We start from the raw sequence: 144,179 nt of genomic DNA, 5'->3' as shown, positions 1-144,179 counted from the left end.
CCACGAGGTTGCAGAAAATCGGGTGTGAAAATAACATCTCTCTTCCCTGGCACTGGCTTCTCAGTTCTGCCAATCACCTCTGGCTTCAAAGCAGTTAGACCCATCACATCTCCCATTCTCTCTGCGTTAACAAAACTCTTCCCAGTGATAATAAGGAGGACAGAACCTCAGCTCTGGCCACTGGAGCAATAGGACCTGAATCAAATGGATGCAAGGCCTCATGGAATTGGGTGTGTGGCTCACTGTAAGATCAGAAAGGAGGTGAGATGAAGGCTGAGGAGAGGAAAGAAGACTGTGGAACCAAGAATCAGCAGGGCACCAGGCACCCCTTAATCTGGCCCCCAGTGATGAGCAGAGCACGCCTTTGATCAGTGAGAGCCAATAAGCCCAAAGCAGCCAGATTGCCTTCTGCAAGATAGATCTGAAAGCCTTGTTGAATGCGATTACCTAAAAAACACTCTGTGATGAAGATCTAAGAAACAAAGAGCAGAAAATCAAATCAAAGCAATGTGAAACCATCCTCTGGGAAGCTGTCTGACAGTGGAGCAGCTGGCCATGGGAGCAATCCCAAGATGAAACTTAAGGCTTTGCATTTGATGGGAGTGTTAACCCTCTTCATGACGTGCAGGCCTAGACCCAGGCCATTGCATGGTGTTCCACGAACATCACTGATTAACGCCAAATGGCAAGACAAAATTATTAACAGCAGTCTTGGAATGCAGTCAGCCTCCAAGAACAGCAGCAATGTTCACCTGCATATGATTCTCCTGGACAAGACAGGTGGAAGCTGGCCGACAAACGGGATAGCCAGACAGATGTTCGAAAGTCAAAGGAAGTTGACGTTCAACAAAATAAATGTTCTGAAGGTGTAATGGAACATAAATCAAATGAGAAAATGTATCTGTACAGCAACTTGGGAAATCAAGAGGTAAGCCAAGCTTTTGCATGGCTTATAGAGACAGATGCTTTTTCATTAATCTATAAGTATTAATGATTTTTTTAAAAAACTTCAAATTGATATTGAATGTAGCCAGAGGGAAAAAGTTTAATAAAAAAGCCCAGACACTGAAGCTACATTAATTATGCTAAAAATTAAAATAATCATTGCTTACTCGGAGCCAGAAACATTACCTGCAAAAACACAGTGTGAAAAAAACTATCAGCTAAAATTTGATATTCTCAGTCATTTGAGAACCATGAAAATGACCTTGACCCTGCTCTGTGTTCCTATCAAATCAGTCCTAGGGTAGAAAAATCGTTACGCTTATCCACACATCAAAGTCGCTGCTCAGCTTAGATATCTTTTGAAGCACTTTTTGTCATATCTTGACCACAGGATGGAATAATAAAACTACTTCATTAGGATGGAGAGAAGAGATATTTGTCTTCACATTTTCCATTGATAAATGAGCAATCTCTATAGAAGAGCAATGGAGATCCAAAAAAGGAAAAAAAGGGGGGGGTGGCTACCTCCTCTCCAAACAGAAAAAGCATATAGACCTCCTCCTGTTGCATGCGGGCAAGCTCTGGGATTGTGCAGACCGATAGGTTATGAAAGCAGTAGACTTCATGTGTGAAAAACATGGTAACCTCTAAATTCTTACAAAAGAAGTCAAGCTATCATTAAGAAATCTTAGCTTCCTCGCAGTCATCCCACTCCTGGACATTTACCCAAAGCAAACGAAATCAACATACAAAACAGTTAGTTGTATCCCCACATTTATATAAGCTCAACTCACAATAGCTAAGACATGAAATCAACTGAGAATTGGATACAGATAATGTGGCTTATACGTATTCCATGATGGAATACTGCTCAGCCTTGAAAAGAAATTAAATCTGGTCTTTCTGCAATGAAATGGATATACCTGGACACCATTATGTTTAGTAATAAGCATAAAAAAGAAATAAGCCAGTTCCAAAAAGACACATATCATACAGAATACAAAAAACTATGACATATATGAGAGAAACTGACATTTTGAAATTTTATTATCGTTTATGGTCCTTGTCTACACTCTTAAGAAACAATAGTTTAAGCCCAGCACAGTGGCCTAGAAGTTAAAGTCCTTACCTTCAACTCACTGGGATCCCACATTGGCACGGGTTCTAATCCTGGCAGCCCTGCCTCCCATTCAGCTCCCTGCTTGTGGCTTGGGAAAGTAGTCCAGGATGCACAAACCTTTGGCACCCTGCACCCGTGTGAGAGACCTGGAAGAAGTTCCTGGCTCCTGGTTTCAGACTGGCACAGCACCGGCCGTTGCAGTCACTTGGGGAGTGAAACAGTAGACAGAAGATCTCCATCTCTGTCTTTCCTGCTCTCTGTATATCTGACTTTGCAATAAAAATAAATAAATCTTAAAAAAAAAGAAACAATAATTTTTCTGCTTACCACTTGTTGAATTCGTTTTTTTTAGTGGACAATTAAGCTTTTGATTGTAAAGTAAATTGAAAGTATGTCATTGTAAAAAGAAAAGCACAAAAACAAAAAGAAGAAAGAGGAGGGTGGGAATGAAGGAGGAAGGGTAGTGTAAAAATTACCATGATGCCCTGAAAACTGTTTTATGAAATATATGAAATTTGTTCCACTTATATAAACTAAAAATATTTTCAGAATTCTCAGATTGCAGTGCTGTAAGAAAACCCAACAATTGGGGCCCAACGGCGTGGTCTAGTGGCTAAAGTCCTCGCCTTGAACGCCCTGGGATCCCATATGGGCGCCGGTTCTAATCCCGGCAGCTCCACTTCCCATCCAGCTCCCTGCTTGTGGCCTGGGAAAGCAGTCGAGGACGGCCCAATGCATTGGGTCCCTGCATCCATGTGGGAGACCTGGAAGAGGTTCCAGGTTCCCGGCTTCGGACTGGCACGCACTGGCCCGTTAGGGCTTACTTGGGGAGTGAATCATCGGACGGAAGATCTTCCTCTCTGTCTCTCCTCCTCTCTGTATATCTGACTTTGTAATAAAAATAATAAATAAATCTTAAAAAAAAACAACAACAACAACAATTGGAGAGACGCCATGGAGAAAAGAGATGCCTGGCAACCCACGACTCTCCCAGCTGATTCAGCCCAAGCACTTGACATGGCATAAAGAAGTTGCCATGGACATTAGCTCAGCAGAGTCATCCGCCACATTAGCCACATGTGACATGTGACTGCAGCCACACAAGGGACCCAGGTAAAGAGCCCCCTTGTACAGGCAACCCACAGAAACATGAGAACGAGAAAGTCACTGTTTTGAGTTACTAAGTATGTGGTGGTTGGTTATGGTCTAGACAGCAGGAATAGATGCATTTTCCCAACATCTCTTCATTTTTCAAAGATCAAATTCTACAAACCTGAGCTGTGAAATGCCCCTAATTGTGTATAACTATCTAGATTTGAATTCATCAAATTTAAACAGCTTTTGAAATTCAGCTTTTGGTCACATTAACCACATTCCCTAGGCTCAACAGCCTTAGGTGACCCCTGTAGTGGGCAGAGCAGACTGTGGAGCATTTTTGTTATCATAGAAAGTTCCAACAGGTGCCATAATTGTAAACAGCCCAGACCTCAGTCTGAGATTGTCTGTAGGAGGATGTGGCTGAGAGACAAAGTTTGGATAATGCTTCAGGATAAAATGAATTGTAGATCTCTATGTGACTAAACTGAGAAAATATGTGAAAAGCACAGTTCAGACTTTTAAGAGAGCTCAGGCAGAATTTCTAGTTCAGGAAAAATTTGTCAAAGCATGCATCCTAAAGAGAAAGTCATTGCTATCTGTTGTGTTCCTCTGGCAGGCACTGATGTCATTTTCTCACAGAACAGGAGATTCAGAGAAGCACAAACCACGTCCATCACAGCCTTGCAAAGCCGAGGCAAGCTCACAGTTGAAATGAACTAGGACCCGACAGAGCATCGTCAGGATAAATCAATTGGAAAACAAAAGGATTCAGTACCTTGGCCTGGATCCATACAAACTATTGCTTTTCATGATGAGATTCCTGTTGTTCCTTGTGGAAAGTTCTGTACATGGATGTATGTGTTAGTTTCTACATGGGAAAGCCAGATGAAGAAAAGTCAGCTGTGTGAACCAATCACACACATGTACATACATGGTCTGCCTTTCAAAATGCAAGGTACTGAAGATGCCATCTTTACAAATGCCTTTGGGACAATGTGAGGGTTTTTTAAGGTAAAGATCAAGCTATGTCATTTCCACAGTGATGAATTTCTAATGATGATAAAGTATCAACCTCCTTTGAGGTGAGGTTTCCTGATACACCAGAATGTGAGGTTTTGGGTACATGTGAGCCCAGAAAAAAACCCACTGGTCCCCTGCCCCTTATTCTTTGTATCCTCCCCCTCACGTGCCCCTTAGACCACATGCTTTCGCTCTATTTTCAAATAAGTTTCAGTTCAATATTCAAGGGCAGCAATAATACCTTCAGGGCACTTCTGGAATGGGTTTGGAAAAAAGTCAAAGCCAGGGTTATGGAGGAAAGTCACAAGCCACAGGAACTGAACAGCTTCAGTGCCCAGCACCATGGCTCGGTAGCTAAATCCTTGCCTTGGGCGCGGCAGGATCCCATATGGGTGCCAATTCTTGTCCTGGCTGTCCCGCTTCCCATCCAGCTCCCTACTTGTATCCTAAGAAAGCAGTGGAAGATGACCCAAAGCCTTTGGACCGTGCAGTCACATGGGAGGCCTTGAAGAATCTCCTGGCTCCTGGCCTCAGGTTAGAGCAGCTCCAGCCATTGTGGCCAATCGGAGAGTGAACCAACAGACAGAAGATCTTTCTCTCTGTCTCTACTTATCTCTGCTCTTCCAATAAAAATAAATAAATCTTAAAAAGGAAAAACTTCACAGGGAGACGCAGAAGTATCAGAAAAACTTCCCAAACAGGGCCTGGGTTTCTGTAGTGGGACCCAGCAGAAGCACTGAATCTTGAAGCAAGGCTTGTACTAAGCAGAAAAGGACCCGTTGAATAAAGGAAAATGCCTTCATTTGGGTGGTGATAGGAACTGAGTCTCCCTCAGTCCGATATTTCCTGTACATCCGGTGACAAAATAAAGAGCATTTTAACATATGTAGTGGAGGAAAGTAAATGTCTCGGGCAAGGAAAGAAGGAAAACCTGGAGAAACAGCATAAAATGTCATCATTTTCTTTTCAGTTAATCAGGGGGCTCTTTTAGGTAATGTGGCTGCAAGTACTAAAATCAAACAGGCAAACTTTTCAGTAAAGACACCTCAAAAGTCAATCAGAAACTACTTTTTCATATAAGCTACATTTATTTTTCTAAAGTAATCATGTATTTGTTCCTTAGGCTGTGGGTTGGTAGGAAGGCATGTGATGGGAGCCTAACGTTCTATCCCGAGAGCATCAGGATCCCGGTGTGTGTGCCCCGTGTCACCATATTGAGCTAAGCAAGCGTATATCCAGGTCTTGTGAACATGATCTCTGAGAAACTCTGCATTCTGTGTCTGCGGTTCCTGCAATGACTAAGACACGCCGGACAGCAGTGCACTCAGGCTCCAGATACCATAAATGATTAGTTGAATGAAATGCTATTTTTTTTTGTTCTTTTTCTGGAGGAAAGATTTTATTTTTAAATAACGAATGGGTTTTTCAACCCTCAATTATGTCTGTAAGTATTGTATCTTTATTAAAAACTAAACTTAACAATATAATAACAGGGTCTTAAGTGTAGGTTGTAAAGGCCTTTTCATGGTTCTAGTTGAACATCTAAAGGCCACACCATACTCTCAAATCCTCTTGTTTTGCTTCTCTTGCCTACATTGCAATTAAAGGAGGTACTTATGGCAGGCAAAAATAGTGCCCTGTAACTTTAAAAACTAATTTTTAAATACCTTTGAGCTTGAAATGGGCATGGAAAATTTCAACCTAAAGATTGAATTTGGAGAAAGTTACTAACAGATGAGGACTAGAGCTATAATGGAAAGCACATTGCAGACTCTATTATATGAGTCATTACTACAAATGTTACTTTATATTCATAATAATCTATATTTACTATATGCCACAAATGTATTAAGATCAGCTCTAAGCATTCTCTTGAAAATGTCCAGTAACATTTCCAAAGCAAATTACCCGTCGTCAAAGAAATTATCTTTTCTCATAAAAAATACTCAACACAAATCTGTTGCATTGAATTGACTGGACCTTATTGTTGTAGGTCTTAGTATAAACATACTGGAGCCATAATTACAATTATCTTCTCTGGAGCCAGCATTGTAGTACAGTGGTTCGAGCCACTACCAGTGAAGCCTGTCTTCTAGCCACCTGACAGTTTGATCTCTGCCCACTCCACTTCTGACACTGCTCCCTGCTGCATGTGGAAAGCAGTTCAAGATGGCGCAAATACTTGGGTTCCTGCATCCAAGTGGGAGCCCCAAATGGAACTCGAGACTTCTGGCTTCAGCTTTGCTCAGCCTAGGGGGTTATGACCATTTGAGGAATGGGTGAACAATGTAAGATCTCTCTCCTTCCCTTTAACTCTTTTCCTCTCTCTCTCTCTCTCCCTACCCCTCTCTCCTTATTTCTTTCTTTTCCTGTAATTGCCTTTCACGTGAAAAAATAAATCTTTTTTTAAAAAATTTATTTATTTTTATTGCAAAGTCAGATATACTGAGAGGAGGAGAGACAGAGAGGAAGATCTTCCATCTGCTGTTTCACTCCCCAAGTGACTGCAATGGCTGGCACTGCACCAGTCTGAAGCCAGGAGCCAGGAACTTCTTCCAGGTCTCCCACACGGGTACAGGGTGCTGAGGCTTTGTGTTGCCTTGGACTGCTTTCCCAAGCCACTCACAGAGAGCTGGATGGAAAGTAGAGCTGCCGGGATTAGAACCTGTGCCCATGTAAGATCCCGGCAAGTTCAAGGTGAGAAGTTTAGCTGCTAAGCCATCACGCTGAGCACACCCCCCCCCCCCCCGCCCCGCTTAAAATCTTTAAGAAGCAAAATTATTGGGGAATTGTAGCATAACAGATAGAGCCATTGCCTACAATGCCAGCCCCATGGAAGCAACGTTTTATAGCCTAGCTACTACACTTCTGATCCAGCTCCCTGTAGGGAAAAGTTGCAGAGGATGATTCAGGCATTTGGGTCCCTGCCACCAATGTGGATGACCTGAACAAAGCTCCTGACTCCTAGCTTTGGCCTGGCTCAGTTCTGGCCATCTGGGTAGTAAACCAAGAGGTGGAATCTCTCTCTCTCTCTCAAATAAATATTTTCAAATAAATATTTTCAAAGATTTACATTTTTTGTTGGAAAGGCAGTTCTATGGAAAGAAGAAAAGACCGAGAGAAAGCTCTTCCATCCACAGGTTCTTCTTGGTCTCCCATGTGGGTGCAGGGTCCCAATGCTTTCGGCCATTTTCCTCTGCTTTCTTAGGTCACAAGAAGGGAAGCAGCTGGGATGTGAACCGGGATCCATATGGGATCCTGGCTCTTGAGGGGGAAGATTAGCCAACCAAGTCAATGCACCAGGCTCTTAAATACATTTTTTTCTTGGCAAAAGGCTAGCTTTTCTAGATGCAAAGAAAAGCTTTGATTTCCTTAAATAGCACCAATAAGGTATGAGAGGTGAACATGGGCATATTTAATTTGAAACTACTTCTAATTTAATAAATTGTGTACATGTATGTGATTCTGCAGCTTTGCAATATCAAAACAAATTATCCACCCACGTTCAAGGATCATAGCCCTCCACTTGGTGTGTTTTAAGACTTAAACTCCCTTTTCCCATCTTCAACAAAGCCCAGGGCAGAGCTGGGCACACAGCAAAGAATGTGGTTGTAGAAATTGGACACCAGTCCGCATGCATAGCAGGGGCCTAAGTACTTGGACCATCCCCCACTGCTTTCTTAGGCACATTAAGTGGGAGCTAGACAGGAAGTGGAGCAGGTAGGACATGAATCAGTGCCTATAACGGATACCAGATGCACAGGTGGTGACCTTACCCGCTACACCACAGCATCAGTCACCTTAAAGGTTCTTAGATTCCCAAGTGGTTCCATTTTTCTACTGCTCCATCACAATCACAGAAAGGTCTTGTCTGGTGCTTTTCCACAGAAAGCACCTGTTAGACATCAGGACCAGGCCAGTTCCTTTTCACCTCAGGACCAAGCCCAGAGGAAACCAGCTTCCAGGATCTAGGTTGTTTATCAGGACACATGACTTATGTGAATATTTGAAAGTTAGATATAGGCCTATTGTTTAACAAGATGTGTTTTGACCTCTTCCCTTACAAGTGCATTCATAGCAGCAAGCCTTAAAAGGGTAGGTAAAGCTTTTATACGACTGAAAGTTAGCAAACTATTTTAAAAGATTGAATTTAATTACTATTCTGCAAGTTTCAATGCTCTATGTTCAATTGAAACTTAAATATTTTCCAAAATAATGTTTTTCGAATATATTTGAAAAGCTTAGAGAAATTAAGAGCTGAAATAAAATTATTACTTAATACCCAAATATCAGAAAAAAAAATAAAAACTATGCTAAGAAAGCTTATCTCTAATTTGGTCTCAATGAATATATTTATTTTAAAATGTTTATTTTTTAATTTAGTTTTTAAAAACAGAGTTACAATGAGGGAACTACAAATAAAGAATCTTTCATCCAGTAATTCATTCCTCAAATGGCCACAATGGCCAGAGCTGGGCCAGTCCAAAGTCAGGAACCTGGCACTCCATCTAGGTCGCCCACATGGGTGGCAGGTGTCCAAGCAATTGTGTCATCTTCTCTGCTTTCTCAGGCTCATTAGCAGGGAGCTGGTTTGGAAATAGAACAGCCAGGACTTGAGCTGATACCCATATGGAAGGCCAACACACCTGCCCACCCCGCTGTGCCAAATGCCAGCCCCTGCATACAATTATAAAACTCAAGGTATCTGTGATTCTGCCATTCAGTGTTCCTCTGGTTGCCAGTATGAAGAATCACAACAGGGCAGGTAGTTGACTTAGTGGTTAAGATGGCCTCTTGGCACACCTGTGTTACTGGAAACAGCTGAATCAGAGCTTCTTGTATTCATACAAGAATGAATTTGAGACATTGGAGAGTAGCAGTAAGCAAGGTAGCAAAGTTTAATAAAGAGAACGTAAGTGACATACTGAGAGGGCATCTCAGTAAAGAACAGAGAGCATGGTCTGCTTTGGACTAGAGTATTCATGGATGTAAGCATTTCTCCTCCCCCTCTCTCTTCTGAGATGCACTGAGTAAAGGGAATCTCATCCCTGAATTTTCACCAAAAACCTAACAGCCCAGTGCTACTGGACCTAATAGGCCCCTTGTGGCAGTTCAGGAAGGTGCCTTTAAGTTGCCTCTGAGAGAACACTGGGGCCTACCTGACAAGTTTAGACCGGTTGGCTTCCAATGTTCGCCCCTACATTTTCCCCATAGTAACACACAAGAATTTCCATTTTCTTTGGCCCATCTCACACCCAGAGGCCAATATCTCTTGCTACCTGGCACCTGCATCCCAGAGTACCCCCAAATGCAGTGTCCTGCTATTCTTCACCATGGAGGCATCAACTGCTACAAGTTTCCACCCACATGGGAGACCCAGACTGAGTTCTCAGCTCCCAATTTCAACTTAACTCAGCCCTGTCTGCTAAGGAATAAACCAGAAGAGAGATCTCTCTGTGTCTCGCTTTCACTTACCCTCTTTAGCTGAAAATAAGGTAAATCTTTTTTTAAGAAAAGGAATTACTGTCCTCTTTGGTTAACAGTACATCTAGACTGACATTTACAACATAAAATGAAATAAAAAATAAAAAGACTTACATATACAAAATACAATAGGAAATATAATATTGGAAAATGCCTCAGTGACCATGCACAAACAATTGGGAATGCCCTGTTATTTTCATGAGTATCTCTGGATCCAGAAACTGAAACAGGAAGAAAAAAAAAAAGGACTTTCAGCACTACTTGGAAAGGATATTCTGTTATGCAAGAAGCCAGTGCTTTTAATGCTCTCTGAGAGGAAGGGTTGGATGAGTTAATTAGCTTGTTTTTTCTCATACCTAAGTGCTTTTGACATTCAAATCCTTTCTGCATGCTGACACAGTATTCATCTCCAATACTGGCAGGGGTACAATGCACATGGCATGCCGACACAGTCACCTTTTGCTGGAGGATATGAGACTCATGTAAGAAGCATTTCTCTGGGCCTGAATGGTGGCTAGTCCTGAGAACAGACGCTTATGACCATGACTGATGCTGTCACTTGCACTGAGTTCCAGAACTCAAGGGCCATTGGTGCCTAGGCACTCCTCAATAAATTTTCGTTGTGTATGTATATTGGTGATACACAAGGTCCTCCAAAGCATACATCTTCATGCAGGATCACTCCAGCTCACACTTCTGGGAGCTTCTCTTTTAAATCAAGCAACTTTTGTAACAGTAGCTGAAATGAGTCAGCTTTGCTTAACAAAATCTTTGTGACTAATCAGATTTATGTGTAACTTAACAGATAAAAATTGCTTGCGTGAGATTTCCAAGATACTGGCCTTGAGAAAACTAGTTGGGGTTGTAAATTATCTGCCCTGCCCTAATGAACAGACCAAAGGATTGGATTTTTCACTGCAAGCTGAGAATAATCACTCTGATGTAATCACTTAGGATCTGGTCAGACCCCAACACCCAGTTGGCCCTAGGTTTGGTGCCCATGGTTCTTGACTGCCACCTCACCTTCCCTTTCTGCTCCCTGCCGAAGCTTTTCCGTTGACCTGAGAATCCAAGATGGTATTGGTGTCAATGTCCTGCATGTCCAAAACTTGCTGGCATCTTGAATAGATCTGATTTCCTGCCATCAACTCTTGTCGATCTTGGGTATTGTGTTTTGAGGGGCAAGCACCCAACCTTGTCTGCAGTACGTTTGACCGGGGCATGGTATCCATGAGTGCACAGCAAGGCTGAATTCACCGGGGTTTGTGTGAAGTCCTTTAAGAATGGGTACAATTACTTGGGGGGAAAAACAAATATGGATTTGGGAGGCTGCAGAAGAAAGAGGGCAAGGAAGAGAAAGAGAGAGGTTAAACTGTCCCTTCAAAGGCCTACACTTCAACAAGTTACAAGATTTTTTTTCTTCTCTAAACTGACTTCTCTGAGATACACGTGAGTTTTCAGTAAAATATTTTTTTTTTATCTTCCTTACAGATGATGACGTTTTTGGTTTGGGAAGGTCACTCTGGGAAAGCTCTGATGAAGAGCAAGGAAGGGGCAGTTCTCGACACTACAGAAGTTTCCCAGGTGATCAATAGCAAAAAGACTGCTGTACCATGGCCCATTGGCTAAATTCTTGCCTTGCATGCACCAAGACCCCATATGAGAGCCAGTTTGTGTCCCTGCTGCAGCACTTCCCACCCTGCTCCCTGCTTGTGGCCTGGGAAAGCAGTAGAAGGTGGCCCAAACCTTGGTACCATGCACCTGCAGAAGAGACCCGGCAGAAGCTCCTGGCTCCTGGCTTTGGATCTGCTCAGCTCTAGCCATTACGGCCACTTGGGGAGTGAAAAAGTGGGTGGAAGATCTTTCTCTTTGTCTCTCACTCTCTCTGTACATCTGCCTTTCCAATACAAATAAATAAAGTGTAACAAAAACAGACTGAATCCCCTGAGTGCCACCATGACCCTGTTATACCCAGCCCCACCACCTGGTAACAGGGAACTCCATAGGAGATAGAAGCAAAGCATGAGATGATTCATAACCCATGCAACTCTTAAAAGTGCCTTGAAAATGCCATAGTATCGACGACTTGTCACAATTCAGAACCTTACTTGCACCCCATTTGGGACTGTGTATCTCTGAAATTTTGAGGAGGCATCTTTGCATGGACAAATATATTCATTTATTGTGGATAAATTGATGTTTGAGGCTCATCAAACACCACTGGACTGGAGATGATCATGCCCCTTTAGCTCCACAATCTTTTCTTATTAACTTTTAAAGTTTTATTTTTATGTATCTAAAAGCTAAGGTGATACAGAGGGCGAACAGACACAGAAAGGGCGCATTCCCATTTGCTGGTTCATTCCTCAAGAGGCTGTAGTGATCAGCACTGGGCCAGGTCAAATCCAGGAACCTGAAACTCTGGGTCTCCCTCGTAGGTGGCATGGGTCTAAATACACGGGCCAATTAGGAAAAAAAAACATAAATACATGGGCCATTTTCCACTATATTTCCAGGCACATTAATAGGGAGTTGGATGAGAAATGAAGTAGCCAGCCCTCAAACCAGCAATAATATGGGATGCTGGCATTGCAATTGGCAGCTTGACCTGCTATAGCACAATGCTGGCTACTTCTTTTATTAATTTCTTAAAAGATGCCAGGTACTATGGTCAGTTGCTGAGGTCACAAATATGATGTGGTCTTCAGCCACGAGGATATCAACAGAGTCCTTCAAAATGCTCCCCTACATCACTCAGTCTTAAAAATAAGACTTGCAGGCCTGGCGGCATGGCCTAGCAGCTAAAGTCCTCGCCTTGAACGCCCTGGGATCCCATATGGGCGCCGGTTCTAATCCCGGCAGCTCCACTTCCCATCCAGCGTCTGCTTGTGACCTGGGAAAGCAGTCGAGGATGGCCCAAAGCTTTGGGACCCTGCACCCGCGTGGGAGACCCAGAAGAGGTTCCTGATCCCTGGCATCGGATTGGCGCACACCAGCCCATTGCAGCTCACTTGGGGAGTGAAATATCAGATGGAAGATCTTCCTCTCTGTCTCTCCTCCTCTCTGTATATCCGGCTTTCCAATAATAATAAATCTTTTAAAAAAATAATAAGACTTGCTGAGATCTCTAACCTTGTAGAATACATTACTCTCTATTGTAATCCGCAGGGAAAAAAATCCATATGGAAAAGAAAACTGTTTTAATCATCTTGGCATTAATTTCATGGTTATTAATTTAGGGAATGAATCAGAATCCTGGGGAGTTGTTGGTATTGGCTGGAGGTTGTATGCTCTGAACATGCAGATGCTAACCTCAGGGAACATCCATGTTGGAGCTCTTAGTTTATCCTAAGTCCATGTATATGAATCAGAGTTCTCCATAAAAATAGAACTAATAGGGTATGTATATAGACAGATCTGTGATATGGAATTGGCTCACATTATTATGGAGGCTAGCAAGTCCAAATCTGTGGTTGGGCTGGCAGCCTGGAAACCCAGAAGGGCTGATGGTATAGATCAAACCCAGAAGGAGCCTGCTAAAAAGTTCCAAGTTTCTTGCTTGGAAAGGCCGACCTTTTGTTCTATTCAAACAGCAGTTTGAATAAGGCCCACTCTGTGATAGAAAGCAATTTGCTTACTCAAAGTTCGTTGATTCAAATACTAAACTCACCCAAAAGCATTTTCACAATCAGTGGATATCCTTGATTTAAAGATTTTTGAAACTTAATTGTGTTATGCAGTTCTCACTAAACCCTCCAGAGTAGGCATACAAGCTGTTTTCTCTAACATATGAAGAAAATGAGTCTTTAAGGAGAAAGTGACTTGCTAATAACTGTGCAGCTCACTAGTGAGAGACCTAAGATTTGAAACCAGATCTGTAAAGAGTAGGCTTTCTACAGCCCACCATTGTCACTGTTGGTATATGCTAGGCTGACATCAGTCAAAGAGAGGTTTGCTTGTGAAAATTAGTGAGAAATGCTGGACCACAACACTCCTGTTTCTGTCCTTTCTCTTGTGGTCAGGAGTCTAATTCTCCCCCAGATACTCAAAGGTGGGTTGGAGCTAAAGCATCTCCAGATGCCCTGGCATCTTGCGTGAATGAGATACAGGATTCAAGATGGAGAACAGAGATAAACCTAGAGCTGTCTGTTGTGCAAAGGCTCCTGCCTATCTGCAAGTTTGCAGTGAGTGCAGACTCCCAGTGATGAGGAATGCTCTCACACCAGCACTGTATGAAGGACCACACAGTCATGTCTGGCACAGTCATGCTCCTCAGAACATCCCCTATCTAATGTCTTACAGTGCAACATCTTGTGTTTCTAACACGCCATGTTCATGAAACATACGTATCCTTCAACACCATTTATTTGGTCTAATATTTACATAGGAAGCATTTCTACGCAGGTCCCTAAATTCCACTGCAAAACATTAAACAAAATAATGTGTAGGCAAATTCAACAATTCCAAATACTATTGTTAAAATGTATACCTCAAGGCCAGCATTGTGGCATAGCAGATAAAGCTATTGCTTGCATGTTATATGAGAATCAGTCTGTATCCCTGCTGCTTCACTTCCAATCTCCGGGCTAATGGCCTTAGAAAAGCAGTGGAAATGACCCAAGTGTCTGGGCACCTGCCACCCACACAGAAGATCCAGATGAGGCACTTGGCTTTGGTGTTCCCAACCCTAGCTGTTGAAATCATTTGCAAAATGAATCAGCAGATGGAAGATCTCTCTCTCTCTCTCTCTCTCTCTCTCTCTCTCTCTCTCTCTTTCAAAGAAATAAATAAATGTTTTTTAAAATATCTTTAATTGAAAAATGTCAGACTTTGAACTGTCTTCTCTTCAAGAACTAGAGAGATCTAACAGATAGGAAGTATGACCTGCTACTGTAGAGAAAACAGCTTTATTAATTATTATTCTTATTGTTTGGTGATAGAAAGCAGTATTGTAAGCATTTTGCAGGTCATTTTTTAAGATTTAGTTAGTTAGTTAGTTAGTTAGTTAGTTAGTTAGTTAAAAGGCAAAGTAACAGGAAGAGAGGGAAAGGCAGAGAGAAAAAAAAGTTTCCTCCAGCTGCTTCATTCCCTGAAAGGTCACAGCAGCTGGGAGTAGGCCAGTCTGAAGCCAGGAGCCTGGAACCCACTTTGGGTCTTCCACATGATGGCAGAGACCCATGATCCACTGCCTCTCAATGTGTGCATTAGCAGGAACTGGATCAGAAGCAGAAGCAGAAGCAGAAGCCAGGACTCAAACTGGCACTCCAATAACATGACCACTGCACCAAACTCCTGCCTCATCAGAAGACATTTTGATGTCAAGAAGACTTGTGTAACATTGTTAAAACTCCAAGGCAATGTATTGCATGGAGTGACAAATGTGTTTGCACAGTCAGTGGTCACCAAGACTCAGGAGCCTAGAATAACAGCTTTTATAGATTCATTTTATTTATCATGCTCAGAGATCCTATTGTTTAAATACAGGCAATAAAGTCCTGCTTCTTTTTCCCTAGAGTCAAAAATGGATGCACAATCATGAATATAAGCAAGGACAACGTTTCAGAACAGGAGCCATGCCTGATGTGAACCAGCCAAGACTTGTGTTTCAAGGCAGTCATATGAACCAAGTCACCACTAAAATGTCTCAAAACTCTTGTGACTTTGATTGATTTGATGTTGTCAAAGATACAAGCAGTCATCCTCAGCTAGAGAATGATGTCAGAGGGGCTACTGTTTGTTAAGGGCCATTGTGTCTCCATTTGCTGTGGGTGAGCTAAAGAAGACAGGTCTTTTTGAATGACTCAGTACATGAAGATAGACAGATGAGAGACATCTGTCTCAAACTCTGTCCTTCATGCTTACAAAAGGTTTCTTGTTGCTCGGGTTTTTAGAAATATGTAAGTTTAGATGGACTGTATCAGTAACATTGCCTTCCATCATCTGTGTTCATGGTGAGCAAGCATTGTATCTGATGGTACACATTTGTATTCCTTGTCCTTTCAACAGATTAAAGTATGAAAATATAAAAACATGTGTCACATTGCACTTGGAAAAGGACTGACACTCAACTCTAGAGACCATTTCTGAAGTATTTTTCTCCATGGGGCAAAAATGTATACATAATTATGCAAGAACATACACACACACCCCCAGAGATATCTGTGTAACCTCTTACATTGAAAAATAAGGAGCAGGTTAAAGTACAGGTTAACTTCTATATTTTACACACCGTTATATCCCTTATCAAACACTCTGCATATAAAAACTAAAGTACACACACAAAACACATTAGTTTTTTTCTTATACATTCAGATTACTGATGTCTGCAGTCAAGCAGATACTCATATAAACTTTTATTTCCTTCCTTTATAAAGTCCCAAATAGCAAAATCGCTTCAAGTGTTGTAATGTAATGGGAGTGGACCACAGCCAGACTTAGATATATCATTGCAATACAAAATGAGCTGCATGCTCTAATCTGAATGAATCCCCCACAAACAGAAACCAAAACATTAGAACCCAGGCAAAAGATCACATAACGTATGAATGAACTTAGATTTTGTAAAGCAGGCAAAACTAAACTCTGGGACTTAAGGATCTATGCTTCAACGACCAAACTGTAAACAAAAGCAAGATTGTGGTTTCCTTTTCAGGGAAAAGAGGAAACAATGCCAGTGACAGGAAGCTGATGTTTATAATCAATAAATGAGAAATGAACTGTGCCTGGAGTGTGATTTTTCTGTTTCTGTGCCTCACTGCATGATTTAAAAGTGTGGAAAAAATATTTTGTTTATCCAACTGTGTGAGGATCCGCACATAACTTTTTCATAACACATGCTTTCCATGAACTCTGAAGACACTCATTTGCATAGATCATCATTTTTGACCAAAATATTTCTTTCAAGTCGACTTCTCCTTAAGTATCTGAAATGTCCTTGTATAACAAAAGCCTTAAAAAGTTATGTATATTCTAGTAATTTCACCTTTAGAGATCTACCTCTTTTAATTCTTATCTTGAACGATTTTTGTTGAAATTACTAATATTTTATAAATGCGTTAACCTAAGACCCAAAAATAAGCAAACGAGTTAAATAGACTACAGATATCTTGGTCTAATTAAAAATAGACTGCATTTTAAAAATGTCTATCCATGTAAACAAGATGTATAATAAGATAATAATGTGCAATGGGGTAGTGAGATTATCACTGGCCTCCTGATTTGCCTGAGAAGTTTTCTTTAATTAACATGATTAAAATTATTGTTTAAAATAGACTGCTGCCTAGTTTAGATAGACATTTTGTACAATTGGGATTTACCTACACAAATTTTTATCTGTACATTTTGCTGGTGTTTCAAAAACCTTATGAACTATAAAAAAGGGGCATCTTTCTTTGGACAACTGTCAAAATAGAGGCACAAGTAACCTGGATCAAATCACATGATCAGGAAGTAGAAGAGCTGCAATGTAAAATCCATCCTTGCTTATTCTAAATTTTGAAATTCAGAGCGGGTATTTGACTCAGCAGCTGAGATCCCTGTGTTCCACGTTGAAATATTTGGGTTCAGCTCCCAGCTCCAGGTCCTGTCCACCTCTCTGCCAATGCAAACCCTGGCAGGCAGAGGTGATGGCTCAAGCAATGGGATTTCTGCCACCCGTATGGGAGACTTACATTGCATTTCTGGCTCCAGCTTTGATCCTGGCACAGCTCCAGCATCCGTAGAATAAACCAGTAGATGGGAGTTCTCTTTCTCTCTTTTATTCTCTTTCTCAACTAAACTTAAATGAACAAATCAATTGTGGCGTTTACTAAATGATGCCCTACATACATATAGGGCTTCATAAACAAGAAGAGCTACAAATATGAACAGCAGCAACCGACCCTCTTGTAAGCCATGTAGAAGCATTACCAGGTCGATGTTGTGCTAACTATTAATTCTCAACATTCTGAGGGACAATACAGATACCTCTAAGAATCTGCTCAAAGTAAAACAGCAAAACAAACAAACAAAAAAAAACCTTCATACATACACTGGGTGTTTTCCTGCAAAATTTCAAGAGATTCCTGAACTCTGTGTAATTTATCTATGCACCCCAGAATTTACATCCTTGCCTAAATAAACATAAATCTCAGGGAGCAGTACTTCAGTACTGATTCTCCAAATGGCTGTAAAACACATGACTCAGTCATTTACAGAGCAGCTAGAACAAAGATTATTTCTTCCTTCAACATGAATAAACCTCCAAGAAGAAGAAAATAGAAATGTCCCAACAGGTGATCATTACGCACTTGTCAAGGACAATATATCTTGCCTTTCCATAATCATGAAAGCAGAAGTGTTACAAAGAATGCTTCAAGATCTATGAGTAGGTCCCTATTGTCTTTTTTTATATTAGAAGGGGGAAACTGAAGACTTTCTTTGCCATTTCTTTCTTCCCTGTATATTGTCCTAACCCAGATGGATAAAAACAGAAATTTAGTAATAAAAAATCTGCTGGACAAGCTCTAGGCATAAGACCAACCTCTCTTTCTCAGATCTTCCCTGGAAATTGACTCTGAGATGCTTGATGGGGAGAACAAAGCCAGCCCACAAGGCCCAGACATGCTCAGTGCTGTGCTTGCCAGGGAGCCTGCCCTGGGCCAGATAATCACTCATCCTTCTTTGCCCATATCCTCCCAACCCTCCCCCAGCTCCATCTCCCACAACACATTCATTAGACTGTAATTCCAAGGCTCTTCAATGCCTTTCTGTCTTCCCCACCCAGACTGGTTTAAACTGGATGATGTTTATAAATATAAATACCTGGCACCCCATGTACAGCAGAGCAGGTTGACTTCGTGAGGCTGAAGTAGAGTCAGAGGTTATGGTCCTTTATCTGGTATTTGTTCCAGCAGCAACCATGACCTAACCCCCATCACACACCCAATGCCATGTCCGAGTGGGACAGGACTTCTGGCTGGGGAACATAAAAACCCAGAATGAGCATTTGTGATCCTCTTACTTTATGTCAGATGCCACAAGTTAGCTTCTCTCAAGTATTTTTTCGTACCAACCCTAAAATCTCTCTGAGATCCCCATGTTACAGATGAGAAGACTGGGAAAGGAAGAGGCTTTCCCAAATGCACATTTGGCTTTGACTTTTGCTGGGGAAAAGAGCACCTTCAACCACAACCAATCATATTACAGCAACCAAGGACATATTGGTATCTGTGCTAAAATTCAGGGTCATTTTCAGACTCACCCTCCAACTATCCAGGAACTTTTTAGACATTGTCAGAATCGCTCATATGGTAACTATGCTTCAGTTTGGTTACTTAATATATATAATGGGACATCCCTATGACACTACTCCTGGGCTTACATGAACAACAAAGTCCTGTGGCTGAAGTTCATTAAATGATTTCTGTTTTGATGCCTTTTTGTTTGGCTAAAGCATGGGGAAATTAATCTGGGGTATGAATTCTGAGCTGGCACATGAGGGGAAAAACAACAATTTAGGATGTATGAAAAATAACAAAAGAATTTTAAGCTTCTAAGTATGTCAATGGTTAGTAGAATATATCTCTCTGATTTTCATTCTCTCAACTTCTCTAACTTACTATTTCATCATTTCTTGTGTGAATCTTCATACCCTAGATATTTTTGAAAAACAGCAAAAGAGGTATTTGTTTTTCAGGGTTTTGTTTGTTTTTGTCAAACCTGTGACAGCGGTTGCCTAAATACTCATTTATCCCTTCAACATGGCCTGAGAATTCAGGGAGACTGCATTATTTCCCACTCTTCCTCGCAGTTACATTGGAGTCACATGACTGTTATAGACCAATAAAACACCAATAAAATACAGAGAGGAAGTAGAATCTGACTCTTGCAAGCCTGGCACAAACCCTTGCATGAACATCCCTGCTCACTTCTCTTCCCTAGTCGCAACATCACAAAATGAACAATATCTACCCACAGGCTGTAACAAGTGTTACAAATATACTTTTATAAGCCAATGAGACATCAAAATCACTTAATAAGACAGCTAATGTTAATTATTCCAATTATGTGGGAAGAAAATACATTATTATTCTAACTTTTAAGGCAAGCAAGAAGTAGAGAGAAACAAGTAGAGGAACTCCAGCTGAGAGGTCTCGAGCCCAGGGGTGCTTAAAACTCAAGGTTTGTTTCAGATTCAGGCAGACAGTCCAATATGACCCCTGCCACTCATTACAGTTCCAAACATTGAGTTTTTCTTTTGGAAAAGAAATACCCTAAGAGAGAGGGGAGACAGGGGAAGAGAAATGTTACATTCATGATCAGATCCCCAGAATCTGTGAATGTGATCATTTGGGAAAAGAGTAAAACCTCTGCAGATGCAATTGCTTAAAGAAGCTGAGACGAGATCTTGGATAACACAAGTGGCCCCTTACCTCCAGTTATGGGTATCCTTATAAGGGACAGAATGGAGAAGGTACAGCACAGAGGACAAGGGTACATAAAAGGGAAGCAGAGAGGCTGGCATTCTGGCCTAACCAGTAAGCCACTGTCTGCAGCACCAGCATCCATGTGTGTACCAGTTCATACTTTGCGCGCTTCTTTCTGATCCACTCCCGTTAAGGACTAAGGAAAAGCAATGGAAGATGACCCAAGTGCTTGTGTCCCTAAATCCACATAGAAAACTCAGAGAAAGCTCCTGGTGCCTGACTTTGACCTGATCTAGCCCCTGTTGCTGCATGGAAGATCAATTTCTCCCTTCTCTCTCTCTCATTAATTCTGCCTTTCAAATAAATAAATAGATCTCTAAACAATGACAACAAAAGCACGGAGTCACATGGTCAGAAGCCAAGAAGCACGTGAAGCTGCCGGAAGCTAGAATGGCGAGGAAGGATGCCCTTCCAGGACCTGGAGAGGGAGGGCAGCTCTGTCCGCACTTTGTTTCAAACTCAAGGACTCCAGAACTGCCAGACAACACGCATCTGCTCTTCGAAGTAACTGAGCTTGTGGTAACTTGTGGCGATAGCTCCAGAAAGCAAACACAGGATCTGCCTTCGCTAGAGACAGACCAGCAAGCACAAAACATCGTCCCCAGTGTCTGAGGACCTTCTTCTAAAGACAGTCTCTGGGTCTTTCAGTCATCAGGGTTTATGCTTGTAAGAAGCATTAGAAGTGAGTCTGAATTAACAGCTGACACCTCAGAAATTACTGTGGGCTTGGGTAATGGAGTGGCTTCAAACCCCAGTATACTGAAAGCAACAGGAAATTCATCTGAGCAACCTAATAAGCAGAGCCTAAAATCGATAGAAATGACTGTCACGTGTGCCTTGCTTGATTCCTGGTTTAGAACTTTTCTATTTATTCTCTTTGTGAACTTTCATATTTTAATAGTTTTAAAATATTTTTATGTACTTACATGGAAGACAATGACCATGTTTGTCACTTGGTTTACTCCCTAAATGCCCACAATAACACAATAACTTAGGCTGGGCCACACCTGCTGCTGGGAGCTGGCACTCCAAGCCTACGTGTGTGGCAGGGACCCAACTACTTGTGTCGCTGCCTGCCATCTCCCTGCAGGAGGCTGCAATCAAGCCTGGAGCTGGGCTTCAGTCCCAGGTAGGCATTCCAACATGGGGTGTGGGGCTCATCAGTGGCATCTTAATCTGCAGATCAAGTGCCCAGCTATAACTCTGTGACCTTGGGTGCTTCCTATAACATGGTGTTCTGTTTTTCTATCTACAAATAGGAATCGTATCCATCCCCTAAAGCTATCACAGAAGGAAATCACATAAGTTAAGGCACTTAGTACAGGACACGGTATACAGTAGAAACTCAGTAATTTATTATTCTTGTTGCATTATGACATTGTTATATTAATTTCTGTTAACTCCCAAGGAACTAATTGCGCTTTTGATTCCCTCCACTTCCCACACACAGTCACACTCGGAAATTCACCCCGTGTGAATCCCATCCCTGATTCTAACACCTACACGCACCCAACCAGGAGCAACTCACTTAACTCAAAACAGATTTTTGAGAAAATTAATCGAGTCATTTAGTGCAAAGTATGTTGCCCCTAATAGTAACTAGAAGACTTTCTTCTAAGTCCTGAAATCCAAATCAAGAAAACACACTGACAATTTTATGAGGAAAAATATAGAAACTCAATGGTAAGGTTATATCATTACTTTCCAGTGTGTGGAGGACATACCCCACAGCATGAGAACATGGGTGGGATAATTAGGGAAAGGGCCTTCAGAAAGAAGATAGAGGCTGCCCCTGCAGGTTTTCTACAAGTAGACACACTCTGTGTTTGGAGCTGCAGGAAAAGGAATACATTTGGTTATGCTGGGTTCACATTGTCAAATGCTCACCAGTGAAGAAACAGTAAAGTGAAAATAAACATGGTCTCACACAGACACACACACACACACACACACACACACACACCAGATCAAGGGCAAGCACTGTGGCATTCCCACATCCCATAGGGATCAACTCCTGCTTCCAGTTCTGTTCATGCTTCCTGCTAATGCACTTGTGAGGCAGCAGATGATGGCCCAAGTCCTTGAGTTCCTGCTTGCTACATGGAGAACCTGGAAGGGGTTCCAGGCTCTTGCTTTTGCCTAGCTCAGCCCCAGCTATTTTTGGCAACTGCCAGAGTGGAGGAGTAAACCAGAAGATAGGATCCCTCATTTTCTTGTCTTTTTCTCTCTGTGTCATGCTGCCTTTCAAACAGACCCTCCAGATCACCTGCCAGAGATACAGATGTTTCTTCTCATGCTTTGCAGTCTTGTCATGGTAGCAGGAGAGAATTGCAGATAGACGATGAGAATGTAGAGACATGGGAGCATGGGAGCATAGCTTAGCTTCAAGCTGAAAAAATGCCTACTTTCGGAACCATTGCCTCAGTGGAGAAGGCGACAGGAAGCCTCACTACTAGGGAGTGCATAGGCTAGAGTTAAAGAGAGGTGGATCTTCCATTCTGAGATGAGCCAAGCTGAAGCCAGGAGCCTGCAACTCCCTCCAGGCTCCCATGTGGATGGCAGCAGCCCAAACACTTGGGCCACTATTGGATCTTCTGAGGTTCTTTCAACATTTGGGGTGATCTGAAGATGTCTACAGCTACCTATAATGTCTGTCAACGTTTCTGTAGAAAAGCTGCAGTCCTGTGTACATAAATAATTACAAGGCTTTCAACAAAGGAGCCTGATCCTTCAGAGAGTATTTTATCAATTTGTGAAAGGAGTCTTGAGCCAAGCAAACTACTAAAGTGGTACCACTACTAAACCACTACTAAAGTGGTAACCTAGGATCTGAAACAAACACAGTTCCTATTGCTATGGTTAGTGATGGTCTTATTCTGTTCTTTTAAGAAATATGTGTGCCCTCAGGACTTGTGGAATCCCTAAGAATTGCTGGCAAAAGAGAAACAATTCAGCAAAGCCTTAGTTCAGGAGAGGACTCTTGGATCCACCCATGGCTTTAGCTGAAAATACAGTGCTTAGTCTCAAAATTTTCTCCAAATGCCCATGGGAGCTAGGATTTACCCTGTAATTCTACATAATTACTTGGAATCCATATCCAAGTCAAAATATATAACTTTTTATTACATTTTAGTTTTTATGTCATTATATCAAATTTAAAGTGCATAAGAATGACACAAAGCAGGCCTGGCATGATGACTCAGTGGCTAAATCCTCACTTTGCACACCCAGGATCCCATACGGGCACCAATTCATGCCCTGACTGCTCTACTTCCAAGCCAGCTCCCTGCTTGCAGCCTGGGAAAGCAGTCAAGGATGGCCTAAGTCCTTGGAACCCTGTATCCACGTGGGAGATCCAGAAGAAACTACTGGCTCCTGCCTTCAGATTGGCTCAGCAACAGCCATTTTGGCCACTTGGTGGGTGAGCCAAGAGATGAAAGATCTTTCTCTCTGTATCTGCCTTTCGCATAAAATAAATATTTTTATTTTATATATACATATTTATATTAATGTATAAATATATATTGTATATATGTATCTTTTTTTAAAAAAGAATGACACAAAGGACACCAACTACATATCTCAGACTTCAATCTCTCTGTTTCTCTCAGTCTCTCTCTCTCTCTCCCTTTCTCTCTCTCTCTCTCTCAGTCTCTTTTTCTTACTCTCTTTCTCTGTCACTCTTCCTTTCAACTAAATCAAATAAATCTTTTTTAAAAGACAGAGAGAGGTGGGGAAATACACAGAGAGAAACAGACCCACCAGCTTCAGATTCATCCCCCAGATGCTTGTAGGGAGTGCTGGGCCAGACCTAAAGGAAGAGCGAAGAACTGCATCTAGATCTCCGACAGGGGTGCAGCAGCCCATCATCTTCCACTGCTCTCCCAAGAGTATTAGCCAACAGCTGGATTCAAAGTGGAGAGCAGCTGTGCCTGAAATCAACATCATGTAGGATACCAGCATACCACCACTAACAGGCAGTGGTTTAACGCACTTTGCCGAGCACCAACTCCAATAAAATAAATCTTTGTAAAAATTGTGAAATAACATCTATCCTGTCCTGGTACAGAGTTTGATGACAAATCATTTGGAAGTCTATCTACAAGAAAGAAAGAAAAAGAGAGAGAGAAGGAATGAGGATGGAAAGAAAGGCAAGAGGGAGGGAGGGAAGAGGGAGGAAGGTTGTATGGTAGGTTCCCCCCCCCCTTTTTTTTTTTACAAGGAAATCAATATTCCAAAACAAGAAAAATTTCCTTAGGTTTCCTTGGCCCAAATTGGTCCCATGACCTCAAATAGCTGGAAGAGAGACTGGACAAGTTGGGAACAAGGCTGTCCCGATCAGCCTTGGCATATTGCTAACAGGATAAACAGTATCCCCTGTATAAAGAATGTGAAATGAAGGCTGACAACACACAGCATCTGCCTCAAAAGTGAAAGAAATAGACATGTGTTGAATACCTACTATGTGGAAAATTTTGAAACAAGTTTTTCTCATTGAAAAAAAAAACCTCACTAATGTAATACCTCAGGTTCACCTGTAAACAAAACTCGCTCTTTGATCACACCATCTCCACTCTATCAGATTTGTCATGCTCCAAGTCATCACTCCAGGCCATTTTCTACAGCATTCCATTCAAAGTCATTTTAATCACTAAAAATCAAGTTCTCGAGTTTGTCTCTAAGCTATCTCACACATCAATTTTCTTTATTGAAGTTTTTTATCTCCTTTGATTATTTCTGGCCATAACAGAAAATGTTTATGCCAACTCTGGCATAATATTGTAAATGCATAGAGATACAAATTTTAAATAACCAAATTCCTTCTCTATTGTGCCAAAGACCATATATATATATATATATATATATATATATATATATATATATATATATGAAGCTTAAGACCCTCAGTATAGCCATTATGGGATACATAGCAATGTGCCTGAGAGATTGCAATGTTAAAATGTTTCTTTTGTTCCCCTTTTAGAAAGGAAATTCAATGCAAGGAAAGACCTTGGTCTATTTAGTGAACAGAGGAACCAGGCTGGAAGTCAGACAGTAATAAATGGGCTGGGAGATCGTCCCACCTGAGCTATCCTGAACCCAACATTGTAACCCCACCCCCTGCAAGTCGATCCACTATGCCCATTTTCCCATGATGGGCCTGTGTCTCAGCTGGGACTGAGAGGTAGGAGATGCCACAAGGACATGTAAGCTAAGCTTCATGTGGGGGCAGCAGGATATGCCCAGGAATTCTCACACAATCTAAACCCAACCCAAACTCCACCCCGTTTCTATATTCCATAACTGCTGCACATGGAAGCCCCGTTTTGGCTTTTACTTTTTCAGCCTTCTTTTTTTGCCTTCTTCCTTGTTTTCTCCTCTTGCTTCTGTGTGAATGCGTGCTCATTCTCCCTCTTTAATTAGATCCTGCTCTCATTTTTGCACTGCATAAGCCCCTATTTTGAATTCTTATCTCATACTGGGGCACAAATTTGGAATAATCACCAAGAGACATATCCCTCAGAACAGTTCAATCTACAAAGTCCCAAAATGAGTCAGACACTTGATTGCACTGGTTGGACCTTTTACTCTCACGAACTCCCAAGCTCATTCCTGGAATAGGATATGCTGGGACATGTGCCACACTGATTCCTTTTATTTTGGAGGCTTAAATCTGCTGAAAGGTCATGGTCTCTTGCCCTTGGCCATTTACCCTACATGTCCCCTTGGAATCAGAAAAATGACTAGAATGGCTGGAGTGCAGCCTCAACAGACACAGTGTTCCAGTTCCCAAGTCTATCCTCTTCCTCTGGATGCAAAACCCAGCCTACAGAAGTCATTGCCAGCCTAGAACAGTGGCTAGCAAACTTGTCCTGTAAAGGGCTGCACAGGAAATATCTTCAGCTTTTTGACCCCGAGAGTGTCCACATCCATTTCTCAGCCACAGATGGAACACAAAGAAGACAAGCTGGCGAGGCAGCAACAAACCTTTGAGTACAGAACAAGGCGGCAGGCCAGCTTGTTGTTAACAAGATGGGTCCACAGTCAAATACAAAAATGTTGTCCCACTCAAGGACAACATGGTATTTGGAGAAGGGATAGCCTTTATTTTCCAACCAGCAAGGATGGGATTCAAACCTGCTTCCCTGCTCCAAAACCTAGGAAGCATTTTATGGTGACAGATAGATGCAGCGAGGCATGGACAGGCAAAATCTGTCCCTGGGCAGTAAAGCTATCAAACTTTTCTGTTTTTCCCACCTCACTTATTTTCCAAATGCAGCCCCTTGAGATTAGCAAGGTGCAGCCCAGCATCTTTGGTCTTGGGTGTCTTCTGTAGGCCACAACTCTGCTTTTTACAAATGTGAGGATAGTTTCAACTAACGCTCCTGGGAGAACAGGAACTTTAAAACATGTGATCAGACTTTACAGGAAACTTCTAGAAACATAGCCTACGGCTTCAGGGTTCCAAGTGGAGAATGGACCCAGAGAGTAATGCAGGTTTTTTTAAGATTTTTTTTTTTTATTACAAAGTCAGATATACAGAGAGGAGGAGAGACAGAGAGGAAGATCTTACGTCCTATGATTCACTCCCCAAGTGACCACAACAGCCGGTGCTATGCCAATCCGAAGCCGGGAATCAGGAACCTCTTCCAGGTCTCCCACGCGGGTGCAGTGTCCCAGTGCATTGGGCCGTCCTCAACTGCTTTCCCAGGCCACAAGCAGACGCTGGATGGGAAGTGGAGCTGCCGGGATGAGAACCGGCACCCATATGGGATCCCGGGCCATGCAAGACAAGGACTTTAACCACTACACTATCCCGCTGGTCCCAATCTCATGGATTTTTAAGATAGATATTAAATTTTAAAAATTATTTGAGAGGCAGAGAGACAGGGAGGTACCATCTTCTGGTTTACTCCCTAGAATACCCACCTTGACCCTTAGTAGAGAGCTGAAGCTGGGAGCCAGGAGCGGGGAACTCAATCCAGGATTCTCATGTGGCTGGCAAGAAGCCAATTTCTTGACCCATCACCAGCAGCTCCCCCAGTCTGCACTGACAGGAAGCTGGAGCCAGGAAGCAAACCCAGCTCTTCCAATATGGGAAGCAGGCATGTTGACCACGCATCTAAACCCCTACTCCAAGCCCGTATTTTTAAATATGCCCTATTGTGCCATTATAGTTTATGTGTTACCATTCCTAAGTGATTCTATCATCTGTTTTTCTAATTGTAAACTGCTGGCTCTTATTTTTCTTTATTTTTCTTTTCCTTTATCACAGCCCATATTTTTACCCGCCCTCATCATCTGCTGCATCCAATTGAGTCAGTGCAGATCAACTCTAAAATCTCTGCTAATTCACGTAGCAGACAAACACATGTCACCCAACATGCCACATTAGCATAAGGGATTATTTGAAGTTGGAGACAAATGGGAATCAAGAGATGGAAGAAAAAAAAGTTTTTCTTGAGCTTCTCTTGGCTGATCCAGGCAATCCCTTCCAAGAAATGAAACCAAGTTGGATGTTGGTACAAATAAACCTCACTCCATCAGCTTCTCCCATGCGCTCAGTCTTTTGCCACCCTTAGTCGTTCCTGAAAGCCTAAAACCTTTTCTTTGTCTTGTTCCATCTCTACTCATGCACTGTTCTTCTGTAAAAATGCTATTGAGCCTCAAGATCTAATGTCCTTTTCAACAAATCATCATGGGGCTTCTCCTTCCATATGGATGATAGGTTCAGTAGCAAAAAGGTTCTCCAGTTTATCTTTTGTTGCTGTAACTTACAAAAACCTCACAAGGAACCTGGAATGAATGAGCAGACACAAAGGATTTCATCTTCCTCTACTTTAGCTAATGTTGTTAACCAAGTGCTTCAAAACTCTAAGAGAGCAAGTAATCATTATTTTTTCATGAGTATTTGTTGGTTGGCAAGCTACATCTCCCCTAAGGTCTCCCTCATAATTCTCTTGCCTATTCTTGGGATTTGTGAGGGGTCTTCAAAAGTTCATGGGAATGTGTATTAGGGGAAAACTGCATGGATTTAAAAGCTTTTTGCACAAAATCTTATTTTTAATTTTACATTCAGCGAATTTTAGTTCTCTGATAAAATTCCAAATGAACAAATAAAACTGTTTTTATCTAATTGCAAAAGAAAAAAATCACTAAGGTTTTCATTGTGATCGCCTAAGGCATTTCAGAATAAATCCTTCCATCTCTTCAAACATTGATTCACATCTTTTCTTAACATTTTAAAGCTTTATTCAAGCATGTCCTTTTTTCTCTCTCTTCTTAATTTTGTTCATAATTGTTTTTACAGATTGTAATGGCTATTAGATAGGGACATTTTAATTTATTGTCAGTTATTTATATTTTTATTCTTGCACATTTAACATATGGATCTGTTGTTAATTATGCCTGGCCACTTTGCCAATGCCATCTTTTAGTTTTTACTCTATCCTCTTTTTTCCATTTTTTAAAATTATTTTTCAAATAATTTTTACTTTTATTGTTCATAATGCAGTTTCATAGGCTCAGGGATTTCCTCTTCCATCCTCCTCAATTACCCTCTTATGAAAATTCTATTATTCCCTTCATTCTTATTTCAATTGTCCATTTGAAGTTTGTTTCAGCCATTCTTCCTTAATAATATTTTCCTTTAAAAAAAAAAAATTTATGGGCCCGGCGGCGTGGCCTAGCAGCTTAAGTCTTTGCCTTGAACGCCCCAGGATCCCATATGGGCGCCGGTTCTAATCCCAGCAGCTCCACTTCCCATTCAGCTCCCTGCTTGTGGCCTGGGAAAGCAGTTGAGGACGGCCCAATGCTTTGGGACCCTGCACCCGTGTGGGAAACCCGGAAGAGGTTCCTGGTTCCCGGCTTCGGATCGGCGCCCACTGGCCCGTTGCAGCTCACTTGGGGAGTGAATCATCGGACAGAAGATCTTCCTCTCTGTCTCTCCTCTCTGTATATCTGACTGTAATAAAATGAATAAATTAAAAAAAAAAGATTAATGCATTTGAAAGAGAATTATGGGGAGAGAGAATGAGAGAACACTAGAGGTCTTCTGTCCACTGATTGACTTGCCAAATGGCTACAACAGCCAGGGCTTGGGCCAGGCCAAAGCCAGCAGCTTCATCCTAGTCTGTCACACATGTGCAACGACCGAAGCACCAGGGACATCTACTGCTCTCAAGGAGATGGACTAGAAGTGGAGCAGCTGGGACTCAAACCAGCACCCAAATGGGATGCTGGCATTCCAAGTGGCAGCTTAACCTGCCACATCACAAGGAATATTCTTACCTGTACTCAATGTCCTCATACATTAAATTAACACACATAAAGTAAGTAGCACACTGAGTGACGAATAGTAAACAGTAACAGCTAGCTATTATTAAGAAAGCCTTATTTGTCTTCAACATGAATTTAAACGTTCTGCCATTCTTTCATAGCTACGAAGTCTTTTGACTACACAAAGTAGGAAAAATTATTTGAAAAACTTTTACAGATGCACTTTTGTATTTCATATCTTCATATTCCCAATATCTTAAACCTGTTAAATCCACAAATGAAACAAAGTACTAGCTAATACAAGAAATACCACCTGGACTTCAATTCTAAAAGCTACAAACATTTAAAATTGTATGTTTTAATCTATATCTCAATAATTTAAATCAATTGAAGTGCAATGTTCATAAAAGGCGGTCTTCCTCTAACAACCACATTAAAGCAAAAACTTTTTGGTTAGTATGCAAGAGCCAGAACGATGTTTGCTGGCATCCCATACGGGTGTCAGTTTGAGTCCTGGCTGCTTCACCTCTGACCCAGCTCCCTGCTTATAACCTGGGAAAACAATGGAGCCTGGCTTAGACTTCAACCTGGCCCAGCCCCAGACACTGACGTCCTCTAGGGAGCAAGCCAGTGGATGGAAGGTCTTTTTCTCTCTGACTCTCCCTCTTTCTGTCAGTCTGTCAAATAAGTAAGTCTTTGAAAAAAAAGCTTTAAATAATGAATAATATGGAGCAGAAGCCACTTCTCATTGTAACCCCAATCTACTACTCATAATGTAGGACACATCTTCAATTGATTCCACTCTCCCAAAGCGCTATAATTTTAAAAAGTTGTTTATTTTATTTATTTGAATGTTAAAAGGTACACTATAAGAGAGATCTTCCATCTGCCAGTTCACAGACCAAGTGGTCACAACAGTCACGGCTGAGAGCAACTCCAGTCCAAAAACAAAACCAGCCCAGGAATTGCACCTACAAGCTAATTGTGGCGATGACCAGCTGGACTCAGAGCCCTGGCCAGGAGAGGACGGACAGAGCGGGTCAATCAACCATCTCAGATATATGTTGGCAGCAAAAACTGGGCGAATGAAGACTCTGTGATGGACAGTGTCAACCAGTGAACTCTGCAACGACCTCATCGAGCTGGGATTGGCGAGACTGGCAGTGATTCATGGCTGGAGAAATATTAAAACCACTAGGGGTTGATCGCAGCTAAATAGTCTCCCCAAGAAGCTGTTCAATCCATCTGGACAATAGCTGGACTATGTGCTTGGCATCTGTTTGCAAGGGAAGAATCTTGATTGAATTTGAACTGTAATGCTGCAATGGGGTGGGGGGGTCCACCGTGGGGGAGGGGCATGGGGAGGGGTGGGGGGAACCCCAGAGCCTATGAAACTGTCACATAATGCAAATAATTAATAATAAAAAAAAAAACAGTCAGGGCTGGGTCAGGCCAAAGCCAGGAGCCTAGATTTTCTTCCGGGTCTCCCATGTGGGCACAGAGACCCAAACACTTGGGACATCTTCCCCCTGCTTTTCTCAAGCCTATACTGGAGAGGTGGATCAGAAGTGGAGTAGCCAGGACTCAAAATAGCACCTATATGGGATGCAGGCAGAAACATTTCCCATTATGCCACAATGTTAGTCCTTTGCTATCATTTTTTAATGATGCTAAAAAATAGATTTGATATACTTGCTTTTTGTGAATATGTGTACTTTTCTATTGGCAAAAAAAATTATTTTCTTAATCTGGAAAATACAGAAGTGAAACAGAATTTTAAAACGAGGGATAGGCACAGTGGTTGAAGTGGGGGTCCTGTGTTTTGTCTGCCTTTAGATTTCTAAAAAAGTTCTGCCTTCAGTCTGTTCAGTGGCTTAGAGAAAGGTTTTATGAAGCAAAGTCAATTAGGCTTGGTCTCATAAATATTGATACCACTGCATTTCTTGATCAAGACTATGTCTAAATAAGCACAAATTGGTAGAGGCGCTCTCCATGCGACTGCCCTTAACAATGCCCAACTACAGTGATCACCTCACAGACAAGGCAATTGAGGTGAAACCCAAGGCCACACAACCAAGCAGGAACTTGACCCCACAGCCTGCATTTTTAACCCTGAAACTACCATCTCCTCTTTGCATGTGCCTTCTGCTTAAGCCAAAGCATCTTCCAGTTTACTCAACTTTTTTTCTGCATATTTGAGGGTGGGGTTTTTTTTGCATATTTGAAGGTGTTTTTGCATATTTGAGGCTTTTCACTTATTTGTGGTTAATCAACTTTTAACTTAGGTATTTATTACTCAAAATTCTCTTCTGCTACAACTGAGTATTGCTCTGAAACTCACCCACAGTAAGCTGAAAACCCAGTGCCTCTATCCGTCCCTAGAGAGGACACAGACATGTGGTCCTGAAACACACCAAGCAGCCTTAGCCACATGGCAAGTTCAAAACCATTCCAGGCAAGCCTCAGAGCAGCCAGGGGAGCAATCCAGAAACGTGCCAGCTCTCAGTCTTGCCCTCACTGATGCTCAAAGAGCTGCTCTTTTTTCATTGGCCATCTGAAGGTGCAGCCAGACCCCAGGATATTTCATTTTGTCCTCTTTCTGCCCGAGCAACAGGAGGGCTACATGCTGGTAGCAGACATACTTCTCTAATAGCAAAAGCCCAGGCTGCTGGAAGCAAGGTAAACAGGGAGTTCCGTGCTGTAGTTCACCTCAGTGGGAATGTTTTTCCTCTCTTAAGAAAGCCAGATGGTGGGGGACTGGCACGGTGGCTCAATAGATTAACACTCCACCTGCAAACACCAGCATCCCATAAGGGCACCAGTTCACGTCCTGTCTACTCCACTTCCAATCCAGTTCCGCATTTGTGGTCTGGGAAAGCAGTGGAGGATGCCCCAAGTCCTTGGGCCCTTGGACCCACATGGGAAAAGCCAAAAGAGACTGACTCCTGGCTCCTGACTTGGGATCAGCTCAGCTCTGGCTATCGAGACTGTTTGGGTAGTGAACTAATGGATGAAAGATCTTTCTGTGTCTCTCCATCACACTGTATATCTACCTTTTAAGTTTCAAGTAAAACTAAATAAAATTGTCAAAAAAAAAAAAAAGCAGATGCCATTACAGATGCTCAGTACTGGCACAGGTCTGAGAAATAGAAGTCCAGGTGATAATCTATTTGTCAATTCAGTTCGTCAATTCTAAGCCCCAAATTCTGGTGCCATTTTCCTTGGGAACTTCAGGAAGCAGAAAGTGAGGATAATGATGCTTCTACGCTTAACACGCTGCTGGCCAGTATCCACCCTCAGGGAAGGCAGTTTCATATTAGACTGGAGTTAGATGGGCAAGATGTCTTTTGCACAACCTATGTATACATGTGATTATATCCAGGGCCAAACTGTGGGAAAGGAATGGAATGCAGTATAAATGCAACCTAGCAGCCTCTCTCAGAAACATCCTATATGCGAACAGAAGCCCAGTGGGCAAATACCTCCTTCCTGTGAGAGCCAGCCACTCCTGAATACATATGTGCTATTACAGACATACCATATGTGGCAAGCAGGACTTGTGAATTTTCCTTATAAAATCTATGAATTCTGACCTGTAAGAGGTACAACCAGCCCCCTCTTGGAAGGAAGTGAAACTCAAATATGTGGTATCGATGGCCACAGTGAAAGAGTGCACAGCTTTAGGACAGCATGTTTCTGCCAAGCTGAACTGTACTTCCTTTCCCTTTTCCGTTCATCTCTCCAGGTGATGGAGAGATAAAAATGGCACTGAGACTTCCAAGACCACTTGGCAGGAAAGGTTTGGTTGAATGCTTTAATGATTAGCTTGGGCTCATTTTTATGAACTAGCGAATAAAATTTCCACGTCGATCAGATTGGAAGATTACAGATACACATACCAACCTGTGGGTTGCAGAAATCAGCCGTTATTTTTGCCTTCTTCACTGGAACACACAGTGAGTGGCTAACCGCAAGGACACAGGGGTCTGGTCTAAGATCAGAGTCAGAAGACGGTCACCTGATACAACACAAGGTTACTTTCTAGACCACACTTCACCCCAGTGTGTTAATCCTGATGTCTCTTCCTCACATTGTCATTCTAATTTTCTAAGTGCAGTTTTGCATTGTACACTGTACACTGACTATTGGACTGCACGCTATAGTGGCCACATAAGACAATAACGGAAATGGAAATTCCCCATCATTCAGTGAGACCATAGCATCCTAGCATTGTAGTGCAATACATCCCTGAGATGTTGGTTGTGGTGCTGGTGTAAACAAACCTACAAGGTTTGTTGAAAAGAGAGTACATGCAATTATGTGCAGTACATAAGATTGGATCATGAAAAATGAAGCTTCGGATTCTGTTCTTGCTAAACTATATTTTCATTATTGTTTTGGGGGTACACCTACTAAAAACAAACAAAAACAAACTTATTGTGGGACCAACACTCTAACCCTCTGTCTGTGGTGCCAATCACACATGGGGGCCTGGTGCATGTCCCTACTGCTCCACTACCCAACCAGCTCCCTAATGATCTAGCAAAGCAGTGGAGAGTGGTCCACCACCTTGAATCCCTGAATCCACATGGGAAACCCAGAAGCAGGTCCTGGCACCAAGCTTTGGACTGACCTAGCCCTGGATATAGCAGCCAAGCAGCCATCTGGCAAGTGAACCAGTGGATGGAAGATCTTTCTGTTTCTTCCCCTTTCTCTGTAACTTTGAAGGGAAGTAATTGAATTTTTTTTGGGGGGGGGGTGCTTATTGTAAAACAGTCTGCCGTGTTATAATTGCAGTGACCTCATACACTTCTTCATCGCATCAAGACGCTTGTCAAGAGGTCAGTGCTATGGCTTAGTGGATAAAGCCACTGCCCATGATACTGGCATACAATATGGGGGCAAGTTTGTGTCTTGTGTGTTCCACTTCCAATCCAGCTCCCTGCTAATGGCCTGCCCAGGAAAAACAGCAGAATATGGTCCACGTACTTGGGCATCTGCTACCCATGTGGGAGACCTGAAAGAGGCTCCTGGCCCCTGGCTTTGGCCTGGCCCACTGCTGGTCATTCTAACAATTTAGACAGTGAACTAGTGAGTAGAAATTCTTCTCTATCCTCACCTCATCTCTCTCTGTTACTCTTTCAAATAAATATAAAACTTACAAAAAGAGCTCACTGAGTGACTGATCTATATCATCTGGTTTTGCATACATCACTATATGTCATCACACAATACCATCTGACAAGGTATCGGTTGTATTAGTACACTTTTGAAAGGATGCTGTGAAATCTGTCAAAATCACGATGGGGTCACTTGCACTAAACTCTATCAAAATGGAGTGCAGGACCAAGAAGGAAGTATCCCTAGGCCCATCTGCCTGTTATAAGAACTGCTTATCACGGAACACTCTGTCAGAATCACCTGCACCAACATCATCACAATCTTGCAAAGGAATACCATCTACGTGGGGATCCCCACTCAGTAATGGACCATTCAACCTAGGATTGACACCATCCTTTTTACAGATGCCTGCTGCCTAGGATGATGGTTTCAAAACAGCTTCTGTAACTCTCCTAATTTTGCCTTGAAAATTCCTTCTCTTCTTTCACCTCTCTAGATGTTCCCACAGTCCCCCAGGACATGCATATCTTGGACTGTAATCTCCAATCATTCTCAAATAAAAGCTTTCATTTTGGAGTGCCACTGGAGTTTTCACCAATTATTTTAGTCACAGTGCTATATTTTCTGAGTGCCAAGCATTTTAAAAATTTCTTCCTTTTAAAATACACTGTCAACAAAAGATCATCTTAAAATTAAGCAGCATTAAGATATCCAAAATACTTTATTTTGCACATGCTGTCTCATACAGTCACAGTTTTTACTTGCAAATGATATTCACAGGGATTTACTCCAGATAATTCAAGTTCTAAGTTTGGAGGAAGCCTACTGTTTTTATAAAATTGATAGAAAATGTGAACAACTGAAGCTTAGAGAAAGGATAGAAGCAAAGGGAACCAGGCAGTAGAGGACTCAGCAAAGGGCAATGCACTTGAGAATTTGAGAGAGTACATCCTGGGGGGTCACGGCCACAGGACACTCACTGTCCCCATAAGCGTGATTCTGTCCGCGCCACCATGAAACCAAGATTCATTTTCTCTATGTCCTACAAATGCAACACCTCAGGTTACGGGATTCTGAATTACTTGGGCTGACGTGTGACATCACACACCAGCTGTGTAGTGTCCTTTGACCTTTATATGCTTACAAAAAGGAGTTGTCTCTAAATAAGTGTGTTTTGAGTAACACGAAGCCAAAAACATACTACCTTTAAGTTTCCCCATATCCATGTTCTTTTCTGGATGAGTTTTCTGTGTCTTTAAAACACATTTTCAAAATACAACAGAACTAAAGATTCAGTGCAGCTGGGAAACGTTTCTGACCTCCCACCTGTACTGCTGTCCCCGGCACCCAGTCTGTTCCTTCTGCTGCTCACACGTATTCATCTCTATAGTATTTCAAATGTCTATGATCGTCCTTTATAGTGTAACGCTGTGAATCATAAACTGGTATACATTTCCACAAGCATCTTGAGAAACATTCCTTCTTGAAAACGGAATAAAACAGCAAGCGTGGCATTCATTACTCAAGGTCACCAATAGGCCCAATCTTCCTGTACTAGCATAGTCTACATTTCCTAACACCCCTTACAAGTGCGTGGGTCTGTGTGACATGTCCACCCAGTGAACTAACAGCTGATGTGTTTGTCAGCTCTAACCCAAAACACTGAGGCGTGGCCGGCATGATTTTTTATATTATTTTCCTCTGCAATCTCTTGTTGACACAGTAGATAGTGACAAGCTCGTCCCCTGAATGAGTAAGGTGAGCAGGTGAAACCACCTTTATTTCATGGCACTATGACATAGACATTGTTTCTACAACACAGCCTAGTTTTTCTGATTGAAGCAGTCAACACCCAAATCCTCTGTCAGCTGCTGCACAAAAATTTGCTAGAGACTGGCCGAGTTTTTAAATGGACTAAGGTGGCTCTATAGTTCTCCACTTAAAACACTACAGGCTTCTGCTACTTAAACCTTCACTATGTAACACAGTGTCAGGAACTAGGTCTTAAATCCCAGCAATAAAAGTTGTCTGTCTGCTCCCTGTCCACTGGAAACTTTTCCCCCAAAGAAGAAAGGCTTTATGTAAAATAGAACAATATAGAAAGTGTCATGTAAATAAGAAGTCAAAAAATTAATTTTATTGAATACACAAGTTCATACAGAGCTTACACAGATCATACGAATATTTTAGATTATAACGGCTGGAAGATCAATAGCTGATTGGAAGAAAGGAAGCAATTTATATTCTCAATGTAGAAAAAAAAATCTAATTGTTATAGATGTAAAATTTCCAAAACAAGGTCTAGCCAAGTTTAGTGATTTATTTTTTCCTTTTTTGAAGGATGAAAAGTGAGGTACAATATGTGTATTACTGGTTACAGCTAATACTTTGAAAAAATCATGAGACAGAAGCAAAAATACAATATAAAAAGACAAGATATTAAAACTGTACTGCAGAAGTACTAACTGTAAGTCAAAAAGATACATTAAAGCCAACAGAGCATCACACTAGTTCAAAACAGAACTCCTAAGGCAGACCAAAACTGACACAGGTTAAGGAAAATGGTGTTTGTTAGGAAGCATGGCCAGATAGACAACCGCAAGGAAATGCCGACAGCGACTCTGTGGTCCCCTCCTGTCACTCAGCGGAGTGTCACAGGTGGCTGACTGGGCTGCCAGCTTAAGCTTTCTCCAGGGCCTTGTAGTACTCCGTTAGCACAGTCCATGCCTTGGGAGCCATGAAGCCTTCAGGAGGTTTCTGGCCTTCTCGGGCAAGCTTGCGCATTCGTGTTCCTGAAATGAATTCAAAGTCTTCGTGGCTGGAAAAGAAAAACAGAAATTATTTCACTGTTGTAGAACTGTGGAGGAAAATTATTAGAAAGCATTTATTCCTTCTCATTGTATCAGACTCATTTAATGGTGGCGGGGAGGAAGATTCAGTGTTTGTGGACAGCAATTTGATTTCAAATTCAAATTTCAATTTGATTTCAAACACAACAAATTCAAATTTCAATTTGATTTCAAACAACAGCCATGCCACTGAATGCTATCCACTTTCAGAGTTAAGCTAAAAGTTTCCAACTTAAATTTTAATTGGGGCCACTGCAGACTCTTACAAAATGGTAAGAAATAATACAGTCAGATTCCCAGCCCCCATCCCTATTTTTGCCATCAGCACCATTTTATGAACTACAGCACAGTATTACAGCCAGGACATCAGTCCAGAAACAGCCTGACGCTGCAGCGTAGATCCCCCGGCTTTCCTTCTCCTCGTCTCCCCGCATGGTTCCAGCTCTGCCCAGCTTCAGGTGCCTCTGTCCATGGCAGTAGAGTGAGAGAACAGTTCCCAGAGCGGAGGGAGCCCTAGGTCCCTCGGCTTGCCCTTTGGCATCATCCCCTAGGCCCCCTTCCTAATTGCTGGTATCTACTCATTTAGAACTAGAAAATGTGCCTAGCAGCTAAGATTCCAGTTGGGATGCCTGCATCCCACACTGGACTTGAAGGCTTGGACATGCCTGATTCCAGGTTCCCGCTCATTCACACACCCTTGGAGAAGTGGCAGGTGATGTGTCGCCTAGCTGGGTCCTTGCCATGGAAATGGGAGACCTGGACTGAGTTTCAGCCTCCTAGCTTCAGCCCCAGCCAGCCCTAGCTGTTGTGGGTGTCTGGGACATAGGTCAGAGGATGCAAGCTCTGGCAGTCTCGCCCTATCTTTGTTTGCCTCTATGTCACTTCAAAAAAGAAAAAAGAAACAAATACAAAATCTACTTTAGCTAATAAACACAGATAGAATGAAAATATTTTAGGAAGCGTTCTTTTGAGAGACTAACTATATTTTCAGATTTTTTTTTAAGTCATAACAAACAGGGAGCAGTAGTCAACATTACTCCAGTGATAAGATGCTACAGAAGTAGCAGTAATAGCTTTTCTCATTTTCACATATACAGAAACACACAGAAATCCTTAGACTACCAGCAAAGAGCACTGGTGGCTGTGACAGGCATTGTGCACCTGTAATTGCCCTCAACAGATATCATCTACCTGTAACTTCCCACAAATACAGACCGGGCCAAAGTGGCACATCAAAACCCACTTAAGAGTTCTAGGTCGCACAAGCCACCATGGCCTCACAGTAGGCCGCCACACACTCCTTCTCTGCACTGTTTGTGGAGTTAACCTAAGGATCTAGAAAAATCACCAAGCGCTAGCAGGTCCTTTGCTTCTAGAGCAAAGCCAACTGTGCTTTACTTTTCAAAGTTGTACAAGATTCCTTATCAAAGGCTTTTATTCATCTAAGTTCTACAAAGTTCTACAAGAACTAATAAGAGAAGCAAATACTGCACATATAAGAGCTATCTGAAAGTTGTCTGATGACAGCAAACTACCATAATTAACCTAAAACTTCAAAGATCCTAAGCAAATTAACGTATAACCCTGCACAGAATATTTTAGTCATAAACTGATAAAATATTCATGATCTAATTACTGGCAAGTGAAATAATTAAGACATGGAGCTTTACATACATTGTTATGGACTGCATGGCATTTCTCAGAGATTGACGCCCTAACCTCCAACGTGACAGTATGTGGAGGCAGGCCTTTGCGAGGTGGCCAAGTTTCAAAAAAAAATCATGAGTGTAGGGCACTATGGTGGGATTAATTCCCTTGACAGAGAAAAGGGAGAGAAGGGATTCTGGCTCTTTTGGACACCAGCTTTCTCTCCTAAGAGAAGAGAAAATGAGAAGGTGACTGCTAAGATGCTAAAATCCCTCCTCAGATGCCAAAATCTCCAGGCACCTGGACCCTGGACTTCCCAGCCTGCAGAAAGGTGAGGGGAAAAAAACAAAACAAAACAAAACAAAAAAACAAACATTTAAGCTGTCCAGCTTGGGGCACTATTTTAGAGCAACCCAACTTAAGATGCATACTGCACCTCTGCTAAAATATACAGAGGATGAATGAAGAAAGGCACCCAAACGTTGTAGTGGTTAGTTCTAGGAAACAGTACTAAATACCAGCAGCTATTAGATAGTAATACTAAGAAGCAGGTGCTCTTTATGTTGTTCATCGAGTTTTCTACAATGATCAGTTTTTATCAGCAATCAACCTTATGAAAATATACAACTATAAATTACCAATATTTAGTTTCAAAATATTTATTTACTTAAAAGGCAGAGTTACAAGGAAAGGGTGGGTAATACACAGTGAGAGAGAGAAAGATCTGCCATCTTCTAGGTTCACTCTCTAAATTGCTGCAACTACAAGAACTGAGCCAGTTCAAAACCAGCATCCAGGAACTTCTTCCAGGTCTTGTACATGGGCAAAGGTACCCAGGCCATTGGACCATCTTTTTTTAGTGGGAAGCTAGTCAGAAGCAGAGCCCAAAACTTGTACTGGCACCCATATGAAATGCTGGAGCCACAGGCACTGGTTTTACTTGCTATGACACACTGTTCCAACCAATATACTGATTTACTTGAAAGGCAAAACAAACAAATCAAGGTTCTACCTACTTGGTTCACTCCACAAATGGCTACAATAACTAAGTCAGGGTCAGGCCAAAGGAACCAGAAACACCTTCCAGGCCTCCCATGTGCTCCACAGTGATTCATGGCCTTCCCAGGTGCATCAGCAGGAAGCTGAGACTTGAGCCAGAACTCCAATATGGGATCTTGGTGTCACAGTGGTGGCTTAGGCTGTGGTACCACAATGCCTGCCCCAAAATCCAATTTAAGAAACCTCTATCCAAAAAGTGATTTTATGTAATTTCAAACAACATCAACCTGAAATCCATCAGTTACTTTAACAAACACACTGAAAAGAGCAGATAGGATGTTGCAATAGCATGGCACTTGCCATTTTGGCACCTGAGCAACAACAGTGGCTATTAACTCACACTCAAAGAGGCATTATTAGCAGGCAAATGTATGGCTGAGCAGTGCTAGGGACACCGAGTATATACTTAATCAATATTTACAGATCGGTGATCAGACACTAATTAGGAACTCAGTAAATATTGGGAAGAATATTTGGAAATGCAGGAAAGACTGAAAAGGTATTGATAGAGGAAAATTTGTACTAGTTCGCTATGGAATCATTTGTCATCCTAAATGAGCCGCTATTCTTCCTACTTGGTCAAACAAGAGGATACACGGTTTCTGAAGACTTTGGTTATCTGACCTACTTCTGTGTTCCCTTTTATCCAAGTCTGGATTGTTGACCTGAATGGTTGACACATGAAGTAGGCCATCACCTTTCTGTTACATAATGACTGCAATTTAATGGAAGAAAAAGAAACTGGCTACATTTGGGATGTGCCTAGTAGCTGCTACAAGACAATGAGAGATTTCAAACCAATGTGTCTGCAGGTGGGGATACTGCCCTTAATATCAGAATTTTTTAAAAGACTTATTTATTTTTATTGCAAAGTCAGAAATACAGAGAGGAGGAGAGACAGAAACAAAGATCTTCCATCTGATGATCCACTCCCCAAGCAGCTGCAATGGCTGCTGAGCCGAAGCCGAGCGCCAGAAGCCTCTTCCAGGTCTCTAACACATGGGTGCAGGGTCCCAAGGCTTTGGGCCGTCCTGATTGCTTTCCCAGGTCACAAGCAGGGAGCTGGATGGGAAATGCAGCCGCCGGGATTAGAACCAGCACTCATAATGGATCCTGGCATGTTCAAACTGAGGACTTTAGCCACTAGCCTACTGCACGGGGTCCTAACATTAGAATTTAAGTTGTCTTTACTTTAAGAGAAGATTAAAAAGGCAATGATGAAGGAACGAGAGGAAAAGAGAAAATGACAGACACACAGTGTACAAGTAAGCTGTGACTTTTTTAAAAAAGCAAAGGGAGAGATGTTGTTAGCAGGACAAAGAATGAAAGGAGAGAAGATGAAAACCAAGAAGGGAAACCAGAGAGGTGAAGATGGAGAACAAAAGCTTCGAAGAACAACATGGGGGCAGGGGCTTTGACAGGGAACCAGTGAGGAGGGAATGGAAGGTGAACAGTAACTGACAATAACTGGAGTCAGGGTCAGTGCAGGCCGGTCTCAGTTCCTCAGTAACCAGTGGGGCTAATGGGAAGCCCTGAGGAAATGTCAACATCCTGCATTTTACCTCCAGGCCACATGGGGCGCTCTTGGCAAGCATAGGCTAGATAGGGAGTCAGGGTGTTGAAATGGAACTCTGGAGTGTTTACAAGTGCCTTTTCCATTGCATCAAAATGTCCACTCTCACCTGATGTGAAACTGGTCAGGTTAGCCAAGAACCACTAGACAAAACATTGACTGAAATGTTTCAGTTCCTTAGAAAGTCTACCGAGCAATTTCCCAAATAGCACTGAGCTTCAATGAGAAAAATGATGACAGTGGAGCCTTCTGACCATGTAAATTAAAGCTTGGTTTGAAATAAAAGCCTACTGTCACATGTGAAAAGTACTTGTTTTTGAGAAATAAGGAAGAGAGCAGTCTGTGGACAACTCTGCCTTCACTTTTTTGATTAGGGGAAAAACGCCAGACCAATTAAAGTCCGTTCTTTCCTCAGAATGCCAAACTGTCTGAAATCCACAAGTTTGCTTGCATTCTTTCAAAAATTGCATTTTAAAACCAAGGTCCCTGGGTACCTCTTTTCCTGAAGCTATTTCACACTCCATCTGCCCTGCATGCCACAAACATTTCTTCATCATATGAAATGGGAGTTCCTGCTTGCACATGGCGGTGGCTCCATTCCACCCTCGCTACGAAAAACACATTTTCCTTGGCCTCACACTTGTGTTTCTAGCTCTGTCACATAAGGATTTTACTTTTTGTAAGAAGCAAGGTTCCAAGACTTGACATGAGAGTTCCTGTCTAAAAGTAAATCATATTGTCACACACACACACGTCTTTAAATGGACATCCTTTTAGAGCAATGACTCAATCAAATCAGCTGAAGAATTTCTAAAATGATCTAAAATTAAGTCAAATATTACCTATGAGTTTATCAACAACCTGCCTCAAGTAAACAAAGGATACTAGACTTTAAGCTTTTGCTATACAGCAATTCTAATTAGGGCCACTTCGTTATACCCACTACCCACTCTTCCACGGCACCTGGAAAAGGAATCACAAGAATGCTCTTTTTCTTCCTTCTCAAAATCACTTGGTTACAGATTCTTCTAATCTACAACAGACAAAATGCTTGCTCTTAAAAAATAAGAAAAGCAAAGAGAAGAGGTGGTACAGTCAGGCAGGCGGGTGGGGGCAAGAAAAAACAAGCCAGCTAGCAAACTACATGGGCAACTTAATAACACACTGACCGCATGTGGCCAGCATCTTGACTAAGTCCAAAGTACGATGACTCCTGGCCACTTGTGGATCATTTTAAATCTTGACAGCCATCTGCTGTCCCTTAGTCCACATATGTGGCCATTAGAGTCACCAGTACATATTGTCCACATGGACAAGAGCTGGGTCAGCAGAGACCCTTCAAGTCCATCTTAGGAAGCTAATAATGAGACCAGCTTTTTAAAGTTAGCTTTTCTTGCTAACTAGATGATAAGCAATGCAGGAAATCAAAGGGTAGTTTCTTCTTTGATCAAACTAAAAACAATGGTGGCAATTTGTAAGTGAATCTAACTGGTTAAGCTCTAATTAACTTTTCATCTATTTGAAAGATTGTGTGCAACACAGCATATATCAAAACAAAATACTAACTTTTTGTTTTGTTTTCTTTTGAGAGGCAAAAACAGAATGCAAGAGTTAAGTCTGTGAACTGCTCATTCATTCCCCAAATGTCTATCACAGCCAGAGTGGGCTATGCTGAAGCCAGAGCTGGAAATGGAAGCCAGGTCTCCCACAGGCAGGAACCCAATCACTTGAGCCATCACTGCTAATTCCCAGAGTCTGCATTAGCAAGAAACTGGAAAGAGGAGCTGCAGTCAGCTGTTGGGACTACACACTCTAATATGAGATGTGGGTGTCGGAGCCAGTTACCTACTAAGCTAAACCTCTGCCCTCAAACACTGGAAGTGCTTAAAAATAAGGCTAAACTCATATCTCTTTAAAACTAGATAAACTGTTACCTACGGCTTTCATTCCAGAGACCAAAATTTCACTGATCAGTAGCAGACATGATGTTTTTGATATTCTCAAATCAAAGATGAGCCAAAGTACCAACTGACAATTACATTAAGAGAATTGATTATGTAGAATCTCTTTAACCGAAGTCCTTAATTCAGTGTGTTTTTCAGCCACATTCAGTCTAGTGGACAAATCTCACCAAATAGTCAAACAAGAAATTTCCAGTGTTATCCTAGTGTGTTGCAGAATCAGCTAGATTTCCTTACCATAAAGGACAGTGTAAACTCTTCCCTATTACAGTGTAGAACAGGGATTTCCAGCTGAGCATCACTGGACAGCTGCAATACCAACCATTAACACTCCAATGTGCATTATTTGGAGCTTCTATGCTAGAATTTCTGATTGCACAAAGTGGACTTTTCAAAAAGCTAGGAGCTCTCAGATATCTGATTATTATCTAACATAAGACATATGGCTGAACTCGGTTATATTAAGACTCTCACAATGTTATCATCGCATGCTGCTTCCTGTTCAATATCTCTAACTCAAGATATGAGGCTATGTAGACAGAAATAACGTATTTTCAAAGAGTTTTTAAAAATAGCAGCCCAACAAGCTATATAACAAGGACACTGGTCCAATTACATCAAACACTTGCCTTTGTATTTGTCCTCATGGTCTTTGTTGTTTGCTTTCCCCTACTCAGACACATGTGACTATCCACACTGACTTAAAACCAGCACTTCTTGTACTTACTTCTGATTTATCAATAATGATGAAACAATCAAGAAACACATAAGATCTTCTAGTATACGAGTGCTGCCATAAATCAATGCTTGTCAACTGACATCAGATATTGCACACATGGGAGACCCAAACAGAGTCATAGGTTTCTGGCTTCAGCCTGGCCTAGTCCTGGATATTGAGGTTTCTGGGCAATGAACCAGCAGATGGCACATCTTGCTCTTCGTCTTTCATATAAAATAAGTAAATATAAATTAATGTATATTTTTAAAAAGTATATATGAGTATTACTGGGTTTTACAGTGAAAATACCATAAAACATCTACCTAACAGTGCTATCATTCTTAACATTAACCATGAAAATCACTCCCATTTTGTTTCTATCTAGCATTAAGTTTCTTGCCTGCTTAGAATATTTCCCAACCAAAAGTATATGTAAGGATGAAGAGAAATAATATATATGTCCAAATTTTTATCAATCAAACATGAATCAAAGTATCTGTTCTGCTACAGCAAACTGAATATTTGCCTTGCAGGTATCAGCAAATGAGGTATGGCATACAAAACTGCCATCTATGATATCAGCACCCCAAATGGGCACTGGTTCAAGTTCTGGTTGCTCTATTTTTGTTGAGTGCCCTAATGGCGTGGGGAAAACAGAGGAATATGGCCCAAGTATTGGACCTCTGGCCCCCATGTGGCAGAGCAATACGAAGCTCCTGGCTCTGGCCTGGCCCAGTGCTGGCCATGTGCAACCATCCAGGGAGGGAATCAGCAGGTGGAAAATTCTCTCTCTCTATCTCCCCGTCCCTGCCTTCTTCCTTCACTCTTTTCCTTCCTCCTTCTTTCCCTCAGTAATTTTGACTTTCAAATACTTTCTTTAAAAAAAAAAAGTTTACCGGCCCCGCGGCATGGCCTAGCAGCTAAAGTCCTCGCCTTGAAAGCCCCGGGATCCCATATGGGCGCCGGTTCTAATCCCGGCAGCTCCACTTCCCATCCAGCTCCCTGCTTGTGGCCTGGGAAAGCAGTCGAGGACGGCCCAATGCATTGGGACCCTGCACCCGCGTGGGAGACCTGGAAGAGCTTCCTAGTCCCTGGCATCGGATTGGCGCGCACCGGCCCGTTGCAGCTCACTTGGGGAGTGAATCATCGGACGGAAGATCTTCCTCTCTCTCTCTCCTCCTCTGTGTATATCTGGCTGTAATAAAATGAATAAGTCTTTAAAAAAAAAAGTTTACCTTGCATAGAATTATGACAATGTGAGAAAACACAAATCCTACACTAATTCCATTGCACTTTTACACCCACAATTCTTTTCATTAAAAACCTTTGCCAGCCCACCTACTATGGGATTCTAGAGCAGAATACTGAAGTAAACTGGATTTCAGTGTTGCCTTTTGTTTTTAAATAGGGTGGAGGGAACAGATTCACATACTTCAAACACACACAGCATTCATTCAACACAGCAATTACACCACAAGCCCCAACGACTGTTTTTCCCAAGATGCTCTGAGCCAGTCCATTTCCTCCAATCCCTGTCATTAACAGAAATCCAAGCTACCGTTAACTCTTGCATATACCTATACACACCTTCACACAGCTCTCTTCCCTTACCTTTTTCTTTTCTAAACTGCTATGTTATTTTTACACTTTCCTGACCCATGCTGATAATTTTACATTTTCCTTTAACCTTATAAACACTGCAAGTACAATAGTTATTTTGAAACATATGTCTGGTAATTCCAAGCCTTTCCTTTCCTAAATTTTTATTTTATTACTTGTTTGTTTCTTTATTTGCAGGTAGCGTTTACTTTCCTAGAACACACTGCCATTTTTGACTCTAAATTTACAGCAAGTTCGTGTGATTACTTAGAGGGATAAGTCAAGGCCTAAGATGAAGGTGTGAGGTCCCACAGACAGCCTTTACATGAGCTTCACTGATGCCTTCTCTCAGCAGTCCTCAGCAAGAACCACCAAAAACTAATTCATGGCTGGATGGATTTCCCTTATTTATCTGTTCTGTCAGCTAAGTAATATGAGCTTGGTCCATTCGAGCAGAGCCTTGAGCTTCTGAGCCTAAAGCAATAGACCTTGTTCACAGTCTTACAGGGTAGGAGAATGGATCAATTCACACTAGCTTCTCCTTTTCAGTAAGAGAGAGTCCCAACCTCATGGGAGAGTCTCCTGTTGAACACTCCACCCTTAATGAGACCAAGGTTGTGTTTTCTGCTCCCTCTCTCCCACCCATGAGGGCCTGACAATACTCCCACTGGCTAGGTCCACTGGGCGAAAGCAGCTTACTGAGGTTCCAGCATTCACCTGACCCTTATCAGCATCACAATACTGTCATGAAAATGTTTTATCTCACCCACTATTTTTAGTTGATTTCTTTGGGGAATACATCTGTAAACCCAACTCTGCCACAATTCCAGAAACAAGAACTTCCTTCTATGAATCCACATTGTAACACCACCTCTTTTTGGAGTGGAAATCTAGTTCCTAACTAGTATTATCACATCTGGCTGATCTCACCATCTTCCTTGACTCTCTACTACGCTCTATGATGTTTCTCACACCACGATTTGTACAGTGCAGTCTCCTTAATCTAAACACCATCATTCCCTTGCTCACCAACGGAAGGAATGCTTACTCATCTCTGGAAGCACAGTCAAAACATCATTTGCCCCAAGAATCTCCATGCCTCCTTCCAAACTGCATCTAACAAGGCTGGCAGAGCTTCCCAAAGAGTTCCATAAAGCACTTGGCACCCACAATTATGGTGTGAGTGGTTTACTATCCATCTTCTTTCCTAGAATTTAAGTCCCAAAATGACCATGAAAATATTTGACTCGTTTGAATGACTGTCCCCACACCTAACACTGGCATGTACTTATAAATATTCAATTAAGAATTTATAAATGGAAAAACTATATAACAAGGGCAGATTTGTACTAACGTCAATGTACAATCACACACATGTAATGATGTTTCAATCAGCAGCAGCAACATGAGTCACCCCATAAGATTATAATGCAACTGAAAACTTCCTATCACCTAGCAACATTTGAGCTATCAATTTTATCATTTTATCATTTTATAGTACAAGCTATACTCACATGTTTGTGATTATACTGGTGTTAACAAACCTACTGCACTGCCAGTCATCAAAAAGTACAACACATACAATTAGGTACAGTACATAATACCTATTAAAAAATTATGTTCTGGGTTTGTATATTTACTATACTGTGCTTTTAATTGTCATTTTAGAGTATATTTATGCACTTACTAAAAAAGATTTTACTGTTACACAGTATGCTGTGTTAGGCGAGCAACAGCCTCAAACACCTTGAAATCACAAATTTCTTCATTATATCATTTTCTCTCAGACTTCATCTCATGCTCTGTTCATTACGGCCCCAGAAGCGAAAGACTATGCATTCTGTGTGATTCTCTCTCTCCCTGACACACACACACAAATGTGTTTATGTATATATTTAGTATGTAGGTATATCACACGGGGCAGGTGTGCAGAAGGCTCTACTACATAGATTTATGTAACTATGCTTTATGCAGTTCACACAAGCGAGTCACCTAAACATACAGTTTTCAAAATGTATCTTGTTAAAAGACCCATGACTGTCACAACATCTTGACTCCAATACACAAAATATAATTTGGTTATCAAAAATATTCTCTATACATTCACTATCCCTAATTATGTCTCAAAAGCGTAATGAAACAAAAATGACAATAGAGTTTAAACTAGGTAGTATTTATTAATAGTTGTAAAGTCCCTGAAATACATTAGAATTTTACAAATATAATGTGAGATCCATTAATAAACTCCATGCAGTTATAATCAGGCTAATACTACATTTCAGGGCAAAAAAAAAAAATCACATTCAACAAAAACAAAGCCTTTAATAAATTAATAGGTCTCCCCAAAATTGTTGTTTGCTGTGAAGGTCACGGCAAGAAAGGAAGAGTAAAGAATTCACATAAGAAATAGCTGAATGATCAACATGACAAGACTTTGCTAAAAAGAGGTAGAAGAATAAAGAACGTCGTGGTTCTACATAATGGGATAAAGACAAAACTGAAAAAAAATAGGATTTGGAGATATTATGAAGACAAAGGCAAAGCTGCTTATGGGCATTTTACACAGTATCAAGAAATGTGAGTCACCATGTCTACTAGTACAGTTGAGTGAATGTTAAGATGGCCCAAAGACCTTGACCATCCCATTCCTATCATCATGACTTGCTGTTGCATGGTAATAAGGATACTGTAGATGAACTAAAGGTAAAAATCAGTTGGCCTTAAAATAGCAAGTGTTCAGATGGACCTAACCTAATCACAGACTCCTCTACAAGCAGAAAGTTTCCTCTCTGGCAGCAGCAGGAGGTCCTGACCTCAGGGAGCTCTGGGTGCTCGGATGGATCAGCTCTGCAGGAGCAGAGAGCACTCTTCAGTCAACAGCCAGGAAGAAGACAGGATCACCCCTGCAACTGCAAGCAATGGAATTCTGCCAAGGATCAACTCCTCTCAAGTGGACTCTATGCAGAACATTCACACAAGAGCTCAGCCTGGAAACAGAACCCAGTGAAGCCCACTCCACCTTTTGACTGCAGAAATAGTGATGGAATACAATAGGATTTTAAGCCATTAAATCTGAGGTTATCTGCTCCTTCAGCTATAGGAAACTGATGCAACTGCCACCAGGGCAACAAGGACATGTCAGTTTAAGACTCACTGCACTGACAGGACAAGAAAGAACTCTCCTGTGGAAAGTATACAATAAAAGAAAGAAAAACATCTGAAAGGGCCTGAAGTGCTCTTTAAACTGTCCCTGTCATACATGCATACTCATAGACAGCACATACTCCACCATTAGAAACATAAAACACCCTAACTGAATATAACCGGATGAATACTTACATCCACTCACAATTCATTTACTCATTTCCATAGGGCATTCTCACTCATGTCTGTCGTCTTTGGAGATTTGCTATTTCAATTATCTGAATAATTTATGTTTACCTGCCCAAATAAAAAGATTTGCTTCACAAAAGACAAAAAAAAATTACAAGTAATTAAATTACCTCAAAAAGTTTGTGGTAAGCAGCTGAAAAAACGGGCTTTAATTTTTATCTTAAAACCAAGTTTCTTGGGCCTGGTGACGTGGCCTAGCAGCTAAAGTCCTCGCCTTGAACGTGCCAGGATCCCATACGGGCACCGGTTCTAATCCCGGCAGCTCCACTTCCCATCCAGCTCCCTGCTTGTGGCCTGGGAAAGCAGTCGAGGACGGCCTAATGCGTTGGGACACTGCACCTGTGTGGGAGACCTGGAAGAGCTTCCTGGTCCCTGGCATCGGATTGGCGCGCACCGGCCGTTGTGGCTCACTTAGGGAGTGAATCATTGGATGGAAGATCTTCCTCTCTGTCTCTCCTCCTCTCTGTATATCTGGTTTTCCAATAATAATAAATCTTAAAAAAAAAATTCCTACATGCTAGCAAATGACTTTTTATCATAATTCTTATCAAAAACATTTCCCCTGAAATCTTTATGAAATTTTTCCCCCTAAGCACTGTCTTACACTAGTATTTAGTCAAATCAAAAGCTTCATAATCATTAATTACTCAAAAGTTGGCATTGAGTAACACCCATTAATCAAACAAAAGACAACCTCATATGTGCATAATTAATAACTGTTTTCTCACTACATCAAAGACTGTTGCCTTTCTACAAAATTTTAATCACTTTCCAACATATTCCCATCAACATAATTATATTTGAACACAAAAACAAAAATTTAGAAAACTAAGGCAGTTTTAAGGCTTCCCAAGTTACAACTTATTAGGATTTGATAATTCAAAAAAATTCCAAGGAAATGAGCCACTCATGCAACTAACACAGAATTCATTTTTGGAAAATCTTATGAGAACTGATGTAATTATTTAGCTTTTGAATGATTAAAAAAGAGACTTACAGCAAAACTACACAACTTTAACCAAACATCAAAGTTATCAAGCACCAGCACACCATCAACCACATACAGATGGGTTCTAGGGCCCCGCCTGAGATTAGCTGGCCTATCTCACAGAGACCACAGTAATGAAACATGTCACACCAAAAGAAGCACGTAAGAAAAGCCAAAGGCCTTTTCAAGTGTGGTTTTGTTTTCTTAACAAAACAGAAATGCACCTAACTTTAAAATCTTTAGTCACAGTAGAACAATTCTATTTCTCTTTCCCCATTGTCCCTTGCTACTACTATGTAAGCGCCTTGGTATAATTAATCATACTTCCCAGTACAAGACTCTGTTCACAACTTCTTACACACAAAACAACACACCACTAAGTTGCAGACTGGGTGACAACTAAAAGTTGATGAGCCTTCTGTCTCTGACACCGCCTACTTTACAGACATGTAAGGAAGCGCTTGCCACTCCCTAAGGCATAGTGAGTGGGGAGCTTCCTGTTAAACAAACAAACAAACAAACAAACAAACAAACAAACAAAAGGCATATTTATATGAAAGCCAGTTATGGGAGTGAGGGGAATCTTTCATTTGGTGATTCACTCCCCAGATGGCTGCAACAGCTAGGGCTAGGCCAGGCTGCAGCCAGGAGACAGCTGCTTCATCCTCATCTCTCACATGGGTGTCAGTGGGCCAAACCCTTGGGGCATTTTTACTGCTTTCTCTAGCTCATCAGCTGGGAGCCGGATCAGAAGTGGAGCAGAGGAAACGACCAGCACCAATATAAGACGTCAGCATGGCAGGCGCTACCTTTACTTGCCATGCCACATCAGTCCTGGTGAGTAGCTTTTACAAGAATTACCAACCTGTAGCTGTTTTCCAAGTTAAATAATTTTGAATGGTGACCTACACAATTTTTATCAGAAGAGGGCAAATCAGACTCAAAATACTTTTTTACCTTTTTTACTTTCCTTAATATTATAAGTTTTCAATAATTTTCAGTGGTAGTATTATTCAAAATTTACTTTTATTTTTCTTAAAATCCTCTGAAGTTCCTAAGATATCTCTTAGGTAGGAAAAAAATTTACATTTACAACTCTCAGCATTTAACTTTTGTAGCTACATTTTTTTTTCCCAGACAAAATCAGAACATGACCATGTATACATATAAGGAAACACACACACACACACACACACACACACACACACACACACTTTGTAAATGTAAAAAATGAAGTCTATATGACTTAGAATTATTTCCTATAGAAGTTGGCAAACCTGATTTTCTACAGGGATACAAATGTCCTGGTGTGGTTTAGATGTATCCTGGACAGATCCCATTTCAGGTCTTTGAAAAACAGAGACAAGAACAGTTCCTGTCTTGAATTCCACATCTAGGCCAGTGGGAACAGTTAGGAGTCCTTCTGCACTTGCCCATCCCTGCAATAGAAGCCCTTTCTATTCATCCCCTCTAAGACACTCCTGTATTTTAGCTGTGGTTCATCACTCAGAAAAGTTGGCCACCATCTAAAACTGCCGTGGGTCAAGATTACTTATGTTGTTGCACAAGAAGCCAACAAATTCCCCAGTCTTCACTGGTAATAACAATATTTTTTCTTATCCAGATAACATCATTTTATCACAAAAAAAACCACTTGATAACAATATTCTTCGTGTCACGTTTAGAAACATGAGAATGTTGTTTTAATCTTTTAAAGGCTCCCTTTTCTTTCCTGCTCTCATCAGTATAAAACAAGCCACACCAAATGAGAACTGAGTCACAAGTCAGTATTGCCCTAAGCATGGCACCACAGAAAGGATGAGGGTTTTCAGACTAAAGGTTACTAGACTATAGTCAAAGTCAGTATCTGTCGGTATTGCTGACACTGGCAAAATAAAAATCAAAACATTAAATTACGTTTTACTGGCTAAATTATATTTTTTAAACAGCAAGTGTACCAAAAAACGATCTATCTGCAAAACAGCTCATGAGAACAAGCGCTTACCAGGGTGTAACAATAACCAGATACTACAGGTTCTGATAAGAACTACATATTCTGAGCTGGTCCACTGCCATCATTGAAGAAACCAAGGCAGAAAAAACTCAGTGCTTCTAAATAACACTGCAAGCATGAGTCTAGAGCCCACACTTGAGAATTTACTCCAAGTGCCACTGTAAGCTTACAGAGTGCTCTGCCTACAGACACGCAGAGAGAAGTTAATATGACATAGTTAGAGTTAGACACAAGACCAAACTCATCAGTAAGCTAGTGGTTTGAGGGGCTGGTCTAAGATCTTTGGAAGAATGAACCTGTGTTGGTAGTGACGAGGAGCACAGCCTCCAGACCCACACGGCCTCGGTTCCACTGCTACGCTGCTGCTCACCAGCTCTGTGGCCCCAGACAAGTGATCTGAGGTTTGGATGCATTCGGTTACTCACGTACACAATGAAGACAGTGGCTGTGCCTTTGGACTTAACCTTTGCTAACTTCTTGGACTGCACCTACACCTCAGTAAGCTCAGAACTGTCAACACGGCCTGGAAAGATCTCAATAAAATATTCCAGAAACCATGAAATGAGATTCCATTTTATTTCTGTTCTAACTTTTAGAATACTGAGAGATTTCATTTCCCAGGCTTGCCCTTCCCTGAAATGGGTACAATAAAGCCCGTCTGTGGAAGGGGTATACAGTTGAAACAACCTGCCAAAGTCCTGGGAGCAGCCTTAGTTCACAAAATGTTTCACAGATTTGCACCAGAGACTGTCAGACTTACTGTTCGGAGTCATAGTAGTCCATACGCTTCTTTTTCTTATTATAAGCTGCAACTCGGAAGGGAACTATTTCCAAGGTGATGAGGCCCGGGGCCATTGTCAGCACTTTGGCGCCGTGAGTTGGCTCATAAAGATCCTTCCCTGTTTCTGGATGAGGCATGCCAGCAGGGTCTCGTCCAACAATATAGAAATTCGCTCCTGCAACCATCCGTGCTCTGCAGTGCCACTGGACCTAGAGCAAAAGTTTTCTCATTTAGGTAACCATGCTTTTGTGACACTAACTACTTACAAGTAGTAAACAGAAAACAAATACAGATTTTTTTTTTAATATAATCACTACTCTCCAGTAGGAAACCTCTCCAAATTGCTCCATTTCAGAAAGCCAGAAATAAAATTAGCAAAGTCAAAAAAACCCACAAAATTCTGGATATACAAATGTAAATGGATGAAATGAACTGATACATGGTTAACATACTAAAGGTAAGTAAATGTACATTTGTGTATATGACTTCACACAACAACCACAAGATTAGATCAAGTTGCAGTTGGCCCACAAAGAAAAGACCCATCGGGGTTCCCAGACAAAGGTACTGCTACGTCCTCAATGCCGAATCTGGGTGCTGGTTAACCAATGCAGAAGTTCATTGAACTGAATGAAGCACACTAACAGTTTATGAACTTTACCAGGTGAAATAAAAACCGAATGAAAATTACTTAAATTATGTGAAAAGTTCACACGAGCAGTTATGGAGAAAAATCATGTCAGTGACTACTACTCAAGGATACCAGGTAAGAACAAAGCAAGAAGCTAGTTATAGACAGACACGCCATGTCCATGCCTGGCCTTGACATGTCTGGCCTTGACAGCTATACTCTCATATTAAGACCTTTTTCTAAAAAAAAAAAAAAAAGAAAGAAAGAAAGAAAGAAAAAGAAAGAAAAATCAAGCCAGGCTAACATCCAGAAGAGTGCAACTTCAGCACTTAAAGGGACGCAAAGAGATCATTTCCGGCTCAACATTCCCATTAAAATTTCATTTCAAGTCCACATAAGTGAAGTGATTTGGCCACAAAGTTTAGGACAAACACTGGCATAGTTTCCCCTTCAGCATGAGGCTCCACTACTGAATGATTTATAGAAGTGTCATGGCTCTACGAAAACAAATGGTATAAATGATGATCACTACATATAAACAATCAAAACATGTTTTTTCATTTTCTTTTTGGTAACATACACATAAATTTTTAAAATCAAGATAAAATTTGGGAAACACAAATTGCCTGAGCTTAAATGGGTCACCCTGAGGGTTTTAACTTTTTTGAGTTGTTCCTATCGGCATTCAGTATCATGTTTCTGAGCAGTCCACATGGACTGCTTTGTCTGGCCTCTTTAATTTTAGACAGCATGTAATGTTGCCATTATTTCCAGGTCATTTAGATTTCTGATGACAGATGACAATGGTTGGCTCTTACTACACTAGCCTGGTCCCCATTGTATTTACTCAGTCAACATTTTTAGTGGAATCAGTTTTCATAATCTTATCTCACAAGAGTTGTACGAAAAATCAATAGATGGAATGTGTAAGGACTTATATGTACCTAATCCCAGTAAATACACAGCAAATGTTAGCCATCACTATCTTCATTATGTCATTCCCCTTTCTATCACTATTTATTTTTCCCACAGTTAATCATTTACCTTGATTTTTTTTCCCATGTGCTTAGTTTTCTAGAAACCTGGGCTTTGTATGTACCTTGTTGTATCCTCCTTCACCTGCAATGTGTTGAATATCATTCCTATCCTCCCTTGCAGTATGGCAACAGGTGCCTGAGCTGTGGCCAAAGACATGCAGTGCCACCCCATTAAAACACCTCCCTGGCCCTGTGCTAGTTCTCTTTCCCAAAGTGTTAACAACCACACCTTTTACTGGCAGCTCTGCTGCTGCTTGCACTGAGCTCCCATCCTCCTGAATGAACAGAATGGCAAAGCATGTGTTCCCTCTGTAGCCACTGCCTGTTCCACCACTCACTCTCACATTCAGCTCTCATGATGAAAATACGGGCACTCCCTGTGCCCTACGAGGCATACACACACTTACAAGCTCTGCTAGTTCGGCCTCAGAATTTTCATCAGCAGGTCATTCGGAATTATATCACAAGCTAATCACTTGGCAACTTTATTTGAATGGAAAATCATTTCTGCCTCAGGCAAACTGGAAGCTGACCACATGGAGTTAAATCAAAAAAGCAGTCTAGGTTTCCTGAAGGTAATTGAACTTCATCTGCTCCTTAAGTGTTTATGTCTATCATTCAAGAAACAAAAAGGAAGTGAGCAAGGAACGGATGGCTTAATTTCAATGCAGAAGGGAGTTCAGATCATTTTCTCCAACCCCCTTTACCCTTTTAAAATGACAGGAAACCGAATCCCAGCAGAGGGAAGCACCTCGCTGGGTCCCAGAGCATGTGGCGGCGGTGACCAGCTCTCATTTTGAGTCTTGCTGGCATTCTCCTGCAGATGACTTGAATTATTCCATTTCATACTTTGGTAACAGGCTCTCCGTTGAGCATATTTTTACAATTTTAACAGACATAAACAAAACATGTAACTCTTCCAAGAACGCATGTTTTGAGTCAACGCATAACCTACTGAAAAGTTAATATGCTCTGGTCTAGAGAATGCAAGCCAGCCTACAAAGAGGTGGAGTGGGTAAGTTAGCCTGTCCTAAAGCTGAATCCTGGCTTTGTCCCTTGTGGATGGAATATTCATTCTACTAACATAATCTAACTCAGAAGGTTCAGAATCATAATACTTAACATATAAGGTGTTACCATCGTTTTGTGAGATAGCTCCTGAACTGAGCTAACTGCTTCCAAGCTAGAATTTCTAAAGAAAATTCATTCTTTCTCTGGAAAAGGCTGGCATGCTACCTAGTCATAGTTCCTTTGTCAATCTCCCCAGCAAACTAAAGATGTATGATTTACCTTTCAAAGACCAGTGGCCAGCGTGGCATCTGGAACACTGAATGCATCCTCAAGGAGGAGCACAAGATGACTTCCCAAAGCTTATTAGAAAAGCTTCAAAGAGTCTTTAAATGGCCAACCTAACGAGACATGACTGATTTTCTACTTTTACTTGTATCTATAACCAAATAGCAAATAACATTGTCGTTTTCTGATTATAAAAGTAATTTAATTCATATGTGCAAGCACTGTGGGTTGCCTGTACAACAAATGACTTCTCTTGGCCCAGATCCCTCTATTCTTTGATGACAGAAATCTCCTCACTCTGTAAAGAATGAAAATGCCAGGTTTTTGCTTTCTCAGCCTTCCTTGCCACACAGCAATTAATGGAAACCCTACTGAAAGACTCGCCTCCCTAATGAAACTCTCTCAACTTTCACTTCTCAGACAATGCCTCTATTTCACCTTTTTTTTTGTTTATAATCTACCAAATACTGTATTTTAGATTATCTTTTTTTTCTTTTCTTTTTGTTTAATTCAATAATTACATTGTATTATGTGACACAGTTACATAGGTACTGGGATTCTCCCCACCCCTCCCCACACCCTCCCCCCATGGTGGATTACTCCACCTTGCTGCATAACCATAGTTCAAGTTCAGTTGAGATTCCCTCTTTGCAAGCATATACTACACATAGAGTCCAGCATCTTATAGGCCAGTCAAGTTCCTCAGCTTCTTAGGGACACCCTGTCTGTTCACCTTTATTTTTAAAAGATATTTTGCTTCAGTACTGAATTCTAGACTACCAGGTTGGTTTTTTCTTTTCTTTTAATTTCCTCTTAAAGATGTCACTCCATAGCTTCTGCCCCCTACTGCTGGGGAAGCCAGCCCTTGTGCCCACTGCTGCCCTGCAGGAGCACTTCACTCTGGCTCTCCCCCTCTGCCCCTCAGCAGCCTGCAGCAGGTTGGCCACAGCACGTCTGCCTGTGACTTTTCTTCAGATCTGTCCTTCCTGAGATTGCCTACACTTCTTCAATGCAGGGGGTGATGCCTTTCCCCAGTTTCAGCCATTACTTTCTTCCAAGACATTTTCTCTCCATTTGCGCCCTCCCCCTTTTCCTTTGTCCTGTCAGAAATCTTAGAATACATATGAGAGCAGTTCAAAAAGTCTGTGGCAAAATGGAATTACAAGTTTATGTTGGTTTTTTTTTTTTAATCTGAAATCCGTGCAGTTTTTTCATGATACACATTCCTAGGAACTCTGAGGAATCCTGGCCCCTTGTCACTAAGACTCTGCTTCTTTTTTCCCTATTTTCTTGCCTTTTCCTTCTAGATAATCTTTTTAAACCTAACTTCCAGAATTATCTACCTTTTTTCCTCTTGGTCTTCTAAATCTTATCTGCTTATTATTTTACACAGGACCCTTTTTTAGTCCTCCAACTTCCTTTCAATTGTTTTGATTTTTTTTCTATTACTGTGGATTTTCTATCCACAGGTACCTTCATTTAAGATGCTTTAAAGCTCTTATTGGCTAACTCCAACATCAGCATCATCTCAAAACATGTTTGTTAGCAGCAGATAATTTACTTCACATGATAAAACATACTCTCCTGCTCCTTCACATTTCTAACCACTTGTAATTATATACTGAGCCTGTGGATATTTTAAGGAGCCTGCAGTTTTCCTGTAGAATGAGAAGACTTTATCCTAGCTGCAGCTACTCCCTGGCACCTCTCTGTCTTTCTAAGGCTTGATCATGGGCCTTGCTGGGAGGGTCCAGTCTAGCTCTCTGCGCCAATCCTCAAATCTATTGCCCATCACTCAAAAGTCATCCTTCAATACTGCTCAAACATACTGAACTCTCAGTACACCCCCTTTTTGGAGAACACAATGCTAATTTGCTCAACAAAGAGTATTTGAGAGACACCATATAAAGAAGACAGCTTGGCTTTTTGGTGTCAGTAGCAGCTGCGTGGGGCTATCCGGGAGCACTCTGCTCCGACAGCAAGCATCATGAGCTCAGGCCGAGCCCAGGGACCACCTAGAAGCAGCACCCCCCAACCCCTGCAGGGTGCACAACAGGCCCTGCAACTGCAGCGTCTGCCTTGCTCACCTATCCATCAGGATGTATCACCTATGCTCTGAAGGGCTGTCTCCTCTACTCAACCTGGCAGATGCCATACCGAACACACCACCATCCAGCAACAAGCACACACCCAACACCAACACCCATCCTAAGCCCCAGATCATGAAGTTCCGTGCTGTTACCTGTGAACCAGTTTTGCTCCAGGCAACCCAGAACTTCACCATCATCTCTTGAGAACTGTATCCCCACCTTTTTCAGGGCCATCAGATATCAGGAGAAGGAGGAGGGTCATTGTTGAAGTCTGTGCTTCCTCTGGCAATGCCCTCATCCCTAGGATACCCTTCTAAGTTCACTTGAACTCCTGTAAGTCTGCCCCACTAGAGTTGAATAATTTTTAAAATTTTCCTTTCTCAAATTTTGTGTAGTCTCTACCTATAAATTTCTCTGGAGTATGGCCTTTAACCCTAAGGCATGTTTCTCTGGCATCTTTGCTAAATGCCTAGGGTTTAACGAAATGTCTACTCTGGCTTGATGGGAATGCCATCCTCCAACTTTTTGAGCGAGACTCAATCCATTCTCATCCAACGTATTATAACCACTCTCAAGCAGGTCTCACAGTCTCGCCCTGGACAAATGCAGTCCAAGGCATGCTGGGAAACACCCTCAAAGTCCTGCAACACAACTGTGCAGTGCTGCCCCTCCTCTTGGGGGAAGTACTCAACAAGTCTCAGCAGCGGTGACCTCTCCAAATCTAATCTCGCCTTCCAGAACCCTTCAGGACCACAGTATTCTGTTTGGGTTCCTATAGCCTGTGCTATGGTCAGGAAATTGTGCCCTGGAAGAGACCCAGGATAGAGACAGAGGTCACTGTGTTTTCCACTTCTGAGAGATGATATTCTGGCACCACCCATCTGCCAATGCTTTTAAACAGGTGATTCATGTTCTTAATTCCACAGTTTTCAGCAAGATGGCAAGCCCAGTGAAAGAAGGCAAGTGATAGCATTTTTTGTAGATAGACCAGGCAAAAGGAACAAGAGAAAAAGACATTGACAGGAAACTGGATCAGAAATGAAGCAGTCAACACTCAAAACTAGTGCTCATATGGGATACTGGCACCACAGGTAGCAGCTTAACCTACAGTGCCAGAGCAACAGCTCTCAATTTTTCCTTCTGAACATACAGTGAAATAGGCCAGTAAAGGGTTTTTTAGGGGGATGAAATGATAATGGAAAATGGGAGTTTAAGATGAGGACCACCATAGAGAAGCTCCCAGTTAGGACTTGAGAATAAGGTCTGGATGGTGCTGAGATGGAGTCAGTAGGGAGCCGGGAGGAGGAGGGACTGGAAGAGTTCTGAATGAACTACAATCAGGAGACAACAAGGTATGGCATACGCCGACCTGGAGGGAGTAAAGTGAAGTAGCTAAATGTGAGCCACTTGGTTGCCCCTTAAAGTGGCTGGATAGGATTCTGGAGTTCATAAAGAGATGTGAATTAGAGATTGATCTTTGAGCATCATTAGATAAACAGATTTTTTTTTTTAAGATTTATTCATTTTATTACAGCCAGATATATACAGAGGAGAGACAGAGAGGAAGATCTTCTGTCCGATGATTCACTCCCCAAGTGAGCCGCAACGGGCCGGTGCGCGCCGATCCGAAGCCGGGAACCTGGAACCTCTTCCGGGTCTCCCACGCGGGTGCAGTGTCCCAATGCATTGGGCCGTCCTCAACTGCTTTCCCAGGCCACAAGCAGGGAGCTGGATGGGAAGTGGAGCTGCCGGGATTAGAACCGGCGCCCATATGGGATCCCGGGGCTTTCAAGGCGAGGACTTTAGCCGCTAGGCCACGCCGCCGGGCCCAGATAAACAGATTTAAAGCCAGAACATTAAATAGGACCACTACAAGGGTGGTATGGATACCAAGGCACAAGGCAAGGAGAAACATTCCGCTGAAACGTAGGGAAGTTATAAAGAGCTCTGATTATTTCTTTAAGAATAGGAAAGGATATGCCCCAAAAGACCGCATTTTGAAGAATTCAGCTGCCTGTGATAAGACCACTTCCCCAAGGATACCAGCGGAGAAAGCTGCACATCATTAGGCTCCCTTGCCCATCACCGTCAGCATGAAAGTAAATGCCCAGAATCATTTCGGAAGGGAGTGTGCATGATTGGTTGGGCATCTGCCCTTTCACAGGACCCAAAAATTCTACTTCTAGCAGAAACTTTCACTCATGAATAAGTCAGGAACCAAACAACTATAGTAGCAATGTTAACATTAAGCAAAAAGACTATCAAATCAAAACAACAAAAGCAGGAAACAAAATAAAAACTGCAGTGAGGAAATCTCAAGCAAACTGCAGAAAAGAGTTCTAACACTATGTCATATGTGTGAAAATAATACACAGCTCCAAAGACAAAAAGAATGTGGAGGTAACATAAGTACATTGCAAATGCCACAATGTAAGCATGAAATAGTCTAGAAAAGACAATATAAATTGTATCTGCTCAAGAAAACTGAAAAAGCATGCATATGTGTGATAAAACCATGTGTGTGTGTGTAAAAGAAAGGAAAAAAGATTCAAATTTTAGGACAGAGAATCAAGACCGCGGAATAGGGTAAGGACACATTTAAACGAAGGGAAAAACATTTTATCAGGATGAAGCACAGAGGACATATTTCAGGAAATAGGAAAGGACAGAATAACAGCCGAGGGGTACCTGGAGACTGACAGACACAGGAAAGCAGCAGACACAACGATGTGGTGTTGCACTGACTGATACTCCAGTGGCATTCAGCTAATGGTGATCTGAGCTCCACCAGCAACCAGGTGGGAACTCCGCCAGCAACCAGGTGGGAAGGGACTTTAGCTGGGAGCTCCAGAAGTGAACCCAGACAAAGAATTGTCCATCCTGCTGGTCCGTTTGATTTGACCAGGAGCACAGACAGAGCAGCAGAACCCAGAAGGGCAGTGTCAGAACAGCGTGGATTTCATAGCCCAGTCAGACCCCTAGAGCTGAATTGGGCGCCATTTTGTTTAAAAAGGCAAAGGCAAGGCAAAGGACTGAGCGTACACAGGGCTGGGAGTGAACTCATTTCTGACTCAGTGAACTGCAGCAACGTGGCAGGTTCCACCCAAGACAGGTCTGCGTAGCCCTCAGAACTAACGGCCAGCAGATCAAGAACTCTAGTAGTTGTACACTATGGCAATAGCTTTAAGACTGCAGGGGAAAACAGTGAACTGCACCTGTGCTGTGCTCACAAGAACTCACTGAGCTCCATGGGTTGCACTGGTCCCACAGGAAAATAATACCAAATAAAGCATCGTATGGGTCAAAATAGGTCCATGTGGCACCCAGACCTAACGTCCAACAGGTTCCAACAAGATCAGTCCCACCAACAACCTAATTATATAGGATACCTGGTATCTCTCTAATCCTGGGACCTGCTCCAACCGAAAGTGGGAGAAAGGTTGCAGAGACAACAGTGCAGCCTCAGCATGGCATCACAGGACGTGGAGCCTGATGAGCCAGGAGCTGGGGCTGTAAAGACCACAGTGGAAATCTGACATAAGAACCCAGACCTGGAACTCGTTGGAGGTTGTGGCACAAGTGGCTGCAAACAAAGAGTTGTATACCAACGGCAATAAGTAAAATCACATTGTAGACCTGTGGGTGACACAGCTTAGAAACCTGCCCCAAGGAGAAGACTCTGCTAACCAGAAGTACAATGACCAAGAGCAAAAGAAGAGACAAAAGCACAATGAATATTACTAAAAGCTCCCCTGCAAAGGAGCAAAATCCTATGCCAATCTCAGAGTTAACCGAGGAAGACATCGAGAAAATGGGGGACACAGAATCCATACAACTCATTTTAAAGATTCTGATCAACAATGAGAAGCTAATGCAAGAGCTCAAAGAATTTAAGGAAGCAATAAAGCAAATCAAGGCTGATACATCAGAAATTAAGAACACAGTAGAGCAAATTAAAAGTACAATGGAGAGTCTCCAAAATACAATGAAGCAAGCAGAAGAAAGAACCTCAGAATTGGAAAATATTTCCTGTCATCGGGGGAAACAAACAAAAAGCTGGAATCAGAGCTAAATCAGGCCAAAAAAAGTATTCAAGAAGTGAAAGACACTATTAAGAGCACAAATATAAGAGTTATGGGGGGCCCGGCGGTGTGGCCTAGCGGCTAAAGTCCTCACCTTGAACGCCCCGGGATCCCATATGGGCGCCGGTTCTCATCCCGGCAGCTCCACTTCCCATCCAGCTCCCTGCTTGTGACCTGGGAAAGCAGTTGAGGACGGCCCAATGCATTGGGACACTGCACCCGCATGAGAGACCTGGAAGAGGTTCCAGGTCCCCGGCATCGGATTGGCGCGCACCGGCCCGTTGCGGCTCACTTGGGGAGTGAATCATTGGATGGAAGATCTTCCTCTCTGTCTCTCCTCTCTGTATATCTGAATTTGTAATGAAATAAATAAATCTTTTATAAAAAAAAGAGTTATGGGAATCCCAGAAGGTGCAGAAAGAGAAGCTAAGTTTGCAAATGTATTTAATGAAATAATAAAGGAAAATTTCCCTAATCTAGAGAAAGAATTGGGAAACAACATCCAGGAGAGGCACAGAACTCCCAACAGGCTTGACCAAAAGAGATCTTCACCAAGACACATGATCATCAAGCTCTCTTCAACTGAACATTAGGAAAAGATCCTTAAATGTGCATGTGAAAAAAAAAATCAACTGACATATAAAGGGATGCCAATTAAACTCACAAGAGATCTCTCACAGGAAACTCTACAGGCCAGAAGAGAATGGAACGACATATTCCAGATTCTATAAGCAAAAAATTGTCAGCCCAGTATAATGTACCCAGTAAAATTCTGCTTTGTCTTTGAAAATGAAATGAAATTCTTCCACAGTAAAGTTAAAAGAACATGCTTCATTCAAGCCAGCCCTGAAAATATTTAAAGATGTTCTCTTGACAGAGAAGAGGAATAGCACCTACCAAAACCAAAGGCAAATGGGAAGAACATCCCAGTAAAATGACAACAGAAGACTAAACCAATGAACAACCCATTCCTAAAATGAGAGGACCAAAGTACCACCCATACATATTAAACTCTGAATGGAAATGGCTTAAGCTCAAACCTCATAGATTAGTAGACTGGATTAAAAAACAAAACCCATCTATTTATTGTCTGGAGGAGACACACTTCAACTAAGATCAGCGGGTTTTGTTGTTTTCTGTTGGTTTCATCTCTTCAAAACACTTTTTTCTGATTAAATCATTCAATGACACCTAGATCATGCAGTGGCATCATTTTCTTCAAGAAGGTTCTTGATTTTCATCTCTTCAGCTACATATTAGTCATTTAATAGCATGTTATTTAACTTCTTGGTGTTGTTGATTTCTTTTTTCTCCCTGATCTTGATTTTGTTTTGTGGCTCTTCATCTTAGGGGATGTATAGTAGCTGTGTAATGGAAACTGTCATATCTACTAACATGTCATTTAACTTCATGGCATTGTAAATTTCTATTTTCCTTTCTATTGTTGATTTTGTATTATGACTTTTCATTTAAGGGGAGGTACAGTAGCTGTGAAATGGAAACTAACATCCAGATGTGAGGATGCAGTGTAGTATGCATTTCTGCTTCCAGACAAAGATGGATTTACAATGAAACTGTTTACTATATCTTGACAATAGGTTCTGGACTCTCTGCCATTGTCCATGGCTGCATTGATGGACATATGAGTGTGTATGAAGAACTATATTTTAGTAATGATATAGAGGAACTAGGTGGGGGGAGGGAATTGGGGAGGGGATAAGGGAATATGGAACTGTATCATAAAATGAATAATAATAATAAAATGTAAAAAAGAAAAAAGAAAACAGGGAAAAAAATTTAGGATAATAGTTACCTGGTGGAGGTGAGGGTAGAATAGTAGCAGGTTGGGTCTGACAGGATTATACTACATGGAAGTTGCATTTTTCATTCAGTGATAATGCATGCCTTTTCATTTAATAACTTTTTCCAGTTCACATTCTTTTATTTTTCTTTTCTTTTTTTTTTATTAATTACATTGCGTTATGTGACACAGTTACATAGCTACTGGGAGTCCCCCCACCCTCCCCCCATGGTGGATTCCTCCACCTTGCTGCATTGCCACAGTTCAAGTTCAGTTGAGATTCAATGCAAGCACATACCAAGCTCAGAGTCCAGTATCTTATTGTCCATATAAGCTCAACGGCTTCTTGGGGAGACCATCTCTGGTCTGAAGGCAGAGCTGACAAAGTATCATCCCGATCAATTAAAAGCCCCAACATTTTTTTCTTTATTTTTGACAATCTTTATATAGTTAATAAAGGAACAAAGTTTCAAGGGCTACAGGAAAATGGATAAGACTATTAGTTCCACATTCCACATTTTTTTTTCCTGTATCTGGGGTAAAGAGGGAGATAAGGAGAGAAGCCCCACCTAGTCTCCCACCCATCTGAGGTGCCCGATGTGAGGCATGCTCTGAGGGTCTTGCTCAAGTGGTTTTGATAGTTCAACAGTTCTGAATTGCTGCCAGTCTCGCTATCCCAAGCATGATGAGGTCACTGCAGAATCCACTGATTGACATAGTCCACCTTAGAGTCTCCGTTTGCCCAGTTTTTCACTGCCAACATAAGGCTGGGGGGTAGTTGATTGATTTGTTCTGTCCCCTGTTGTGGTGCAGGTATCCTTTGCAGGTTCCGACAGACTGCCATATCCTCCGTGTGCACCTGGATATGCTGTCCACTGCTCTGTCTGAACCTCTGAGGAGGCTTAGCTTTCACAGTTGCGCTCCATGGTCAGACCATGGAAACTGCACTTCTCTTCCTGGTTAGGGTTCTGAGTCTGGTAGTTCAATTGGGGAGATCCCAAAAAAAGTTTTGTGTGAGGTGATCCCAGACCAGATTCTTGCATGTACTAGCAAGCACAGGGCCCAGAACAGTCCATCACCCCAATCAGCTGGTGGTTGCAACTGCTGGATTGGTTCTGTTTCCAGCCCTGTCTCCCACTGGAACAAATGGGTCTTGTAGTTCATCCTGATTCAGCCCAGCACACACTCAACTCAGCCCTCACATAAAGCAGTGGGAACTGCAGCCTAGTTGGAGCAACCCACAATAATCCCCATCAGGCCCGCCACCTGCTCTGGTTCCCGGGCGTGTCAGTATTTACCACAGACTTGTTCAGTTTGTCCCACATCCCATTTAGCTCATACATGTCAATGGGCATTGAAGCCTAGTTCAACAGAACCAACCCTATTTTCCAGCCCACACAGATACTGGTGGGTGCCTTTTTGTCTAGCCACCCCTGCCCCAGTCCTGGTTTTCATGCTCTCCAGTGGGAGTAGTAATTCTAAAAAATAACAAATAGATATGCAATAAAATCTGCAAAGAACAATTCCCAGACTAATCATACAGAGCACCATGGAAACATATTATGTATGGTTAATCTGAATTTCTACACCTGAGGTGCTTTCAAGACTTTAGCTTTAAAGATTTATTTTTTTAATTGGAAAGACAAATTTACAGAGAAAAAGAAAGAGGAAAATCTTTGGTCTGCTGGTTCATTCCCTGAGTGGCAGCAATAGCCAGAGTTCTCCTCCCAGCCTTTCTCTCCTTTTCTCAGTTTTTAAAAATTCATAAATGATGAAAAGCTTTTATGGCTCACATTTTTCAACAAAGACTTTGGGAAAGAGACTGTAAACCCATGGTGCATTAGTCAAGAAATATGAATAGGAACCAGAATGTGTCACAGCACATTAAGCGCCACCTGTGACATTAGCACCCCATTTGGGCAGCTAGTTCAAATCCCCACCACTCCACATCCCATCCCACTTGCAGATGGGAAAGCAGCAGAAGACTGTCCAAGTACTTGAGTCCCTGCCAAATATGAGGCAAACTGAGATGAAGTTCCTAGCTCCCGGCTTTAGTCTGACCCAACCCTAGAGTGGGCCAACTGATGGAAGACCTCTTTGCCTCTCCCTCTCTCTATAACTCTTTCAAGTAAATAAATAAATCTTTTTTTTTAAATAAAACTTAATAAAATCAATGTGATTAAAACTATTAAAGACCTCAAAAGGGTTCAAAGTACCATTAAAACTTGGGATCCTGTGACTTGTATAATTAGGTTCAGATCTCAAGAATTAATGTTGCCTTTGGGTTTTCAGAGATCTTACAAATAAATAATTAAATAAATATTTAAAGCTTATTTATTTTTACTGGGAAGTCAGATTTACAGAGAGAAGGAGGAAGAAGAGACAGAGAAAGATCTTCCATCTGCTGGCTCACTCCCCAAGTGGCAGGCAACAGCCAGAACTGAGCTGATCCAAAGCCAGGAGCCAGGAGCTTCTTCCAGGTCTCCCACATAGGTGCAGAGTCCAAAGGCTTTGGGCCATCCTCAAATGCTTTCCCAGGCCACAAGCAGGGAGCTGGATGGGAAACAGAACAGCAAGGATATGAACTGACATCCATATGAGATCCCATACATGCAAGGCAAGAATTTCAGCCACCAGGCTACTGCGCCAGGCCTCTTTATAAATGTTTTTAAGGAAGAAGAGGTTGATGATCTTAACAGACATGCTATGTACTGCCCCAGATTTTTACAGGCACAAAACATGAACTGGCCCAATAGATAATCTTGATTTCGAGGTAACCAGTATGTTCCTATTGTCCCTATCAAAGACATCTATCTGCTCACATTCACAAAATCAGTTTCCACCAAGGCTAACTTCTGGCAGAAGGAACTCTCTATCTCCAGCCATACATTTTCTCCAATATTTCATCATAATCCTTATTAGAATTCCATAACCCCAAGGTATAGCTGTCAGTTGTATATACCTGAATCCCATCTTCCAAAATGCATCCTATTTTCAATACTCTGATAGAATACCTTTTAAAAGGCATTTTTGTTCAATCCTTTTCAGAAACAGATTTGGCATCTAGACAGACGAGACAAATACAATTTCCTACAGTCAAATAGTATGTCACAAAGATGAAAATGTACATACACAATTTTGGTATAAGCTAAATCTTCCTCCACATTTGAGGCCTACACTCTATTCCTAAGATGAAATTTAGTAACCATGCCATTAAATCTTTACAGACTTGGAAATCAAGAACACCCTGTTGATAACCAAATAGGCTTAACAGCTGCTCATCTGTTCTGAAAAGCATTTGTGCTAAGGAAACAAATCTGGTACCAATGCTTTCTAAATGACCTACAGAAAACGATTAAAGGAAATCTCATTGTTTTTACTTTATTATTATCAGTTGGCAAATGAGCATTACTGGCAGATTTTTTCCTGATGTCATTGGAAAAACTACAAAAAAAAAAAAGAAGGTTGTTTTTATTTAATTACAAGAAAAAATTCTTCACTGAATACTGCAAATAAGCCTAACGAGTCAAACACACCCCAGTGAGGCACTAGAGAAAAAGAAGGGAATAACCTCGTAAACCACTCAGTCTAACAGTTAGAGCCTGCCTTTAAAATATTCACTGGTTGAAAATGGTGTCTGCTAGAAATTCAAAACATTATTCTTTAAAAACTGCTTTCTGCTAGGGTCCCAAATGTGGGACAAGAAGCGGTCCTGTAAGAGGCATTTCAGTCGGAGATGCTCCAGAGATGTCTGTAGCCCCAGCCAGAGTGAGCCTTTCTCTTCTTCTCGGGGATACAGGAGCTCTGGGCAGGTACCCAGACCACCTGGCCCCTCTGCCCTCCTGAGATGCCAGGACACAAAGCCACTTGGATCCACAGTGAAAAGAACCTGCAGGCCAGATTTCAGCCCCAGCTTCACAGCCTGCTGACTTCAGACTTGGCAGACTCCTAGGAGCCTCAGAGCTCACCCTTGTTGGGCCGGCATTGCCCACTCATAGCAAAGGTCTTCCGAGAGAGAGTCCACACCCTCGAAATCGGATCAAGGCACCCTGGCCTGCCTTTGGCAAGATTCCCACCGGGTCCCTTCAGCCAGATTCCCCCACATCTGAGGCTTCTTCCCAGGAATTCCCATCCTCTGACCTTTCTGTCCTGCTCCTTCCTATGAATCCCTACTTGCCCAAGCTTTCCTTAGAGTTGAGCCCAGTTCTGTACTGAGGTCCTCCCTCTCCCAGTTCTGTAGAAAACCTGCTATGACTCCTCCAGCTACTGGCCAGCTCCCGTTTGCTCAGTCACCTGACCTCAGCTGCAGCAACCCCTGTGGTTCAATGATGATAAACTCCCCATGTCACTGAGTTGTGGGCCTAGGAAAGACATGTGCAAAGTGCAGAACACCAGTGCAGGCACTTGAGAAATGGTTATTCTCATCTTTTTCATCCAAAAAAAAAAAAAAATCCTTCAAATCAGGCCTGAGAAGCACACCCTGACATGAAGCCTGCTGGGAGTCCTCACTGTAATAAAACTCTGGGATTTTACAAAAAGAGTTATGGGCCAGCCTTGAGACACAATCCCTTTGAGGTGGGAACAGAATCGTGAATCTGAAGCAATGCTTTTTCATAGTTTTTTACAGCAGCCAATAATGCCATTATCACAGACTGTCATGAGTCATACAATGTGTTAAGTGATTTACATTAACCCTATTTACTCTGCATAGCAACAACATCAAAGGCAGAAATGACTAATGCAAATGAGGCAGGTGTCATAAGAATACAAAGTGTAAGAATCACAAATCAAGACTGTGATAAACAAAAAACAAGATGAAAGGCACTCTAAAGGAGACTCCATCTCGAGGGAATGTCAGCTAAGGCCATGCTAACTCAATTTTTATTTGTTTATTTCAAAGGCAGGGAGAGTGGCCATCAGGCTGGCTTACTCCCCAAGTGCCCATCAACAGCTTGGCCTGGGCCAGGCTGAGGCTAGCAGCTGGGAATTCAAACCAAGTTTCTGATGTGAGTGGTGGGGACCCAATAAGATGAGCCTTGCCCTGCTCTCCTCCAGGATCTGTACTGGCAGAAGGCTAGAGTCAGGAGCTGGGGCAAGGATGCAAATGGAGACCCCCTGAGCCTGGATGTGGCTATCCCAAGAAGACTCTATGCACCCCCAACCATCCTAACCTACTGTTTCGGAATTCATATAGGAATTTACTTCCAGCTTATTTAAAAAAATATATAGCTACCTATTTTTAAAATATTTTCATGCTGAGCTCAGCACAATGGCTTCACAGATAAATCCTCACTTTCCATATACCAGGGATACCATATTAGCACCAGTTCTTGTCCTGGCTGCTCCACTCCCGATCCAGCTCCCTGCTTGTGGCCTGGGAAAGAGTAAAGGATGGCCCAAACCCTTGGGACCCTGCATCCGTGTGGGAGACCCAGAATAAGCTCCTGGCTCTTACCTTCAGATCAGCTCAGTTCTGACCATCGCGGCCACTTGGGGAATGTACGGATCGTTTTCTCTATCCCTACTTCCTCCAGTAAATCTAATCTGTCTTTCTATTTAAAATAAGTAAATCTCTTAAATTTTTTTCATGCTATAAAACAGTAATTAAAATTTTGTGAAATTACAGTGCATGACTCTGGTTTGCACTAATTCAAATTCCATCCCTATTATTTTCGACAATGAAATTGCATTAAGTTATTTAACATTACTATTTCAGTTTCTTCATCTGAAAATTGCAAATAATAATGGCACCTACACTTCAAATGTTGTCATGAAGATTACGCTACTTAATACATAAAGAACCCAGAATACTGCCTGGCAAATGTAGCAAGAGTTCAACAAAAATTACATGTATAACATTTTACTGCATTATTATAACTAAAACTCATTTATTTATCTACATCTCTGTTTCCTCATCAGGGAAACTGATCCAATGAGATTTCTGAGGTTGATCAAGAAACAGTAAATGTATTTCAGAGTATTTGGCTCGTGAGGACTAAAAGAGCGAAACAGTGAAAATCAAAGAGACAACCAAGTACTAGTTAGGAAATAGCTAGCTGCTCGGGGTGCGGAGTGTGGGACAATGGTACAACCACACTGGAAATGAAACAGGAGCAGGATCTACTCAGGTTGAACAAATGCATATGCACGTCCCAAGACTCAGTGAAAGTACTGCTAGGAATAACCGACAGGCACATTCACACAGAGGCAGGTACTCATCTCTCCGCGCCAGTCCTATTCTTCACAGCAAAACCCTGTAAAGTTTCGCAATGCCCCTCCAGGATCCAGTGTACAATTCCACAATAGATGCTTTGCAGAAGTGGGAACAATCTGTCACCAACTAGACACAACAAAAGGGTGGCTCCCATTAGCATGATGTCATGTCAAGGAAACCAGACACCAGAAGGCCTGTGCAGTATGATCTGTTACAAGCAGCATGAAGTCAGGCTGGCCTGAATGCTGTGAGGCGACGCCCAAGTCGCCTCAGGACGACAATTCCCCAGCATACCCTTGCTTGGTCAGCCAGCGCCTGCTCAACTCAGTCGGACTGCCTACTTCCCAGGCCGCCTAGGACAGCCCCGAAGGGCCTTGCCTGACCTCCCGGTACAGTGAACCGAAGCCTCTACTAGCACTAACAGCAGCTCAACCTTTCGCTTTATCCCTCTGTCCAACCTTGCCTCTTCCCTTTCTCTTCCCTTCCTTGAGCGTTGATCCCAACAGCTCTCCAGAATGAATTACTGGCACTCTCATCTCACTCTCAGGGTCTGCGTCCAAGAAGTCACGCTTCAACACCTGCAAACGGAGTCTCTGGCGTTAGCTGGAAGGACAGTGATGATGGCTGCAGCAGGAACTGGCAGCAATAGGCAGGAAGAGCAGGGAGGGCTTCTGCGTGCTGACACACCTCTAAGACAGGCTGGACACTGGCTACATGCCTACGTTCACATGGGCAAAACACATCTAATTGGACACTTAGAAAAGGGACACTTTTCCCTATGTATAATTAAAATTCAATATGATGCTAAAAAGTAAGTCAAATTTTAAAATGATCACAACAAGACTGAACTTTAAAGAACATTAACTCCCAGGCCTGGCTCAATAGCTCAGTGGCTAAATCCTTGCCTTGAATGCCTGGGTTACCATATGGGCACCGTTTGTGTTCCAGCTACCCCACTTCCCATCTAGCTCTCTGCTTGTGGCCTGGTAAGGCATTAGAAAATGGCCCAAAGCCTTGGGACCCTGAACCCATGTGGGAGACCCAGAAGAAGCTCCTGGCTCCTGGCTTCGGATTGGCTCAGCCCTGGCTGTTGTGGCTACTTCAGGACAGAACCAGTGGATGGAAGATCTTTCTCTCTGTAAATTTACCTTTCCAATAAAAACAAATCTTAAAAAAAAAAGATTATTTACTCCCACGTACTGTGCACTCTAAATCACTCATCACTAAATACTGAATGTCCCAGGAAAATTTCAAGATGACAAACCAGAGATCCCAAACTAGCTGATGACAAATCAGCCCTGGAACCACATCTGGATTCCCTGACTACAGTCTTTTCACTATTTGTGCTAAACCATGTTCTGGTTGGGTAGTGAAGAAAAGGTCCTGTCCGAATTAGGAAATTGATGAGTTTCAGGACATGCTAGCCCCAGAATATGACCCCTTGGCATTTCAGCAAACAGAAGCAGGAAGTCCAGTCTCACTAACTAACTTAACAGTTCTCCCTGGAGTTATACCACAAAACCCAGTTGTTCCCCCACTGAAATCTTAGACCCTTATTCCAGGGGCTGGCCCTCCCCAAACCCAGGGGAAAGGAACGCTGAAGACACAGGGACACACACACACACACAAAATCTGAACAGTCAGGTCTTGTTAAGTCTCTTGTCTCTGCTTACTACCATTCGATTATTCCCCTCGGTCCAATCACACCAGTAATCAAGCAGCCACTATTCATCAAGTCTAAGCATCAAAATAAACGCACAGCCTTCCTTATTTCTTTGGGTCTTCATTTCTGAAGGTGCCTGTCCCATGTTAGACTGGTATTAAATAATTGCTATGCTTTTCTCTCATTAGTCCGTCTTTTGCATTTCAACCAAGAATTGAGAGGGAGGTGAGGAAAGTAATCTCCTCTTTCCAACAACACAACTCAGGCACTGCCTTGCAGTGGGGACGCCTCTAAGGAAAGCCAGCCTGTACCTGCAGGTGCCTTTGGACACCTTTCTTCATGGATCTCCCCTTAGAAATATAGCTTGTGCTAATGCTAGAAGACATACAAATCTAATTTATAAAAACAGCCTGCCTGATCCTTTTTGGTATTCCCTTGAGGAAAGATACAGTTTGTACTATAGACAGCTACTTTTATTATTTCATCTACCCTCCTCATTCTCCCCACTTTAATTGCAGTTTTTAATTTGTTTAGTTGATAACATTTCTTATCTCTCCCACTTGCAGATAAGCTATGAAAAGCAGAAAGTAGACAAAATAGATCCTAAATAGGGAAGGTAAATTACTTCACTTTGCTGATTGGCATTAATGAGGTGACTGACCATTTCTGTCCTAACCTCATCTGGGTTACTTTTACATTTAAAAAAAGTTCATCCTAATATTCAACAGAATTTCAGATGAAATAATTTCTTAGATAATGATATTGCCAACATCAAAAACAGAGGTTGGGGAAACGACCATAAAAAAAACTCTCTCTGGTGGCCAACATTGTGGAATAGTAAGTTAAGCCGCTGCCTGTGATGATCCTACCTCATATGGACAATTCAAGTCCTGGCCACACCACCTCCAATCCAGCCCCCTGGTAACGTGACTGGGAAAGTAGAGGAGGATGGCTCAAGCATTTAGATCCCTGAACAAATGTGGGAGACCCAGAGAAGTTTCTGGCTCCTAGATTCAGCCTGGACCTGCTCTAGCCACTGTAGCCGTTTGGGGAGTAAACCAGCAGATGGAAGGGCTCTCATGCTCAGCACAGCCTTTCAAATAAATAAAGACAAGCCTTTTAAAAAAAATTCTAACTTTATTTCCAAAACAACACTGGTTGCTATTCTTTGCGATACAAGAACTAAGGTCACAGGGGTCTAGTGGGCCATCCAAGGGCCAATCCTAACAAACAAGCATTAAACCAGCAAAGGGAGAACATAAGTTAACATTATTTAGGCTGGATCTAAAAGAGTCAAATACAGTTTAAACTTTTACTTTATTGTTTCTGCCGGGTTTTGTCTGTTTTTCTTGGATAAAGAGGTAACAGAGCATATAACCTGACAACGAAACTCCAATAAAAATTTTTAGGCCTGAACCCAAACAGGCAAACGCACTTGGACTCCCTTCTTCAGTTCCCCCCTGACCTTCCCACTAAGATATCACAGAGTTTATGCAGCTCAATTATTAAAAATCCTTTTTAAAAGACTTTGTCTCCCAGACTAACCTAAATGAACTCACCTCCCTCTAAGGCAAGAATAAAAATGTGATAGGATACATTCCATTCCTTTATCTATAAAACTCAAATCAGAAGCTGGCTGGGAATTTCCCACCCACTGTTTCTGAGGTCATTTGTTGATTTATTTATTCATTCAACAAATACTTTTTGAGAATCCACTCCAGAAGACAAAATCGAATTAAGAATTGTTCTTTGTGGATAGATAAAAAAAGATCTCAAACATCCTTTCTGTCCACCACAAATTCCAGAATCCTCCCTAAGTATCAAGAAGCAGGTTCATAACCTGACTCCATTATGTTTTAGTCCTTCACAAAGAGCTGAAGAATGTCTCTTGAATGATTTCTTTTTAAAGATACCAAACTTTTCTTCTCATTGAAATCCCTTGAGCTCTTACAAAATATAGAAGAAGCAAAAAGCAGCCCTGGGGTCTTTGTAAACGAAATGTGATCTGTGTGGCTGAGCTCTGCCTATGCTGCTGAGCCAGCACTCACAAGACGAACCCATCTCCCAACCTCGCAGCTGTCCTACTCCTGTCTCTGCAGGGGAAATCACATTAACAATATCAGGAATCTCTCCCTTCCTTCCCTTTCCCAAGAAGCGATCTCCTGGGAGTCAACCTCCAGGTATGCCAAGTGTTTGGAACACATCTACACATTAGAGAAAAATCAGTGTCATCTGTCAGTGACACAAGCTGTGTTGATGGGAGTGGCTGTTGTCACTGCATGAAAACCTGAAGAGCAGCCTACCTCAGTTGGCCCCGCATACATCATAGGAGATGGGAAGATGGCCACCACGGTGGTTTCAGGATTCAGGATGCCTTCCTCGAGCACGGCAGCATGCTGCTTCATGCGCCACATCAAAGGAACATCATCATCCTTTGTCCAGCCTCCAAGAGGATGGAGGAGGAGGACTGGTCGCCGGTACCCTCTCTCGAGCAGCTGCTTGTGAGTGTCCTGCATTAACAGAGCATGTCCATTGTGCACTGGGTTGCGTAACTGGAAAGCAAAGACAGCATCTGAAAAGAGAATGTTAAGAGTTAAGCAGAGTACATTTCTCAAAGGTGAGCACTCTTCCTTGAAGCTTGATACCAAGATGGAGCGAATATATGCATACTCTAAATTCAAGCTGGTCCTGCCAACGTAACTTAGAAAGCAGGAAAAAATGGCCCAAGTTCTTGGTCCCCTGCACACATAGGAGCCCAGATGAAGCTCTAGCTTGGACTGCTCTGAATGGGAGGAGAGACACAGACCTGGATATTTTTCTGTCCTTTGGAATTTACTTCAAATTTTGCCCTACATATGGACATCCAAGATCAAAAAATTCTGGGGCCCAGCGGCGTGGCCTAGCGGCTAAAGTCCTCGCCTTGAAAGCCCCAGGATCCCATATGGGCGTCAGTTCTAATCCCAACAGCTCCACTTCCCATCCAGTTCCCTGCTTGTGGCCTGGGAAAGCAGTCGAGGACAGTCCAAGGCTTTGGGACCCTGCATCCGCATGGGAGACCCAGAAGAGGTTCCTGGTCCCGGCTTCGGATCGGCGCTGTAATGGCCCGTTGCGGCTCACTTGGCTCACGTGGCTCACTTGGGGAGTGAATCATCAGACGGAAGATCTCCCTCTCTGTCTCTCCTCCTCTCTGTATATCCGGCTTTCCAATAACAATAAAATCTTAAAAAAAAAAAAAAAAAAAAAAAAAAAAAAACTCTTCTGACCATTTCCTAGGAGTCCCAAACTCCCCTGCCCCAGATCAAAAAGCAAGTTCACTTCCGACCCTGCCTTTCAACAGAACAGATGAAAAGTGTCTCCTGGGTAGCAGAACTAATATTCTTCAATTTAGGCAATTATTTCTCCTGGCTTAATCTGTCATTCTGATTCTTGCGTAACTTTTATTGCCACATTGTATCTCTTGCCTCTCTACCCTCCCTTTATGCTGCCTCATCCTTATAAACTGCCCTGAAACACTGCTTCTATTATTAAGCATCAATGAATGCTTCTGCTGTGCTTAGAGAAGGCCAAAGGTTAATTTTAATATTCATAATTTTTATTTCTATCTAGCTTTCTGTCTCTGGGCCTGGCCTCAGTGCAGTACATAATAAAGCTGTCAAGACCACGCATAAGGCAAACTCCTTTTGTAAAGGTGCCACAATGTATATTTTAATCCCTGTAGGCTACAAGGTCCCTATTCCAGCCGTGAAATGCAGTTTTTACCACGACGATCATGGTACAAAAACAGCCATACATAATGCACCAATCAGCAAGCGTGGCTGTTTTCCAATAAAGCTTCATTTACAAAAACTGGCCACAGGCCAGATCTAACCTTCAGGCTCCAGGGTACTGACCTCAGGAAGATAGAACATGCTGAGGTGAAGTAAAGACTGGTGTGAGGGAGGTGTGGAAGCGTGCATCCTATCTATGCTGGCCCAGATGGTGATGCCAAATTCCGCATGCCTCCTAAAAAGGGACACTGAGCACCAAAACTAGGCTCATGAGTGAAAAGTGAAGCCAGCGGTAACATTCTACAAACAAGCAGTGTAAGGTACTGTGCAAGGCTGACAGGCAGCAGCGTGGCAGGCAGAGAGGAGGGACAACACTTCAGGGCACCTGGCCAGGGGCATGTTCCCTCAGCTCCCATCCAAGATGGCTGTCACCACCTCAGCCAACACCACTTCCATTGCTTCCATTCGTCCCACCCAAGAATCCATCTGTCCCTCTGGATACCGGACAGGCTCACACAACCTGCACACTGGTAAGTCAGGTCACACTGTGTGACAACAGCAGACAGATGTTGTCCTTCCCTGAAACCTTTCCCCATCCTGCAGCCTCGTGCCTGGGGCTACTGAGCAGGGCTCCCCATGGGAGTGACTTGCACATCTGCATTTCTCCCCACAGCTCAGACCATCTCTCTACCTGCCTTCAAAAGTCCCTGTTCACCTCAAATGCAGCTCTTGCCGGCCAGGCACTATTGCACCCTTGGTCCTGCTCCATACCCAGAGTACAACAGCAGCATCACCTACCTCCGATCTTCTACTGCTTGCCTGCTCCACCCTCCCCAAGCAATGAAGTACAACTCTATTTTCTGTTGCTGACATGCACAGCCATACCCTGTCTCCTCACAGGACTTAGCCCTTTAGCTGGACTCCCTCCCCAATCCTGCCTCTACACAGCTCCCAGAGTGGGCAAGGGCAGGGGAGGAACTAGTTGGGGACAAGATGACAGTCCAGACCCAGCCAAGCTGTTCCCAGGAGCTTGCAATACAGCCAGAAAAGAAATTAAGCACTCACTAACGGGAGACTAAAAAGTGCAAGTTAAAAGGGAACGTCATTCCCTCCAAGTCCGGCAGACATGAATTCACTTGGTAAATCAGTTCCTCATTGCCAAACAGGTGCATTCCTGTTCACATGGTCTTGAACTTCCCATTGCCTCCGCCATGAAATTCTGTCTTCAGAGCCTTAAGGCCTATGAGCCATGACACTGATCTTTTTGTTTCATCTGTCACCTTTAGTTGTTTGAAATAAAAATCATGAAGAAAATGTGAGAGGAGGGGCCTGGAATACCAACATCCCATATGGGTACTGGTTTGAGAACCAGCTGCTTCACTTCCAATCCAGCTCCCTAATATGCATGGGAAAGCAGCAGTGGATGTTCCAAGTCCCTGAACCCCTGTACCCACATGAGATCCAGAAGAAGCTCCTGGCTCTTGATTTTGACCACGCACAGCCCCAGCTATTATGGTCATTTAGGGTATGAGCCAGCAGACAGCAAATCTCTTTCACTGTAACTCTGCCTTCACAAGAAAAGTGTATCTTTAGAACAAGAAAATCTAAGGGGAAAGTCATTCACAAATATATTGTCTTACTATTACTCTCTTTTGCTGTTCTTTGGTTATTCGCATTCTCTTACTTCTTTTGGCGTACAATTAGCATCTAATATACATGATGTTTCACACTCTGCTTGGCCACTTCAGTCTAACTACCTGTTTCTGACATCCCAGGGTCCTCTTGGAGCAACAGGGTGCATTGCTGGGCCTGTGAAATTCTTCCTCTACATCCTCATTCAGGAAACTTGCCCCTTCACCTGGATGCAATTATTGCTCACACACAGATGGCTTCCCTTAGCCATATCTCTAAGCCCTTATCCTCTAATTCATCAATAACAGAGACTGATTATGAAAAACATGTTGATACACATTGCTCATTCCCTTCCTCCATTCATTCAGTTCTTCCACCTTCACTGTCATTGTCACATTAGAAGTCAAACTCAGGTCAAGCCTCCAAACCTTTTTCTTTCTCCTGCAATTGAAGGATTTCCAGCATGAGGGGTTCTTGCCCTCTCCTCTGGATCCTGCCCTACCTAGCACAGGAACCACACACTTCAGAAACAAAGTTAAGTCTAAGTTCTTTCCTTACAGCAGCTAAGTGGGAAGAATGTGGGGAGATCCTTCTGAGCATCTCCTTTTGGTGGGAGAAGCAGAAATGCTGACTCCCCTGGGTTACTGCAGGATGCTCCACAATTATGCTGTCCAGTAGTGAGGCTGGCAGGGGCAGTGGTGGCTCTGTAACTGTCAGGTATATGCCAGGACACTGCAGTTCAAGGACTGAATCAATGGGGTGATGTCCAGGAAACTCTCCCAAATCCTGATCCCCTTTCCCCAGATAATTTGAGAATTGAGCTTCAACACAGTCTCGGAGTCCCAGCACGCATCCCAATCACAGAACCCAGAGTGATCACTGCTGTCTGCCCCCTTCTCCTCACTTCTCTGTCCTACATACATCAGTGAGTGGTTTGGCCTCCTCTTTCAGTGGCCTCCAAGACCCATCTGCTATTTTATCCACCCCTAAGCTCCAAGACCAGGTATCTCAGATTTCCCGCAACCAATATGGCAGCTGATCAAGATGGTTCTGGTGTAGTTCCACAGTTGTCAGGGAGAGAGAGGGGGAGAGAGAATGGGTGTGTGTGTGCACGTGCACATGCCCATCTGTGTTTGGGGGAATTTTTTTAAAAAGAAGTTGGGAATACAGAAGATTCTGCTCCATAACTCTCATGAGTTATCAGTCATTTGTTTTGTTTTTTAAGACTTATTTATTTACTTGAAAGTAAGAATTACAGAGAAGGACAAAGGAAGAGTGGGAGAGGGAGCAAAAAGAGAGAGAAATCTTCTATTTACTGGTTCATTCCGCATACATTCACCATGGCCAAAGCTGGACTGGTTGGAAACGGAGCCAGGAGCTTCCTCGAGATCTCCAACATGGGTGCAGGGGCCCAAGGAATTGGGCCATCCTGATGCCCATATGGGATGCTGGTACTGCAGGCAAGAGATTACCCTGATAAGCCACTGTGCCAGCCCAGAATTATCAATCTTTTAAGTAAGCTATGACAGGGGAGGAAACGCTAAGAGGCCACTGAGGAAGGCATTCACTAGAATTTCTCATAGCCTGGGATTCTCGGCATCACCCCAAAGAATGGTGGAAATGGACAGTTTCCTACCGTCACACTACAAATGCTTTCAAATGAAGTGAACCACGCACCACATAAGACTTTTGGCCAACCCAGCTCTATGTTTATTCTCTACTCCCCCTGAGTTTGTTTTATGCTGCCCTAGACTAGAGAGGGTGGAGGTCCCCTTGGGGTATCCTCCCATTTCCAGGACAGGAAACAGGAGCAGTGAGCAGAGGGAGAAAGGCTACTGGCAGAGCTCAAGCCCCATGGCACACAACTCATTCAGCCTGTGCCAACTTCCCCAACAGCTCACTCTGGCCCAGCACCCCTCACGGCTGCAGCTCCCACCTCACCGGGCAGAGTTTCCTCTTGTCCCATTATGCTGCAGGTTCCTGGGGGCCTTAACAGTCCCACCTGTGGGCTTCCCTAACCCTGTCTTTTCTACACATTCCCTCTGCTAAAGTATGTCCACAGCATCACCTGAGGGAGGGCCCCCATCTCCTGCTGGGACCTTGACTGAGAGAGGCTCCCCTCATCCAATCTCAGACCACAACATCTCCAGCTTGCTGCGGGTCAGTCAGGAAAGCACACAGACTTCACAGACAGGCTTCTGCTCCTGCCAGCCTTGCCTACACTATCCTTCTAACATCTCCACTCATTCAGTTAAAATACAGTGTATAATTCAAAGGCCTCACAAAGTGTTCTCCATTTACTACACAACATACTGCTAGGCACTAATTTAAAGAAACTGTGTTGACTTTTCCCCCTGTAATCAGCAAGACATCGACACTCCATGTGTGATAAATGTTAACAGGCTCTTTACTTGGCTTAAGTGAAGCTCATTCTTTCCCGCCAGGATATGGGTCAATTCTCAGCAACGCAGTGAACCTGCCATCTGGAAAAGTCTCACCTTGCAGTCGCTGAAGCCTCTCAAGCCTTCCAGCCACAGAACTGTCTAGAACAGGCCAGCTGACTGCACTAACACACAAAGGACAATGGCCCACCTGGGCTAATCACAATTACTTCTAAGATGAAAGGAGTAGGAGAAAAGAGAGAAGAAATCGCAGGCTTTCTCACCCTAAAACTCAAATAGTTGGCTTGCCATGGGCTTCCTGAAAGACTGAGCAGGAACTACAAAGCAAACGCCTTGGTCTGTTGCTTATTTGCCCTTGCCTGAAGTGGAAAAGTAAACAAAGCAACACCAGAAATCGTTGTTGTTTGATGTAAGGCTAATAACTGGCTCTCAGCTACTTTAAACAAACTTGCAATCGCTTATTATGCAAGAAATTCTCTAAATGACTTAAAATGTTTGGCTCACCAGAAGAGTGCAGAACAGATGTAATACAAAAGCTCGTAATTAGGAACCAAAAAGTTCCTTGATACGATCCCTCAACAGTGCCAAAAAATAATTTACCAACATATTCCAGATATGATTTCAAATTTTGGCAACAAGTTAAATAAGGTGGTCTCAGCAAGTTCTCAATTAAACATGTCTCTGTTTGCCAAGGGGAAAAAAAAAAGAAATATACATGTAATAAACCATCACATGCTTCTGGATGCAAGTCACAAAAGGCTCAAAGAGAAGTGTCTTACATAATTTAAAAATACATCCCTTCTTCGAATAATAAATCTGGAGATAGAGGACTTCAAAATCATATCAGTAATTGTTTTAGAACATGTGCTAGCATCTGTGGAACTGTCATGGATAAAAAACGGCTGCAGGAGCTCCAAATGCACAATACCAAAAGCAGGAAGAAAAAGAATGGTAGGAAGGCAGGTAAAGGAACTGGTTTTTATTCAGGGACAGGGGAAGGTGAGATTGGGATACCATGACATGTGTCTTGTCATGAAGGGAAATCTTTCCCAGAAGTCCCTCTATATATCTCACCAGCCAGAATGGACATGACACTGATCTTAAATCACATACTGACAACAGAGAATGGGGTGCTGTAATTGGGTTATATCAGTCATTACTCATTCCCCTGTTCAGCTTTAACACACATCTTATAATAAACACACAAAGGTCAATTTGTTACCGGCATCCACCTTCAATTCCATATGCAATGCAGTATTAGATCAAATTATACTAATATAATGAAACTGCACAGTTAGGTTTTAACTGCCTTTCCTTATAGAGTACACTGCTAAGTTTACACTCACTAGCAATCGTTATGCTGTTTTACATTTTGGAAGCGCTAGAAAATACCTGCTAGAACTCTCTCCAAGTTGCCTCATATTACATATTTAGGCACACATCTTACCCGCATTCATATCTTTGAACTTCTGCTTTAGCTCAGTAGGAGTAAGACGATACTGATCCAGACCATCATTCCAATAAATTCGGTCTAGGACTTGAAGATCTCCTCCAATCAGCCAATCTCCTTGTTCCATAACCATCTGTTAGAAACAAAAAGAAAACATTTTTAAATACATAGCAAGACTACAATAAGAACATTGCTTTCAACATGCTAAATACATTGGTAAACTCTCACAGTTAATGGTAAATCTGAAACGGCTTATCTGAATGGAGATTAACAAGTGATGGAGAATCAGAATCTATTTTGTAATCTCTCACAGAGCTTGTGAAACAATTTTCAGTATTTACACATGCAAAGTAAACAAAGCTAATGTGAATGGTTACCCCAGTAACACAAGCACTCTGCATGACTGCCTTGTGCTGATTAGTGGGGTGATTGGTGATCCTGGCTCAACCAGCCCTGTGTTCTCTGATCATGATTTCCGAGTACTGATTGCTGTATTAGCCACAAGTTCAGCCTAGTACTCCCCATGCTACCTGAAACTCCTTCCATCATTCATCTTCCTCCTGCATATGAAAGTAGATGGTGCCCCCCAGGACCTGTCCACCACGCACCACTAGCCTACCCTGTTCCGCACGCTGCTTTGCCTTCTGTATCAACAACCTACCTACCTTCTAAATCTCAGTGTACCTTGTAATACCTAACAAAAATGGAGAAATGTGACACATCAGCAACAACACTCCACACTCGATACACAATGTAAATGAGCCACTTTGGGGAAGACGAACCATGTTCAGCTTTCATACCAGAAATGCAACATATAAAGCTAAGAAAGAACCAACTGCTTTGGCCTGGGCTCCCAGAGTACCCCTTCTCACTGGGGGTACATGATTCACAAGGGCTCCCACTGCTGAACTGGGAATGCCAACAATATAAACCCTGTGCCTGTCATGTTCTCAGTCCTACCTTCCCAGATCCAGCACCCAGCCCAGCATCTGGCAAATCATAGTAGATATGTTTCAAATAACTATCAAGTAAATATTTAGCTGGGCCAAAATGACAGAACCAACCATACGCTCAACACACAATCTGAGATCAGGTCTCATGTCTGCAAAATATCATCAATCTCCTTGAAAGTGTCCACAAACAGGCAACCTGTAGATCCCCACACAAACCGCGGCTAGATTTACTCCGGACCTTGATGTAGGGGTGGTTCTTGCAGGTTGTCCCCCACTGTCTGGCACAGCGCTCCTCTTTCCTGTGCTCATAAAACTCCGGATTGCGAAGAATAGCCACCCGGCGGCCTTCGTACACCAGAGAAAATGCCGTACAGCCATCCAGCCTCTCTTTATCTTCATGAGTGGCTGTCAGAACTATAGGCACCGATAGGTTAATGACACCCCCTGCAGGGCACAAAAGAACAGAAGGCACACAGCTCTGATTACTATACAGGTCTTTCCGACAGCCACATTTCCATTCCTGCAATAATAAAAGGATCTGTGTTAGATGGTACCTGGCAAAGAAAACTGGCAGAGGAAAAAAACTCCAAGGTCGGAAGAAACAAGAAACCACCCCAGGAATTATACTTAAGAAAGTAACAAGAGAATCAACCCTGCATACAGTAATACTCTTATCTCAATTCATCAAACTGTCTTTGCCAGGGAGGAAATCTTCAGTAAACCATTTCATTAAAAAAAATTGCTTAACAAAGAATGACCAGTTGGTTAAGCCCAATGTCCCTGAAAACATCATATGAATCCATAATACATGGAAAAGACAAATAACTATATTGCCAGATCTTTCCAAGAAAATTTAATTCCTTGTTGGTTAACAAGATGACATAAGTACCACAACTGAAAAGTAAAGTATATACTTGAATATATTGAGTATACTTAGGTATTCTTGAGACAGGAAGACAAAAACATCTACAGAAATGTATTATTGTTGTTGTTATTGTCATTATTATTATTATAGTTGAATGGAAGTGATGCCAGCTATTATTGGCCAAAGGCAAAACCAGTGGTTGTTCCATGCAACCAAAATGTGTTGTCAGATCAAAGGCAAAGGCTCAATTCCTGACATTTCAAGCTATAATAGCTTCTCATTCTATCCATCATACACAGTTTAGAAAGATAAAATGTACTTTCATTCATATTTCATTTATTTATATACTAAAGATATCACACTTTATGGAGAATCATGACATGTCTTCCATGGACAAAATATATCAACAAGATCAATGGCAATTTAGGCAAAACTTACTTTAAAACTTGGCTACTTTTGAAATTACCCCAATTAGGTAGTTTAAATGAAAAAGTAATAGGTAGATTTGTACCAGGCCCAACGGAAAAAAAAATTCACTGCTAGGCAAGCAGACTTTACCACTATCTCAAAGGAAGAAAGTCAAAATGCAGTATTTAATCCTCATGCTCACACAGGACTAAAAATGAAGTTTTATCTTGCAAAAATATTTTAAATCTGCGCAATTTTTTAAAAAATTAAACAGTTCATGGGGGACTGTTCTTGCTGTACTGCAAGTTAAGCCACACTTGCAACACTGGCACCCCACACCAGAGGGTTAATTCTAGCAGAGACTGCTCTGCTTTCAATCCACCTCCTGCAAATGAGCCAAGGAAAGCAGCAAATAATAGTCCAAGTACTCGAATCCCTGCCACCCACATACAGGAGATCCAGATGGAGTCCCAGGCTCCTGGCTTTGGCCTGGCCCAGCCCTGGTCACTGTAACCACTTGGAAAGTGAACCAGCAGATGGAAGATCTCTTTCTGTATCTCTCCTTCTGTCTCTCCCCCTTTCTCTCTGCCTTTCACATAAATAAATGCATAAGTCTCTACTTCAACAAACAACAATGAAAGCTAATCAGCATTTCAAACAAGAAATGAAGTGCAAGGATAATGCCTATTATTTTAAAAAATGCATGAATTTCAAAAATATTTTTCATCAAATGAAATTTATCCTTCCATTCTGCTTTTCATGAGTTTTCTGAAGTCACTGCATATGTCTTTTAATGTTTCACCCTCCTCCTGAAAGAAATTCTAATACAGAAGAACTTGGTAACAATTTAGTTGGATTATGTAAAATTGAAAATATTTTCTTTAATGCAGTAAATTAATTTCACAACCAGTATACAACAACATCAAGTTAAAGGTAGCTGGAATGTAGTAACAGCATGCTAGACATTGACTTCTATGGCAATGCTTTGTGATGTTCTAAAAGAATAGGAAGAACCATGCTCTTAGTCACCTATTCAATGACTCATTCACCTGAAATTCTGAGGCACTGATCATAACATGGACCTGGCTGAGTACGTGTGAGGGTTGCTGGATTTCAAAGTCCTGGGATAGCACCCACATGATGAACAGGGACGAAACCGGGTCATTTCCACATACAATAGAATTGAGAATAGCAAGTCTTACCATCCAGAAGACAATCAAAATGAAGGCACTGCAAGTATTCTCTCTCTCTCATAAAGCCATTCAGTGGGGTTGCCCAGCCTTCTGCCAACACCTGCACCCACTGCATATCCACCTACAACATCAGAAATTCAAGCAAAAATTCCATTTCCTATGTTAAGCGAACAAAAGGCCTTTAGTTTTTGAAATCTGAAAACAGTGAAAACAAGCAGAGAGAACACAGGTACCAGGAAAATAAGCCTTTTCCTCAGAAATTTATGTAACATTGGGTCTCCAAGAGGATCTAATAAGGAAAACATCTTCTAAATCAGTAGTTATTAATTTGTATTGCTATCCATGGAAAGGCTGTTAAAAGGCAGACCATTGTACAGGTAGGGGAAGGTGACAGCAGTACATCACAGTAGGTTATGCTGTTGCTTGCAATGCTGGCATCCTATAGAGAGTGCCAGTTCAAGTCCTGGCTATTCAGCTTCTGTTTCAACCTCCTGTTAATGCACCTGAAAGGGAAGCTGAAGAAGTCAAAGTACTTGATACCCATGTGAGAAATCAGGGTGGAGTTCCTGGTTTCAGTGTGGCCCAACCCGTCACTGCAGCCATGTGAGGACTGAATCAGCAGATGGAAGATCTCTGAGCTGATTTCCTCTCTCTCCCTCTCCCAAACACACACATCAATAAATAAATCTTATAAAAAATATATGAAGATCACTTCAACCCCAGGATTTCTGATTTCATTTACCTGCTTTGAGGCCAAGATGTGGTCTCCCTAACGTGTTCCCAGATGATCTGAACAGTGACAGACTAGAAACTGCTGTGACAGCCACTGCCTTAAGCCAATTTTAAAGAAACAGGTACACTCACCAAAAAACCCAAAGTCCCCATCTTATGACAAAAGTACTCTTCACTGAACAAACTGCTCTTTTTTAAGCCAGCAGATTCTAGCATACTCCAGAAGAATGCTGAACAATTGAAGAGTTCTATATGAAGTATTAATGGAAGCTGGCTAGGTTTATGCTTCACCTAGGTGATTCAGCAAAAGTCCCCAAATATAATAACCATACATAGAGTCGTATGATTTGTTCTAAAAGCAGCAGAGAACTTACTTTATTAATTTTCAGTGCTGGTAATGTTTCTGCATCTGTTTTTGCCAAATGAAGCTTATTTTCTGGCACATACAGTTCTTTTACTTCATAAGAAGCATCCACAGGTACAATATCCTATGACACAGAGAGAGTAGAATTAAAAAATTGAACAACTTAGGAGTTCTTCAAAGGTAAAAATCAACAGTTCAAATTGAGATTCGACAAAAGCAGAAAAGATTTTTTTTTATAGTAACAAATTTCACACAGCTTTTCTGAAGCTTCCTTGTGTATGACAAAAGCACACAACTGCAAACAAAAGGCAATGTCAGCAGGGAAGCAATGCTAAAAAGAATTCAGAACCCAAAAAATAATTTCAAACATAATCATCACTTTCTTGAAGATATCATGAAGCCACTTTATTCCAGCTTCCTCTTCGTGCCCTGAAGTCACCCCTTACTCCTGTAAGGTGGCACTCAGACATGTCGGGACAATGCCAGCCTGAGCCCTGAAATGGGCTCTTGGCGACTACAGCTTCCCCAAATGTCCTGGGAGGAAACACGTGTGACACAACAATCCACACTGCTCACATGTCGCTCTTCTGGAGATTCTACAGGTTGCTGTGGAACAGAAACACTTGTTGCAACCTTAGGAATAAGTTATCAATCAGAAAAAATGGGCCAGTACTGTGGCTAAGTGGGTAAAGCCACCAACCTGCGTTGCTGGCATCCCCTCTGGATGCCAGTTTGTATCCTGGCTACTCCACTTCCATTATAGCTCCCTGCTAACGGCCTCGGAAATCAATGCAAGATAGCCCAAGTGGTTGGGTCCCTGCAGCCATGTGAGACCCAGATGAAGCTCCTGGCTTGCGGGCTTCAGCCTGTCGTAGCTCTGACCATTGCAGTCATCCTGAGAATGAACTGATGGATGAAAGATTGATCTCTCTATGTCTCTCTCTCCCCGCCAAACCCACCTCCCACCAAAAACTGACTTTCAACAAATAAACATTCAGACATATTCAAATATGTTCAATCACTTTATATTTTAGGCATAATCTGTGAGGTAATGTCCACAAGCATACAAATTAGCACTGGTTGAGGGCTGTTCATACACATGTCCAAGCAATATTTTGCTATTTAAATAAAGTAATGCACGAGAGAATGAGAAGTCAAGCCACAGATGGGGAACAAACACATTTAAGAAGCTTATCTGAACAAGGACAGTTAAAACACACAAAGAATTCTTGAATCTCAAGAAAGAAAAGGGAGCCAGCACTGTGGCACAGAAGCTTAAGCCGCCACCTACAGTGTCCAACATCCCACACGGTCACCAGGTCGAGTCCTAGCTGTTCTGCTTCCCATTTGATTCTGTTAATGCACTTGGGAAAGCAGCCTAGGTTGACCCAACTGCTAGGGATCCTACACCCACAGGGAAGACACAAAAGAAGCCCCTGACTTTGGCCTGACCCAGTTCCAGCTATTGTGGGCATTTGGGGGAGTGAACCAGCAAGTGGAAAACCTTTAACCCTCTAACTCTCTTTCAAAAGAACAGTAAGTAAATTTTTTAGAAAAGAAAAAAATGAACAACTCAACTTTCTAAGTGGGAAAAAGACCTAAAAAGACACTATTTCAGCACAGATAAGTATATAAGAGGTTTAAGACTGCATGGTATGGGGGAACCGTAAGTTCAAACAAGATACCACAACACAACATCAGAAAGAATAAAAACTCAAATACTGGCAACACTCAATGTTGCTGGAGGATGAGAAGCAACAAGAGATGATGGAAACGCAAAATGGTACAGCCACTTTGGAACACAGTTTTGGTGGCTTGTTACCAAACTAGATGCTCATCACCACGCAAAGCACCAACTTCACTCCTCGATGTACCCAAATAAGCTGAAAACTTACATCTGCACATAAACCTGTAATTGATGCCATTAGAATCTTCATTCATGATGCCCTCAAACTTGAAAACAGGCAAGATACACTGATGAATGATAAGTAAAGGGTATAGAATCAGACAAGGGCAGAGTATTTAGCACTAGGAAATGAGCTTACTGGCCATGGCAAGCACAAAACCGCTAGATCAGAGAGGCCAGAATTAAAAGGCAACGCGCTGGGCCCAGCGGCGTGGCCTAGCGGCTAAAGTTCTCGCCTTGAAAGCCCCAGGATCCCATATGGGCGCTGGTTCTAATCCCGGCAGCTCCACTTCCCATCCAGCTCCCTGCTTGTGGCCTGGGAAAGCAGTCGAGGACGGCCCAATGCATTGGGACACTGCACCCGCGTGGGAGACCCGGAAGAGGTTCCAGGTTCCCAGCTTAGGATAGGCGCGCATCGGCCTGTTGCGGCTCACTTGGGGAGTGAATCATCAGACGGAAGATCTTCCTCTCTGTCTCTCCTCCTCTGTGTATATCTGGCTGTAATAAAAATGAATAAATCTTTAAAAAAAAAAAAAGGCAACGCACTGCATGAGTTTGCCTGTGTGATATCAATTTTACTTTGAATCTAAAACTTCCCTAATAGGTGAAGTCTATGTTTTAAAAATGCAAGGGAACACAAAAATGCAATTCAAAATAAAGCATTAACAGAAGTGTCTGTTTTAAAAGACAGTCCTTACTAATTTTCCTGGAGAATATTTTTGAGAGTACTTTTTAATTTGTATTTCATCTCTTCAGTAGGAAAATGAAAAAAAGCAGAGCCATACACGTTCACCAAAGCTTTAAAAAAAATCATGAAAGCCTTAGGTGCCTCTATGACATGGACCCTGAGGGACTCTGAGAATCTAGAAAGAATCATTTCCTAAAGAATCTCCTCCTTTCCTCACTCTGTTCCCTCACTAAATCGTGTGTGAAAATCAGGCTCCTCCCAGGGGTACCCTCAAGCCCCCGACCTTTCTCATAACAAACCCTAGAGTACAAAAGAGTATGAACACGACGACTGGGAAACAGTAAAATCTAAAGACAGAATGAAAAAGAGAAACTCCACCAGCAAAGTCAGCAGCCACAGCTCCCCAGTGCAAACAGCAAGAGTGCTTTCTAGAGTCCCCTTTGCCCTGAGTGCCTGTGGCTCAAGTAAAAAAAGCAGAAAAATGCAGGTGTGAGGCACAAACCCTGCACAGCCCCTGCTGCATTACACCTCCCTGATCATGTTTCAAAACTAAGCGCCCAGCAGGTGTCCATAGTCAAAAACCACTGACTCTATATACTGAGAGTAAACATCTTTTGAGGGTACTGGAAGTGATCAAAGACAGCTCCAGTTGCTTCTTCTATTCTCTATGCATAAACAAATACTAGAGCCATGCACTAATGGGTCCTTACTCCCAAAAAAACCCATGCTACAAAACGCTAGTGGTTACATTTTGCTAAGGGGTCAAAGAAGTGATAAATAAATGTACACAAGTTATACATATGTAATTGTGCACCCGAATAGGAAACTGTTTGTAGTAACAAAAAAAAAAAAAGGGCTCTAAATCTAGCGAAAGTAGCAGACACTATGTTGTAGTGGGTAAAACTGCCACCTGCAGTGCAACATCCCATATGTGCACCACTTTGTGTCATGGCTGTTCCAGTTCTGATCCAGCACTGTGTTTATGGCCTGGGAAAGCAGTGGAGGATGGCTCAATTCTTGGGACCCTGCACCCAAACAGGGAACGTGGAAGAAGCTCCTAGCTCCTGGGTTCAGACTGGCTCAGCTCCAGCCATTGTGGTCATCTGGGGAATGAACCAGCAGATGGAAGACCTCTCACTGTTTTGTTTTGTTTTTCTCTCTTTCTCTTTCTATCTGTAATTCTTTCCAAATAAAGGTAAAATAAAATTTTTATAAGAAATCTAGCTAAAGAAATAACTTGAAAGTCCTCCTATGCCTTCCAATTTCAGAAACAATTCAGCTTTTTTAAACGATAAAACTGCAGAAAATATGATCTAGAAGTGAGAAAAACAAAACTCCATTACATTCTACATATGGTTATCACCATATTTTTTTTCTGATCTTATCTTCCAACTGTTCAAATTATAGGGTAAATGGTACAAAGCCAATCCTTCAACTCAAAAATAAGATGCCAAATCAGTTTTTCTTAGAACAATATGACATGCATTAAGGGAACTGCACCCACATCCTATATGTGCTCATTAACTTCTTGGACATGTAAAACAAAGCCCCCAAAGATGCCTTGAGGCACACACATTCTGTGCAGCTGCAAAACAAAACAAAAACAATGAAATCTTCCATACGGGGGCGGGGGGACACTAAAAGTAACCAAAGTTATACACATATTCAGGCATTCATTAGGACTGGATAACTTTTCCACAGAGACACAAAATTAAATAGCCCCATGAATCACAAAACTTAGGGGAACAGCACCTTCAAAACCAAAAGAGAGAGAACACAGCAGGGAGTCTCCAGGTCAATCATTCCTGATGCTTTCGCCCTGGTCAGTGTAACGACCTCAATCAAGGACCAGTCAGGCAGTTTGTGCTTCAGATCTGAGTTCAAATTCTAAGACTGCAAACCTGTCTCCTCCTCCAGAGTGTTCGAAACAGCAGTTACAATGCTATCTGAGGGCTGGCATCATGGCTCCACAGAGGCAGCCTCCACCTGCAAGAACCAGCATCCGATATGGACACCAGTTCAAGTCCCAGCTGCTCTGCTTCCTATGCAGCTCCCTGCTTTGGCCTGGGAAAGCAGTGGAAAATGGTCCTTGGGTTCCTGCACCTATACGGGGGATCTGGATGAAGTTGCTGGCTCCTGGCTTTGGATGGGCTAACTCCAGCCCCTGCAGCCATTTGGGGAGTAAAAGAGCAGATGGGAGATGTCATTCTCTCTGTCTCTCCTTCTCTCTGTAAATCTGCCTTTCAAATAAAAATAAACAAACACACACATACACTCCAGGGCTGTTGTGACACTTAAATGACTTTGCATTTGCACTAGGAGAGGCAAACATTAACCAGATGCTTCCTGACACACCACACTTTGTTCTAAGGGCTTCTCATATATTAATCCAGTTAATGTCTACACAACCCTACCTTTGAAGGTGGAAGAAATTCTTGCTACCTTCACAGACAAGGAAATTAGGGCCCAGGAAACGTTAGTAACTTGCCCCAAATCCATGCTATACTGTCTTCCAATGCACTTAACATATCTTACATACTCATTAAATAATCATTATGATGTGCTTGCAATATGCCAAGAACTTTTCGAAGCCCTCCACAGACACAGCTCATAGAATGCTCAGTGCAACTGTGAGGCAGACACAATTATTATCTCCCATTTTACCAATGACTGAACCAAAGCCAGAGCTATTCGGTTATTTTTCCGAAGTCATATAATTAGTTGTTAAATGAAGAAAGAATTCCAACTGCAGTCCCAACACTACTCCCAAATAAAATCGTGCTCATTCACCCATGCAAACCAACCATGAAATCTTCAGTCACACAAACTATTCAATTTATTTTCATGGTTTTATTAAACATTTACAATTCTCAGGGTTTCTCATCGCATATTATCTTTCAATGTGTTGATAAAGTTTTAGGCAAAAATTAAAGATGTTCAACACTGCTGTTAGGCCTAAATGATTCTAGTAAAGACTAACGGACAGATTTTCAGTCATCTTTTTGAACCATGCTGCTGGGAGGAACCTGAGCGCCAGCCTCCATTCTGCTGCTGTGGATCCCTTAGCACTTGGGAAACCAGAATATGCAGTCTAGGAACAAACGACTCCTGGGAAAACAGGAAGTCAACTTCAACAAGAGCAGCTCCACAAACAGCTTTCTTTGCCATGTCGGAAGCCTGCATGACTCTAAGGATCAGGTACATTTCCATATGCTGTGGAGGGGGTTGGCTCCTCTCTCCCCTCCACACCGAACTACTGACATAGTCAGCCATTTTGAAGAGCCACAAGAAAGCACTTGGCAACCCCTTTCAATCTTTACTGGTATCCTGAACCACAGTCATGAGATGCAGCTCACAGATCCTGAAGGGCAGCTGTACACTGTCCGTTGCACAGCTCTAGGCATACAATACACCAACCCGTACCCTGGAGCTGTCCCCAGAGGCAGCACTGGGTGCTGGAGGTATGGCCAGGTGCAGGACTCTGTGCCCTCTGCAGGGACGTTCAGAGAAAGCACTGCAAACTCACACATTTCAAGGTATCTGTTTCCTTCCAATCATACCTTCAAGTTGAAAAACAATTGTACAAATAATTTGTAAGCAAATCTATGTATCTTTAGGACAGCTTAATGGAATACAAACAAAGTACTATCCATATTGTGAACACAACCCAATTTTTAAAAGGATCTGTGCTCTATCATGAACGTAGTTTTAGGAATGTGCTGCTTTGTAAGTATTAGCGCAGAGACCTATAATCACTTTTTTTCTAAAAATGGGAAATATCTTTCAGATTTTTGAGTCAAAATATTTTTTCATTGCAAGTACTTCACAAAATTCTTCCCCTTTCAGCATTTATTTTCAGATATATCTATGTACTTATTTGAAAGGCAGAGAGTCAGAAAAAGCAAGAGAGCTCTTCCATCTGCTGGGTTTTTCTGCAACTGGCTGCCCAGCCAGGGGCTGCGCCAGTCTGAAGTCAACAGCTAGGAACCCCATCTTGGCCTCCCACGTGGACAGCAGTAACTCAAACAGCAGTCTCTCCCACTGCTTCTCAAGTGCATGCTGGGTTTGAACCGGAGTAGCTGGGACTCAAACAAGGATCCCAAGCGGCAGCTTAACTTGTGCTATCATCCTCAGCACTCCAGCAGCAATAACTGAGCTTTGTGGCCTCTGTTAACTTCAACACAAAATTTTTCTTATGCCTAACCAACGACAAAAGAAAAGTTCAAGAGTTGAGTTGCTTTATCTCCTCTAAGAAATACATGAAGCAAACATTTGTGGAACAAATGTCAACACAGCAAAAATCAAGAAGCACATGGAACATTCGTTCAGTGAAGTGGAGTTCGACATAGCTTCTGTGTGCAGAGAAAAGGGAATGGATCTCTGAGAAACAAAAAAAGGATCTTAAAAATGCAAACAGAGCCATTTTCTGACATAATCTAATGGCAAAACTGTTTAGCTTCCAAAACCACCACAAAATACCTAAAAGGAGCAAAGCCACAACCTCAAGAAAAGATACAAGTTCTCTGGACAAAGAATGTAAAGTCACTGCCAACCGAGCTACTCATTCTACTTGGGATGCACTGAATTTCCACCAACCCAGCTAGTGATTTCAAATAATGTGTCCCTCAGCTTGCACACCTAAAACCCTTTACTGGAGGACATTTCTTTTAAAACAAAACTACATCACAAGCCAGGCCAGGAGGAAGTCTACACTGGTGGCTCCATATCACCTGACAATTAAGGTAGGCAAGATCAGCAAATAAGCCACACTCTCCCATTCATTAGAGGTGAACTGTGTAAGTCTAGAAACATTCAACAATTATGCATTTCTAAATACTACTTTGATTTCAAAACGTAACATGGGTACCCTAGTTTGTTTTTAAATTTTCACTTCTTTTCATTTTACTTTACAAGGCAGAGATCTTAACAGATTCACTTCCCAAGTGCCCCCAGTAGCCAGGGACGAGTCAAACAGAAGGCAGGAACCTGAAACGCCAACCAAGTCTACCCCGTAGTTAGCAAGGACACAAGTCCATGGGCCCTGAACACCGCCTGTGTTATACATGACCAGGAAGCTGAATGAGAAGTAGGGTTGCCGGACACTCTAAAATGGAATGCAGGTGCTCCTAACCACTATGCAAAATTCCCTCCCACCCACAGGTTGTATTTCTGGGTGGTTGACTGGCATAAGGTTAAGATCTAATGTAAGACCATGCTAAGTTCTCACCTAAAAACTGGTGGTCAGAAAAACAAAAAACAGTGCATGAAAATAGTAGCTCAGATTTGTTCCTTCACTTGATCTTTCTAAAGCATTCTAAACAGGTTAATAAACAGTGGTTCCACATTTAAATTTTTTCTTTGAGTATTTTCTGTACTTTTTCCTTGAGTCAAATCTGCTCAACAGATTTGAATACCAGGACCCATTCACATTTTTATATAACTACTAAATTTCTATTATCTAAACTACATGCATCTAAAGCATGAACACTAAATGATATTCTGGCACCACTTAAAACTGGGCTGCAAACACTGCTTTTATGCGCAGCATAAAATCCATTTAGAGCACCAAACGATCACTTTTCCAAAAAGACAAACCTTTAAGTAATTTACAGCATTAGTAAATCTAGAATTCCTGGTAGATTTAAAAACAGCTTTTAAAATATCACTTTAGATTAAAACCAGCAGCAAAAAGCCTACTTCCTTAAATCATAACAAACCAAGTTAAAATGTAATACTAGCAGGCCACCTAGTGACCATTCAAGGGTTAGGATAAAAACTAAATTTACAAAATCTTCATTATTTGTTAGTGTCTTCTATGAAGGTACTTTAAAAAACTTAGGGGGGAAATGGGATTAAAATGTACATTTATCTTGGTGCCAACATATTTCAAAACCCATATATACTTTTTTCATAAAGTGCTATTTCCCACAGATTTTTTTGAAAACCTCTCCATACATATGAATTCAAAATTTTTGGACCAAAATAAATTTACATTAATTTCATTTTCCACAAAGTTTTTAAATTTATTTCCTTCATTCTATGCATCCCAAATGAAGCATGCTAAGGAGAATGCTTTGATCACATGCTGCCACTGAGTCATTGTGTGAATGATCATTATTATAAATCCCAATTATATCACCACCGTGAAATAACAAATGAAACAGTCCACAGGGGCTGAGGTCGTGGATGTATGCATTAGGAGACGCTGCTGCCAGTGATGATACCAGCATCCCCTGTGAGTGCCAGTCTGAGTCCCAGCTGCTCTACTTCTGACCCAGCTCCCTACAAAAAGTGGCTGAAGAGGCCAAAGTGTCTCCCATAGAGGAGACATGAATGGATTTCCAGGATCCTGCCTTCAACCTGGACCAACCTGGACCATGGCAGCCATTTGGGAAGTGAACCCGCAGACAGAAAACCAACCAATCAATATCTATCTATATCTAGATATCTTGTTCTCACTCTCTCTTTTCTCTCCTTCGTTCCCTTCCTCCCTTCCTCTCCCTTCTCCAAAACTCCCAAATAAATAAAACAAATCTTAACCAAAAAAGTTCATAGATGACATGTCTATACACTTTTACTAAAGCATGCATGGTAACACAGAACTCACCCTAAAATACCTAGTGTGTAACATACAAAAAAAGATGTCTTTTGTGTAGTGGGTGGGCACTGGCATAGATACTGAATCCTGTATCAAAATCTTAGCTCTGTTTCTAATCTACATTCCTGCTGATGCACACTCTGGGAGGCATCAGTGACTGGGTCACTGTCATCCATGTGGGAGCTTGATCAATTTTCAAGCTCCTGGCTCAGTCTGGCCCCACCCTAGATGTTGCAGGGAACCAGTGGACTGAAACTACATCACTCACCTCTTTTTCTTTCTCTCTCTTTCTCACTCTCTCTGCCTTTCCAGTAAATCAATTTAAAAACACATCTTTTGTGTGACAAAAATCAGTACTATACCTTCCTAAGGAACACAGAAAAATCATTCCATATAGAATCTTGTAAACATGAAGTACAAGTGAGTCTTGGATCAAAGAAATCTCCCTTTATGGCTCTTATTGCCATGGAGACAGCACTTCTCAAATGCCCTACCTTCATTCTTTGAAAAGTCCTGGGAATACTTCCCACTTCCATCTAATAAAAAGTTGTGAGACACTGAGAAACACTTAAGTGTTGGGTCACTGTCCCCGGGTCCTGCCACAGAGCTCCTAATACTCCTGGAATCTCCTCAAGTGACAGGAGTGTCTTCAGTGAGCTAAAGAGATGATGCTTGGCTAAAGGACTCCTAGAGCACTTGCAAACCAGAAGCTGGCTGCCTGGAAGACTGAACCCTGCCCAGAAGCTTCAACTTTGCACCTCACCCCCAGACTCTGAAGGGAAACGAGGTTTAGAGATTCCCTTAATCAGATTCTCTTAATCACTGACTGCCCATGTTTTAAATCAGTCACAACCATGTAAGTCCTCCATTATAACCCCTAAAGGCTATGATTCGGAGAGTTTCCACAGGTGCCCTGCAGCAGGCACGTAAGTGCTGTTCTCCCACTCCCCACCTTGCCCATCTCCTTCACTTGGCGGTTCCTGAGTTGACACACCTGCAGTAGTAAATAAAACACCTTCTTGAGCTCTGAAAATTGTTTGAGCAAATGATCAAACTTGAAGTAGAGGCACCCTGAATTTTTAAGCAGCTGCCCAAAAGGTGGGTAGCATGAACACTCATATTATGCCGGCATCATTAAGAAAGGCAAGACCCCTGGGAATGAGCCTTTGACCTGTGGGGTCTGCCTTGCTAGGGTCCATGCAGTGGGTGTGGATGACACGAAGGTGTAAAGAGAACAGCATCCCCATTTGGCAAGGCCCAGAGGAGCTTCCAGCTGTTTGGCAAGGCCCAGTGGATGTCTCTCCGACCACCTTAACGCAGTCTCATCCCCTTTTGCATGGACACTCAACCACCCCATTTAGAATTCTGTAACTTATTGAGGCATTGCTGTTGCCCCTGTGAGACAGTTTTTGCAACTGATGTGAGCTTGAGAGTTAATGTTGCTGACAATGTCTTGGTGAATGGGCCTTTAACAATTTACACACAAGAGCACAATTAAGCCCATGTCATTTCTGGACATCTTATTGTGTACCTGACCATTGCCTCAGGATCTGGCCTAGACATGCAGCACTCCTTCCGAGAAAGGGCTTGATAAGTATCCTAAATATTAATGCCAGTGATGGGAATATTAGCTGAAATTGCTATGGTGACAAATACAGTTACTGTGACCTTAAAGGCTAACCTGTCTTTGGAATTTCTTTGGAGCATAGGAAATGTATCTGTTTTAGCTGCTTGTATAATTTTTGGCTAGAGGAATTAAATGATGCTATTATTAATATTACAGAGATATGCTTTTAATTATTGTTTGATTATTTATAGGGTTGTAAGGCCTACAGCTGTAGGGGGATTTAATATTTGAAATTTTTATTTTGGGTTTTTGGTTTTTTTTTCCCTCATGATACATTTTTCCCATTAAGTGATGGGTAAATTGTAGAAATAGAAATGTGGTAGGAATGTAATACTGTATTACTGATTAGCAGGTAATCACATGTGCCTTGGTCTTGGAGTCCTGGTTATCGCTCCATGGCTACTACTGAAGGATGAACAATGGCTTGCTTTGAAGAATATGAATATAGCATTTTTCAGAATTTGCTTTAGGGGTACCTGCTTAGCCATGAAGTATAAACAGAATGACCAAACGTCTGTGCAGGCCCCCCTAGTCATGAAATAAAAATAGAACAATTAAATGTTTGTGTAGAAGCTTGTGATGTGGCTGGGTAAACAAAGAAGGACAGCTTCTTGGGCTGTTACAAGAGGGCACCAAGTGACGGTGTCCATGTCCTTTTTTTTTCCCACCAACTCCACACTCCCTTCTCGAGCTCCAAACTCGACTGGAGCTGGCCTCTGGCATAGGCTAACTCTGAAAAGCTAGAATTGGCTGAACTGTTGGATTCTCAAATGATATGAAAGAGCAGAGAACATTTTTTTTCCCTAAAAATCTCGTAAATGAGCTAGAAGAAGAGATAAAATTTACTTAGTTCATTATAGATGTCAAGTTTTCACTGGAAATGGCTTAAGAGCCCCAGCCACTCACTCACCACTTACATTAGGTTTTTTCAGATTTAGCTATGCAAATCAGAATTCATCTGGCAAAATATGCTTTATCTTTCCAAGGTGTAAAAGTTATCAGAACTAAAATGGAGCTAACTGTGTCAAACACTGATGGAATATAACAATGGGAGAATTACAAAAATGGGTCTCAGGCACATATGTCTGGAATGAAGAACTACTGTAAGATTCTACAAGGATCACAGACTTACATAAAAAATATATATTTCTAGCAAAGATACCTGCCCAGCAATTGCCTGTCCAACCGTGGGTGACTACCATCATTGTTACTGATCCTGAAAGCCCTGAAAATGGCTTTCAAATAGCTTAAGTGATCCTCTTCAGTAAACTCCTGTACATAAAATTTACAATGGCATGCATTTTCATTACACTGTCCATTTCCAAACACATTCAGATCTTTGAGGATATCTTCCCATTTATTAATGTAGGTTGACAAAATAACTGGACAACCTACTCACACTTTTCTCATTTCACATTGTATGGAGCCAACACTTAACACGGAGCAGGTAGGCACGGCAACAAGTGGGGATGAGGCATCTGTAAGTGTTGCAATCTGGATGTAGTTTGTCCCCATAGGTTCATGAATTCAGTTTTGGTCCCCAGTGTGGGTGGCGGTGAAGCAGGGGACCTTTAAGAGGTAGAGCCTAGTGAAAGGCAGTTAGGTCACGAAGGCATTGCCCTCAGAGCAGATTAATGCTGTTCTCAGGGACTGAGTTCTCATGACACCACAGTGGGCAACGAGGTGGCGTATGGGGATGGCAACACCAGCACTCCATGCTGCAATGCCAGCTCAGAGCTGAGCTGCAAGGCTTCAGATCCAGGCTGCTGCTTATGCTCCTGGTAGAGCAAAAGATGCCACCCATGGGGGACACCCTGACAGAGTACATCAGCAGATAAAAGATCCTCCTCACCCCCATTTATCAATCCATCTTTGCAATAAATCTTGAACAAAAAAAGGTGGGGCCCCCCATCAGGGCCAGGCCCCTGCAGCCCGGGTCCCATCCCTTTCTTCTCCGCTGTGGTGTATTACAGTTGGGTCTTCACTAGGGGATAAGAACACAGGGCCACATGATGTTGGACTTGCAGCCCCTAAACTTGACCCTACTTACTTTTTTAAGGTACCCAGTGTTGGGGACACTGCTATAGCAGGGGTGAGAATTTTTTCTCTGCCAAGGATGTTTGGACAATTATAACAGCATGCTCAGACCAAACAAAATTACCTATTTAAAAATTAGCCTGCTATAGATTTCTTTGACTGTCACCTGTGTTGTCACACCAGGGCCAAATGAAATGATCTTTTGCCCTTAAAGAGCCATAGGCCAGATGTTCAGAAGCCCATGCTACAGCAACATGAAACAAATCAAGACCCACAGTAAACAGTCTAACCCAGTTAATGCTGTCTGGGACCTGCTCTACAGTCCTTTATCAGTACTCTGAAGTAAATTTCTGGAAGATCAATAAAATGACCACTCCTCTCTGTTCCTTAATTCTAATTATAATGATGCAATAACGCATCAAGAAAAACAAAAGGAGGTCAGAGAGAAGATTCATCTTCAGAGAAAAGTAGAAATGGAAATAGTCTCAATGTTAATAAGGGCAATGTAGTGGAGAGATCAGAATGTGGGCTGCAGATTCAAATGGAACCATGGTCAAATCCAGCACTAACCAGGTGAGCCATATGAGGCAAGTACCTTCACGTGCCGGAAATCCAGTACTAACCAGGAGGGAGATGTACTGACTAGGGATGCTAGGTGTAGATTCCCAGCAAGTCTATGAGCAAGCTTCTTCACTTCTTTGAAAGTTTATAAGTTGGGCCCAGCGGCGTGGCTTAGCGGCTAAAGTCCTCGCCTTGAAAGCCCCGGGATCCCATATGGGCGCCGGTTCTAATCCCGGCAGCTCCACTTCCCATCCAGCTCCCTGCTTGTGGCCTGGGACACTGCACCCGCGTGGGAGACCCGGAAGAGGTTCCAGGTTACCAGCTCCGGATCGGCGCATACTGGCTCGTTACGGCTCACTTGGGGAGTGAATCATCGGACGGAAGATCTTCCTCTCTGTCTCTCCTCCTCTGTGTATATCTGGCTGTAATAAAATGAATAAATCTTTAAAAAAAAAAAAAAGAAAGTTTATAAGTTCACTACATAAACAAAATTAATACAAGAAAGTACTTAGCACAATGTCACTAGGAAAACAACCAGGGTAAATCAGGTGAGTGGGGTTAGAAACTAAATCAGGAAAAAGGCCACTCTGCCCCAGATTTTAGCAATCAGAACAAACTGTTGTATAAGACATGAAGTCCTACATTTATGTACCTTTATAATAGGCACTCAGGAAATGTTAGTTTCTTATTTTGTCTTCTTTTTTCAAACCTTGAATAAAATGGCCCAATAATCAGACTGTTTATCAGACAAAACAGAAATCAAAGCCTGAACAAAAAGGAGGAAACTTAGATTAGCCATTACTGAGGAACAAATTATGAAGGCTTTAATTAGAGCTACAGAAATTAAGACAAGCAACAGCAAGAGAGAAAAAAGCAAGAGTGAGGGAAGACGAGAGAGGGAGAAAAAGAGAGAGAATGCTTGCATTTAGTTAAGTGCTATACTCAGAGGATACTATTCTAAGTAGGACTCCAAAGAAGTGATCAGGAAATGAAATAAAGGAAGCTAGGAAGGAGACACCTGCAGCACCCATCCCGCACTAAGGTTAACAGTCCCTTGCAAATGCCTGAACTATCTAGAACCACCTGCAGTTCATAAAATGGCTTCAGTCATTCATGTGCCCCATAACATTACATCCTTTTCTGTGATTTTGTACATAACAGATATTAAAAATAATCAAATAAACAAAATGAAACTATGTAGAGGCCAGTATGGTGGCCCAGTGGGCTGCCGTATGTGATACAGGCATACCACTTGAGTACCAGGTTAGGTCCAAGCAGCTCCATTTCCAATCTACTCCCAGATAATGCATCTGGGAAAGCAGTAAAAGATGTTCCAAGTGTTCGGGACCTTGCCATCAACATGGGAGACACAGATGGAGTTCCAGGCTCCTGATTTTGGGCTAGATCAGCCCTAGGCATTGCAGGCACATGTGCAATGAACCAGCAGAAAGATAACACTCTCTCACTCCCTCTCTCTCTCTCTGCCTTTCAAATAGAAACCAAAATTTAAAATAAATAAATAAATAAATAAATAAGTAAATAATGTGATATGAATGAATTAAAACAAACAACAGGATAAATCATGAACTCTATAAAGGTGCCAGTTCCTGTGAGGCTCCTGGAAGGCCGAGAGGCTCCGGCTTGTTTAATGTTAGTTTCTAACTGAGGGCATGCTGACCTCGCTAACTTTTGCTTTGTCTGCTTGAGATGTTATTGCTCTTAGAAATAACAGATTGCTGGGCCCAGCGAGGTTTATTTGAGCCTAGCAGCTAAAGTCCTCGCCTTGCACACGCCAGGATCCCATATGGGTGCCGGTTCTAATCCTGGCCATGCAGCTTCCCATCCAGTTCCCTGATTGTGGCCTGGGAAAGCAGTCAAGGACGGCCCAAAGCCTTGGGACCCTGTACCCATGTAGGAGACCCTGAAGAGGCTCTGGGGTCCTGGCTTCAGATCAGCTCGGCTCCAGCCGTTATGGCCACTTGGGGAGTGAATTATTGGATGGAAGATCTTCCTGTCTCTCCGCCTCTCTGAATATCTCACTTTCCAAAATAAATAAATAAATCTTCAAAAAAAAAAAAAAAAAAAGGTTGCTACCAGTGACCACCCTTTTCCTGACGTTTCGTATATTCACTTTAACTATAAAAACCCTGTTTTGCCTTTCCCTTGGTGTGCTATCCTGCGAGATAGTTGTCGCCCTCCTCCATAATAAATTCATTTTCCTTGAAAGGTTGAAGACCACGTTCTGACTTACAACAATGATGTGAATGTTATGCCAGAGGGTTAAACTGACACCTGCAACACCAACACTGCTATGGGAGCCAGCCGAAGTCCCAGATGTTCCACTTGCAGCACAGGTCGGTTCCCTGTTAATTGCCTAGAGAAGCAGTGTAACATAGCCTAGTGCCTGGGCACCGCATCCACCAAGGAGATCCAGAAAAGGATCCTGGAGTAAACCAGCAGACAGAAAAACCAGTCAATCTTTCTTTCTCCCTCTTTAACTCTGCCTTTCAACTAAACAGATCTTTTTTCAAAAATGCAGAAATTTCAGGTTCTACAGAAGAAATATTACCTAGCAAGAGAAGAGACAGCTAATCTACAGAATCATGCACTGTCTTGAGGCCATCGCAGAACTGAGGCCCTATGGCAATAAGCCAAACTGCCTTTCCAGGGGGCAAAGTCTCAGGAAGAAAAGATGAGACAAATGAACCTTTTCCCTTTGGAACACAGGAAGTTAAGGTAGATAACAAGAAAGCAGCCCAACTGTCCTGAAGACTTCTGAAGGCTGAGTGCAGACCAGTGAGGTTAGTGTAGCTGGGAGCCCCAGATACAGCGGGGCAACAAACAGAGCCCACATCAGGGGCAGGTCTGCAGACTAACTAGGGAGGCCGATGTGCTGGTGTGCTTGGCCCACACCCAAAGCCCTTCGCTGCTCTCCACAGAGCTCTGACCTAGTGGACAAGGGCAGCAAACCCTCCCAGGGAGAGACAGCGGGAAACGGGCAGCAAATGGAGGAAGGCAGGGAGACTGGGCTCAGGGTCGTCCATGAGCACAAGCATGCAAAGGCACGTGAGGAGAAGAAACCTTACCCTCCCAACTGCCCAGGTGCAGAACAGCAGGAACAGTGAGAACAAACCCACCCACTCAGGACTCACAGCACGAGGTCTAAGACTGAAGCTGAACCAGAGAAACCAAGCACCACACAGCACACACACTTTCCCCCACCCAATCAGGAGCGCAACACTAAGAAGCAACGACAGGTTTTCTGCCAAAAGAGGAACAAGGACATGGAGACAGGTGCCTTTGGTGGTTCAGTCATCCAAGCACAGTGCAGGAATACTGAGAAATCACCAACCCCTCCCCAAGGGCCTGGTCTGTACTAAGTACAAGGCAGAAGTGAAGAAATCCAGAGCATGTGTGTACAACAGAAGGAACTACGAAAAAGGACACCAAAATCCACCGGGGTTGATTAGATCAGACTGGCCCACTACATTAACAGAGCAGCAGCAAAAAGGTATCTCCAGTGTACAAACAGACACAATGTCCAGCATTGCATACAGACTCACAAGGGACCAGCATTGCATCCCGGGCACATTAAACTACCACGTGGGACATATATCAGAGGGCATCTCATATCAGAGTGCTGATTTGAACCCATGCTGCTCTGCCTTTCCAACTTTCTGCTAACGCACCTATAAAGCACAGGTATACTGAACTCCTGCCACCAAACTTGGACATCAAGATGGAATTTCTTAGTTCCCGGCTGTGCCTGACCCAGACCTGACTGCTACAGTCATTAGAAGACATCCCTCATCCCCTCCCCACCATAAGTCACTCTGCCTTTCAAATAATAAATAAGCAAATCTTAAGGGGTGGGGGGGAGAAAAGAAAACCACCGACTCAAGAGATAACTCTTGAGATAACACTCAAGTCCATAAAACCAGAAACAGAATTAATCCAGAACCAAGAATCCAGAATCTAAGCCTTCACACAAAGGTTTAACTATGATTAATATGCTAAAGGAAGTAGCTGTCCCCGTATGGGCCACCACTTGTCGCTGGCCAGCAGCGACACTAAAACGATGAGGCAAGCTCACTGCCAAAAGCGGCTGCGTTTAAATCCTTCTCTCCGCTCCGCTGTCCCCACTGGTCTAAGCTTTCCTCTGCCGCTTCTTCCACCACCCTTCCTCCCATTTTCTGCCATCCTTCTTCCCACATTTTCTCGTACTCTCTGCTTCATTCCCCAGTCTTTCTTCTCGTCACCCTCCAGTCTTTCTTCTCGTTGCCCCCCAGTCTGTCTGCTCATCACCCCCCAGTCTTTCTTCATTGTCGTCATCTGTTCCGTCCATCCAGCTTTTACCAGCTAATTTTATCTAGTTCTCCACCAATCACTCCCCTCCCCCCATGGGTCCACTTGGTGCTATCTGATAGGCCAGCAATCGCAGAGGGGGGTGAGGGGGGCCATTAGCCTATCCCTGTGACTTCCTGTTTACCTGCTGGTGAGACCAGCTCCGCCTCCTGGCCCTAGGCCAGCTGCCATCTTGCAACAGCCCCTCCCAGTCCCAGTAGCAGCTTTAGCACCCTGCTCCCCAAAAGTAGCAGAAAAGTGGACAACAGATATGAACAGATAGAGCATTTCCACAGAGATGAGCACTGTTTTACAAAAAAGGCCAAATGAGATGAACCAGTGATGATGCTCAGGTAGATCGTGCACCTGCTAGTGGGGCCTGCATACTCTGGACAACATCAAGCCCCTTTATGTACTGATGTCCTAGGATACTACCCTCCACAGGGTCCCTTTCTGAAATCTAACCACAAGGGTGCCATCACGTCATGACAGAGAAAACATGGGCTCTTTCTAAACGCCTAGGAGAAGTTAACTGCGCTGTGCATGTCACCTTGAAAACCATCATGTGATATTTTCTCTAATAAGTCATTTGTGTGGCAAAATTACTGATAAAGACTGACTTCCAGGATTCCTGACATTTATATTAAGTGGGATTTTTAAAGTAGCATATGTATATGGTATCTACCCCAAGACCTAACAGTCACATACACAGATGGAAAGAAAGGTGTTGGCACTACAAAGGATGTGAACTACAAGCACCATTTGATATTAACCACCACTTTGCTTTTTTAGAGAGGAAAGTCTGAGATGGACCTAATTTTTCTGAGTTTTACTTCTTTTACTCTTACCCGTTCTTGTAGAAGTTCCACAACTTGCTGGACACAGTCATTCACGTCACAGGAGTCTGTTTTCAGCACCAATTCAGGGGCTTCTGGCTTTTCATATTCAGAATCAATCCCAGTGAAACCTTTCAAAGGTATAAGAAACAGAGGAAGATGAGGATTAACATAAGTTCGCTACGTTGAAATCAATTCCTCTGATATGCCCTACTAAACTACAGGGTTATAATGTAAAACTTCTGGAGAGATTTACAATTAAACTATGTTTCTTCTTTAAACCTGTTCAGTTGATTCTCACCGTAGTTAGGCTGAATAAATTTGCCACAACACTCAACTAGACAACACTAAACACTTCCTCAGCAGAAGACAAGATTAGGTTCCTGCTAACCTCTAGCACAACGTGTTTGTCAACTAATTAATTATTTCAGTTTTTTATTTGTGCTTCTTGTTTAAAAACACATCACTTAACATATATTACTGATCTGTCTGCACTGAGCTCAAAGACAACAGCACTGTAATATACCTAGATGAAGTTTATCCAGCATAGATATTTTCCCTGAAAGGCACACCACAGCCTTCTTACACTTGGAAATGGTTAACAGCATTGTCCACACCAAGGGTTATTTAAATAGGAGAAGCACCCACGAAAGGATAAAATTGCAAACAAAAACATAGCACTAAACAGGCTGAAACAGCACGCCTGTTCACAGGATGAGATGGAAACATTCGTGTTGACTTCAGTATATTGGGTGACTCCACTACCCCGCCTGCATATGACCACAAAAGAGCCAAGAACATTGATCTGGGGATTACAAAAGAAGCTTTAACAAGGGGGGAAATGTACAAATATAGACTCCCTAAAGGCAGTTCCACTGTACTTTTTTCTCTTAAGTAAAAGCCTAAACTGTCAGAAAAGAAACCAAGTGATCCTGAACACCTCAATTTCTCCACAAAAAGAGTCCATGCATAAGTAACTCCTCACACGCACCCATGCCAACGTGGAAAGGGTGTGTTGGGGGGGGCACTTGCAGGACTTTCCCTCTCAAGGCAAACTAACACTAACTCAGTGCATCCTTCACATTCACAATGATTATTCAGGGCCAAGCTGGAGATCGACAGGTGGCTTGTGCCATTAGATATCAAGTGTCAAAGCAAAACAAATTAACACTGTGAACTCAAGCGAAACACAAGATACCACATCAAATACATTAGTATCCTATACCGTCTGATGTTACCATACACATAAGTCCTGTATATCTTACAAAGCTTACGTCATTCTTGGGTTTAAACAGAAAATATGAATTTTAGGTAATTACTATTACAAATTATAGTCATCAAAACAGTCCTAGGATACTCAGGTGTGCAAGTCTATAGCCCACTTAATGTCATTATTTTTAAACATCACCTGAAGTCCAGAACACAAAAATGAATGTATTTAAAAACAGTTCACAAAAGATTAGTTGGTGGGAAATGATTCTGATCAGAGCACTGGTTGTTAACCTGTGGCTCTCAATTGTGGCTACACACTGGAAAAGCCAGGGTCTAACCTCACGAGATTCTGATTCCACTGGCCTAGGTATAGCCTTGCTCCCAAGAAAATGCTGATGTATCAGTAATTGCAAAAACATGGAAGCAGCCAAAATGCCCATCAGCAGAGGATTGGATAAGAAAGCTATGGTTCATCTACTCCATGGAATACTACTCAGCTATTAAAAAAAACAAAATGCAGTTCTTTGTGGCCAAATGGGCCAAACTGGAAACCATAATGCTAAGGGAAATGAGCCAATCCCAAAAGGTTAAATACCACATGTTTGCCTTAATTTAAGATGATATGATGTTATGTATAACATGTTATGTATGTTATATGTTGTGCATAAACTAAAATTGAATGTCAATGAGGTGGTCACAGAAGGTGGTTAAGAACTTGCATTTACTTTTAACATATTGGTTACTCGTTACTATGTCAATTAATTCCATAATGATGTAAATTTTTGCTGATGGTATGTTGGAGCTCTTAATTGATCAGGATGATACTCTGCTGGCTCTGTCTTCAGACCAGAGAGGGTATACCTAAGAATCCGTTGAACTTGACTGGACAATAAGATGCTGGACTCTATGTTTGGTGTATGCTTGCAATGGGGGAATCTCAACTGAACTTGAACTGTGGTTATGCAACAAGGTGGAGGAATCCACCATAGTGGGAGGGTTTGGGGAGGGGTGGGGAGAACCCAAGTACCTATGAAACTGTGTCACATAATACAATGTAATTAATGAATTAAAAATAATAAATAATAAAAAAAGAAAATGCTGATGTGCAGCACATAAAAGTGAGGTAAAGAGCTGTTTTTGAAAAAACAAACAAAATTGGTATATCATTGGCCCAACTAGCCAAAAAAAGGGGGGACAAAAAAAAAATCAAAGCTCAAAAAGGAGATGTTACAATGACTATCACAGAAACAGAAATCATCAGGAATAATTGAAAATAGCTATATAACAACAAATTAGAAAACCCAGGAAAAATGGATAGATTTCTGGACACATATAACCTACTAAAATTGAGTCATGAAGACATAGAAAACCTAAATAGACCAGTAATCATGAAAAGTAGTGAATCTAATAAAAATCCCCTCAACAATGAAAAGCCTAGGAATGCATAGTTTGATTATTCTCAAACTATCCAAAATAACTCAAAAGGAAAGAATCCTCCCAAATTCCTTCTATGAGGCCAGCACCACCTTAATTCCAAAACCAGAAAGATATTCCAGAGAGAACCACACGCCAGCACCCCTAATGAACATACACACAAAATTTCTCAACAAACTGCTATCTAATCAAATCCAACAACACACCAGAAAGATCATTCACCCAGACCAAGCGGGATTTATCTCTGGTACAATCTACACAAATCGAGAGATATGATCATCACATTAACAAACTGAAGAATGAAAACCATATGATGATTTAAATACATGCAGAGAAAGCATTTGATAAAATACAACACCACTCATGATAAAAATCTAAGCCAAATTGTGTATATAAGGCACATGTACAAGGTCACATACAACAAAACCACAGTCAGCGGCGTACTGAATGGGGAAAAACTGGAAGCAGTCTACCAGGATCTAGAATTAACCAAGGATGCCTACTCTCGCCATTACTACTCAGTATAGTTCTAGAAGTCTTACAATAATTAAAAAACAAGAATTTACATAAAGCACCAATGGAAAATGCAGAAATGAAATTTTCTATTTGTAGGAGAAAAGGTCCTCTACATAGGGAAACCCAAAGTATCCACTGAGAGATCACTGAAACTCACAAAAGTTTGGCAAAGTTGCAGGACATAAATCAACACTCAAAAATCAATTGCCTTTGTACTCAACAGACAATGCCATGCCTGAGAACAGTCCCATTCACAACAGTTATAAAAAAAAAAAAAACCTAAAATACCATGGGATAAATTTAAAGACATGAAAAATATCTACAGTAAAAATTATAAAACAAGGAAACAGACACAAAAATGGAAAAAATCTTCAATGTTCATGGATTGAAAGAAGTAATCTCAAAATGCCTTTACTACTCAAATCAATTTACAGATTCAACATGATACAAATCAAGCTGTCAACAACATTATTCTTAGATCTGGAAAAAAAATTATCCTAAAATTCATATGGAATCACAAGAGAACCCAAATATCTAAAGCAATCCTAAATAACAAAAATAAAACTGGAGGCATCACAATACACATATCCCATACAAAATTCACCTCACAATGAATCAGGGATCTTCATCTAAGATCTGAAATCATCCAATTATTAGAGGAAAACATAAGATAAACCTGGCAACTCCAGCATAGATGAAGACTTTGCTAAGACCGGTAAGCACAGGCAAAAACAGGCAAATGAGATTATATCAGACTAAAGAAGATTCTGCACAGCAAAGGAAACACTGAACCAAGAAGCAACTGACAGAATGAAAGAAAATATCTGCAATCTATATCCGATAAAGTATTAATATCCACAATGCATATGCAGCTGAGGAAACTCAACAACAACAACAAAACAAGTAAGCCAGTTAAGAAATGGGTTAAGAGGGCCCAGCGGCGTGGCCTAGTGGCTGAAGTCCTCGCCTTGAAAGCCCCGGGATCCCATATGGGCACCGGTTCTAATCCCAGCAGCTCCACTTCCCATCCAGCTCCCTGCTTGTGGCCTGGGAAAGCAGCTGAGGACGGCCCAATGCATTGGGACCCTGCATCCGCGTGGGAGACCTGGAAGAGGTTCCAGGTTCCCAGCTTTGGATCGGCGCATCGGCCCGTTGCGGCTCACTTGGGGAGTGAATCACTGGACAGAAGATCTTCCTCTCTGTCTCTCCTCCTCTCTGTATATCTGGCTGTAATAAAATGAATAAATCTTTAAAAAAAAAAAAAGAAATGGGTTAAGAATATGAACAGATTTCCCAAGAAACAAAACACAAAAGGCTAAAAGGTACATGAGAGCTGCTCAGGAAAATTATCCATCAGGAAAATGCAAATAAAACCCGCAATGACGTTTCACCTCACCACAGATAGAATGGCCATCACACAGAAAACACACAGCAATACATCCTGGACATGATCACTCTACAGTGTTGGTGGGAATACAACCATCATGAAAGACAATACACAGACTCCTCACAAGTCTGAAAATAAAACTACCTTATGACCCAGACATCCAACTTTTAGAAATTTAACCAAATAAAATGAACTCAGCTTATGAGAGCTGAGTAACAACTCAACTTGCAATGGTAAGATATATAATCAACCCCGATGCCCATCAACTGAACTAGTTCAAGAAAATGTGGTATATATTCTATAGAATACTGCTCTGCCAAATAAATAAATAAATAAATAAAATCATGTCTTTTGAAACAAACTGGTTGCAACTAGAGGCCATTATCCTTAGTGAAATCAATCCCAAAAAGACAAATGGAATGCTTTGCCTGATTTGTGGTAATTAATATTCAGAGTATTTTAAAATGGCAATATGCATGAATGAAACTGACATTTTAGATTTAATTACTGAATAGTCCTATCTATACTCCTGAAGAACAGTGGTTTTTCTACTTACTGCTTGCTGAATTCTTTATGTAGAGTATTAAGCTGTGATTACCAAGAAAATTCAAAGTATGTCATTGTAAAAAATTAAGAGAAAAACAAGAAGAAATGGCAATGGGATAGGAGGTATCATTATGCTTGTAAAACTCTATTTAAAATAAATGAAATTTGTCCCCTTCTTGTAACTTAAAAAATTTAGCTTTACATATATTAAATTTTAAGTTCCATCTTCGGTTACCTTGGAAGAACCAAACCAAATGATTTCATGGACCTTATGTAGCCCACAGGTCTGACATTCCAGACCCCCGCAAAATAATTAAAATAAAAGTACACTCTGAGAAAATAGTCATATTTAAGCTGACAGTAAATAGCTAGGGAAGTAATAATTGCATAATAATCTAAGTATCAGAATGGCTGACACTGGGATATTCGCACTATCCAGTACATGTCAGATAAAGGTTGGGAAAGGCCTGAGGGCTCCTTTTGCAATCTTATCTGCCCTTAAATGTTTTTTTTTTTTAATCTATTTTATTGTGTTGTGGTTGACAATCTTTACATAGTTAATTACAGTTAAAGAAAGAAAAAGAAAAAAAAAAAGGTTCAGGGGGATAGGGAAGTGGGTAATACTATTATGTCCATATTGTTTCCATCATGTATCTGAGGCAAAGGGGGATATTGAGGGAGAAGCACCACCCGGTTTCCCGCCCACCCCAAGTCCCGGATGTGGGGCATGCTCTGAGATATGTGCTCAAGTGGTGTTAATAGTTCTCCAGTTATGAATCGCTGCCAGTTTCGCTCGATGAGGTCATCCACTGATTGATATGGTCCATTATAAAGTCTCCGTTTGCCCCATATTTCGCTGCCAACATATAGCTGAGATGAATGATTGATCTGCTCTGTCTTCTGTCTTTTCTTGATTAGAGTTCTGAGTCCAGCAGTTCGATTGGGGAGATCTCCAAAGAAACTTTGAGGTATTCCCAGACTAGTTTCTTGTATGTTCTAGCAAGCACAGGGCCCGGCACAGTCCATCACCCCGATCAGCTGGTGGTTGCAGTTGCTGGGTTGGTTCTGTTTTCAGTCCCGAGTTGCCCTTAAATGTTTACTAGGAGGGATCTGAACCAACATAGTCAGGGAACTTGTTAAGCATCATTCTGACAACCTGTCAATGATTTCTTAAAAAATAAACACCTTACAATCAGAAGCTCCAGCAGCCTGGCAAACCTAAAATAAGCCAATGCGAGCAGACATTTTATCACCATCCACTGAGGGGATATAACCAACAAATGGGAAGGTGAAAAAGAAGCCAGACTAATACAAACATAATCGCAGTTCACAGAATACAAACCACACATGCTCCAGGGCATTCTGGCCACAGTCTTATTGGTTATTGCACTCCCAAAACTAAGCACACACCTCACAAAAAGACAATGTGGATCAATATGTTTGATCCCACTCCTCATTTCACCTCTTCACCCATCCTACAAGCACTTACTATGTGTGTCATAGGTACTGTGCTCTGGGCTATACACTGTGCTACATTTTAAAGTCATAAAAATGTTTAAGATATTGTCTTTGCACACAGGTAACTTATTCTAGCAAGACAAACTAACCTACCTCCTTCCCCAGTCCATCCTTACAAAAACAGAACCAGCTGCAATTAAAATAAAAGGTTTACATTTTAGAGACTTGAACATACCATTCTGTCCTAAATATCAGTACAAACAGAAAATTCAAAATAAAGACTGTCTATCAATAAAGAATCACATGAGGTTATTGAGGTGACCTGGCTTTTCTCCCAGTGTCATAAACCATTCCAGTCAGGCAGCCTGGGAAGAAAAACATATAGTGCCAGTGCCAATTTAAAGGGCTAGGCTAGGCCATTCAAAGTTGGCACTCCAAGGTGCCAGCCTTGCCCACAGAACTAGATGTTACCAGTGCAAATGGAATTTGCCCCAGCTGCTGGCATTCCTGGGTCCAAATACCTAAAAACCCAGAATAACAAGCATTTCCCTTCCTGTTCTACCTTTTCCTCTTCAAAGCCAGAAACGAAACATCAAACTCCAGCAGCCAGAATGCCTGAATGAGTTTCTGTGACTATCGCAGGCTAACACACCTCCTGCTGGCAAGGCAAAAGAAAAGTTGCTGACCCCTACACAAAGAGGACTCAGTAGTCTGTTGTTGAGTTTTGCTTAAAATGCCAGCATGTCCTTCGATTCTGTTAAGACTAAGATTAATATCAGAATCTCTACAAGGGTGCAAGCATTGTGGCACAACAGGTTAAGCTGGTGCCTGCAATGCTGGTATCCCACATGGACTTAGGTTCAAATCTCAGCTGCTCCTCTTCCAATCCAGCTTCCTGTATATGCACCAGAGAAAGTAGCCACAAATGGATCTAGTGCTTGGGCCCCTGCACCCATATGGGAAACTCAGAAGAAGTTCCTGGCTCCTGGCTTCGGCCTGACTCAGCCCTGACCTTGGACCCATCTTGGGAGTGTATCAGCAGATGGGAGGTCTCGCTCCCTGTTACTTAGCCTTTCAAAAACAAAATCATTTAAAAAATAGATAGCTATAAGATCAAAACATGACTGGTTTCAAAAACAACAGAGATGAGCACCACATTTCTCCCTGTTTAACACTCTATCACTGTTGAAACTGATAGCAGATTGGGAAACCTAAAACAGCATGCCACATATATTTTCATGGAATCAGTGACATGCTAACACAATCTAATTTAACAAACATACATGGAACGAATAAGAGACCATTCCAAGCTACCTGCTGTAAGTACAACATATTACTCTTGCCATCAAGATCTTATCTTTCTGGCATTTTCCCCAATAGCTATGGAGTTCTCTCCATCTCACTGGGATAACAGCAGAAGAGGTAGCAGCTGGCATTAACCGCTGCTAAGTACCAAATCCATGCATAGGAGTGTCTGGTAGGCTTCCAGCAACCCCCAGAGTCCCCTAAATCTCTTATCTTGTGAGTAGAGTTCCGACAGGGTCAACAACACTTCCCTAGGGCACAGTGCCAGGTATTACTGCTAAGCCTGTGAGACCAAATGGCAGAGAGAGAAAGACCCATTTTCTTTGAAGCAGCTCCAAGTTGTTTAAATACTCCTTTCTCTTAGAAAAGATGACCAGTCCCATGTATGGGAAGATAAGTGTCTAAGGAGAGAGAAACTAGAAAGAAAATAATACTCTCTACTTGCTAAGGCTTCAGAAAGACTTCACTCCCAAACTCACAAAGCTGTTAAACACCAAAGCCTAACTGAAGAGTACTAAGTGGGTGGAAACAACCTGATCATGGTAGCCCTGTGGGAGGTCCTTAAATCACTGGGGACCATCCCTAAGAATAGGCTCGATTATAAAAGCTTAGTTGTGCCCAGCCACACTCTTCTTCCCAGCTCACCCAGAGACCCTTCCTCCATACTCCACCATGGCCAGCCTCCAGCATCCAGGGACAGTCAAATCAATGAGCCTCACCTGATTTTGTGGACGCCCAAAATCATGAGCCAAAATAAACCTTTTCCTTTCTAAGTAGCTGTGTCAGGTACTTATTTGATAATCGTGACAAAATGCTAATAGATTTACCTTTAATTTCTCCTGCCCGGGCTTTTTTGTAGAGTCCTTTCACATCCCTCTGTTCACAAACATGCAAAGGAGCATCAACGAATACCTCAAAAAAAGGCAAACTTGCACCTTCGTGAATCTGTCTTGCATTGTTGCGATCCTAAAGGAAGAGACACACACAGAAACAGCAAAATGTGACCCCACATATCAAAGACATTTGACAAACATCAACCCTGTGTCAAAGTTTTCCCCACCAGTTAGTGGAAAATATATATTACACACAACTTTCACTTTTATAACACTTGCAGAAACTGAAAAAAAAAATCAGATAGATACAAGAATTTATTCATCATACCAATTTTAAAAAATCACGCCTCAGGGTATTAGGAATTGCTGGAAGAAAACAAGGTTGTGGTATAAAACCTTCACCCCAAATCAAGAGTGGGGAGTAGCCAGCCTGTAGGCTATAGAAAGTCCATGAAAGGAGGGACTCAAAATTCAGTAAATTTTTAAGTGTATCATTTCGTAAGGCCTGCAAATTATGGTATAAATATTCCAATAGCCCTTGGCAGAACAAGGGTCCCTCATCACTGCCTAACTCCTAGGAGAATCTGAGCCAAATCCAGCTGGCCAGACCTCTCTCCATTGCTACGCCTATCCTCAGCCTCGGCTGGCAGAAAAGCAATCCCACACCACAGGTCCTTTGAGAAGCCGAAGGCTAGCTCATTCCTTTGCCTAGTGAAAGCCCCTGGGCTGCTTCTCCTTGGTAACATTCCCACAACCCTCACAGCTGTGCAAAGCACTCGAGCCCCACCTTTGTGCTGACACCACCCCATCACCCAGTCTCCACCCTCTGCACCCTGTCTTCTGGGACACAGCTTCCTTTGTGCATCAACCTTTTCTTCTTCTTGGTCTTCACTGAAACAGGTTCCCTGGAGGATGCCACCCATCTTGCTGTGCGTGAGGTTAAGCTCCACACTCCCATATACCAAGCTGTCACACCAATATTTCAAAGCTGACCCCTGCAATGTCCATCCTCCTTCCCCCACAGTTCAGCATCTGTGAGCCTCCACACGGCCCCTCTGACAAACCATGCCTACCTACTTTACCCTGACCAGATGACCATAGTGCTTATTTCTTTATTTTTGGAGAAAAAGTGAGAGAAAAACAGACAGTGCTCCCATCCTCTGGTTTACTCCCCAAATGCACATAACAATGAGACCAAGCCACTGTTAAAAAGCCAGTAGCCACAACTCAAATCAGATCACTCACTTAGGTGGTAGCAACTCAAACTCCTGAGCCATCACTTGCTCTTTCCCAGGATATGCACTAGCAGGAAGCTGGAATCAGGTGCAGAACCAAGAACCTAAACTCAAGTACTCTGATGGAGGCATCTTAACAGCTAGGCTGAATCCCTACCCTTAGATTCCCTACAAACATGGGTTTTGTGACTCAACAGGTTAAGCTCCTGCTCCTCTGATTCAGCTTCCTGCTACGCATCCTGGGAGGCAGCAGGTGGTGGCTCACCTGTCCAGGATAGATTCCACCTGAACAGACCTGGATGGAGTTCTGTGATCCTGATTGGGCCTGGCCCGGCTTTGGCTATTGTGGGAATTGGGGAGTGAATTAACAGTAGAAGATGTCTCTGGGGGCACAGTGACGTCACAGGCTAAGTCTCTACCTGCTAGCGCCAACATCCCATATGGGTGTCGGTTGTGTACCAACTGCTCCACTTCCTATCCAGCTCTATACTTATGGTCTGAAAAAGCAGCAGAGAATGAATGGCCCAAATCCTTGAACTTCGGAGTCCTTGAATATGAGAAACTAGGAAGAAGCTCCTAGGTTTCGGTTTCCAATCAGCTCAGCTTTGGCCCTTGCAGATATTTGAGGAGTAAACCGACAGATGTAAGAACTCTGTTTCTCCTTCTCTCTCTCTCTCAAATATGCTTTAAAATAAAAATAAATTAAAAACAATTTTAAAAGAAAATGTCACACTTATCAATCTCTGTCACCATTCAAATACATGAAAATAAACATTAAAAAACAAAGAGAGAGCACTGAGACATAAAAACTCTCCAACTTCCCCCTCTACCATACAAATCGGCCTACATCTTGACAATCTCCTTTCACATTTTCCAAATCTCTCCCCCTTTAACATCCTACAGGATCTTTTCAGTCCATTCTATTTCATGTAAACTCTTCAGCCTCCTCACTCTAATGGCTTTCCCTGAGCAATAAACAAGTACAAGTCTCTCACCTACTCAAAACAAACAAACAAACAAACAAAAAGAAAAAACCAACCTTGGCAGTCCTGCAAAACCTTTCCCTCACCTGTAGGTCCTTTTTCCAGGACTGTGCTGCTCAGCGCACTATCACTTCTACAGACTCCTATACTGCTACTCCGCAGCCATCCTTCCAAACTGCCCATGCCACTCCCGCTGCCTCCTCACACCTCCAGCTCTGGGGCTGGCCACACTCCACGCTGCACCCACTACTCACCTCACACCTGCTGTGAGCATGTCACCTGAGTGCCTGCTGAGTGTAAGCTAAACACATGCCCCAGCACCTCAGCTCACCTGACATTAAACACACATTTGCCACTTTCGTTCTAAATATGCCTATCTGGTATCTCATAAGAGCCTCAAACTTCACATGACCAAAACTGAAATAATCCTCCTTGTTTCCAAGCTTTCATGGCCTCTACCATGGCCCAGATCCAGGGATGACACCACTCTCCCTCCCTTCTCCACATTCTAGGAGGTGTTCTGGGTCCCTTCCCCTCTACATTCATTGGCTGCAAAGTCCCTCAGATTTCATGCTAAATATTTCACCAGCCTGCTGTGCCCTCCTTCCTTACTTCCCAGCTTAACCTCATTTCTCCCATCTAGACAACCTTAGCATCCTTCCACCATTCTGGCCAGCCATGTCATGTTCTGTTCCCAAGACAACAAATGACACAAAACTGACCCACTCACACAACTCCTCAGAGATGTCCCACCATTATCAAGCCAGGAAGCTCGCAATTTACAGCCCAGCCTTCTCAGCACTGCACACAATGCCTGATTAATAATTAATGCCTGCCCAGTTGGGCCTTACATCTTTGTCATCCGACCTGCCAGAAACACACTAACACGCTACTCTCTTCTGTTTAAAGTGGCATATGCTCTCACAAAACACAACTCCATCTAACCTCCTCCAGGAAGCCTTCCCTGCATGCCCAGGCTAACTGAAGGTCTGTGCACCCTCTGGGATCTCGGGGTTCCCATCACATACCTCGGTCATAGAGCTAATTCCACTAGGTTTCCATGCATGGCTCACTCCTCACTCTATACACTGCTGTATATTCTCAACCCCATCTAGCATTCAGCACCATTTGAGTTAATTTCCTAATGCTGCAAAACTTTCCTGCTATTTGGAACCAATTTTCCAATGGCCTAATGACCACCTCCACTTACACACTCCACAAGCACTTCAGCCTGAAACCACTGAAAATGAAGTTTGGCCAGTGTGTGGCCAGTGGGTTAAGCTGCTGTCTATAATGTCAGTGATGGGAAAGGCACAGAAGGGGAGATCCATGACCTGAGTCTCAGACTACAAAGAGAAGTCAACTGGGAAGAGAAGGAAGAGGAAGGAGCCACGTGCCTTCCAGGCAAGGGGGAAAGCAGCCTCTGTGGAACTTGTTCCTCACACAAATTCGGACAATGGCCCATCCTGAAAAATAATTCTGGCGTGAAAAGCAACATGACTTTGTCAGACATACCAACAAGTGCTTCAATGTCGCTGCAGTCTCTAGAATAAGAGGAACATGTGCTAAGAAAATCAGATGTTCCTGAAAGCTGTCATTTACCAAATTTACAAAATTGAAAAACTAAGCCTGAAATAATATGGCAATTGGCCTCAGTTCCACAACCTGGTTATACTCAGTGTCTTCCAATGGCAGGTTTTACCAAAGCTGAATCACTGAAATGTTTTAAGTCAATTAGTTTTATTTCTATTTAGCCTTAAAAACATGTTAACACTGAAAACAGATGCTTTGCTTCATATGATATTCTCAAAAAATATTAACTGCCACTTACCTGAGTATAGGGTGATATAAAACTCGTGATGCACACCAAGCCAGCATCGGCAAACAGCTTAGCAACCTCTGCAATGCGTCGAACATTCTCTTCTCTGTCTTCAGGGCTAAAGCCAAGATTTTTATTGAGACCTTGACGAATATTGTCACCATCCAAAGTGTAACACGGTATACCATGGCAAACCAAGTACTCCTCCAAAGCCATGCTCACTGTGGTCTTCCCTGCACCAGACAAACCTACAATGGAACAGTCCAAACAGATGGCACATATAAGGTGTGAAGAATCACAATGTGTTTCAACAACAGACTAAACCACAGTCATGGCAGCTGCTCGCAACATTCTTACTCAACATTTCTCTGGAAGACTCTTTATCTCTTACCTAGGAGAATGTCTAAATTGCTTAAAATAGCCCTTGTTTTTAATAACTTTAGGTATGCCTTATAGTATCCTTGAAGTCACAAATCAAAAGAACCTAACTAGTTTAGAATCAGATGTGGTTGAGCGGATAACTGCATCACCCTCGCGAAAACACTATTCTAGAAATCCTTGACAAATCTTGAGACAAAGTTATATTCCCAAATTCTTCCCGACAGGGAAGAACAGGAAACGACAAAAGTAGGCTGAATCTTACAAAGGTACCTTGGTATCCAGATATACATAAACCACTGTGACAAAAATGGCTGGAAGTCTAATTCATAACATTGCTTAACCCTAATGAACACTCTCTTTTCTACTCACCTTGCTCAACCACTGATACTTATAGTCACTAAATAACCAGAAAGAGAGGGTAAGGGCACATGTATGCACTAATACTTGCCATGATGGTGAGTACACAATTATAGAATATCTCACTAAATGGTTAAAAAAGACAAAATATTTAAGTTCTTGCAAGAAAAAAGTGATGGCAGCACAGAAGGCTATGTGGAAAAGAAACAGAAGACAGGATGACATGTTATATCACAGCATCAGTTTAACATTTGCTGCTTTATACATTAAAAACCTACATTAGTGGGGCCCGGCGGCGTGGCCTAGCAGCTAAAGTCCTCGCCTTGAAAGCCCCGGGATCCCATATGGGCGCCGGTTCTAATCCCGGCAGCTCCAATTCCCATCCAGCTCCCTGCTTGTGGCCTGGGAAAGCAGCTGAGGACGGCCCAATGCATTGGGACCCTGCATCCGCATGGGAGACCCGGAAGAGGTTCCAGGTTCCTGGCATCGGATTGGCGCGCACCGGCCCGTTGCGGCTCACTTGGGGAGTGAAACATCGGATGGAAGATCTTCCTCTCTGTCTCTCCTCCTCTGTGTATATCTGGCTGTAATAAAATGAATAAATCTTTAAAAAAAAAAAAAACCTACACTAGTAAGCATAGATGCTGTATTTTCCAAAGACAGCTACAATAGAACACCTCTCCTATGAGCTAATGACATTGAACTCACATCCTAGGAACAATCTAGAGCTCAATGCTGGAATGCAGAGGTTTAAACTGTTGTGTGTAATGCCAGCATTCCACATGGGCACTGTTTTGTACCCAGGCTGCTCCACTTTCCTGCTAATGCACCTGGAAAGCTGTGGATTCTCACCCCTGGACCCATTTGGAGACCTGGATGAGGTTCCTGACTCCTGGCTTTCACCTGGCCATCATGGCCACTTGGGAAATGAATCAATGGATAGAAGATCTTTCTCTTCCCATCTCTCTGTAACTCTGTTTTTCAAATACATAAATAAGCCTTTTAAAAAAAGTCATAAATAAGCTATGTTTCCCCTACAGTGCCAGCAGCACATATGGGGTCCGATGCATGTCCTGACTGGACCACTTCTGATTCAGGCTCCCTGCTTGGAGATGATTCAAGTCCTTGGGCCTCTGTGCCCACGTGCTAGAACCACAAGAACCTCCTGTCTCCTGGTTTTGGATTGGCTCAGCTTCAGGTATTGAGGCCATTTGGGGAGTGAACCAGCAGACGGAAGATGAATCACTCAACCAATCTCTTTCAATCTGTTTTCTCTGTAAATCTGCTTTTCAGAGAAAAAGAAAATAAAGAGGGATGATCGAACTCCCACCCTTGAGTCTGGGTGGGCTTTATGACTCGCCAGCAGCCCAGAGAATGCAGTGAGATAACAAGTTTCTCTCTGATCACTTGATTTGGGAGAAGCCAGCTGGTAAACACGTGGAAAATATCATGTCAGAGAGGTTACACAGGTCTCCTAGTTAACAGTCTCTGCTAACAAGGCTCCCAGCCAACAGACAGGCATTGTCAACAGACACAGCCATCGGAAATTTCAGCCTAGCTGAGCCTTCACAGGACTACGGCCATGCCAGCAGAATGCCAACCCAGCAAGAGCTTAACTGGCACTCTTTAATCCCTACCCTCAGAACGGTAAGCAAGCTGAAGCGGTTGCTTTATACCACAAAGTTGTTCAGAAACAGCACCTGGCTGAAGAGGGGTGAGTTGTTCTGCTTTTTTATTGCCATTTTTAACTACCAGCTGGGTAACATGTTTCGGGGAAAAAAAAAAAAAAACTTACACCTGAAAACCTCAACTCATTATACAGCAAAAGCAACTTAAAACGACAAATTTATCTGTGTATAACTATGTATTTACATATCTTGTGTAATTATGTACTTGGAAACAAAGATTCAACAAATGTTGAACACTGACATATTGAACACTGAAGTACTGAGAAAGCTTCCTTGAGGTGACACTGAAAACAGAAAAAAAAAAAAAATAAGGCAAAGAAATTAAAGGAAGCAGAGGAGATTAACAAGCAATGCAAGAGAGATAATGCAAAACTAAGATAAAGATAACTGGTACACCTGAAGAAGAGACACCACTGTACCAGGATAAACAGCACCTTAAGTATTCATGGCCACCTGCAACTTTACAAAATGATCCTAACTGGAAACATTCTTTATGGGCGTAATCAAATTTAAATGAGGAAGTGGTCACTCTGGAAGAGGGTGGATCCCAAATTCAATAACTGGTGGCCATATAGACAAAAGCAGACACTGGAGAAAAGGCATGTCTACAGGCACCGAAAAGACTGCTAGGAGAGAGGACAGGAACAGATTATCCCTCAGAGCTTATGGGAGGAACCAGTCCTGCAGAATACAGGACTTTGGATTTCTACTCTCAAGATAATCAATTTCTGTCATTTGAAGTCATCTTGTTTATGTGCACTTGTTACAGCAACCCTGGGAAACGAATATGCCAACCACAACTGGGAAAAGATACACATCACTAATGCCTTGGGCATCTTGGTTTTCATCCAATAATATCATCCAAAACTAATAAAGGTCATGGATGACTGGACAGCACGGTTACTTAGCCCAATCTAACAAGCACACATACGTAAGAACATTGCACCTACCAGGGTAACACACATTCTTCTCCAATGCTCACTTAGAAAAACATATTGTAAGCTTTCAGCTCCACATGTAATAGACTCCAGAGTCACTTTACTTTCATAGCAATGATAAATAATAAGCTAAACAGAAGTCTACAATTGTTCTTGGGCCCCTAAGAAGGGGCTGGCTTGACCCATCACTATGGCACACAGCAAGTCAAGCGACCACTTGGGACACCCATATCCCACATTAGAGCACCAGTACAAGATCAGCAACTCTACTTCGAACACAGCTCTCTAAAGCACCAAAGTACAGCAGAGGCTGGCCCAGGGACGTGGATGGAGTTCTGGGCTTGTGACTTCTTAGCCTTTTGACTAGATCAAGAGTACAAAAACAGAGCTCAAACTCTAAAGATGCTTCCTCCTAGTCTAAGATGATCTATATGAGCTTCTTGAAGATACACTGACTTCTCTCTCTGGGTCATACCTGTTAGCCACACTGTGCAGCCACGAAAGCCACCTCTGGTCCCCACCACCTGGCCTCTCTTATTTCTGCTGACATGATGGGCTTGATAAGTGACATTAGTTGCTCTCTGCATGCCCTGGAAAAAGAAAAACACAACAAATTATGGTTCATTTGAATCCATTAAAAGGTAAACACATATTCCTTAAAAACAAGTTGTTACTACTCCCATGTAATGTATCCAAGGCAAGGAAACAGATAAAACAGCTAGTCTTTTCCTTTTTTAGGGTAGCAGTATGGAATTCAGTGTTTTACACAAACAAGTTAATTTAATCCTCACAGCCACCCATCACATTGTACAGATGAAAACGTTAAAACAAAAAAGTGAAATAACCGATCCAAGATCTCTCAGTCATTGAGCGGTCAACTCCAGAGCCTCCTCAGTCGGTTTCATAAGGCAGGAGTCACATGACAACTACAGCAAGTGAGCAGAACAAGGCCCCTACTCGGATTCAGCTTATATCCAACAGGGGGAGAATGCAAGTCAGTAAAACCCAATGACACCCTTCAGGGAAGTACACTGAAGAAAAGTACAACGGAGTGAGAAAGGAAAGAGAGGGGACAGTGTGTGTCTCCTTGGGACTATCAGGAAAGTCCTCTGGGAAGGAGACATCTGAGCAGAGGACCCCACGCATGGGAGGGACGCTTGTCTTTGCAAACAAGATGCCTTTACCAACTATTCAGCAATCCAAGAGTGGAGCACGCTGGATTTAACTGGACAGTTTGCCAAATTTTCCTCTCCTCCTTAAGCAGTAAGAGCAATAAAATGATAGGCCTCAAAGGATCTGAATGGCCTTTTCTCCAAGAAGATACAGATGATCAAAAGCACATGGAATGCCATGATCATCGGCCATCAGGGAAATGCAATTCAAACTCATGGTGACACAGTATTTCACATCCTCTAGATTAGACACAATAAAGATCAAAAGGAACAAGTACTGAAGAAATCATGGAGGAATTAGAGTCCTCATTCCTCTGCTGATAAAAATGTGTAACATAGTATACTTTGGTAAAGAGAAGATCCCTCAAAATGCTTGACACACAGGACCCACACTGTGGTTCAGGGTGTTAAGCTGCTACCTGCAGCACCAGCATCTCATGTGGGCACCATTTTTCATCCCAGCCCCTCCACTTCTGATCCAGCTCCCTGTCTACATGCCAGAGAAAACAGTGGAAGATGACTCAAGTGCATGGGAGACCCAGAGGAAGCTCCTGACTCCTGGCTTCAGCTTGCTCCAGCTCCATCTTTTGTGGCCATTTGGTGAGTGAAATCAGTGGATATAAGATCTCATTCTCTCTTCCCTTGTCAATCTCTCTGTAACTCTGCCTTTCAAATAAATAAAATCTTAAAAAATAAAACTAGACATAAAATGCCCAAATGCCTCAAAACTCTCCTCCTGTATATATATTCACATGAAATGAAAACATATTGCAGGAACCTTATATATGCATGCTCATTGCAGCATCATTAATAAAAATTAGTTAAGTGGAAGTAACTTCACTGACTCCAAATAAATGCTCATCAATTGATGTTTAAACAAATGTGAACAGAACTATAATACACAGTCATACAACAGAGTATCATTTAGAGTTTCAAAAAAATGACTGAAGGATCAACACAAGCTGCATCATGCCAAGTGAAGAGTTACAAAGACCACATTATTGTGTAATTCTGTGCATTGTTAACTGTCCAAAATAGGCAAATTTACAAAGAGAAACAGAGCCTGGTGTATGGCCTAGCAGGTAAGGTTCCATGTAGGATGTCCACATCACATATCAGAGAGCCTGGATTCAATTCCAATTCATCTCTGGCTCCAGATCCCACCTTCCCACCAAGTCAGTCCCTGAGGTAGCAGGTGCCAGCTTGAATGGTTGTTTCCCTACCACCCATATAGAAAACCTATTGAATTCTCAACTCCTAGCTTCATTCTGGCCCTGCCCCAAATGTTGTAGGCATCTGTGAACTGAATCAACAGATGAGAGCCACAAACACGCACAACATACAATCAACCAATCGATCAATCAATCAATCTCTCTATTGTCTTTTTTCAAAGTACTCTTTTGCATGTGGTTTGCTATCTGTTAAAAAAAGGGGGGTGTGGAAAGAGTAGTGTTATGGTTGGCTCAGGCTATCAGCTTGGGGGGAAATGGGAAATGACTGTTGATTGCAAAGCTCTAGATGGTGAAATGTTCTAAAATTGACTGTGGGGTGATGCTTACACAAAACTGCATATACTAAAGAAGACTAAATCATGTACTTTAAAAGAGTGAACTTCATTTAAACAGTTATTTTTTCAAAGACGAAACAAATGCTAGCCTGTATTTGCTTCTCCTTAGGCAACAAAAACATAAAGTGTTTCAAATAGATCCTATTTTTACAGAGTAGCTATCCCCATGCTTTTGACCAAGGTGTTTGTCTGTTACCATGCTTGGGCTCTTATCTTACAAAATAGATTCAGTGAACAGTCATTTCTTCAAAAATACCTAAAGAATGTATACCATACTCCTGAAATTCTTCTAGGTGCTGTTCACTGCAGGTCACATGCCAGTGCAATGGTTCTCAAAGCGGGGTCCCTGCTCAGCAGTATCCGCCTTTCCTGGGAACAAGCTAGAAACACAAATTCTCAGGTCCGGGCCCGGCGGCGTGGCCTAGCGGCTAAAGTCCTCGCCTTGAAAGCCCCGGGATCCCATATGGGCGCCGGTTCTTATCCTGGCAGCTCCAATTCCCATCCAGCTCCCTGCTTGTGGCCTGGGAAAGCAGTCGAGGACGGCCCAAAGCTTTGGGACCCTGCACCCACATGGGAGACCTGGAAGAGCTTCCTGGTTCCCGGCATCGGATTGGCGCGCACCGGCCCGTTGCGGCTCACTTGGGGAGTGAAACATCGGATGGAAGATCTTCCTCTCTGTCTCTCCTCCTCTCTGTATATCCGGCTTTCCAATAACAATAAATCTTTAAAAAAAAAAAATTCTCAGGTCTTAGCCCAGGCCTACTAAGTCAAAAGCTCGGATCTGGCAAACACAAGGACTGAGATGAACAGGCTAACTATAGAACAGCAGGGGACTCCTTGTCAGATACATGCTTTACAAGTCATCTGTCCCGCTCAGTAGGCAGCATCTTTACTCCGCTGTATGTGGTTTGCTGTGCAGAAGCTTTGCCACTTAACATAATCTCACTGCCTGCGTTCAGCTGCACTGCCTGTGCTCTTGCAGCATCTCCAAAAATGTTTATCCAGCTCAAAGTCGTGAAGTTTTCCCCTGTGCTTTCTTCTAGAAGTTTACTGTTTCAGAACCAATTAAGCCAAAAATTAACTGCTACTTGATTTTTCTGTACATGAAGTGAGATAAGGGCTGTGTGATATATCTCATAGTCAGGTGGTATAATGCCTCCATCTTCACTCTTTTTGTTTAAGGTTTGAGATCTCTGCTACTATATGAATTTGGGGACATTTTTTTTCTATAAAAAAAGTCATTGAAATTTTCATAGCGACAACAATGAATCTGCAAATTACTTAGCCACTATGGACATGCTAATTATATTAATTGTTTATTATTATTATTATTATTCATTTTATGACAGTTTCACAAGTTTTGGGATTCCCCCAATATTAATTGTTGTTCATGAACATAGTAGATATTTTCATTTATGCCTTCTTCGATTCTCTCCATCAATGTTTTACACTTCTCAGTGTACAAGTGTCTCCATTCTAAAGTGAACTGATTGCCAAGTATTAAACTTTTCTGGTGTCTGTTAGAGAAGGGAGTGCTCACCTGATCTCTTTTTCAGATAGTTCATTGTCAGTGTATGAAATTGCCACTGATTTTTATGTTGATTTTATATCCTGCAACTTCACTGAATTCACGACATCTAATGGTCTTTTTTGTAGTGTATTTTACAGCCTAAAACAAAAGGTTTTCTGCAAATGGGGAAACTTCTTCTTTGGATGCCTTCTGTTCCTTTCTGGTGCCTAACTGTCCCAGTAGGACTTCCAATATTAACACAGAGTAACACTGGCAAGTGTGTCTTTTTCCTGGACCTGGACTAAAGGCTTCCAGCTAGCTGTGCCTCTTTGCAGCCTAAGTTAGCTCTGGGCTTTCATATACGGCATTTTCTGTGATGGGGCACATTCCTTCTGTTCCCAACAAGTTTACAGCTTCTGTTACGAAATAATATTCAATTTTGTCATGTGACTTTTCACTTCTACTGAGATGATCAGTTTTTGTCCTTCAGTCTGTTAACGTACTGATGGATTTGTACATGCAGAACCACCCATGCGTCCCTGGGATAAGCCCCACTTGATCATGTACGCTGGAAAGATCCTTTCACTGTGCTGCTGACTGTAGTCTGACATGCCTACGCAGAAATGGTTTTACATATATTAGGGATATTGGCCAAGGAATTTCTTTTCTTGCACTGTCCTTTCTCTGATTTTGATGTGAGAGTAATGCTTGCCTTATAAAACGAATTTGGAAGTATTCCTTCTTGTTCAATATTCTATAAGACTTTGAGAAAGACTGATACTAGTTCTTTCATCAGGAAACCTATACAATAAACTATCCCTTTTTAAGATTTATTTATTTGTATTGGAAAGTCAGATATACAGAGAGGAGGAGAGACAGAGAGGAAGATCTTCCGTCCATTGACTCACTCCCCAAGTGACCGCACCAGCCAGAGCTGCGCTGATCCGAAGTCAGGAGCCAGGAGCCAGGAGCCTCTTCCAGGTCTCCCACACAGGTGCAGGGTGCCAAGGCTTTGGGTCAGCCTCGACTGTTTTTCCAGGCAACATGCAGGGAGCTGCATGGAAGCAGGGCTGCCAGGATTAGAACAGGCACCCATATGGGATCCTGGTGCATTCAAGGCGAGGACTTCAGCCACTAGACCACTGAGCTGGGCCCTAATAAGCTATCCTTTAACAAATCATTGCAAATGTTATTTTTAATAGTTGTCTTTTAACCTTCATACTGAAGATATAAATGGTGTACACGGCAGTCTAAATATTAATGTGTACCTACTATTTTGTGAGTTTTATACTTTCTTTTTTTTTTAATTGGAAAGGCAGATTTATAGACAGAAGGTTCACTCTCCAAATGGCTGCAATGGCTGGAGCCAAGCCAATCCAAAGCCAGGAGCCAGGAGCCTCTCCTGGGTCTCCCACACAGGTGCAGGATCTCAAGGTTCTGGGCCATCCTCGACTGCTTTCCCAGGCCACAAGCAGGGAGCTGGATGGGAAGTACAGCAACAGCACGACAAACTGGCGCCCATACAGCATCCCAGTGCTTGCAATGGGAGCCATCTTGCAGGTTCCACATATTTTCATATTCCTAATTAGAATCCTGAGGATTTCTGAAGGACAGTTCTGAAGGACAGTTCTGTGGAGTACTTAACAAACCTCTTCCTATCATTCCATTCTCCCCTAGACTGTAAGATTTCTACTGAGAAGTATGCAGCTAGTCATAAAGGAACTACTTTATATGTAATTTGTTTCTTTTCTTTTGCTACTTGCAAGATCCCAATTTTTGGCAATTTGGTTATCAATGTTCAGTACAGTCTCATTTGTATTAATAAATGGACTTTGGTCTTCCAATACTGGTAGATTTATTTAATTCCTGAGATAATACTTTGTACTATTATTTCTTTAAATAAGCTCATGTCCCTCTCTCCTTGAAATTCTGTAATTCCAATATTTGCTTTTAATTCTGTCCCATAAACCTTAAAATATTTCTCCATCCCTTATCTCTTTCCTTCTCTGACTATCTATTTTCAAATAATGCATGTCATTTTCAGCGGCTTTCTTCCGTGTTGGGCTTGGAGGCTGGATCAGTGCCAGTGTGAACCTTGGGATTAGGGCAGCAGAGACTGGAGAAGACCACACCTGGAGTCTTGACTAAATGGTCTGGCCTGGCATCGGGAGCTCCTGTGTCTGCTGGCAGACGCAGCATGTCTGAAGCTCAGGACTGTATGGGCCAACCTGGCTCTGAATGGATCACAAACCCAGGCTGACCTTGGTACATGGAACAATGCAGGACCGTTGGAGGTTACATCTCAATAATACCCCAACAGCTAGAGCTACGGAGGCTAGCCTAGTGTCGGGGGCTATGTACAACCGTCCCTCCCACCCTCTTCAACACGTCTTTTATTTTCTTATTTTTTTCCAAAATACAATTCTAATTGCCTACCATCATTGCACATATACTTCAGACAGGCTAAAAAATAAACAGCAAGTTCACAGACAAAAAAAGAAGCATTTTATTTTCACATTTTTAATCATCTCAAACAAACCAACTACTCAGACACAGAGTACAGCCAAGTTCACACACATACACACGAAGTTATTTTTGTTTTTACAAGGCTTTTTTTCTGTAAAATTATAATGAGCACAAAAGAACACTCCAGTCATCAAAAATGGTGGATTGACAATATAAAAAATATGTACAGCATAAACAAAAAATGCAGATTTTCCTTTTTAAAAAATACTTTGAAGAAATAAAGTAGAGGCTGGAAGCTCTGTTTTTTCCCCCATTTCTGTTGCAAATCCACTTTGTGATGGTGGGTGCAGCTGGAGCTTACGAAAATCTGAAACACCGATCTGTAGATGTGTTTCTTTGCAATAAGCTGATGAAGCAACCAAAAACCTGCCAGCTCTGCACTGCCACAAATTTACACAAACACCTTCCAGACAGTGCCATCTGCATCTCCTGGGCAGCGATTCTGCCTCTCCACTTCAGCTGCCAGGCTAGTGGCTGAGAAGACAGCGAGGCCTCCGCTGAGGGGTGGGGAAGGCAGGACGCAGTGCACGGCTACGTTCACTTGCAGAGCCTGCTCGGCTGGGTCATTCTGACTGGGGACTTCTCCGACTGACCGTGCTCTTGCGCAAGCAGAAACATGTACCTAATGATGTACCTAATGAATGTCAGAGCATGTTGGCTCTATAAAATGTCTTCCGCTTTTCAACTAAATTGCACTAGAATAAATTAAAATTATCTGACAAACTATAAACTGCTGAAGAATATGACTGGCAGAAAACAAAGGCCAGTGAGGGACTGTCTGTCCAATCCCCAAAAAGAAGGTAACCTCTACTGAAAAAGACTGTGGCAGCAAAGGCAGTAGTCCTGCAATTAGGGCGATTTTCTTCATGTTCACTTCTGAATATTCCCAAGCCAAAGATAAATGGAAAAGTGAAAAAGTGTAACTTTCTAGAGCTTCAAAAACAACTCGAAAGAGGCTACTGCTCAAATGTTGCTACTTAAAATATGCTGTGCAGCAACACCAGCATGACCTAGAGGCTCATTAAGAAGTCCTTTTCAAGCCTAGCCCAGGCCTGCTGAATCAGAAGCCAGTTAGCGGCAGGCTTACCTGACCACCATCAGCTGGCTGCGGGCATGCTCTGCATACACATCAGGCTCACCCACTGGTTTAAAAAGCTTTAAAAACACCTCTAATGGACTTTCACATACACCATAGAAACCTCCCAAGCGAGGGCTCCCGGACAATCTGCACCCGGGAACCCTAAGAGAGTATTGGTTGATGGATCCCTCCTAGACACTGAGAACGCAGTGAAATAAGAGCAGCTCAGCAAAGCCACTGCTCCTCAATGGGTAAGTGAACAAAGCAGTCGACTATGACAGACTCTGCCTCCCACCTCAGACCCAGTAATTATGGCATACAGGCATATGTTTTGTTTTTCTCCTGCAGTTCCTGGCTCCTCATTCCCTCTCTAAGTTAGGACAGAGGTCATGAGATTCTACTCATTCTAGAAGGCTCTTTCCCCTACTCTCCAGAAAGGAAAAATGAAGAATTTTAATGGGCAGTCTTTCGGAGCTTCCCCACTCAATTAGCTATTGTGTCTCTACAAAGAAGCATCTATAAACGTTCACAGGGCGATGGCTCAGCACTCCTGGACAGCAGCACACACGGGGACCTGCAGGAAGGCAAGCAAGAATCCAACCACATGCCAGAAGGTGCTGCCCCAGCTACACAGACAGGACCCTGCCAAACCTCTCCTAACCCATCACCTCACTAGCCACTAGTCTTAAAATTAAAGCAACCTCTACAGTACATGGAAAAGTGAAAATACAGCGTTTTCCTGAGTTCTGTGAGCCATACTAGCAAATTAGCTGAACCTGAGGAGGAGCCAGCAGGAACCCTGACTTGCAACTGGGTGGTCAAAAGTTTCCAAGGTCTGAACTCAAAGTGAGGTCTGAAGTGGTCAGCCTTAGGAACTGCGGCTCTCCTGGTGGATCTGTCAGATCTGTCATTAGCCCCCAGCAGTTCTTAGCAGAGCTGAGTTAAATCAGAGAACAACAGCTGGTAGCTAGAACAGACTTAACTCCCTGCTTGGTGCCAAGAGAGACTTCCAATGGCACCCTGAGAGCCCAGAGTCCTCTGTTGATGCTGCTTTGAAAGCAAAGAGAAAAATGGTGGATTTTTCCACAATAATTCATGTCGATGGAGTGGGATTTGATAGAATAGCCTTGGCCCAGAGACACACAGCTTGGAAAGAGAAAGGACAAAAGGGTGGTGACAAAGAACTTTTGATTCAGGGTGGCCATGTGGTTATTCCAAGCTGTGAGGCAGCAGCAGGGCTGTTAGTCATCACTAAAGGAGCAGATAGCAATAGTACTTAGACAGGAAGTCAACTTCCCGGGCTTGAGTCACTGGACACAGAAGGAAACACAAACTAACAAGTCCAACACTCAATTCCCTGGGCTGCTGTTATTGGCAACAGCTAAAATGAAAGGGGAGCACTGGATTGGACCTTGATGCCAGAGCAAGCTCAGATACTGGTCTATTGGGATTCAGCCTCAAAGTTACCCACAGGGGGGCAAATTACACTAATGCAATAGAAAGTGCCTCTACTTTAATCCTGAAGATGTAATCAGTGGGGGGCTGGTGTTGGGGCACAGTGCTAAGCCAGCATCCGCAACACCAACATCTCATATGGCACCAGTCTGAGCCCCAGCTGCTTCACTTCCATTCCAGCTCCCTGCTACTGTGCTAGCAACAGAACGTGCCCCAAGCGATTGGGTCCCCACACGCACATGGGAGACCCAGATGATGCTCCTGGCCTTGGCCTGATCCAGCCCCGCTGAAGACATTTGGGGATTGATTCAACAGATTCAAGATTCTCTCCTTGTCTCGCCCTCTCTGTTACTCTGTGTTTCAAAAACATAAATAAATCTCTGAAAGAAACAAAAAAAGTCATCAATGAAGGGAAACAGCAAAATCAAGGAGCCACTGGAACTAGAGCACTAACTGTGTCTCCACTGCCCAGCACCCACAGGTCATGGACTCTGAGCTCATTCAGGCGCTTGGGATGCTGCAGAACAGAACTTTTTTGCGTTGATGCAAGACTCACAGCTCACTAGTGAACAATCACAGGTGGTTAATACACACACACACACACACACACACACACACACCTAATCCCAAGGGAATCACCAGCCCAGCAAACTGCGTAAAAGCCACAATGTAGAGTGCTTATCCAGATTGGGGGGCGGGGGGGGTTGCTGGTCAATTCCTGCCATCATTGCCAACCATCACACCCCAGATGAAGCTGCTGATGCAAGTCACCAGGGAGCAGCTCTAGGGCAACTGTAACATTCACGTGTTAAATAAACCCATTACCCAACTCATGATGAAGGTGCTGATTAATGAAGTCCATTCTACACAGATATATTTCCTGCAAAACTCAAACTTATCTGATTTGCGGTCACAACTTCCTAGTATGTGTATCATTGATACCAGGAATACTAAAATGATGAAAACGAAAAAGATAAGAGCTCATCCCAGCAGGGTAGAAATCTTTAGACAATTATTGAAAAATGGGAGGAATGATGGACATTGATCACATGAAAGATGCTGATGCAACATTACAAAAGGAGACAGATCAACCTTGCAGGGCACATGTCAGCACTGGGCCTCCTCAGTTGCTGATGCCCGTGCAGTGGGAGAGCAGATCCAGATGCACACAAGAGACGTACATGCCAGTTCATCTAGGCCAGCAGGGGACATAGACCACCTCGTCAGAGGAGTAAAACACAACAAGTTGGACAATTCTCCTGGCCAAGCTTTGCAGCATGTTCCTGGATCTGTCAGTGTATAAGGTGGACTTTGTCAACCAATAGAGCTTAGATTTTCTCAACCCTGGTGCGACGAAGCCATCGATGTCTCAGAACCATCAAAGCCACTCCTGGCATATGACTTTGCTAGCTCATCCTTCGCTTGCACATGCCAACAACCTATATAGACGCCAGTTCACATCCCATCCAGCTCCCTGCTTGTGGCCTGGGAAAGCAGTGGAGGACGATCCAAAAGAGGCTCCTTGCTCCTGGCTCCTGGCTCCTGGCTTCAGACTGGCTCAACGCTGGCTGTTGCAACCACTTGGGGAGTAAATCAGCAGATGGAAGATCTTTCTCTCTGTCTCTCCTTCTCTCTGTAAATCTGCCTTTCCAATAATAAATAAATGTAAAATAAACAAATAAACCACTCGAGCAACAACATCCTTGAAACATTCCCCACATCAGCGGCTTCCTCCCCCTGCCCCAAGGACACAAGAGAAGGAAAAATAAAAAAACTGAAACATCTGAACCACTCACCTTTCTCCATACCTGACCCTCCCCACCCTAACTGGAGGCCCATGTGGGCATTTATCCCTCTCAATTATGTAAATATTCAGAAGAAAATTATTTTTTTAATAGATGGACCAGTGCGACCCACTATCACACAAAGTCCCCAATCTTAAAAGGCCGCAAGTAAATCTGCTGCATTTACCTGTGTGGAGGGGTATGAAAAAGCCAGAATGCACAGAATGCCATGAAAAAGCCAGAATGCACAGAATGCCTCACCCGGGACAACAGCTAGAGTGGTTAAAGATTAACAGACAGGCTAAATTCTCCCTGGCCTGGCCTTGGCTGGGAGCCAGGCTGAAGGCACACACAGGAAAAATGGGCCAGGCCAGAGAAGCAGCCCACTGGGCATTCCTTGACACAGGAGTCCAGCGCACTGCCACTCCACAGGCTGGTGCCAAGAGCTAAGGTTAAGTTGGGAGGATAAGGAATGCAAAGTTGATGGGACTAAAGTCTCCATATGGATGAAGACTGGGATTTTTAAACAAGCTTTACAAACCTAAGCAAATGATTGGAATGGATAGCATGACTGACTAGGGATTGCTTCCCACACCTTTTACTGTAAAACAGCCTGCAAGTCTATCTTCAGGCCAAACTTACTGAATAAGAGTCACTAGAACTCTCACAACCCACACTGCATCTCTCAGAGCCAGCAGAGAATAGCTGATGGGCAGAGACTGCCACCAGAACTAAGAGCGCCAATGCCAAGGAAATATCTGCACAAGAGGCCTGACTGGCCAGGGAAGGAGGAGGAAGGCCCACCAAGACCAACAGGGGACTGCCAAGTCATATTGCCCACAGCCTTGGCAATCCCAGTGAGGATTTTGACCACAGAGAAAATACAGCTGGCTAAAGAAAACTGGGACTCAGCGACTGTGTTTGCAAGTGTTTTCTTGCCTATCTCCATTTTGGAAAAAGCTAACTGCAGTTTGTTTTCCCACGGGAGTGACCCACATTCACACTGACAGCATTGCGGCAGAATGAGCTGAACTTCCCTTCTCACTAGCACAGTTTGGTCAGGAGGGATCTGGACTTGACACGATTTCCAGTGGACTAACACACTCTGTGTCTACGATAGAAGGTAATAGGTGAAAGGGAAAGGACAGGTGTACATTCACCCAGCAAAGAGCCAACTGTCTGCCCAGACAGTGACATTCTTAGGAAATAACTGGGCAGGAACCACCCCAAATATTTCACAAGCAACTGAAATTAACCGCTGGAGGAAGCATCTGGTGCAGCCGTGAAGATGCCACGAGGAATGCCTGCATCCCACACCGGGGCATCTGCGTTCTAGTTCCGGCTCCACTCCGGATTCCAAATTCCTGCTGCTGCACCCCTGGAAGGCAGCAGATGCTAAATCCAGGAGCTGACACCATGCCACCCATGGGGCACACACGCTAGCCTTAACGGCTGAGAGTATTTTGGAAGTGAACCAGTAAACAGAAAACTAATGCCTGCGGTTCAAATAAAGTGAAGACAAGTGGAAAACTGGAAACAAATCACACACACACACACACACACACACACACACAGAAATAAAATTAGCTACTGTTGCTATCAACCTCTAGGACAAAACAAGAAGCCCAACCATTGGATGGTTCATTTGGCTTTTTGGAGAACACCCAGTTCACCCTGAGGGGTCTTGCTGGTTCAGATCTCTAAGACTACCTGAAAGAAGCTATGCTCCAGAGAAAACCTAAAGGGAGACAATCCATGTAGTTACTGCTACAAAAAAAGCAGTAGTCCTCTCAACACCTTTGGGTCCCTAAGATCTCTACTTGGGAAGGATTTTGGAAGTCTATCACCAGGCCATCAAATGGATTGAAACTTATAGGAGGAGCCCAAAGGGAATCATTGAAATTTCCACATGCTGTTGCCTAGCGTGTACCATTAACAACAAATACCAGCTTGCTATTAAGTTGTAATTGAGACTGCCTCAATGATAAGGCCATCATCATGAAACCTGCACAATCTGTATGTCTCAGATGATTCAACAAGCTGTAAGAGATCTTTGGGCCCAGCTTCTTCCTCCATAAAAGAGGCTCAACCTGTGATAAAGCGTCTAACGTGGATGATAAGAGATAACTGCCTTATTCTTCACAATATCCCTACGGGGCTATCATTGCCATCTTCTAGATGAGCAGACAGGCAGTACAGAAAAATTAAATGACTAGCCAAAGGTCATGTATTTAATAAGCAGTGGAGCCCTGCAGTAGGCTCCACAGTTCTTACACTTAAGGATATCCACCTCAGAAATGCTGCCAAATCCCACTGAGTTAAGGGCTCAAAACTGAGGATCAGCTTTTAATACTCTCTTCTTCACCCCTAAATGTAGTCAAGTTCTCCCTCCTCTTCCTGAAATGTCTTGAGTTCATCTGTTCCTGCGATCCCACTGCCACCTAAACCAAGGCTCCACCCATGCACACTGGATGAATTAGTGACAAGAACTCCCGCAATATTCATCCCTCCACTCCTGGTCTCTGGGATTGCCACACCTGGGCTCCAAGTAGCTACGCTCTTCCTGCATTACCAATCCATCCTGCGATGGCAACTTCACACGTCCAGCTCTCAGCTGACCTAAGTGCCTGAGACAGATCAGGAGAAGCAAAAAACTTCCAAGGTTGAGAAAATTTAAATTCTAGTCCTACCAAAAAGCTCCCACAAAATCAAGTCTGAACCTGGCAGCTCTGCAACCACATGACCCTACCTGAGCCTACCTATTCAGCCTTATCCCACTCCCCAGAGGAAAAGCCGCAGGAGTCAAACAAGTGTTTCCATTGTTCTCTGGGTTTAAAAAAAAATCAGAAATTCTTACTGCCCACACTTATTCACACAGCTCCCCTCAACTTCAGAAATCTGAGCTCCTGCTCCTGCCCTCTCAAAGCACCCACAACCAATTAATGTTTCCTCTAAATTGCCATAAAAGTTGTCTTTTTATTGATGGTGGTTTTAGATTCCTTTTTTTTTTTTTTTTTTACTTGAAAGGCAGGCTCTTTCGCAGAGGAAGGAGTGACAGACACACCCATCCACTGGTTCACTCCCCAAATGGCACCAAAGCTAAAGTTGAGGGCATCCGAAGCTTGGAGCCAGGCATTTCTTCGAGGTCTCCCCTGTGGATACAGGGGCCCAAGGACATGTTCCCTCCTTTGCTGCTTTACCAGGCCATAAGTAGGGAACTGGATCAGAAGTGGCGTAGCTGAGGCTTGACCCGGCATCCATATGGGATGCCGGCGCTGCATGCAAAGTATTAGTTTGCCATGGCGCCATGCCGGTCCCCATAAAACCTGCCTTCCACCATTCACGGTGGTCCATAAAGAAGTATTCATCATCTTACAAATGGCCATTTAGAACCATGAGCAACCAGAGGGAAAGCTCTAAGCCCACATTTTCCATCTCCCGTTTCAGCACAGGCCTTCTCACAGAATCGGTGCTGACACGGCAAATAGAATAAACAAATGAGTCAGGGCTGGAAAAAAACTGAAATTACCTGTAGCTGTCCCAATTCAGCCAACCATGAAACACCTACAGCCAGCAGAAGCCTCAGTCCGCATTTCAAGGCAGTGAGTTCACCACACCTTTCAATTCATCATCTTTGAAGGACATGTTCTACATCCTTAAGTGAGCTGACCAGCAGCATCTTCACTCTAGATCACACTCCCAGTCCACCACAGCTGCGGAGGAAGCCCAGCAGCTCAGAGCTCCTGCACTGTCTGGGCCACCCTTCCTTCCCGGCCCGTGCACCTTCCCTGAAGAAGTAGAGTAACTGAAGGGAGAAAGGAATGCGGGAGAAGCCTTGACCTTAGCAACAGATCGGGTAAATTAATGACTTCAAAAGCACATTAGCCTGAAGGAGATTCCTGTATCGTTCTTCGGACTCACCAAGAGCAAGTGATGTTTTACACGACTGCGCTTAAGCCCCCATGATGCTGCTGCACTACCATCTAAGCCCCAAGCCAGGGTCTTTCCAGACTCCCCAGATCGGACACCCTCCCCACAACCCCTCACTACTCACTAACAAACTGTTGCTTATCAGGTGATAATGAATGAAATAGTCTTCTGCGAACACACCTCTTGACCAGTCAGGCCAAGAGCGATCCATGCTGAACGTTTTAAACCATTAGTGCTTTCAAAACTTCCTTGTCATCAGGAGCCAAATCTTGGAAACTGTTATTTGTCAGACATTCCGATTTCTCTCTCACAAACACACACACAAAGAAGCTCAGTTGACAGCCGTCTCAGCCGTGAATCGCCACATTGTTGGGTGCCTCTACGCTCTCATGGAAGACGTGGAGAACAGCCAGGCCAACAGCACCGGCGGAGCCAAGAAAAACCAGGAACGCCGGGCCCCGCCGCCTCGGCCTCCGCCTCCCCAGGGCTCCGGGCCTTCCCCGAGTATGCCGGCGTCCGCTTGCCCGCCCGGGGCGCGGCTTTCCGCAGCCGCCACGCAGCAGGGTGGACCGAGTCCGCGCCCCGCGCCGGCCCCCGCGCAGCCACTTCCCGGCGCTCGCGCTCCCCAGAGGATGCCGAGGAGGGAGGCGGCAGGCGGAGGCGGCCCGAGCAGCTTGGGTGGCCCGCGGGCTCGGCCTTCCGTCCGCACTCACCCAGTTCTGCGCGTTATTGCTCAGCTTGACTTTCTTGCACAGGCTGCCGGGCAGTTCCATGGCTCCGCAGCGCGCGCGCTGATGCTCGCCTTCTCTGCGCCCACAGGGTAGCCGCGGGGGCGGGGCCTGAATGGGCGGGCCCTTGGGTGGGCGGGGCCTGCGGCGGGTCGCGGGGCGGGCACGCGCCGACGTGGTCTCACGCTCTTGGCCCCAATCGCGTGGCGCAGCCCACCGGGGCTGGGAAATGGGTCCGGGGCCGAGGTGTGTGGGCGGGGCCGAGCGGCTGCGGGCGGAGCTTCGGCGCTCGCTCCCCCCCTTGAAGGGCGTGGCCTGGGGAGAGACGTGAGAGCTCCGGGGTCACGTCTCCGTCGCGGCCCCGCGAAGGGCATGCGCAGAAGCTCGGAAGCGGCTGGAGGAAGCAGCGCGCGCTCTTTCCCCTGCGCGGAGGCGACTGGGGTACTCTGACGTGGTTCCAGCTCCTTTAGCTTTTCCTCTTGCCACCCGAGCTCAGTCTTGTACCCATGCCAGTCCGGCTGCATTTCTTAAACGCTTCCAGGCTGTCTAAGAGAAGAACTCCCCACATGCTGCGTTTCACGGTAAACTGGCTACTTTACACACATTTTACAAAGAACTAATGCTCCCTTCCTCGGCTTCAGTAATTTCCCGACTGAGCTGAGTGATTATATGTAAGGTTTCCCCTCCCTCCCCCTACCGTATCTCTGCAGTGCTGTTGCCCACCTCGGACAAGCAAGCCAAGGGGCTTCTCTTTAGGACCACACCGAGGGTAGGCCGTTCACTGATGGAGTAGGAGGGGCACGGGGAATGGGCTGTGGTACTGGGGAGCTGCCTTCTTCGGAGATATGGCCGCTCCCACACCGTCCCCCAGGTCCAGAGCGCTGAACTCGATGGTCCAGGGCTTGCTCCAGGCATCAGGGGTTGTTTGTAGCACGGCCCTTCTGAAACCTAACTTCCTATCACCAAGATCTGAGACTGCAATCCTAGAGTGCCTAGGATAATCAGGTCCTCATTTGGTTAACCCTGACTACTATATTAAATTAGGCCTTCCCCATGGCCAAAGGAATCGTCATTAAACTCCTTCGTTGAACATTCTCCCGTTTGCGCACCTGATCCTCATACCTTTGCAGTTTGTAAAACTCCATTTATTTGAAAGGCAGACTGAAAGAGGCAGGCCGACTGATCTTCCATCCTCTGATTTCCTCCCCCAAAGGACCACAATGGCCAGTGCTCACTCAGGCTGAAGTTAGGAGACTGGAACTCCATGCCAGTCTCCCACATGAGTGGCAGAGGTGCCAGTGCTTGGGCCATATGCTGTTGTCTCCCCACGCACTTTGGCAAGGAGTTGGATTACAAGGGGAACCCGGGCTCTAACCGGTCCTCAGATATGGTTTGGCAGCTTAACCTGCTACACACGCCTCCCATCTGTCAGTCTTGATAATTACTATGGGGCTGCCGTTTCTACTTAGCTAAAGCTGTAGTGTACAGGCAGAAGCATTCAGCTGCGGTGCTAGTGCCACTTGCAAATCCTGGCTGCTCCACTTCTGATCACTGATATAATCAATGCAATTCAGATTTCCAAACATGAATTTTAAAATAACTTTTCCAGGGCACAGCGCAGTAGCTTAGTGGCTAATGTCCTCATCTTGTATGTACCTGGGGTCCCATATGAGCGCCGGTTCTAATCCCAGAGGCCCCGCTTCACATCCAGCTCCCTGCTTGTGGCCTAGGAATGCAGAGGAGGACAGCCCAAGGCTTTGGGACCCTGCACCCGCATGAGGGACCTAGAAGAGGCTCCAGGCTCCTAGCTTCAGATTGGCGCAGCTCTGTTGTGGTTGCTTGAGGAGTGAATCGATGGATGGAAGATCTCCCTCTCTTTCTGTGCTCTCTGTATATCTGACTATCCAATAAAATACTACATATATATATATATATCTTTTAAAAAAATTTTCAAACAGAATTAGAAAAACTTGCAAAGAAAAGAATTTGCCAAAAGAATTCAGAACACATTTAAATAATATTCCGCATGTTAAAGATGCACAATTAGCGCATTAAAAGGACAAAACCATTAAAACACATCAAATATGTTTAATTCTCGGTGTTCGCAATCACGGTAATTTTAAAGGAAGTCTCTTTACCCTATTCGGAGGATGATAGTGCATTTCACTACTTAGAAAACTGGTAGATAAAGGGAAAGAGTTGGGTATTTCCTCTGTTTTTCCTGCAGTAACCACTACTTAGGGAAGGTTCTCTCTGTAGCTGTCCAGTCCCCTAATCCTACTGTTCCCCATCACTTAGAACACCCATCCCTGTAGGTGAGCCATTGCCAAGGTCTTCCACTCTAAGCAGTGGAACAGAACCCCTCTGGGATGGCACTTTCCCCTCTGGGGGCAGCTTTCCTGGGCCGACTTTATTTCTTCACCTGTCTCTGCTCAGAGGGACTTTGTGGCATTCTGTCTGCAGTAGCTCTTTGCTCTCTGGTCCTCGGCTTGGCCTCTCAGACTCCCAACTGCTTCTGCTTATCTCAGGGGAAATGCCCGAGACTTTGTGTACTGCCTCCTCTATAACTGGAAACTGCAGGAAGTGAGCTAGGCCAGGGGAGACATTAGCTTGTCTCTATGTCCACCTCTCAGGAATTGCTGTTCTGTAGTTCTGTATTACCTGACATTTAATGTATGAAAACCAGTATGTCATATTTTCATGTATGACCTTACTGGGTTTTTTTTTTTAAGTTGTTTCAAATGGAAGGTTAGATTCATTCTCTGCCGCTTCATCTTCCTAGATGTGGAAGTTTCTGTTTCATGTGGTTGCCTTTATAGCAATGAATTCCTAGCTTTTTAAGTCTCACCATTTAGCTATACACCTCTAGTTGGTATAACGTGTATCTTGCTAATTTAAAAAGTATGTTATGTCTTTAAGTCTACTTGAATCTGTAAATTACTCCTCCATCCTTTCATTTCCTTAAGGCGTCACTGAAGAGCAGTGGGTGGGGTACTGACCTAATTCCATATGGATGTGAGCAAAGTCATTAAGAGCAAAGGTAACAGGAACTGCACAAATTAAGAGTAAAGGTAACGGGAGCTGCACATAAGCAGGGTGCTGAAGGTGGTTATGCCATTGCCCCCTAGGAGTGCAGGTTCCCACCTCTCACGCTGCTATGCATAGCGTGTATCAAGGAACTGAGTAGTTAAATACACGGCTGGTGCATGGTGGGAGCCAGATTTCTCACTGTTGTGGTACAGACTGACAGATAAGCAAAGGCAGAGAATGACTCATGGTAATGAATCCAAGGTGAAGACATTCAAAACTCATGATTAGCTCAATGTAGAAGATGAGTACATACAGGGAAAACTGGGTATGGTGTGGAGGCAGATGAGAACTCTGAACTACCTGCTAAACTTTTCTGTAACTCTGAAACAGTCCTAACATAATAATTATAAAAACAAAAAAAAAAAGAATCCTGAGACCGCAAAGTAAAGATACCTCCCTCTTGCAATAAATTCTCAAGTTTCCAGTATTCCCTGAGCCTCTCTAAAGAAGAGCAAGCAAGTTTTGTTTACTTCTGGCATCTCAATTTAACTCCTTCTCCCTAATGCAAAATTCAACCCACCCAGTGGTTAACTTGGTGCTGTAATGTCGTCAGTATTCGATTTCTTCTCATTTCTGTGGACTTAGAGTAAATGTAAATGAATTGTCTGGTTTCTGTGCTCCTCTCTCTGCTACTCAGTGACAGCATTCTGTCTCCACCAGGGCTTTGGAGGAGGTAGCCATGCCAGCAGAACCTATCTCCTTCTCGGTGTTTCACGTTTGAGTTACAAACTGAAACCGCACGACAGTTCCAGCTTCACTGGTGTCCCTGTGTTCCCTCCTTCCTGCCACCTTCCTTCTCTAATTTCTTCAGTAGTCCTTTCTGGTGGTCAGTGAGGTTGGCAAGGGAGTCAGATACTGAGAACTCAACTTTTCAGCATTTTGCTCCATGATCCTTTAAGGAAGCATTCTTTCTGAAAGCCATTTTTTTCTGCAACTATTGACCAACAGGTTTCTGACAACAGTTTTAAAAAACTACCCAAGTAGTTAGTTTACCAATAAGCCCAATCCTACCTATAGTTTGAGCCCCCACTGGGTGTGCATGCTTGTGAAGGGACCTGTGACATTCCTCTCCTGACTAAGCAACTACATGTTTTCTCATTCTAAATAAGAGAGTATAATTCTGTCTCCCGACATCATGAGTGGGTGGACTTTTCCAGTGGTAAGAGACATAGGGGCTGGTGTTGTGTAGCAGGTAAAAATGCTACTTGTGATGCCAGCATCCCACATGGGCACTAGTTCGAGTCCGGGCTGCCCCACTTTCTATCCAGATCCCTGCTAATGGCCTGGGAAAAGCAGCAGCAGACAGCCCAAATGATGGGGCCCTTGTACCCATGTGGGAGACTCAGAAGACGCTCCTGCCTCCTGGCTCCTGGCTTTGGCCTGGCTTCGATCTGGCATTTACAGCCACCTGAGGTATCATCCAGCAGATGATGACCTCTCTCTGTCGTTTGCTCTCCCTGTGGAGCTCTGATTCTAAGCAAAATAAAGAAATATTTTTAAAATAAATAGATACAAAGATGGATGCCTCAGTTGATGGAGTTTGGTTCTAAAGGTGGGATACAAGTATTACACCAAATGGTTAAGATGCTACTTGGGACTCCATTACTCCATGTTAGAAGGTACTATACAGGATGCAGCTCTACTCTTGAATAAAGCAGGACGCCCCATGAAACCTACAAATACACCTTGCATTTCTACCTTTTTCTATAAAACAAAACAAAAATCTTGCATGTCTACTTTATATATATATATATATAAACCCTTGCATTTCTACCTTTTTCTATACTTTCCAGGCCATGATACATTTCAGTGTCAGAAAGTTAAGCTGTAACTTGTACTGATACTCTTGAGGAAACATGGGAACAAATTGTTGGAGGGAAAATTGTGGAAGGAGGAAGGCAAAGAAGAGAGATGAACCCCTATGCCGATAAAACTGTGTCATTAAAAATAGTAAATAGATAATAGAAAATACTTGGATTCAGGTCCCACCCTCACTCCAAGTTCCAGCTTCCTGCTAATGTACACTCTGGGAGGCAGAAGTTGAGGTTTCCAATGCTACCCACATGGAAGACCCAGATGAACACCTGACTGTTAACTTCAGCCTGGACTATTGCAGGCACTTGGAGAGTGAACCAGTGATTGCAACATACATGTGTGTAGGTATGTGTGTATGTTTGTGGGTGGGTGCCAATAAATTAATTAATTAATTAATTAATAGAAAGAAAAAGTGTTTTCAGTAGACATACCATCAGGATCATGAAGACCAAGCTCCCTAGGACTCCACATGAAAAAAAAAAAAACCTCACTTGTTTTCTACTTCTGCTTTCTGCTTCTGCTATTCCTGCCCACTAACTGAACAAACTGCTCCAAGTCAAAGTTTCAGCACCTAAGAGATAGGGTATCATATGGTGTACCTACCACAATCCATGTTGACAAAAGTCCATGTGACAGTCTTCCTCAAAAGTTACTGCCTAGGCTGTAGATGGCTGCCTTTGGGTGAGGTGCTCAATTGGATCTAGTCACCTGCAGGCAGGAGATAGGAGTCTGTGAGTTAAAGTACAGCAACCACTTATGGGGAAGCATGAGGGAAGCATGGGTCAAAAGGAACCTCAGATTCAGAGACAGAGGCAGCCATGCTCAGAGGATACATTCCAAGGACCCCCAGTGAACACCTAATACGGCACACAATACCAAACCTTCCACATACTGGTTCTTTTGCACATAGTAATATTTTTGCATATACTTTGCTTCTTTCCTTATTAAGTCAACAGCTTTCATTTTTTTCTAGATAGAAGGATGTCTTCTTTGGTTTATCCAACTTCCCAGAATCATTAATCTTATTCTTTAGGCGCATTATTATTTTTATTCATTTCCATTTGTTTGTTTTAAGGCAGATTTACAGAGAAAGAAGAGGCAGAGAGAAAAGATATTTGGGCCCATTATTAAGTAAAATGAGAATTGCTTGAAAACAAATGCTGAGGAAGTTAAGCAGATCTTCAGGTGGGCTACTGAGCAACTAACGGACAGGTAGAAGTATATAAAGCATGCATACGCTGGACACAGGTAATTCATGTCCAAGGCAAGAATAAATGGGACATTGTAAGATTTCTTCACACTTCTCAATTCAAAGCACACCTTAAAACCTGAGCTGTTCACTTCTTAAATATTCCATGTAATAGTTCTGGATCCCAGTTGACCACAAGTAACTGACACCATGAATAAGGAGGGATGATTGTGTTCCTCGATGATAAAGGTGAAAGTTGTCAGAACCAAAACAAAGTGACTTATGTCCAGCCCTAAGAGAAATAAGTAAAGGAAGCCAAGATGTCAGCAAGGGAGGAGGCACCTGGTGCACACATGTATCATGACTAGGAGTTTACCAAGGAGTGCCTGAAGGCTTCTCACACACATATGCCTATGACATGAACTTAGGTCCAGCACCTTCCACACTGTGATTTGCTCCACATGTCACCCAGGACAGCCAGTCAGATGCATAAGAGCTCTTGCCTGACTCCACTGGCTCAACCACAGACTGACATCTCTTTCTAATAACCAACGGTCTCTTACAATTTATGTTTATTCCTTATTTTACCTACAACACTCCTGGTCATCTTCTGCCCCTTTGAGTGTTTCTATAGTCACTGTCACCAATTAAATTCTTTGTTTTTGGAGAATCTGAGTACTTATTTAGGTCAACTTGTGATAGACCAGCTTGCATAAGTTGCCTTTGTGGAGAACTCACTTTGTGGGAAATGCAATGTGAGTGTTGTGAAGAAAGGGCTTGTGATAAATTTCATTCCATAAATATTACTAAGTTATGAGTAAATGCTAGACATAGTTGTATGCACCTAAATGAGTGGAAAGTGCTGGCTTAAACAAGCAAAAAAGATTTTTATACTGTAACATTCTTACTAATTTAGTTCACCAATAAAACCAGAAGAAGGGTTATAGCTTGTACTGTCTCCCAAATTTCTTAAATCTGTGTTTTTGGTTTTTTGGTTTTTTATTTTTTTTAGCTCCTCCACCGTCACCCCAGCCCCAAGAAGCCACACTGTATTCATGCCCTTGTGTGGTCCTTGCCAACAATGAATCCAGACGACCCTGTGACATACTCAGCTGCCACAAGGTAGGAAACGTGAATGTGTATCCATTCTTGACTCAAGTTCTAGAACACGAAGTATGGCTACTTGACTGGAAAAACTACACAGAAAGGTAACATGAAGTAAGAGAGGTTCTGACACTACACGACAAGCCAAGAAACCTGACTGCAGAGAGCACTTAAGTCCTAGGTATATCAGCCCAGGGGAACACAATAACCAGACCCCACCACTCCAGCCAATCTAGCTGAAGTGGTAGACACCTAAGTGAATAAGCCATTTGGGACATTCCAGACCCAAGATTCATCAAATGAATCAGAGAGAAGCTATACATCACAACATCCTGGCAAAATTCCCTACTGACAAAACCGTGAGAGACAACTGTGGGTGATTGTTTATCTTGGTCTTTTTGTGATACTATAACAAAACACTTGAGAGAAGGCACTTTAAAGATAAAGGCCTGGCTAAATCCTCATGTTGCAATATCTTTATCTCCTTCTCTCTGTATATCTGCCTTTCCATAAAAACAATAGAGTAAATTTTAAACAAACCAACCAAAAAAAAAAAAAAAAAGAGGAATCCTAGCACACAGTTCCAGAAGACTGTAAGCATGGTGCTGGCATTGGCTTCATGGAAAGGTCTCAGGACAGCTAGTATCACACGGCACAAATGTGTGTGAGAGAATCACACAGCAAGAGAAGTAAAGAAACAAACTGAGAAAGCTGAATTCACTTTCTAAATACCTGCTCTTGTGGACTGCTCTATTCCTGTGAGACACAGCCCATTTCCTTAAAGATAAATATTAATCCCTTCTTAGGACGGTAGCCCCCAGGATCAAATTATCTCTTACCAAGCTCC

At 42.8% G+C, this 144,179-nt stretch overlaps 1 protein-coding gene across 1 annotated transcript; it reads right to left on the bottom strand.

The window, feature by feature from the left end:
* Positions 1–36,648: 36,648 nt before the first annotated feature.
* Positions 36,649–136,240, bottom strand: PAPSS1 (3'-phosphoadenosine 5'-phosphosulfate synthase 1). Its single transcript, XM_004594271.2, has 12 exons — positions 136,120–136,240; positions 120,860–120,974; positions 117,033–117,268; positions 112,978–113,116; positions 104,305–104,423; positions 85,706–85,819; positions 84,609–84,720; positions 82,372–82,577; positions 81,178–81,313; positions 74,233–74,501; positions 53,095–53,324; positions 36,649–37,351 (listed from the first exon to the last, which is right to left on the bottom strand). The coding sequence occupies exons 1-12, from the start codon at positions 136,177–136,179 to the stop codon at positions 37,213–37,215; spliced, it is 1,875 nt and encodes a 624-aa protein (XP_004594328.1). The 5' UTR covers positions 136,180–136,240; the 3' UTR covers positions 36,649–37,212.
* Positions 136,241–144,179: the final 7,939 nt, after the last annotated feature.

The sequence above is a fragment of the Ochotona princeps genome, chromosome 7, assembly GCF_030435755.1.
Source record: "Ochotona princeps isolate mOchPri1 chromosome 7, mOchPri1.hap1, whole genome shotgun sequence".
Taxonomy (NCBI): Eukaryota; Metazoa; Chordata; class Mammalia; order Lagomorpha; family Ochotonidae; genus Ochotona; species Ochotona princeps.
This window is presented reverse-complemented; position numbering and strand designations above follow the sequence as displayed.

Bases quoted from the DNA above. Each gene is read 5' to 3' on its own strand.
- PAPSS1 (XM_004594271.2), bottom strand. From the start codon at position 136,179: ATGGAACTGCCCGGCAGCCTGTGCAAGAAAGTCAAGCTGAGCAATAAC. The intron at 85,820-104,304 runs GTAAGAGTAAAA...TCTGTGTCATAG, and splicing joins TGGAACTTCTACAAGAACGG to GATATTGTACCTGTGGATGC. The intron at 53,325-74,232 runs GTAGGCTGCTCT...CTTTTGCTCTAG, and splicing joins TGTATGCGGGGCCAACTGAG to GTCCAGTGGCACTGCAGAGC.